The sequence below is a fragment of the Schistocerca serialis genome, chromosome 4, assembly GCF_023864345.2.
Source record: "Schistocerca serialis cubense isolate TAMUIC-IGC-003099 chromosome 4, iqSchSeri2.2, whole genome shotgun sequence".
NCBI classification, from domain to species: domain Eukaryota; kingdom Metazoa; phylum Arthropoda; class Insecta; order Orthoptera; family Acrididae; genus Schistocerca; species Schistocerca serialis.
Window position 1 is genome coordinate 231,186,245 of NC_064641.1, and position 144,179 is coordinate 231,330,423.

The 144,179-nt window shown below is 41.3% G+C and overlaps 1 protein-coding gene and 1 long non-coding RNA gene across 4 annotated transcripts; both read left to right on the forward strand.

The window, feature by feature from the left end:
* Nucleotides 1–41,894: 41,894 nt before the first annotated feature.
* Nucleotides 41,895–90,863, forward strand: LOC126473491 (protein cbp-1-like). Of its 3 annotated transcripts, XR_007586473.1 has the most exons (7): nt 41,895–42,279; nt 42,371–42,484; nt 52,174–52,380; nt 55,270–55,464; nt 56,433–56,745; nt 79,595–79,768; nt 84,813–90,863. XR_007586473.1 is itself a non-coding variant. In XM_050100571.1 (6 exons), the coding sequence occupies exons 1-6, from the start codon at nt 42,172–42,174 to the stop codon at nt 84,830–84,832; spliced, it is 957 nt and encodes a 318-aa protein (XP_049956528.1). In that variant the 5' UTR covers nt 41,895–42,171; the 3' UTR covers nt 84,833–90,863. The 3 variants fall into 3 exon arrangements, 1 of the variants encoding a protein (XP_049956528.1); XR_007586474.1 differs by lacking the exon at nt 55,270–55,464; XM_050100571.1 differs by lacking the exon at nt 79,595–79,768.
* Nucleotides 58,850–69,576, forward strand: LOC126473492 (uncharacterized). Its single transcript, XR_007586475.1, has 2 exons — nt 58,850–63,063; nt 68,100–69,576. It is a non-coding gene; the product is annotated as an uncharacterized LOC126473492 (long non-coding RNA).
* Nucleotides 90,864–144,179: the final 53,316 nt, after the last annotated feature.

Genomic DNA, 144,179 nt, shown 5'->3' on the forward strand with positions numbered 1-144,179 from the left:
TGTTGACAGCTGTTCTCTTTGTTTGGTTTCTATTCCGTCAGCTGCTTTTGCCTTATTTCTACCTTTCCTTATAGCTCAAGTATCTTCCATTATTTTCCTTCTTCTGGACATTTCCGACACCTTTCCTCTCTGATAGTTTTAATTCCTCGCCCGGGATAGTACTTCCCTTGACTTCATTCCTTCCTGATAAGATCTACTTGTATTACTTTCCTCTGACCGCAAAAACTGACTGTACTTTCTGAGAAGTCTGTTTTAAAGTCCTTCTCTCTCATTGTCTCCAATCCAATGGTACAGTCTTCAATTAATTTGTGCAAAATTTCTGCATTTCTCATTTTCACTTCTAACATGGTCTGTATTTTGACGGTTTGTGAGCAGGTACCCATAGCTCCAATGATCTTACAGTTGTGTGCTGGAAATGTTGGTAACTCTGTTTTCTGGGATAATCTTTTAAACAAATTGTGGGATATAGCGTTTACTGAAGCTCCAGTATCCATTATCATTTTAATAGGTATCTACAAGATTTCTGTGAGTATAACTCAGACAGGTACTGTATGGGAAACTGGCTCACATGGATTCATATTCTTGGTTAACTCTTCTATAATAGTCATACCATTGTTGTACCTAAAACAGTTTACAAGATGTTGTTCGTCCCTAATGAGTCCTTCATCAACCGAATGTCCAGGGTGTGACCCAGCTGCATTCAGTTTAAACTTCTGTGTCTGTTTGGGCCATTGTCATCTTCTGCCTCCGTTAGGGGTTTGCTCCCTCCATGATTGGTTATTTGTTGGTCTCGGATCCGACAAATTTTGGTTACACTTTGCCTAATTATAGTTGGCAATATATACCAGATTATATCTCCTATCGTATCTTCTCTGTCTGTTCCTATTGGATCTAAAACTGTTGTTCACCCAGTCGTTCTTGGCTGTTATTCAGTCCATTAAGACAATCATTATTGCTGTTGGAGTTATTACCGTTATTCTCACCCCTTCCATTGCTTCTTCCATTACTACCATAACTGACTCGCATGTTGTCTTGTCAGTGAAAGCCATTATAGTTTATCCGGCCTCTCTGGTCTTCTTGCAACAAATATATTGAATCCACCGCCGAAATAAAGTCATTCAGATTGTCCTCAGATACAAGCAATATCTTCTCCAGTATCTTCATCGGCAGCTCGGACTTAATGATCGTTACAACACTTTTGTGATCAATCGTTTCATCCAAATATCGTGCAGTGTTCAAATATTTCTCAAAATACCCTCCTTTGTCGCCACTTTTATACAAGAAATGCTATGGGTTATGAAATTAGTTTTTCAACCTCTCTTCAGTCTCTCTTAACCAATAACGATTTAAGAATGCCTTCTCAAATTTTTCATTTGTTCGACACTTATCTATCACATCTGTTACTCACGAACCCCCATCATATATCATGCTACGTATTCAGTCTCATTATAAATACCACCGGTTCCAGTGTTCTTTTCTCAGGGAAAAAAACTGAAATTGCCTGTGTTTCAACATCTTTTCTTCCAAGATCGATTTTGCGTAATCATTAGATGACGGCCTACTTCCTCAAGTATGTTCGCTCGGGTTTATACGTGGGTATTGCTCCGCACCTGCATAGTCACATACAGATCCGAGACTCAGGGCTCCTGTCCCCAATTTGGGTCAATTTCATTCCTACCTTCCTTAATTGCCCTTCGCATTTCCTTCAATCCTTGTGTACGTACTTGTACATTTTGTGTCTTCTCTTTTTCATTTATCAGATTCTGTCCCTAAGTGGTTATGTACTTCCTTCAGCTCCTGATCCATTTTACTAGGTATGCGGCAGTCTTCATTTACTGTATTCTCCACGGCTTCTGTGGTTTCTTTATCTACACAAAGTAAAACTTGCTGCTCCTTGTTTGACCCCCAGACTTCTAGCTGTTGATTAAATTTCTTATTTTGTGCTTGGAACTTTTGTTCCAGTAGCCCTTCACATCCTGAAGCTACCTCCTTTACCGTTAAGGAAAGATTCTGCACTTCTGCCTTCATTGTCTGTTATCTTTCCTGTACGGTTTCGAATTCGTTGTTTATACTGTTCCTCTCTATCAGTAGCTGTTATTGAGTTTGCTTTAAGCTCATTATCTTCCTCTTCATTTCCACCTGTTCCTAGCTCAGAGTCCTAACTGCATCTACTATCTTGACAAAATCTTCCTTCATAAGCAGTCCATCTACCTTCCCTAACGAATTCTGCACTTTAGTATACAATTCTATTTGTTATGATACTAAATTATGTTCGTTTGTTCCTTAGCTATGATGTTCACCGTTACTATTATATTTGCCTGCTCAGTGGCTAAATTTGTCACAGTTGTCGATATATTTGCCTGTGTATCTGACATATTCCACTGTTCTATGGCTAAATTTGTTTTCCATAGCCGTTAAAAGTATCATCTACTGTAATAATTCCCTCGCCAAGGATAATTGCCCTCTCCCTGTCTCTTCCTTACTGTTGGCTCTAACAATAGTATGGGTTCCTCACCATTCATCTGACCATTAGCTTCTTGTGCCCTCTGAGTTTTGGAATATCGTCTAGTCTTCATCATAACACGTAAAAACACTCATCCATGTACTCTGACATTGCACAATCCCGGTCTTATAGCAAAAAATGTCACTGACACGAAGTTTCCTATATACATCACAATTATCCCTCTTCCAATCACTAATATATAAAGACTATATGTACATATAACACCTTTATAACTAATTATGAAAAGCAGAAATTGCAATCTATTTCAAGTCTCGGAAAAAAATCTCTACAAAGACCAGATTCGTGTAGGCAATCAGCCAGCATGTCACTCTTGTGCTTGCCTTGACTGCAAACTTGACCAGTGTGAAATATATATGTGATGGATCCACGTCGTCGTGGCTGACTATATGACTAGGATGCAGCTTGCATAGAATTAGCAGATCTCACCAGTAATACACGAAATTGAACAAAGATCAATAGTAATTCATACACTATAAATTCCTAATACGCTAACCATAACACTGGGCAAAAATATTATGACACTGCAACAAATAAAATAATTTATGAATGTGAAAACAAAAATCCGCTGTTTCGAGTCCTTTTACGTCTAAACCACTCAACAGTATGTTCCTTATTATGTTTGTGTATATTGTGGTATGTATGTGAGGATATATTGTACTGAAGGTGCAATTATTAGCAGGAAGAAAACAAACTTGAAGTAGTTATAGCTTGAAGCTAACAGAGATGCGCCAGTGTCTGAATCTGTGTCTACTGCTCTACACTGAGAGAGTTTATGTCGTGAATAAGGAAGGACTCTCTTGCTAATACTTGAAAGTCTCCATTACTAGAACACGAATTACTGTTCTTATTGTATCTCTACAGTCTTACAGAACACGAAGATATATCATTCAGTCTTTGTCACAAAATATCTGGCGATAAGCTTTTAATCTAGAAAAAAATATTAAATGTATATTGGTGATATCTCGTTGACCTCATAGAGCAGAAGCAACTGCCGACATCCTCCAATCGCCTATAAAACTGTTACTGTCATAAATAGGAAGCTGTATAGGATCCTCGGATACTGATTCTGTACGACTCAGTCTACATTTAGTTATATGATGTGTAGCTGTTCGGAAATTTCTATTAATGACAGGAACCACTTCTAAATTCCACTGACTGTGCTTGCAGATGCACCAGTGAACATCATCAGTCAAACGTCCAATGTTTGTATAGAAGCTTAGCACAATTTACTTCCTCAAAATTCACTTCAGAAAATAACTACAATCGACTGAATTATCTTTTATAGAACTTTCTTATATTCGCATATACTTTTGTTGGTAGCACCTCAGATGTCTCTCTCTTTATACAACTCTGTACCAGTTTACTTTTTACAAAACAGTGTTCAACAATCGACAGTTATGCGCGTCTGAGTCCTTTGGGTCCATACATTAACATTTCTCAATAGGGAGTCCTTTCCCAATCGCAAAATTTCTGCTACAGCCGACCGCGCGCTACGTAACGACTCTATTTCTCGGATCACTGCGTTACAGTTTCAGACTGTCATCACATCTTTTTCGCTGTCACTTTTGTTGGCATTGCCAACTCCCAACCAAACTGTTGCATTCCAACCTAACCTAGAGCTCGGTATATGCTACAGTTCAGTCTATCACCACAGACAACAGTTTCGTTGTCACATTCGTTGGCTCACCAACTCACAGTCAAACTGTTGCAGGGCTTAATTTCGGCCGGAACGCACCGGAACACGTTCCGGCACCTCCCAGACAGAGGTTTTTTTTTAATATATATAGCTGTGTTTGAATGTGAACGTCTGTATAATGTGCTTTCACGAAATCGTTTTATTCCGTGTCGTAATTTATGTCACAGCTACTAATTAAATGTGTGTATGGGGCATGCATGACTAAAAATGGGCAGCCTTTCGAGCCGATACTTCCCTTTGTCCACGGCACTCTTGACCTTTCAAATCTTTATCTGCCCGCACCCTTGTTAGAACATGGTTGACGCTATACAGTGGAGGGAACTCCCACAGGGAACTAATTTGAATGCAGAACGGAGGAGTATATGTTTGACCCGTAACTCTGTCTGTCTGCCCCATCATAGATCTCAAACGAAAGTTCCAATTTTAAAGCCGTTTTGGATTAATCGGGACGGTTCTTAGCTATATTTCTAAAAGTCTGTTCAGCCGTTTAAATTTCATCAGCTATATGAAGTAAAAATGTTGTCCTCCAGCGTGCTCTCTTGAAATACGTTATGTAGTCCATAAGAACTACATCACGTTATGTAGTACCGTACCAGAATGTAGAGCTCAAAAAGATGTACCTAAATAAAAGATTACGGTTGAACGATAATGATGATTTTTGTCTTCTGAAGTCGCCTGTTTCAGCACCTATAATGCAGAAAAAGTGTGATTGTGACTCAACTGTGAAAGACAAACATATGCTCTCGCCGACTTTTTGTGGTTCTTTTTGAGATCTACAATTCATTACTAAATCAAATGATTTTGGTCTAATAGTTTAATATTAGAACAAATAAGCCCTGCGTCACAAATATTAAGTCAAAATTCACCAGGTTTCGACGCTACTATGAGCGTCGTCTTCAGAATTAAACTAACTGTTCTAAAACATAATAGGTATATAAGACATTAATAAGCTAAAGTGTGTACTGACTGGAAAGAGACGCAGTACTTACATTCTAAAAAAAATCTAAGCCGGAAAGGCGACGTCATGAAAAGTTGTAAATAAGATAAGATTGCGGGCCGCTAAGTGCTGCTCGTACCTGAGTGAACACGGGTTGCAACCTGGTCAATTTTGACTTAATATTTGTAACCGAGGGCTAATTTGTTCTGCTCAGAACTGACAGCATTGTTTCGGTTTGTTCGTAGTGTTTATTTATACATTGTGACTGAGTGGACACGAGAGTTTAATAGTTACGTACATCTCTACAAAAATTAGTGACTTCTTTAAACCCAACAGACAAAAAGTTAGCGAGAGCAATGAAAACCGCAGTTTAGATGTAGAATCCACGACTTCAACTGTGGCTGGAGAAGAAGATGCAAACAACAAAACAGACGATCCTTCTCCTACGTCGTCGTCGCTAAATGAAAATTTCTATAAGTTGGTGGATATGGATACGGACAAAACATCTATAGACAGTAATGATATTTTTTTATGATGATGAAAAGCCAGATTGTTGGTCTATCGAACAATGTAAGCTAAAAACCCGTGGTTAATTATTAAGAAAAAGGCTAGGTTGCCAAGTTTGTAGAAGTGTATCTACACTAGGTGCTGAAAAAACGAAAGGGTTAAAACTGAGTGAGCAATGGGTTTTAGGAACTGTAAGCTCATATGTGACAAATAAAAAAGATCAACTAACGTCTCTCAGGAAAAAACTATTTGATCACCGCACATCTCAAGCTCACGCTTTAGCGAACAAAATCCAGACTAACGCAGAGAAATATCACATCCAGAACTCAGTTGCTTCCATGGTAAAGGAACAACAGGTTGTTACTGAGCGTGTATTTCGCACAGCTTATAAGCAAGTAAAGTTAAATAGACCGTTTTATGAGTATGAGACAGAAACCGATCTCCAAATTAAAAATGGTTTGGATATGGGTCGAGTACTACATTCAAATGTTGCTTGCTCTAATATAGTGCTTCATATTTCTGACCAGATGACATCAGATCCTAACAAATAATTTAATAAGGAGTGACTCCAAATTTTCACTTCTTTTGGATGAAGCCACTCCTCTTTCAAACAAAAACGCTGTATACTTTAGAACCTTATTAAAAGGAATGGAAACCCCCATGACAAGTTTTTGACGCTTTTTGAGCTAATGACAGAACAGCATCTGGTATCTTGAAAGAACTTTTAAAGCAGTTAGAATCACTAGGTCTAGGCTATGACTTTTTGAAAGACCATTTAATCGCTTTGACTTGCGATGGAGCTTCTGTCATGTTAGGAAAAAGGTCTTGCCTCGCAAACCAGGTGATGGAAATGTTTCCAAACTTATTCATCTGGCATTGTTTGCATCATCGTTTAGAACTCGCAGCGCGCGACACGATAGAAGAAGTGGCGGGAATTAATCACTTTAAAATCCTCATGGATAAAGTTAGAAATATCTTCAGCTGCTCTCTCAGCAGGGAGCTGGTAGTTGTTGCTAAAGGTTTGGAGCAAGACATTTTAAAAATCGGTCGTGTGCTTGACACTCGTTGGGTGGCCTTCAGTTTATTAGCAGTAAAAGCTGTATGAAAAGATTACAGGGCTCTGTACAATCATTTTTTTAGAAGCATCAAAGGATACGAAACGGCACTCAAAACAACGGTCTACATACAAAGGACTTTGTAATACATTGTCATCTACATCTTTTGTCTCCAACCTAGCTGTAATCTATGAAGCCTTAGAAGAGTTGACTGATCTATCCCTACAGCTTCAAAGATCAAGTGTAAACCTTGTTCAAGCTCACAACGACATTACACTTGTAATAAAAGTGTTTGAAAGTTGGGTTGATGCAATGGGACAACATGCAAATGCAGCTAACATTGCACTGGAAAAAAATATGAACTTTCAATGTGTCGAACTTTCTGAAAGAACAAATATTTCTAAGATTTCTGATAAACAGTTTTATTGCAGCTTGGCAAATAATTTGTCATCCAGGCTGTTATCAACAGTCAATGCATCTGAAAGCTACGATGTTGTTATGAATGACATGGTCATTCAACCCAGTCCGCAACTCGTGGTCTTGCGGTAGCGTTCTCGCTTCTGGCGCACGGAGTCCCGGGTTCGATTCCCGGCGGGGTCAGGGATTTTCTCTGCCTCGTGATGACTGGGTGTTGTGTGTTCTTCATCATCATTGACTCCCAAGTCGCCGAAGTGGCGTCAACTAAAAGGGAGTTGCAATACGGCGTCCGAACTTCTCCGCATGGGGCCTCCGGGTCAACAATGCCATACGATCATTTCATTCAACCCAAATCGATCACTTACGGAGAAAATGAGATTTTTCGAATGTGTTGAAGATTTAAGATTAATAGCCCTCTTGAAATAATAAAGGAGTACAAACAGGGTCTGAAACCAGCACTAAGCACAGAAACGCCAGCTATTCTTGTACAGCCACCAATGTTCAAAAAATTCTTATCTGTAATTAACAGCATTGCAGTGTCGAGTGCGGAGTGTGAACGTGGCTTTTCTGCAATGAACTTAATTCTGACACCACTGAGATCTTCACTCTACATTAGCACTGTTTGTAGTTTATTACTCATCAGACTTCTGGGACCACCTGTAGCTAGATATGAACGTGGGCGTCATGTAAATTCTTGGCTGGCGAAGGGATATCATTCTGCACTTGCTACACAGTCAAAATCACGAAGTGATAAAGTGTATAATGAAGATACTATTGTATTATGGAAATGTTTTTCTTAATCCATCTCAAACTGTTTGTGTTTGATGCTTACTTTTTCTTCCTGTTTGAGCCACTGAGTATGAACTTAGTTAAAACTATGAGCTTAGTTAAAATTCAATACGTCCTAAAAAGGTATTTTTTAACAATAAATATACGACCTATATTCTGTATAAATTGACTGGCCATATACCACTGACTTTTGTCAGAATAGCGGATGTTTGTCATTTTAAGTTAATATGCTATGTTGAAAGTGTAATAAAATTTTAAGGGAAGTATTTAATTAAACAAAGTTGTATACCCTTAGGTCAAAGATATATACTGCATGTTGACAGGACTTGTTATTTTATGAGTGAAGGGAAATTGAATTCATATTTCAGACTACAAAATTGTAATCTCAAAATTAGCGCTGAATACAATTTATTATTAATGTGATATTCTTGATTTTGAATCATTTGTAATTTTATCATAAATGAGATAACAGATCGATGCTCAATCCGACCGATTCAGTTTATTGGTCATTAGCGTTTTAATTGTTGAACGGCAAATAGAGCAAAAAAACTACTGAGATGCGGGATTCTTAAAGTTCTGAACTGGTGCTTGAAATAGTGTAACATCTTCGTGCAGCCCACTGAAGTAAAATTGTTTAAATAATGGTTTAATGTACAAATAAATTTTTATGCATACAAGGTATGTTATTGGAAATGAAAAAATAATTTTAACAGAGTTATAATGGAATTCAAGAAGCTTTGATATTTTTGCAAAATATTCGCCAAAGATGGATGATTGTTATAAGTGCGACCTTGATTTAATGGTCTACTTCTCTTTGAAGCTGATTTTAATTTAAGTGCATGTTTATTTTTGAAATAATTCTCTCCCAAGGCCAAATGCGTTGATTGCATTTCCTACAAGATGTGTTCTACGTGTAAAACGTTTTTCGGTCAGAGTGCAGCAAATGCGTTAACATTTATGATAACAGATCTCTTTGGATTGTTTGTGGTTTAATAAATAAATATTCAGTTTACAACGGCTACTCATGAAATATGTTTTTCTCAGTTAAAAGACAGTTTAGCAAAGAGCAAATCTGTCGTCTCTATGGTGAGTTCATCATTTTCTGATTATTGTAACGTAACGTATAGTGTCACAGAATTTCCCAGTTTAATGGTTAGTTCTGAATAAAATCGGTCATTTTTTTATCAGATCTCTCTTCAATTGCTGTTGCTAACAACAAAATCCCACGTTCCTTAAATTTTCATAATTGTTTTCCAGCAATTAATTTTTGTATATATTTGAGTAAATTATTTTTGTGTGAATCTGTGCTGTAGACAGAGAAAGTATTTCTTTGGTTGTGCTCACTACGGGAAGCAAGATATTGAAATATTTAAATTACATGGCATTTTCCACAACTATTGTTTTCGTGTAGAAAAAATATCCGTTGGTGCGTATTTTATGGTCAGGCATATTGTAACTAAACTGCGTTACAGTTTTGTTACAGAAGTAATTTTATTTAAACTAATTTCTATGGGGTCATAGGCCTAATAGCCTGTGTTCTGTGTTTACAATAACGCATATTCAATAGCGCTAGCAGAATAAAAGGTAATGTTTATTGAGGGATTTGGTAGACAGTACTGACAATAGTTGAATACAATGTTTTGGCGTCGCGCAGCGTCACAACAGCATTTAGGCCCACATTCCGTATAAATTCAGAGTTACTTTCCAAATTACAATGCGTAACAAGTTTCACTGGCATTTTCAAGTGCGCTTCATGTTTTAGTTTGATTACAGAGAAATAATCAGTAGATGCAGACAGAAAGAGACTGAACTGACTTTCTGAGGTAAGTGCAAAGGGCCTCTCTACACGACACCACCGAGAAGCGTTTCTCGGCGCGCCCGAGCATTCAGAAGGCACGGATCAGCATGCCACCACTGGCAACGTGTGCTGCCGTTCCTGTGAGCGGTTTTAATGCTGCCGCGACCAGCTTTGATGCTGCCGCCATTGCTACTACTATGCTGAAGTTACGAGCCGATTGTTCTATGCGGCGACCCGCTGCTTAGCCCGGTCAGGGGCGCCACGGAGTAGAGTTGTGTCAATGCCGCCGAAAGTTACAAGCAGCAATAGTGGTTTTTCAGTTCAATTTTTACACGTAGAGTCTCATGTTAATTAAATGGTATAGACCTTTCTCTTTGGCTAGTAACATAGAAACTACTTAATTATTTTACGAGTGTAAAAGTAAGTCATAGATGTTTTTTATGCTATTAGTTACATTTTACATTTAGAAGTGAATTTATTTATTACTTGTGTAAACAAACACTATACAGTTAGAAGTGAATTTATTTAATACCTGTATAAATAAAACTTGTGCCTTCTTTTTCACTCGCTGTCGTGAAAGTTTCAAATGACAAAATCTGACTGAAGAACATTACATATAGTCTTTCCCCATGGCAGTGTAACATGATATGGGGAGGAGAAGAGAGGAGGAAGATTATGGCAGCCTCAGGGTGAGGAGGGGGGAGGGGGGAATGTTTTATCTTTATCTTGCATTGTTATCAACTCAGGCGCGACGCAGCGATCAGATGCTATGGTACAAAATGTACACGGAATTCACGTTTCGTGAAGACGTGGGGAATCGGAATTTTACGAGACGCCGATGGAGCAGGAATATCTTCATCGTCATAACCGCTAAATGCCTTGTTGATTAATACTGAACACACGTTTACAGAGCAGCTACAAAGCAAGTGTTCGAACGTTGCGGCTTTCAGCATTTGAAAACATGATGTCATAGTCATTAAGACTACTGACTTGGGCCAATACGTATGAAGCAGAACTATGGAGCAAAGTGACACTGGTACGGCGGCAGGCGGTGGTAGCTGTTGTTTATATTGGAACCTTGTGGTGTTATGTTTTTGATTATAAGGTATTATGGTTTAAAAACCTGAATTTCGGAACAGCATTTTCTAAAAAATGATTTCTCATTGTAAGTCTTATCATAAGTCTCGGCGGGGGGGGGGGGGGGGGGGGTGGTAGAAGGGGGCGCGTTCCGGCACCTAAAAGTTTAGAAATTAAGCACTGAACTGTTGCATTCCAGCTGGGCGTAGACTTATGTCTACACTACAGATCAGGTTTGTTACCAGTAACATTTTTTTTTCCTTCCACATTTGTGGGATTCACTAAATGACAACCTAATTGTTGTCTTCCAAACTAATCTAGAAATCGGACTATGCAACAGATCAATCTGTCTCCACGGACAGGTTTCTCCCCTTCGTATTCGTCTGCTTCGTCAACTCCCAACTTATCTGTTGCAACCCAATTTGACCTGGACCTCTGGCTACACTACAGATCAGTCTGTCACCACATACAGCGTTTTCGCTATCACATTCGTTGGATTCGCTAACGCGCAACAAACTATTGCATTCTAACCTAATCTATTTGTGCTCTCCTACAGATCAGTCTGTCACCATAGACAGTTGTTTCGGCATGACATTTGTTGGTTTTGCCAACTTACAACCAGACTGTAGCATTCCAATCTAACGAAGTCCGCTAGGTACACCACAGATAGTTTTTTCGCTGTTACATTCGTGTACTTCGCCAACCCAAAATCAAACTGTGGTATTCTAACTTAACCTGGGCCTGTGGCTACGCTACAGATCAATCTGTTACCGCAAACAGTTCTTTCTTTTTCTGCTTGCGTATTTGTGGGATTCTCCAATACACAACCAAATTATTGCCTTCGAACTTAATCTAGAAATTGGGGTATTCTACTGATCATTACAGAATATACACCAGGGTTCTACAGCAGCAGAAAATAAACAGACGGCCATCCACTCAACGGGAATCATTCGTGAGGGTGTGTCATCAGTACCAAAATTGCTTTTTTTATAGTATTTGCTTCACATCAGACTGCTGCAAAAAAATTGACAACTTTGGCAGATCCCATAACAAGTTAATTGCTTCATTATAGAAAACGCCAAATTGCTGCAGCCTATACACCGAACGCAGAAACGCCAAGAAGCAGTAAAACTAGAAAATTAATATTGTTGTTGTTGTGGTCTTCAGTCCTGAGACTGGTTTGATGCAGCTCTCCATGCTACTCTATCCTGTGCAAGCTTTTTCATCTCCCAGTACCTACTGCAACCTACATCCTTCTGAATCTGCTTAGTGTATTCATCTCTTGGTCTCCCTCTACGATTTTTACCCTCCACGCTGCCCTCCAATACTAAATTGGTGATCCCTTGATGCCTCAGAACATGTCCTACCAACCGATCCCTTCTTCTGGTCAAGTTGTGCCACAAACTTCTCTTCTCCCCAATCCTATTCAATACTTCCTCATTAGTTATGTGATCTACCCATCTAATCTTTAGCATTCTTCTGTAGCACCACATTTCGAAAGCTTCTATTCTCTTCCTGTCCAAACTGGTTATCGCCCATGTTTCACTTCCATACATGGCTACACTCCATACGAATACTTTCAGAAATGACTTCCTGACACTTAAATCAATACTGGATGTTAACAAATTTCTCTTCTTCAGAAACGCTTTCCTTGCCATTGCCAGCCTACATTTTATATCCTCTCTACTTCGACCATCATCAGTTATTTTGCTCCCCAAATAGCAAAACTCCTTTACTACTTTAAGTGCCTCATTTCCTAATCTAATTCCCTCAGCATCACCCGACTTAATTAGACTACATTCCATTATCCTTGTTTTGCTTTTGTTGATGTTCATCTTATATCCTCCTTTCAAGACACTGTCCATTCCATTCAACTGCTCTTCCAAGTCCTTTGCTGTCTCTGACAGAATTACAATATCATCAGCGAACCTCAAAGTTTTTATTTCTTCTCCATGAATTTTAATACCTACTCCAAATTTTTCTTTTGTTTCCTTTACTGCTTGCTCAATATACAGATTGAACAACATCGGGGAGAGGCTACAACCCTGTCTTACTCCCTTCCCAACCACTGCTTCCCTTTCATGCCCCTCGACTCTTATAACTGCCATCTGGTTTCTGTACAAATTGTAAATAGCCTTTCGCTCCCTGTATTTTACCCCTGCCACCTTTAGAATTTGAAAGAGAGTATTCCAGTCAACATTGTCAAAAGCTTTCTCTAAGTCTACAAATGCTAGAAACGTAGGTTTGCCTTTCCTTAATCTTTCTTCTAAGATAAGTCGTAAGGTCAGTATTGCCTCACGTGTTCCAGTGTTTCTACGGAATCCAAACTGATCTTCCCCGAGGTTGGCTTCTACTAGTTTTTCCATTCGTCTGTAAAGAATTCGTGTTAGTATTTTGCAGCTGTGACTTATTAAGCTGATAGTTCGGTAATTTTCACATCTGTCAACACCTGCTTTCTTTGGGATTGGAATTATTATATTCTTCTTGAAGTCTGAGGGTATTTCGCCTGTTTCATACATCTTGCTCACCAGATGGTAGAGTTTTGTCAGGACTGGCTCTCCCACGGCCGTCAGTAGTTCCAATGGAATATTGTCTACTCCGGGGGCCTTGTTTCGACTCAGGTCTTTCATTGCTCTGTCAAACTCTTCACGCAGTATCATATCTCCCATTTCATCTTCATCTACATCCTCTTCCATTTCCATAATATTGTCCTCAAGTACATCGCCCTTGTATAGACCCTCTATATACTCCTTCCACCTTTCTGCTTTCCCTTCTTTGCTCAGAACTGGGTTTCCATCTGAGCTCTTGATATTCATACAAGTCGTTCTCTTATCTCCAAAGGTCTCTTTAATTTTCCTGTAGGCGGTATCTATCTTACCCCTAGTGATATAGGCCTCTACATCCTTACATTTGTCCTCTAGCCATCCCTGCTTAGCCATTTTGCACTTCCTGTCGATCTCATTTTTGAGACGTTTGTATTCCTTTTTGCCTGTTTCACTTACTGCATTTTTATATTTTCTCCTTTCATCAATTAAATTCAATATTTCTTCTGTTACCCAAGGATTTCTACTAGCCCTCGTCTTTTTACCTACTTGATCCTCTGCTGCTGTCACTACTTCATCCCTCAAAGCTACCCATTCTTCTTCTACTGTATTTAATTCCCCCATTCCTGTCAATTGCTCCCTTATGCTCTCCCTGAATCTCTGTACAACCTCTGGTTCTTTTAGTTTATCCAGGTCCCATCTCCTTAAATTCCCACCTTTTTGCAGTTTCTTCAGTTTTAATCTACAGGTCATAACCAATAGATTGTGGTCAGAGTCCACATCTGCCCCTGGAAATGTCTTACAATTTAAAACCTGGTTCCTAAATCTCTGTCTTACCATTATATAATCTATCTGATACCTTTTAGTATCTCCAGGGTTCTTCCATGTATACAACCTTCTTTCATGATTCTTAAACCAAGTGTTAGCTATGATTATGTTGTGCTCTGTGCAAAATTCTACCAGGCGGCTTCCTCTTTCATTTCTGTCCCCCAATCCATATTCACCTACTATGTTTCCTTCTCTCCCTTTTCCTACACTCGAATTCCAGTCACCCATGACTATTAAATTTTCGTCTCCCTTCACAATCTGAATAATTTTTTTTATTTCATCATACATTTCTTCAATTTCTTCGTCATCTGCAGAGCTAGTTGGCATATAAACTTCTTATTAAACCTACTCCTGCATTACCCCTATTTGATTTTGTGTTTATAACCCTGTAGTCACCTGACCAGAAGTCTTGTTCCTCCTGCCACCGAACTTCACTAATTCCCACTATATCTAACTTCAACCTATCCATTTCCCTTTTTAAATTTTCTAACCTACCTGCCCGATTAAGGGATCTGACATTCCACGCTCCGATCCGTAGAACGCCAGTTTTCTTTCTCTTGATAACGACATCCTCTTGAGTAGTCCCCGCCCGGAGATCCGAATGGGGGACTATTTTACCTCCGGAATATTTTACCCAAGAGGACGCCATCATCATGTAATCATACAGTAAAGCTGCATGCCCTCAGGAAAAATTACGGCTGTAGTTTCCCCTTGCTTTCAGCCGTTCGCAGTACCAGCACAGCATGGCCGTTTTGGTTATTGTTACAAGGCCAGATCAGTCAATCATCCAGACTGTTGCCCTTGCAACTACTGAAAAGGCTGCTGCCCCTCTTCAGGAACCACACGTTTGTCTGGCCTCTCAACAGATACCCCTCCGTTGTGGTTGCACCTACGGTACGGCTATCTGTATCGCTGAGGCACGCAAGCCTCCCCACCAACGGCAAGGTCCATGGTTCATGGGGGGGGAAAATTAATATAGAACCGTCTATAGACCACAATAATTCATAGCAATCTGTCACAAACAAAAAAATTCACATTTCAGAATCAATAATTAGTGATATTTAACCATATAAATTGCTAGAGATATCAATAACAGAAACACCAGTATGCGGCAATTGCAAAAATTAAAGAAAGGGCCATCTACAGAAAGCAAGTAATTTGTGTGCCCTGACACCACAACTAATTTGACGCTTGTTGTACGAATCGAAACCAATCAGCCTGTCATCACTACAAATATTCCATAGTGTAAGGTATTCATTAATATCTGTTTCAATAACAAAAACTCAGTAAAGTGATAAACATTAACTACAGGTATGTCCAGAAGTAACCTTTATTTATATTATAAACGTCAATACCCAGCCAAATCAGTATATGCACAAATAACGCGAGTAATTCGTATTTTCCAGCTAGCATATGGAAATTCTAGTCAAAATATGCACCAAAATGTGATGTCAAGCAGCCATTAGGTCGCTGGTCAAAGCCAATGACTCATATCAAACACTCCTCTAGATCTCATTTTAGGAACTGCTGTTTCATAAAGTACGGAAATAATAACAATTTACGTGCATCAAATGCTATCATATTTAATGATAACTAACGCATCTGTTTGCTGTCGAGTGTTGCCAGAAGACCTTCCGCACAATCCAGACGTACAACTTTATGAGACTGTTGTTCATATCAAGAGAAAGTTGTATGGTGAGTGTGGAGGAAACACGAAAAACAAGAAGAAAATCAAGCTTCCTCAGAAGCCAAATTGTCGCCTCAAACAGTGGAATAATCATCTGAATCATGTTATAGACGTCTTGCAGAAGAAGAACTACATAGGTGAAGAGTATTTTAGTGCTTAATAGAGAATCCATTTTAGCCCAAATGAAGAGTTGTCGGCCGGCCAGTGTGGCCGAGTTTTTTTTAATTTTATTTTTTATAGACTCTCGCTGTTCTAGGCGCTTCAGTTTGGAACCGCCCGACCGCTACGTCGCAGGTTCGAATCCTGCCTCGGGCATGGATGTGTGTGATGTCCTTAGGTTAGTTAGGTTTAAGTAGTTCTAAGTTGTAGGGAACAGATGACCTCAGATGTTTAGTCTCATAGTGCTCAGAGCCGTTTGAGCCATTTTTGAAGAGTTGTCACTGAAACATCCTAGAACAATAAGAGGTGTCAAGGTGGGGCCCTTCGTTTCGAAGTACTGATGCATATGTCATATATAAGGACATACTAACAAGGGAACCTCCCCATCGCACCCCCCTCAGATTTAGTTATAAGTTGGCACAGTGGATAGGCCTTCAAAAACTGAACACACATCAATCTAGAAAACAGGAAGAAGTTGTGTGGAACAAAGAAAAAATAAGCAAAATATACAAAAAAGGGTAGTCCATGTGCAATATATGCAATATTAAGGAGATCGTAGGCACGGTAGTGCCGTGGTCTCGTGGTTAGCGTGAGCAGCTTCGCAGCGAGAGGTCCTTGGTTCAAGTCTTCCCTCCAGTGAAAAACTTTAATTCTTTATTTTCGCAAAGTTATGATCTGTCCGTTCGTTCATTGGCGTCACTGTTCACTGTAATAAGTTTAGTGTCTGTGTTTTGCGACCGCACCGCAAAACCGTGCGATTAGTAGACGAAAGGACGTGTCTCTCCAATGGGAACCGAAAACATTTGATCGCAAGGTCATAGGTCAACCGATTCCTCCACAGAAAAACACGTCTGATATATTGTATACGACACTGGTGACGGCATTTGTGTCACATGACAGGAATTTGTTGTCGACCCACCCAACTTGTACACTTGGCGAATGGGTAAAAAGATTCTTCTACCTTGCCCGATTTAGGTTTTCTTGTGGATGTGATAATCACTCCCAAAACACTGATGAAAACATAATTGTTTGTCACATAAACTGAAAATAAAAAATTAAACTTTTCACTCGAGGGAAGACTTGAACCAAGGACCTCTCGTTCCGCAGCTGCTCACACTAACCGCAAGACCACGACGCTCCTGTTTGTCTTATCCTTGATGTTGCTTATCTTCCACATGGACTACTCAGTTTATATATTTTGCTCATTTTTTCATAGTTCCACACAACTTCTTCCTGTTTTCTCGATTGATGTGTGTTCAGGTTTTCAAGGCCTATCCACTGTGCCAACTTATAACTAAATCTGAGGGGGGTGCGATGGGGAGGTTCCCTTGTAAGATGTGACAGTCCAGTGAGGGGACAGATTTCACATATTGTTTCAAGGAAGATATCCTTGCTGTGGTCTCAAGAAGTTGGCGGACTGACCACCCCTGGTTTGAGCCAACACCTGCTCCCAGTAGGAGAATCTTAGACTCGCCTCGGTGACACTTCTCTGTGACATCAGTATGTCGTTTACTGCGGCCAACGATAAACACAGGCCAGAGCGCACGTCTGTGTGATGTTAGAAATGTTGTGTTCGTGGCCAACGACAAATATCTATCAAAGTCCTTTGGTCAAACTTTGACAGTGTAGTAGGAAAGCTTTCATCAAAGATCTTTGATAAACGTTAGAACGATAGCCTAGCTTTTACCAAAGTTCGCCATTGTACTCACGTCGCTTCTCTTGCTTAGATAGTGTCTGGAGTCAACATAGTGCAACAGACACTCGACAGTCGAGCAAACCGATAGACGTCGCTATGGTCACGCTACCATGATCCTTTGCAATTCCCAGTTGTTCGATGATCCTTTGTAGCAGTAGCAGCATTGAAACTGGAATCCACATATTCACATGAGAGCTAATTCAGAATTCGTCTTTCAGAAGTCATCATAAGTCATTTCATTAGCATTATGTCATATAGGCGAAGATGTTTATAATTCCACATCACAAATGTCGCAGATACAATTGTTTAATTTCCAAATAACGATTCAGGGACAGACTTACATACAGGGTTGCCAGGTGTGGCAATTTTTGGCATTCTTGGCTATATTTTTTTTTAGAGTATTAGCCGGTGTAACTTTCTGGCAACTGCAAATAAATTTGGCTACTAAAGGAATTATTTGGCGACCTAATGGCTATTTTCTTTCGCTTGAATGCAAATAAATTCCCTGTCGTTCTCACGGGTGATGTTGCGTTAGTCCATGAATCGACAAGATCCGACACTACTGGCAAAGCAGTGGTACTCCCCCTCTTTCTTGCACTGGTCTTACATTATTTCGTCGTGCAGCAACACTCAACCCCAATTCTCGCTGTCGTCGCGTATTGTTATTACGTTGACCCAGCAGTGAACAGTTCAGCGTACTCTTGTAGAGAAGGAATTGTGGGATGATTTTGTGAAACTCCACTATTTTAGTTATGCAGTATGCCCGCCACAAGCATCAACGGTGAATTTCAAAGATTTGCCTTTCGTAGGTATTTACATACAAATGGTATGGATATTATTGAGAATCAATATAACTCTATTGCTCGGGTCAACTGGGCTGAGTTTCATGGAGGCGATGTTGTGACAAGTTCGTACAAATTTTAGCCAACTGTTTTCCACAACAAAAATCATGGAGGCTCTTTAATTTTCATTATTTGCATTATTGTTCATGTCACTATCTATTTCTAATACTGTAGTGGAAAGTGAACATTAGGAATGCAACAAAAACAAAACTCACAAGTAGAATGAAAATAGAAATGCTTAATGCGTTGTTACGAAATGACGTCCATCTCAACTCTGTGTTGCAAAGATTTTATATGCACTAAAGAAATGTTTGAAAAATTCAACAACTCAATTTATTCGACAGCAGTAAATAGCAATATAGAAGAAGATCAAAATGACTGTTTGGTAATCGAAGTTATGCATGAGATTATCTCTTGTGCAAGTTTGGTGTAATGAATTATTCACGAATCATTACATATATATGTGTTCTAAGTTGCCAAATTAATAAACATGATAATTAAATGTAACTGTTATTAAATTTAGTAACTACTGTATCTTACAGATTCTCTCTCTTGCATTTACAGTGTGACTATATTTTGACTGGCTTCATAGCTCAGTCAGTAGTGAGTGTGGTTTCAGTACCCGGCAGGTCTCAATGAATGTTTCCTTGGAGAAGAAGGTTCCTTGGTATGTCTATTCCTGCGTGTGTGAATGTGACGTGCTGGAATTCGGATTAACTGGTTTCTGAATAACCAGTCAGCTCATTGAACTTGTTTCAGCTTTGCCGCTGTTGAGCTGTATGACAATTTGTTGTAGAATTAGCACAACTAAGTCAGCTGATTAAAATGGCAATAGTTTGGCTATTTTTGTTCAACGGTTGGCTACAGAGGAAAAGAAGAACATGGCAACCCAGATTATATAGCCGTATTGTTAAGATTATCGATTACAACATTATCATCTAATTATTGTATTTGCATCTTAAATACTTACTCTGACGTAATTAAGCTGTGGCGTGTGGCACACGAGAGCAAACAGAATACAGACATTAGTTTTGATTCAGTATTCTTTTCTGGCTATAGGGTTTTGCAGATAGATATGCAGAATAGCTCTAAATCTAGGTTACGCATAAAGGTGACAGTTTGATGATATGAAACTTCCTGGCAGATTAAAACTGTGTGTCGGACCGAGACTCGAACTCAGGACCTTTGCCTTTCGTGGGCAAGTGTTCTACCATCTGAGCTACTTCTGCAAGTAAAGTTGTAAGGACTGCAAATAAAGCTCTGAGGAGGGGCGTGAGTCGTGCTTTGGCAGCTCAGATGGTAGAGCACTTGCCCGCGAAAGGCAAAGGTCCCGAGTTCGAGTCTCGGTCCAGCACACAGTTTTAATCTGCCAGGAAGTTTCATATCAGCGGACACTCTGCTGCAGAGTGAAAATCTCAGTCTGGCAGTTTGATGATAAGTTCGCGAAGTCAACGAATGTGTTCTCACGAGAATAATTATAATTACTGTAATGGTTACGCATGTTACATTCGAAGAGTCATTTATGTGCGCTGTTTAGATGATGGTGGTGTCAAACGCTTCAGTTAGTCCCTCGAAACGATGAGCATTTAATCTGTGAAAATTACAGTGACATAATTATTCAAGCTGCATGTGCAAGGCACAATACAGAATACAACATAGTGATCGAAACCAATATCTCAGGAGAAAGAATATTCAGTACTGCAGTATACCGCCACCACTTACCTATGATTTTCAAGTAAGAGTAGGCACAGAAAATATCGTAGTGGAGTTTGGATTAGAAATGAATCTGAATTACTTTCAGCCTGAAATTCATTCAGAGATCCTCACACACAGATCTCGAAACAAATAGAAGCTACCTTCTCAAAAAATGTCCCTCATTGCAAAGTGCAACATACATGAATATTCACATCTACATTATGTTCTTGCACTTAGCCCCATAAAACTATTATGGATGGTGCCTCAGACCGCTACAGCTTTTTGTCTTGTCATATTTCACACACCTCTGTAAGGTGAAGTACACTCTTCTGTGTACCTTCCTATTGGATGACAAGCCACACGCGCCAGAAATCTGGCTTTGTGGCTGCAATTTGTTTCTTATTTTTGGGCATTGAGAGGTCTCACAGACGTTTGCGTATCGTGTTTTTGCTGAACGTTACTGTTTCTTTGTGGTGAGGAAAGCTAGATCTTCTGTGCACCGTTCTCTATGCAAGACCGATAGTAGAGGGACAACCTACGTGCCAGCGCACTCTGCATTGTTGCCAAATTTATTCAAGATGACGGCGATGACGTCATCCAAGACGACGGCATGTAGACTTGGCAACATCGGATGACGTCATCCAAGATAAAAGAAAATAGGCCAATTGTGCTATGTCCACTAACCTAACCTTCAGAAAAAATGGCGGGAATTTTGAATTTTGGCAGGAAAATAGCCCAATTGTGCTACATCCACTAACCTAAGCCTCCAGAAGAAAAAATGGCGGGAAATTTGAATTCCAACAGGATAATGCACACAAAAAACCGTACTTGTCTTTATTGTTATTCATTATCATTTATTATCATTCATTATCATTTATTATTAGTTTATTATTGGTATTATTATTATTATTATCGGCCTACCTCCACTAGAAAATTGCGCCAAATTCAAATTCCAACACGATATTGTCTCGAAAACTATACTTCTATTTATTATTATCACTTATTATTTACTCAAGATGTCCGATTTTCTCGGTGAGAAAGTCATTTTCCTTGCATCCATAGCAAAAATGTATCACAAGTTCAAATCCCAACACCATAATTGATCACACCTACGAGCTTTCTCCGTGACTTATCTTTTTTCACTGGTAGCCTATCATAATCGCGTCAAATAATAAAGTGCACTTATAGTAACGTGAGTCACGTCCTTTGATTTTGCAGGGGGGAAGGGACTGAAGACTATTTCAAGCAGTACGGTCATCACTTGTTCTCAAACACAGTCAGCACACACATCTTTGATATCGCAGTGCAGTCACCACGACATCTGCGCTCCAACTGAATTAGTTCAAATCCTCGCCACCCCCTGGCCATCGCGCGGAGACACTGCCGACGCATGTCACTTGAGGCGGCCAGCCACTCGCGCTGGGGGCGAGCCCAGCGATCGCTGGACACGCTGGAACTTGCCGAGATTGACGTCACAGCGGCCCCTTGTCCGCTCACCACGTGTATTCGTCGCCTCCGCACGTTTCCCGCCAAAATTGTTTGCCTCGGAGCTGAATCACACAACGGTCGGCTGTTCCCTGCTACACTTTTGGCGCCAAAGTTGTTTCCCTGGGCATGATCAAACCTGTCGATGCCGACTGCTCACCGGCCACCACGTGTCCCAGTGCGAGCGAGAATGCAGTGCCACACTTTTGGCGGCAAAGTTTGCTCGACAGTGAAATCCACCATGACTGTATAACAGCACGTTTGGTCCGCACTAGAACACTCGCTAATTGACTCTCTCTCGCGCGCACGTAACAACTGTACAATTGCCGTGCCGCCACCCCACGTCACACACCCTCCATACACGCGACGGACATAGTCTTCTGTAAATACCTAAGCACTTAATTCGATTTGGATTTCAATCATATTAAATAATTCAATTTACAACTTCATATACGTATGCAAGGGTGTTCAACTACCTAATTTCAACTACTTTTCGAGGACCAGACAGCCACCTCTCCTTAGGAACTAGCACCAAGTTTGAAATCTGCCAGTAAACAAAGCTCACTTCTGCTTTCTCTACCAACCTAACAAAATTGTTGTAAAGAAAGGGCACTTGTACTAACCTCAGCAACCCGACCGCCATGTCTTCCTAGGAACCAGCGCAAAGTTGAAATCTGCCTTTAAACAAAGCTCACTGGCGCTTGCGCCACCAACCTAAGACAATTGTTGCAAACAAAGCTCATCACCGCTAAACTAAGCCACCTGCACTCAACCTCTTTGTACACGTATCGGATAAAAGGACTCACCCTGCACTAGGCCCATGGATGGAGGAACCAATTTACTTTATTTAGGAATGGAGTATATATATCACATCGACTTGCTCCACACCATACAGGCCTGCAAAACACTCCTACATCACTCATTTATAATGCTCTAGATACACGCTTGCTAATTATAAACAGTTAAAAATAACTCATAGCCTAACCTACAGACTTGCAAACTGCTCGTAAATAACGCAAAACATTTACGTCCAAATAGCCAAACAACTGCTAATTTCCGGAAATAATTTCAGTGCATAGGCTGATGGAAGGAGGAACGAGTGTACTTTATTTATTTGCGACATATCTTTTTGAAACTTTTACTTCTCATAGGTTTCGATATGTAAGGCTGACATAAGGCAGTTTCTGAACTCCAGTAGTGCACTACACTTGGCAACACAACCACACCCATCAAGATATTCATTCCAATCCAGACCTGTAACTCATCCACAGATAAATTCGTCCAGTTATTTGTTGACTCACTCACAGTCTGACCAGATTGGAGTTTTTGCGTAAAAACCGCTCAGACTGCACTGTGCTGCTCGGGGAAGTAATGGAGGACTGCACTCTATTTATTTGGAGCCCCTTTTATTTAGTCGTGGAGTATATTTGTCACAAAAGACCCGCACTGATCCAGCTGTGGTCATCTCACACAGACCACAAAGATGTAAACAACTCCTAATTTCACCACACAATAGCAAACAGCTCTTAAATAATACAGTACACAATATCCGCAGACGAGCTCCGTACTCTTAAAATATCTAAATATAGCACAGCACAGTGCACAGACATGCTCGCAAAATAGTGCAACAGACGCGCCCAAACAACCCCAGCTGCCAAACCGACCAAAAGTCTCTGCTCGGTCCCAGAGCAGAGAATCATTCACGACTGAACTTACTCACCTTTGTGTTAAAGGTTTACAGAGAGTGTACGGGATGATCGATTGAGACAGAGCTGTAACTAGGTAGGATTTAAACGTTGACTCATTTATTCTGGAGAAAGACAAGTTGCTGAAGGTCGATTTTTTTTTTCAGTGTTCTGTCTGGAAGCTTTAGTCACGTGATATAGCCTGTGTTCTAGTCGTATGCAGCTACGATATTTTACACATGATACATTGGTTGTTTTACGTAAAAATGTGTCGAACTAAGTTGCGTATAAGTATCACTCCATTCTTGTTCATCTTAACTGTATGCTATTAAATTAAGGCACTTTGAGATCGATATGGCGTGCTAAGCACCAAGACTTGGTTACATCTCGAGAAATGTGGTGCACTTGGAGGGGTTAGGACTAGGAAAGCTCTATTCAGTCAAGAGAGGTGAAGCGTAAGTATATTCGTCTGCTCGGCATCTTGAATAATGGTAATTGCGCAATCATCTGACGTGATGACAGACCGCTCTGGTGCTTGTGATAGGAGCTAAACACAGTTGAACTTGGAGCCATTTTTGTTAGGTAAACGAATTGTATGACCTTCCGCCAAAATTCAAACTCCCAACCAAAATCGGACATCTTGAATGAGGCCTTCTGCTGGTGGCGATGTGTACTAACCCTGTTGGACTCCGGACCTCGTCGCGAACACACGCGCATGATATAAATAATAATGAATAATAAATAATAATAAATGATCATAAATGATAATAAATAACTGGAGCAGCTGTCCGAATGCAGAGACCTGTTGGAGTGTATCGATCTGTAAGAGTTAACTTTGATGTCCTCTAGACGACCGAGTAGCGAAGTAATAGTACGTGCTTTGGTGATCAAGTCAGAATTTGAGAATATGATTGATTAGGGTTGGAGTGTTATTCGATGGGATGTAGATTGTTCGGTTGACTACTTCTGCACATTTGCTTCCTTTATTTAGTTGAGTGAAGATCGATTGTGGTGTGTTGGATACACGCTTGTCTGTTCTCTAGACCTGGGACAGACCTTAGTTGACGTGTAAATTATAGCCAAGATCTCGAATACGTTACATGACTGGGACCGGTATTCGAGAGTGGAAATATCATTTTGCGTATGTTTGTTTCTAGTTAGTCAGTGGTTTACAGCATGCTGCACATGGATGAAGTTCGGCGTTTGTAGAGAATTAATTTGAAGTCTATATCTTGGGAATAATGATGAACTAGTGATCGGTAGGGTGTAGCCTAGTGCATGATATTGAGAAGTACAGCTAAAATCGTGTAATGTTATGGGGGAAAGTACATGTGTTCTTGCAGTCTGTGAGTCTGAGGTTGTTTGTGGAAAAGCGAACAGACGAGGAAGGAGAGACAGTACGGTGTTTGTGCTGAGGTAGGGGATGATACTGAATGTGTAAAAAGAGTTCTGAGGGTGACATAGGTCCGTTGATGTAAGAGGGAAGATTAGCTCTGAGTGTCGGGTCTGTAGAGAGAAAGAGCAGGTTGACGGTAAAAATGGAAATGCCGTGTGGCTAGAACCGTTCGCCTGGTGCAAGTCTTTCGACTTGACGCCACTCCGGCGACTTGCGTGTCGACGGGGATGAAATGATTATGAAAGACAACACAACACCCAGTCATCACGAGGCAGAGAAAATCTCTGCCCCCGGCGGGAATCGAACCCGGTACTCCGCGCGCGGGAAGCGAGAACGCTACCGCAAGACCACCAGCTGCGGACAGCTTGACTGTGCTTTCCTAAGGTTGGAGCGCATTGGGGTATATAGACACTGTAGGAATAGGAAATTTTTTCGCATGCTGTAGAGATATACTGGATAAGTACACTGTTTTGTGTCAAATGTGTATATACTGTATTGTAAAGTTAATGTGGTATACATTGTGTAGCGCCTGTATATATGGTATTGTAAAGTTAATATTGTTTATGTTATGTGATGAGTAGAGAGAGAGGAAGTCGTAAGGATGGTAGAGATATTTCCAGAGTAACAGGGGTCAAGAGAATGTATTTCCGATACTTAGCTCATTGTCGAATGCCAGTCAATTGAGACCGCGATCGTAACATTTAACTGTAAGTATAATGACATCAACGACTTCGGTATTCGAGAGTGAGAATATCATTTTTTGGTCTGTTTGTTTCTAGTTACTCAGTGGTTTACAGGATGCTGTACTTCGAAAAATCTTTGTGTGTTCTTGTAGTCTGAGTGTGGCGAGAAGGCAAGGAAGAAGAGAAAGTGACGCATTTGTGTTGAGGGGAAGCGATCGCCGAAATTGTGGACCAATTATGTGAGGGACTTCTGTCCGAAGGGCTGATTACCAATGAGTGTCACGTGTGTAGAAAGAAAGAGCAGGTTCACAGCGCTTCCTTAGGAATGGAGAGCATTGGGGCATATAGTCGGTATTGTAAAGTTACTGTTGCTTACATTGTGTAGGGTTTGTATATAATGGATTGTATTGTTAGTATTGCTTATGTTATGGGGTGAGTAGAGAGGATGACTGTGTGTGCGTGTGTGTGTGTGTGTGTATATATAAATTGAGGGGGCTGTGGAGGTAATTTAGCGATCTCTGTAAAAGTAAGCACAGAAAGCCTCAGAAAGAAAAGCAGGATGGTACTTCGATAACGGGTCCTTAGGAAATTAGCCCTGTAAATTCGAGAAAAAGGAATAAGAATGATTAATCGGTTGTTCTGGGATATAGGAGGGTTGAGAACTTTTGCGTATGTTGAGAGCTGGAAGGGTATGAGGTTAGGAGCGCATTCAGTATTATTTTGGTGAACAAGTTCTGTTAGGGTAAGAATTTGAATTTAAAATAAGCTAAGAAAACACGAAAGCGAGCGTTAACTATTTCCGGGGGCCACTATACGATTTCGGAGAGGTTTTTACATAGTATGATGATCGTTTTAGATTGTAAGGGGATTGCAGCACTGGGATGTGTGTGTGTGTGAACTCGCTCTCGGCTCTTCTGACAACAGACGTAAAGGTCGAGATGTGTCGCGAATAGGCCGGCAAGCAATGGAATGTGTGTTGGACCGCACTGTGTTAGGACGGTGACAGACGACGCGCGCAGTCTGGCTTGGATAGTCATGTTCGGGGTCTAGGTGATATGAATTTCTCAGGTGTTAGGTGTGAATGCGGCTGTCATCAAGTCGTGTTTGATGGGTCAAACAGAGACCTTTGAGTGAATTGAGAGCTGTCGGACGTGTGATTTAGTGTGGGACAGGTTGATTGCGTGCGTCTGTTGAGTTATTTTGCTGTGCATTATTTGGGCAGATTACGAGTACTGATGATGTTTAGAGTTATGTGTACTGCATTATTTAGGAGCAGTTTAATATTGTGCACTGAAATTAGGAGCTGTTTGCGGGTCTGCCGACTGTGCAACATGACACCAGGTCCGTAATGACGAGTGTTTTTTGTTTGAGATTGATAGATGTACTCGATGCCCATATGGTTCAAATGGCTCTGAGCACTATGGGACTCAACTGCTGTGGTCATAAGTCCCCTAGAACTTAGAACTACTTAAACCTAACTAACCTAAGGACAGCACACAACACCCAGCCATCACGAGGCAGAGAAAATCTCTGACCCCGCCGGGAATCGAACCCGGGAACCCGGGCGTGGGAAGCGAGAACGCTACCGCACGACCACGAGATGCGGGCCTCGATGCCTATATAAAATGTACGTTAAGTATTTGTGGGACGATATAGAATATGAGAAAGTTCGAGTTGGTTATTATTTTCTCTACTTGGAGGTTTTGTTAGATCGAATTGCTGAGGCAAGTAGGTGCGAGAGCGCGAGGGATGTGATTGCACCATATCTCCGCCTCTCAGCGGTTAACTTCAGGTGGGGCGAGCGATGTTCTCGGCTTAGGTACTAGGGGTGTGCTCTGGCCATGTCCTAGACCGTGTGGATTGAACAACAGTATTCGGGCCATAGTTTAGCTAGAATATTTACAGAGGAGTATGTCCGACGCTGTGAGGCTGTGAGGTGGGCGGTCTCGCGCTCGTGGTGTGTGAGAGAGGCAAAGCAGACGATTTTGAATCCTGACAGGTGACAGTTTAGTGGCTTCGTTTGCCACAATTTTCTTGTGTAGGTAGTGAAACATGAACTGACCATCAGAATTCAAACTTGCCTCATTTGAATAGAAAAAATGTGATATACGTTAATGTAGGTTGGTGCTCGTTAGTAAACGGCAGTACACATTAGTACATGTTAGCCGACGAACATGGGTCGGTAAGGGGCCGTGGTGGTCGGTAGGGACTTTAACTATTTCATTCCAAGTCCAGGTGGGGGTGGCACTGGTGAAAACTGATTCCTGGTCTAGGTGAACGTGGAAGTTTTCTGCATCAGAGAGGTTAATTAATTGATCAATTTAATTAAGTAGGCCGGCCGCGGTGGTCTAGCGGTTCTAGGCGCGCAGTCCGGAACCGCGCGACTGCTACGGTCGGAGGTTCGAATCCTGCCTCGGGCATGGATGTGTGTGATGTCCTTAGGTTAGTTAGGTTTAAGTAGTTCTAAATTCTAGGGGAATGATGACCACAGTAGTTAAGTCCCATAGTGCTCAGAGCCATTTGAACCATTTAATTAAGTAGTCATGGGAATTTTGTTCCATTCACTTGCGGAGGTACTAAGCTCGGCGCGCGCGAAGGCTCACGTGTACGGGCGTGTGTTTTCGCGACGATCTTCGATTAGGTAAGTGCAGAATGTGGATTGAATAATGAGAGTCGGCTGATCAATTAACTTAGCGAGGGACGTCGTGGCGAGCGTATGTGCTGGAGCACTTGTTGTGACGTCATGGAGGATTCCAGTCTCGAGCAAACTTTGGCGCCAAACGTGCGGCAGGGCATTCTTTGTCAACCAGGTGCTGGATCAACCGACCGACCGTTATAAAGGCTGCATCGGCAGGTTCCAACCTGTCCAGCGAACAGCTTTGGCGCCAACTGGTCGGTGGGGGTGGACTCCACTGTGCGCGAAAACATGTTTGCATCGCTGGACCAACGCGGGCCTGCGAAGCGAGACGGCGACAGTAGGCTGTGACGTGAGCGGCCGCTGGACCGGCAGCAGGCATTGACGTATCCGACGACCTTCACGTGAGGCGACCGCTAGCTTGGTGGTGGCGCGCGGTCCGGTGCGGGTCGGCGGCGACCATATGAACTAATTCAGTTGGACTGGGGACCTCGTGGCGGCTGGACTGCGACCTCTTGAATGTGTACTAACTCTGTTGGAAAACAAGTGATGACGGTACTGTTTGAAATAAAGACTTCAGTCCTTTTCCCACGAATTCACAGATGCTGACTTACGTTAGTAAAAGTGCACTTTATTACTATTTGACGCGATTTTCATAGCTTAGGAGTGAAAAAATAAGTGAGGGCGAAAAATTCAAACTTCGTAGGATGAGGTGGACTTAGGTTAGTGCACATGGTCCCAATTGATCTCTCTTTTTTTTCGCAGGTGTGACAGATTATCGTGTTTAAATTTCAATTTGTGAGAGACCTTTTGTTACGGATGTAAGGGAATTGACTTTCTTGCCGCAAAAATCGACCATCTTGAATAAATAATAATAAACAGAAGTACGGTTTTCCAGAGATTACGGCGCGTGAATTGCCCTTTCTGGTCGGCTGTCACGAGCGAGCGCGAAAGCAAATTGGGTGGAGGCTCTGGAACCCTTTCTCCCGCCTGCCTTGGAGCGTAATCTAAGGTGCATAGGCGATATCAATTTCCCCGGTGTTAGGAGCGTATGCGACTGTGTTGTGATCATGTTTGGGGGGGAACAAGCAGAGACTTTTGGTCGGTTTGGCAGCTGGGGGTGTTTGGGCGCGTCTGTTGCACTATTTTGCGAGCATGTCTGTGCACTGTGCTGTGCTTTATTTGGATAGTTTAAGAGTACGGAGCTCGTCTGCGGATATTGTGTACTGTATTATTTAAGAGCTGTTTGCTATTGTGTGGTGAAATTAGGAGTTGTTTACATCTTTGTGGCCTGTGTGAGATGACCACAGCTGGATCAGTGCTGGTCTTTTGTGACAAATATACTCCACGACTAAATAAAAGGGGCTCCAAATAAATAGAGTGCAGTCCTCCATTACTTCCCCGAGCAGCACAGTGCAGTCTGAGCGGTTTTTACGCAAAAACTCCAATCTGGTCAGACTGTGAGTGAGTCAACAAATAACTGGACGAATTTATCTGTAGATGAGTTACAGGTCTGGATTGGAATGAATATCTTGATGGGTGTGGTTGTGTTGCCAAGTGTAGTGCACTACTGGAGTTCAGAAACTGCCTTATGTCAGCCTTACATATCGAAACCTATGAGAAGTAAAAGTTTCAAAAAGATATGTCGCAAATAAATAAAGTACACTCGTTCCTCCTTCCATCAGCCTATGCACTGAAATTATTTCCGGAAATTAGCAGTTGTTTGGCTATTTGGACGTAAATGTTTTGCATTATTTACGAGCACTTCGCAAGACATTAGCAAGCGTATGTCTAGAGCATTATAAATGAGTTATGTAGGAGTGTTTTGCAGGCCTGTATGGTGTGGAGCAAGTCGATGTGATACATATACTCCATTCCTAAATAAAGTAAATTGGTTCCTCCATCCATGGGCCTAGTACAGGGTGAGTCCTTTTACCCGAAACGTGTACAAAGAGGTTGAGTGCAGGTGGCTTAGTTTAGCGGTGATGAGCTTTGTTTGCAACAATTGTCTTAGGTTGGTGGCGCAAGCGCCAGTGAGCTTTGTTTAATGGCAGATTTCAACTTTGTGCTGGTTCCTAGGAAGATGTGGCGGTCGGGTTGCTGAGGTTAGTACAAGTGCTCTTTATTTACAACAATTTTGTTAGGTTGGTAGAGAAAGCAGAAGTGAGCTTTGCTTACTGGCAGATTTCAAACTTGGCGCTGGTGCCTAAGGAGATGTGGCTGTCTGGTCCTCGAAAAGTAGTTGAAATTAGGTAGTTGAACACCTTTGCATACGTATATGAAGTTGTAAATTGAATTATTTAATATGATTGAAATCCAAATCGAATTTACTAAGGTATTTACAGAAGACTATGTCCATCGCGTGTATGGAGGGTGTGTGACGTAAGCGGGGCGGCGGCGCAGCGATTGTACAGTAATTTCGCACGCGCGAGGGAGAGTCAATTAGCGAGTGTTCTAGTGCGGACCAAACGTGCTGTTATATAGTAATGGCGGATTCCACTGTCGAGCAAACTTTGCCGCCAAAAGTGTAGCACTGCATTCTCGCTCGCACGGGGACACGTGCCCAGGAAAACAACTTTGGCGCCAAAAGTGTAGCAGGGAACAGCCGACCGTTGTGTGATTCAGCTCCGAGGCAAACAATTTTGGCGGGAAACGTGCGGAGGCGACGAATATAAGTGGTGAGCGGACAAGGGGCCGCTGTGACGTCAATCTCGCCAAGTTCCAGCGTGTCCAGCGAACGCTGGGCTCACCCCCAGCGCGAGTGGCCGGCCGCCTCAAGTGACATGCGTCGGCAGTGTCTCCGCGCGCTGGCCAGGGGGTGGCGAGGATTTGAACTAATTCAGTTGGAGCGCGGACGTCGTGGTGCGATATCAAAGATGTGTGTCCTGACTGTATTGGAGAACAAGTAATGACTGTACTGCTTGGAATAAAGTCTTCAGTCCCTCCCCCCCCCCCCCCCCCCCTGCAAAATCAAAGGACATGACTTACGTTACTACAAGTGCAGTTTATTATTTGACACGATTATGATAGGCTACTAGTGAAAAAAGATAAGTGACGGGGAAAGCTCGTAGGTGTGATCAATTATGGTGTTGGTATTTGAACTTGTGATAGATTTTTGCTATGGATGTAAGGAAAATGACTTTCTCACCGAGAAAATCGGACATCTTGAATAAATAATAAATGATAATAATAAATAGAAGTACAGTTTTCGAGACAATATCGTGTTGGAATTTGAATTAGGCGCAATTTTCTAGTGGAGGTAGGCCTATAATAATAATAATAATAATAATAATAATAATAAAGTAATAATAAATGATAATGAATGATAATAAATGACAATTAATGATAATGAATGTTAATGAATGATAATCAATAATAATCGAGACAAGTACGGTTTTTGCATGTATTATCCTGTTGGAATTCAAACTTCCCGCCATTTTATCTTTTGGAGGCTTAGGTTAGTTGACATAGCACAATTGGCCGATTTTCCCGCAAAAATCTGCCATCTTGGATGATGTCATGCGATGTTACCAAGCCTACATGCCGCCATCTTGGATGACGTCTTCGCCGCCATCTTGAATAAATTTGGCAACAATGGAGAGTGGGGTGACACATACTTAGTCCCTCTACTACTGATGTGGGTGTTCCAGAGCGCCTCAGTATGATCACGATACTAATTCGGAGAAGGAGACAAAGTGATGAAGATGTGACATGCACTAGCGGTGGAGAAGCGTACTTCTTCGGTGAGAACAGAAAGATGTTTTCGATGGAGAAAATAGAAACCGCTAACTAACATATGAACAAAGTAACTCAACATTGTCTTGTAGCTGCCTGGGCAGCAACAAAGTCTGAAAAGTCTCGGAGAAAGATGAAACGATGAGTAGTAAGCTCAAAGCTGATTGCAGATACAGTTTGTCAGTCGGCCAGTATTATTCGAGCAGTGAAACAGGCATCAAAAGTGTAATAATTACGTTTGCGAATGCAGCAATGGCAAGAGCGAATTAATGAATTCCACGAGTGTTTATTTACGATTCGTATGTGTGTACAGAGTTCGCTGATACTGTTTGGAGATTGTTTGAACAGAAGTTTCCAGGTGTTCGACTTATGAGTTGTGACGCAGTTCACAAATTAGTTAATACATTTCGTGAAACGGGAAGTGTTCAAGACAAGAAGCGTAAACGACCACATACAGTGCTCGCAGAGGCACTTGTCGATGACATTGCATACTGCCTGAAAATTTCTCTTAAAAAGTCTCTAGACGTGTTTCACAATAAACACAAATATTGTACACCTCTATACAAAGAGGTGCTAATCTGTTTGGGCTAAGACCCTACAAAGCATCAGTAGTACAAAACTTCGAACTGATGATCCTGCACTCAGTGTTAAGTTTTGCGAATGGGTTTTAAAACAACTGCATGATGGTGAAATGGATTCTTACCTCATTCTGTTTTCAGATGAGGCTTGGTTCCATTTACACAGGCATGTTAATCCCCTAAACTGTCGACACTGGAGTGCAAATATACCTGTTGTGTGTATTGAAGGGCCTCTTCAAGATTATAAAATAGGAGTGTGGTGTGCAGTTAGTCGTGACAGAATAATAGGCCCATTTTTTTTAATGACACAGTTAAAAGTCAAATATATGTGGTAATTATTTTGCGACCGTGTTTAATGAAATGAGTGAAGAGAATGAAGCTTCGCATTTTTTTCAACAGCATTCGGCAAGGGCTCATACGCCCAATGTTTCTTTGCAAGCAATTCACGATGTGTTCGATGAAAGAGAGATTAGTAACAATATCTGGCCCGCTAGAAGTCCTAATTTAACTTCGTGTGATTTTTATTTGTGGGGTACAGTGAAGGACAGAGTGTATACAGCAAATCTCCACACGACAGAGGAAGTCAAAGATAATATCTGCGAATCAATTAAGTCAATATCTCAGAGAGAATTACATTGTGTGATTAATAATTTCGTGAGTAGATGTCAGAAATGTGTGGAAAATAATGGCAGGCAGTTTCCAGCGTCTCCACGCGTGACATGGGTGAATACAAAATTTATTTACTTATATTTGAAATGTAGTCATGTCGTCCCGCAGCAGTTTGATTTGCAACACGGCATCTGATCGAAGGACAATGGAGCGCTCGCTGCCCAGCATCTGCTACGCTGCACACGTGGTCATCAGATAAGTGACGCACCCGAGTAGAGACAACTACACTACTGGCCATTATAATTCCTACACCACAAAGATGATGTGCTACAGAGGCGAAATTTAACTGATAGGAAGAAGATGCTGTGGTATGCAAATGATTAGCTTTTCAGGGCATTCACACAATGCTGGCGAAGGTGGCGAGACCTACAACGTGCTGACATGAGGAAAGTTTCCAACCGATTTCTCATACACAAACAGCAATTGACCTGCGTTGCCTGGTGAAATGTTATTGTGATGCCTTGTGTAAGGAGGAGAAATGCATACCATCATGTTTCCGACTTTGATAGAGGTCAGATTGTAGCCTATCGCGATTGTGGTTTATCGTATCGTGACATTGCTGCTTGCGTTGCTCGAGATCCAATGACTGTTAGCAGAATACGGAATCGGTGGGTTCAGGAGGGTAATACGGAACGCCGTGCTGGATCCCAACGGCCTCGTATCACTAGCAGTTGAGATGACAGGCATCTTATCTGCATGGCTGTAACGGATCGTGCAGCCACGTCTCGATCCCTGAGTCAACAGATGGGGACGTTTGCAAGACAACAACCATCTGCACGAACAGTTCGACGACGTTTGCACGAGCATGGACTATCAGCTCGGAGACCGTGGCTGCGGTTACCCTTGACGCTGCATCACAGACAGGAGCGCCTGCGATGGTGTACTCAACGACGAACCTGGGTGCACGAATGGCAAAACGTCATTTTTTCTGATGAATCCAAGTTCTGTTTATAGCATCACTATGGTCGCATCCGTGTTTGGTGATATCACAGTGAACGCACATTGGAAGCATGTATTCGTCATCGCCATACTGGCGTATCACCCGGCGTGATGGCATGGGGTGCCATTGGTTACGCGTCTTGGTCACTTCTTGTTCGCATTGACAGCACTCTGAACAGTGGACGTTACATTTCAGATGTGTTACGACCCGTAGCTCTACCCTTCATTCGATTCCTACGAAACCCTGCATTTCAGCAAGATAATGCACAACCGCATGTTGCAGGTCCTGTATGGGCCTTTCTGGATACAGAAAATGTTCGCGTGCTGCCCTGGCCAGCACATTCTCCAGATCTCTCAGCAATTGAAAACGTCTGGTCAATGGTGGCCGAGCAACTGGCTCGTCACAATACGCCGGTCACTACTCTTGATGAACTGTGGTATCGTGTTGAAGCTGCATGGGCAGCTGTACCTGTACCCGCCATCCAAACTCTGTATGACTCAATGCCCAGGCGTATCAAGGCCGTTATTACGGCCAGAGGTGGTTGTTCTGGCTACTGATTTCTCAAGATCTATGCACCCAAATTTCGTGAAAATGTTATCACATGTCAGTTCTAGTATAATAGATTTGTCCAAAGAATACCCGTTTATCATCTGCATTTCTTCTTGGTGTAGCAATTTTAATGGCCAGTAGTGTATGTGCTGTTAGTCCGCCCGGTTAGCTATGCGGGAAGGCGTGCCGGTTCCTGACACGAATCCGCCCGGCGGATTAGTGTCGAGCCTGTGGATAGTTTTTAAGGCCGTTTTCCATCTCTCTCACCAAATGCGGGCTGGTTCCCCGTATTCCACCTCAGTTGCACTATGTCGGCGATTGCTGCGCAAATGGAGTTTCACTCATCTGGTCGTTCCCGGTGAGTTCCACTGGGAGCCGAACCACACAATAACCCTAGGTTTGGTGTGGGGGTGGGGTGGATGGACTGCTGTGGCCGGTTGTGAGGTTGTTAACCACTGAGGGCTACGGCGGGACGAAGCCTCTCCATCGTTTCTAGGTACCCAGTATAATACACAATGTGCTGTTATCTCAGTAATACATAAAATAAAAATAAACTTTGCTGTGTTTTAGTCTTCAAAGCGTTTTAAATTCTGCATTGTTTAAAAAATTCAAATATCGATAAAGTCTGTTTCCAAGAAGTGTAGCAAACAACAGGAAAATACAGGGGGTCCATTGATTGTAACCGGGGCCAAATATCTCACGAATAAACGTCAAACTAAAATCTACAAAGAACGAAGGGGGAAACCAGATGGCGGTATAGTTGGCCCGCTAGATGGCACTGCCATAGGCCAAATGGATATCAACTGCGTTTTTTTTAAAGAGGAACCCCCATATTTTATTACAAACTCGTGTAGTGCCTATAGAAATATGAATGTTTTAGTTGGGCCACTTTTTTCGCTTTGTGATAGATGGCGCTGTAATAGTCACAAACATATTGCTCATAATTTTAGACGAACAGTTGGTAACAGGTAGGTTTTTTAAATTAAAATACAGGACGTAGGTACGTTTGAACATTTTTTTTCGGTTGTTCCAATGTGATACATGTAACTTGGTGAACTTATCATTTCTGAGAACGCATGCTGTTACAGTGTAATTACCTGTAAATACCACATTGATGCAATAAATGCTCAAAATGATGTCCATCAACCTCAATGCATTTGGCAATATGTGTAACGACATTCGTCTCAACAGCGAGTAGTTCGCCTTCCGTAATGTTCGCACATGCATTGACAATGCGCTGACGCGTGTTGTCACATGTAGTCGGTGGATCACGATAGCAAATATCCTTCAACTTTCCGCACACAAAGAAATCTGAGGATGTCAGATCCAGTGAACGTGCGGGCCACGGTATGGTGCTTCGACGACCAATCCACCTGTCATGAAATATGCTATGCAATACCGCTTCAACCGCACGTGAGCTATGTGCTGGACATCCATCGTGTTGGAAGTACATCGCCATTCTGTCATGCAGTGAAACATCTTGTAGTAACATCGGTAGAACATTACGTAGGAAATCAGCATACATTGCACCATTTCGAATGCCATCGATAAAATAGGGGCCAATTATCCTTCCTCCCATAATGCCGCACCCTACATTAACCCACCAAGGTCGCTGATGTTCCACTTGTCGCAGCCATCGTGGATTTTCCGTTGCCCAATAGTGCATATTATGCCGGTTTACGTTACTGCTGTTGGTGAATGACGCTTCGTCGCTAAATAGCACACGTGCAAAAAGTCTGTCATTGTCCCGTAATTTCTCTCATGCCTAGAGGGGGAACTATACACTATGTTCAAAGTCGTCGCCATGCAATTCCTGATACATAGAAATATAGTATGGGTGCAATCGATGTTGACGTAGTGTTCTCAACACCGACGTTTTTGAGATTCTCGATTCTCGCGCAGTTTGTCTGCTACTGATGTGCGAATTAGCTGTGACAGCAGCTTAAACATACTTGGGCATCATCTTTTGTTGCAGGTCGTGGTTGACGTTTCACATGTGGTTAAACACTTCCTGTTTCCTTAAATAACGTAACTATCCAGCGAACAGTCCGGACAGTAGGATGATGTCGTCCAGGATACCGAGCAGCATACATAGCACACGCCTGTTGGGCATTTTGATCACAATAGCCATACGTCAACATGCTGTCGACCTTTTCCGCAACTGGTAAACGGTCCATTTTAACACGGGTAATGTATCACGGAGCAAATACCGTAAACACTGGCCGAATGTTACGTGATACCACGTACTTATACATTTGTGACTATTACAGCGCCATCTATGACAAAGTGAAAAAAAAGGTTAAAATGGCTCTGAACACTATGGGACTTAACTTCTGAAGTCATCAGTCCCCTAGAACTTAGGACTACTTAAACCTAACTAACCCAAGGACATCACACACATCCATGCCCTAGGCAGGATTCGGACCTGCGACCGTAGCGGTCGTGCGATTCCAGACTTTGGCGCCTCGAACTGCTCGGCCACTCCGGCCGGCAAAGCAAAAAAAGTGGTCTAACTAAAACATTCATATTTCTTTACGTACTAGACGAATATGTAATAAAAATGGGGGTTCCTATTTTTAAAGATACGCAGTTGATATCCGTTTGACTATGGCAGCGCCATCTAGCGGGCCAACCATAGCGCCATTTGGTTTCCCCCTTTAAGCTAGACAAGTTTCGTCCTTTGTAGTGTTTTCATTTGATGCTTATTTCGTGAGATATTTGAGCCGGTCACTATCAATGAACCACCTTGTATATATTCACCAGGACAATGGTTTTATACATAACAAATAAAGAGGAGGTCTGAGAGACCCATCCAGAGTAATTGTGTTCCTGTCAACATCCGTAGTAGCTAACGGTTAAGGGGCTCCAGAAAGGCTCAAAATCATGAAAAGTTCAATTTTTACTTTTTTGCGTTTTCTGAATCTGCAGACTATTACCTTTTAATAGATATATAATTTATTCAATTCCGAAGACTACAACTATTTTTAAATTTTTTTTTTTGAAATGTGTTCTACATGGGCGTGACCCACTGTGGCGCTGTTAAACTGCTGTCAAATGGTGTTATTATTAACGTCCGTGTTCATCAGGTACATTTTAGTGATGTGAGATAAAGTATGTGTTGTGGCCAACCTGTGATGGTTCAATATATATCGCTGGTGTGATTGTCGGTTGTTTCATGTTTATTTACTCTGTCGTTATCTCGAAAATATTCGTAATTAATTCTGTTTCTTGAGTCTCTGTTTTGTTGGAGTATAATAATGAGTAAAAGTAAAGTTATTAGAAATCCTCTGAAGGCTTTTAAGAAAAGGAGAAATGTTGGAAAGCCAAGGGTATGTGTTATTACTGTAAACAATAAAGACGATAACCAAGTGAGTGAATCTAACCTCTCAAGTACACCTGCCCATAGCAGTCAAAGTGGGAAAGAAAATACTTCACAGAAGAAGCTTGGTTCAATGAGTGAAAACTATGAATGTTTTATGGGCGAATCGGATGTGAATGAAATATTTGATATGTCGGTTCTCAAAGGAATTTTTTCAAACTGTGTAAGATGTATTCATTGTAGTGAAGTTGGTCTGGAACTCTCCATAATAAAGCACGTAGGACTTGCTAGTGAAATACAACTGAAATGTGATAAGTGTTCATACATGACCACCTTTTGGAACAGTGTCGCAGTAACTGCAACTGAAGAAAATGGTAGCAAAATCTACGAACACAACATTAGATTTGTTTATTCCTTGTGTTCAGTTGGTAAGGGTGCTACTGCAGGTGCAATTTTCTGTGGCATCATGAATCTTCCAAATCCCCCAACCAAGTTTACGACCTATAATAAATTAATAGGGTCTAAAGTAGAAGATGTCTGTATAGAATCTATGAAGAACGCTGTGGAAGAGGCAGTAATGGTAAATAATGGTAACAGAGATTTGACTGCAGCGTTCGATGGTACCTGGCATAAACGGGGACACACATCTCTTCATGGTGTAGTATCTGCCACCAGTATGTATACAGGGAAAGTTTTAGATGTAGCAGTAATATCAAAGTATTGTAGATGTCCACAAAAATATAAAGGTACACATGAAAATAATTGCAAAGCTAACTATAGTGGCAGTAGTGGAGGAATGGAAGTGGCTGGTGTTGCCAGTATATTCCAGCGTTCTGAGGCGTGTGATAAAGTGCGATATGTTAATTACCTTGGTGATGGTGATTCTAAAAGTTTCAAACATGTTCAAGGACTGAAGCCCTATGGCGATGATGTTGTAGTGCAGAAATTTGAGTGTATTGGACACGTACAGAAGCGAATGGGAACAAGACTTCGGCGACTGAAAGCTTCGTACAAAAAACAAAAACTCTGTGGTGGTAAAGGGTTGGATGGGAAGGGAAGGTTAACTGACGGTGTAATTGACAAAATACAGAACTATTATGGAATGGCTATTAGGCAAAATACACAAAGTGTCGACGAAATGAAGAAGGCTGTTTGGGCTCTTTTTTTTCATACTTCTTCAACCGATAAAAATCCCCAACATAGCTTGTGTCCCAAAGAAGAAGACAGTTGGTGTAAATATAACAAAGGATTGCTAACTGGTGAAGTGTACACTCATAAGCATAGTCTGCCTCATGCAATAATGGAGGTGATAAAACCTATTTTCAGAGACTTTGCAGCACCTGAACTGTTGAAAAAGTGTATTCACGGAAAAACTCAAAACCCCAATGAAAGTGTAAATAGTGTTATATGGTCGAGAATCCCCAAGACTGTATTTGTTGGAATAGAAACACTTCACTTTGGTGTGTATGATGCTGTTGCGACTTTGAATGATGGCAACATTGTAAGGTGCAAGGTATTTAGAAATATGGGAATGAAGATAGGTTCTAACATGGTACGAGCGATGCTTGCTTTAGACAAGGAACGCCTTCGGGCTGCAGACAGGCTGTAAAGAGTCTAGAAATACAAGCAAGAGTAAACAGGAGGAGGAACAAGAGGAAGCTGGAGGAGGAGTTTGCAGAGGATGAAGATAATCCATCCTATGGACCTGGAATGCACTAAAAAGTTAATCCAATCTTTGTCGCTCGATTCCCAAAACTTTTATTTTCTCATACTAATTGCATGTTTTCTGAGGACCTTCCAAACATATTTGTTTCAAACTTTCAGTAAATGTTACACAGTACCTTCTGCATAACTTAACACAGCCTTTTTCCAAAAAACTGTATATTTTTGAATATATAAATAAAAAATTGCAAAAAAATGTTGTGAATTTTTATTACAATTTTAAAAAAATCATCTTTAATAACTGAACTAAAATTTTGTAAAATCCCTGTGTTAAGTTGTAGCCCATATTCCAATAAATAATCTGTAAAAAGTTCAACTTCCGACCTCAAATACTTTGTGAGGAAAGATGTAATTTATAAGCGTTATTTTAACATTGCAAGTATAGGGCGTTCCGGAGCCCCTTAAACAAATTTCCTTTTAATGCAAAGTGCAAACGTCACGTTGCAGACTCCCCGCCCCTCGCTCGTAGTCCTGGGCTGCCAAGGATGGCTACCACCGCAAGGGATCACGGTAGCTTGACCGTAGCGACATCTATCGGTGTGCTCGGTAATAGAGGGTCCATCGTTCGACGTAGGCTGCACAGTGTACAAGCTTGTATGTGAATTGTGAACAGTTGATCTGTTTTAGGCCGGTATTACACTATCAAATTTCTTTGTCAAAGATTTGATCAAAGATGTGATCCAATATTCCGTCCAATATATTTGACAAAGATCTTTGACGTAGCCCTAGAAGGGGTATTACATTGTCATCAAATTTTTCGTCAAAGTTCAAGATGGCTGACAACAACTTCTTATTTAACCGCAGCAGTTCTACGTACTCCAATTGCATTGTGTGCACATGCGGAAAAGAAGTGGGGGGGAAAAATGGAACCATACATACGAGGTTGACAGTCTTAAAAGTCCTGGGATTACAACTTGATAATAAATTCAGTTGGGAGGAGCATACCACAGAACTGCAGAAAGGCCTTAACAAATCTGTATTTGCAATTCGAGTGTTAGCAGACATAGGCAACATCAAAATGAAAAAGCTTGCATACTTTCATTCCATAATGTCATATGGGATAATATTTTGGGGGTAAATCTTGAAGTCAAACAAACGTTTTCAAGGTCCAAAAGCGTGTAATACGTATTATTTGTGTAGTAAATTCACGGACCTCCTGCAGAAACCTCTTCAAAGAACTGGGTATACTAACTACTGCCTCTCAGTATATTTACTTCTTAATGAAATTTGTCGTAAATAATATATCTCTTTTTCCAACAAACAACTCAGTTCATACATAGAATACCAGGAACAAAAATGATCTGCACAAGGACTTAAAAGCACTTACTTTAGTTCAAAAAGGGGTCCACTACTCAGGAACACTCATCTTCAATAATTTGCAGCAAACATAAAAAATTTAGTTAGAAATAAAGATCAGTTTAATAGGAGCCTGAAAGACTTACTACTGGCCAACTCCTTCTACTCCATTGGCGAAATTTTTAATAGAAACAAATGATGTATTGTATTTATTCATACATTAGTATTGTTATTTCAGCTTAAAAAATCGACATGTTCCCCATCCACGAGGATCTCCTCAGCACGGATCTATGGAACGAAAAACTAATCTAATCTGGGTGAAGCCGTGGGTTTTACGACGACACGATAAAAGCATTCAACAAAACTTGTACGTGAGCTTACAGTGGAAGACGTCAAGTCGTACATCAATTACTTAAGGATGGATGAGCATACATTTCTGTATGTGCTCAATGAAGTGTATCCTCATATCACAAAGCACAATATTCACTTAAGAACTGCTACATCTTCAGAAGATTAGGTTAGGTCAGGTTAGGTCTCCAATCTTCTTAATCTATTTTTGTATTCAGGGTGCCTCACGTTGTAAAGCGCCTCATCAGCTTCAGACATCTCTATTAATTTTGTAGTTGTCGGCACACACCAATTGTATTTACCGGCAATGGTTATAAAAACACTACAGACGACAGAACGCTGCAGCGATGCTAGCGCTCCATGTGGTAACATGTCACATTGCAGTGAACAGAAGACAAGCGGTTTCTTTGATCAAATACACAGCGAGGTCCTAGATTTGATCAAATATTGGACGACATTTGACAAAGTCCCTATTACACTATCAAATATCTTTGACAAAGATATTGGACAAAGAAATTTGATAGTGGAATACCAGCCTTACCTGCCTTAGCACCGTGTTGTGTGCATAGACGTTTGCTTTGCATAGATATCGGCGCACGGGCGCAAACAGATTGTAGCGTGGGGCTGGCTGGCCGTAAATTACGTGTCTGTAAAGTCTACCGCCAGATTAACACAATGTATCAGATTTTTTTGTTGTATAATAGTTCATTCATTTCGGACATTGGCATTTAATTTCGTTCTGTTTTCACATGGCAGCCTATCCAAGATCATGATCCGTTTATGAATTGTGATCTTATGGATGGGAGAGATGCATATTTTTAACAATGTCAGGTGAATGCCATTAGGAATTTTCATAGTTGACAACAGCCAAGTTCTCCACAATGTCAATGCGTAATGAACTTCATAACCAAGCTCAAAGTGCATTTGGATGTACATGCAGTAACTGTAAGGATCATGTAGAAACACGTTACCACTGCAATGTTTGTGATGTAAGTGTTTTAGCTTATTCCACAGATGTGTGTTGGTTTTTATTTTAATATCAGATAGTTTCCTCACACCAATTTATGTTATTTACCATAGGATTTTGACCTGTGCGTTCAGTGCTATGAGAAAAACGGACATCCTCATAGCATGGAGAAACGCGGTATGGATGATGACATCTCGTACTCAAATTTGAAGAAAGCATATCCTCAGGTACAATTACATGTTAGCTTATATATTTATTTTGTGTCTTAGTATGCGAAATTCCAATGGTGCCTTCCTTTCAAATCTGTCTTCGTTGTATTAAAATTAGAAGCCAAACAATGTGCCTATAAACAAAAGTAGCGTGGTGAATCAGATCAAATTTTTTTCATTCCGTAGACCCAAAAATGAGAAGATTCTCGTGGATGTGAAACACGCCAAAGTATAACAAAAATAAATGAATGAAACGTTTGAATATAACATTCACTACCATGATAATTTGTCAGATTGTGGGAATAGGTGAATACGTTATAGTAAGCTAGAACTGCTAATATATACAGAATTAATGCACTGTCAAACTGGAATAAAGTTATGCCCTTTTAATAAATTTATCATACACAAAATGCCTAATCTTGACTTGTGACTAAATGTTGTCAAAACTGAAATATGACATTTTTGGTTAAGCTAGCCAAACAGCCTCTGTTAAGATACTCATCTATAGGGTAGAGGGTGTGGCCTATCAAAAAGTCTTTCAAACTCCATATAAACTGTGCTTTAGCCGAAACCAAGTTTTTAGTGGTTGCTGGCAATTAATTGAAAAATGTGTGTTCCTTTAAATTGGACCCCTTTTTAGACTATGGTAAGTGATTTTAGGTAGTAATGTAGTGTGTCCATATTCCTACTATTTATATTATGTATTGAACTACTGAGAGATGTATTTCTTGCAACAAATTTTAGTAAGGAATAAACATACAGAGAAGCAGTGATTAGAACACAGGTTTCTACATGAATGTTGATACTCGAGCATTACACGCCTTCAAACACTTTTTTCTCTCCCCTCCCCCAAATCAGGAATGCCTTTCAACTATTATTAATGAACAGAGGAAAAACTGATAGAATTTTATGTATTTTCTTTAATTTTTATTGCTTTGAAACAAATTTGTCTTACTTTCTTTGTACTGAAACTGAATGCTTAAAGCAGATGTATTATTGGCAGTGAAATAGCCTTAATAGTACTGTATGTGTTCAGAGTTCTTTCTTATTTCTCTCTTGGTATGATTCTTCCTCTTAGTTGAGATTAAGGATAACCCTTGAATGCTAGACAAAAATAATTCCTTCTCATGCTAATGAAGAGAGCTCTATGTGTGAGCATTTTTAGCTTGTCAAAAAACCTGTGTATAGAGCATCAAAATGAAATTTTGATCCTTACAATGATTCTGTGTGAATTTAAAATGAAATCAATTTCCAAATTCTGCCTGTTGTTAAGTGGAGTATCTCTAAGATACTTAATTCTGTTATCACTGATATCTAAATGACTTATTGGAAGTTTTTAATACTTCTAAGCAGAGTTAGTTACATATTGGACCCTCCCCCTTGTATATGTGGTACAGATGTAAGCATGAAGCTGTGTTACTAGTCAATTTGTTACCACAACCAGGTTTTCTGCTTTCAGATTCGTTAGCTTCACCAACTCTCAACCAAATTGCCACCTTCCAACTTAACCTAAACCTTGGGCTGTACTAGATCAGTCTGTTACCACAATCAAGATTGCAGGGCACAAGGAGGTTCCAATTCATAACTTTAGCTGTTGAGTTTTCTACTGGACATTAATGTGATTCTCTCTTGGGAAGAAATTGTTCATCATTTTGTTCACAGTGAAGATCCTAAGAAAATGTCTTTCATGTGAACTGTGGAGGCTTCAGTAATGAGAGATCCTCAGTTTAGAAAAGGATATGTAATACTCAATAACCTCTCTGAGTGACTGAGGAAACATGAATTCAAAAATGTATAGCTTAAGAGCTATCAGCCCTTGTTCACTCTTCACTTCTGTGAAACTCATCTCTTCTACAGAACTGCTCATAGTTCTTATGGTATGCGACCTAGAAACCAAGCTTACAAGCCCTTTTTTGTTTAAAATTATCGTTCCTGTCATATTCCAAATACTGACCATTCCTCCTGGAACTTCCTTTATAATTGGACATGAACACTATTGAAGGTCTATTGCATTCATATGTCTTGAATGATGTACAGTAAGAAGTCAGTTGAGATTTATAGCAAAGGAAGTATAGTATTCTCGTATTTCTTGCTTCACAGGTATGAGTGTGATAAGAGCAGTCAAATAAGTCTCGTGTCTTCTTGACTTGACTTGACTTGACTTGGTTGAACCTGGAGGGGGGGGGGGGGGGAGGGAGGGGTTCAAGAGGTCAGCAAATATTGTATCAGTCTTCTTTATTGTATTAGTCTTCTCACCACATGTCAAAGTAAAGAAAAACGAACTTCTTTTACATACATACACTCCTGGAAATTGAAATAAGAACACCGTGAATTCATTGTCCCAGGAAGGGGAAACTTTATTGACACATTCCTGGGGTCAGATACATCACATGATCACACTGACAGAACCACAGGCACATAGACACGGGCAACAGAGCATGCACAATGTCGGCACTAGTACAGTGAAATCCACCTTTCGCAGCAATGCAGGCTGCTATTCTCCCATGGAGACGATCGTAGAGATGCTGGATGTAGTCCTGTGGAACGGCTTGCCATGCCATTTCCACCTGGCGCCTCAGTTGGACCAGCGTTCGTGCAGACCGCGTGAGACGACGCTTCATCCAGTCCCAAACATGCTCAATGGGGGACAGATCCGGAGATCTTGCTGGCCAGGGTAGTTGACTTACACCTTGTAGAGCACGTTGGGTGGCACGGGATACATGCGGACGTGCATTGTCCTGTTGGAACAGCAAGTTCCCTTGCCGGTCTAGGAATGGTAGAACGATGGGTTCGATGACGGTTTGGATGTACCGTGCACTATTCAGTGTCCCCTCGACGATCACCAGTGGTGTACGGCCAGTGTAGGAGATCGCTCCCCACACCATGATGCCGGGTGTTGGCCCTGTGTGCCTCGGTCGTATGCAGTCCTGATTGTGGCGCTCACCTGCATGGCGCCAAACACGCATACGACCATCATTGGCACCAAGGCAGAAGCGACTCTCATCGCTGAAGACGACACGTCTCCATTCGTCCCTCCATTCACGCCTGTCGCGACACCACTGGAGGCGGGCTGCACGATGTTGGGGCGTGAGCGGAAGACGGCCTAACGGTGTGCGGGACCGTAGCCCAGCTTCATGGAGACGGTTGCGAATGGTCCTCGCCGATACCCCAGGAGCAACAGTGTCCCTAATTTGCTGGGAAGTGGCGGTGCGGTCCCCTACGGCACTGCGTAGGATCCTACGGTCTTGGCGTGCATCCGTGCGTCGCTGCGGTCCGGTCCCATGTTGACGGGCACGTGCACCTTCCGCCGACCACTGGCGACAACATCGATGTACTGTGGAGACCTCACACCCCACGTGTTGAGCAATTCGGCGGTACATCCAACCGGCCTCCCGCATGCCCACTATACGCCCTCGCTCAAAGTCCGTCAACTGCACATACGGTTCACGTCCACGCTGTCGCGGCATGCTACCAGTGTTATAGACTGCGATGGAGCTCCGTATGCCACGGCAAACTGGCTGACACTGACGGCGGTGGTGCACAAATGCTGCGCAGCTAGCGCCATTCGACGGCCAACACCGCGGTTCCTGGTGTGTCCGCTGTGCCGTGCGTGTGATCATTGCTTGTACAGCCCTCTCGCAGTGTCCGGAGCAAGTATGGTGGGTCTGACACACCGGTGTCAATGTGTTCTTTTTTCCACTTCCAGGAGTGTATTTAGAAACCTGCTTCAGAAACCTAAATGGTGCTTTTTCGAGAGGGGGAGGGCATTGTGCATCGTTCCTGCATGCAAACAGCCAAAGAAGCGTATTTGAGGGTTGTCGCTTGCTTTTATAATTAATTTCCACATTAGTTTTCAGTTTCAACATTGTCACTAAGAATGTTAACATTGTCTTTGAGGAACAGGCAGATTTATTGCAGTTGCTTCAGTTCAGAGTGCTGGATCCAGTTATTTAATCAAGGATATTGTGCACACTGAGGAATGAGTCTGATGGAGGAATTTGGATTTGGGAGGGTAGACCGAATAACTAACCCAAAGGTAATTTAATAAAGTAAATGGACTACTTTCTCAAGTTGCATTTCAAAGTCTTCTTTATTTATTAATGGTGACTAGTTTTGGATTTGTGCCCATTCTTAAACCATCCTAGGAACAGAATTTACAGCAGATGTTACAGTAGTAATACCGGTGCAGCACGTGTATGACAATAATTAATTTTGCAAAAGGATGCAAACGAGGTTACATGCCACGTTCACTAATGATTGAATATAGTTATGAGTGCATGCTTGGAACAACCATAGCAAAAAATTCGGATGGTAATGCAGATACGGTAGTGTAGGCTTACACTAAAGTTACAATAAGTAGAGCGAAGAGTAGTGGTTTTTGACATTACCAATAGCTACCGAGTGATAGCGCCAGAGGCTGGAATTAGCAGTGTGCACATAAAATATGCAATGAAGAGAAATATGGTGGGTGTAAATATGAATAAATATTACAGATGCTATCATGACTGTGTCTTAAGTCTTTTGTGACATCATAAGGCCTGTGTAAGCACTATGGAGTCATTTGTTTATTTTATTGTTTAGATTATTCGCTGTGTTTGTTCCATGCAAGCATACACAACCGTATTCAGTCACGAAGATGGTATATGATGTTGTTTGTGCCCTGATGGATTCTTGTCATATTCGTGCTGTACTTTCATCAGTACTACAACATTTGCTGTTATTCTGTTCCCATAGTATTGTTTCAGAATGGATGCAAGTCTGAAACTAGTCACCATCAGTAAAGGAGACTTCCCTAATGCATTTATTTTATAAAAGATAAAGTTGTGGTCCTACTTCACCCCTGACATGCTTTAAATCTGTAAATTGTAGACAATTGTTGAGTGATCCAGCCAAGTTGCCTGAATAGACACAGACGTGAATGTTGCTAGAGGCACGTAAGAAGATAGGCCTAATGAATTTGTTGGCTGCCTTTGATAACAATGTACTTGGGACGTGGTGATTCGGGCATGACTGATGAAGACAAAATGCGAAAGTCTCAGTAGCAATATAGGAAACAGCAAATGTTTATGATGATGACACGTGTTGATTTTGTATACTTCGTAGGAAGCATTACTGATATGTGAGATGGGTTTTTGACCTGAGCAAAAGAATAGGATTTTGATCTACTTGAAACAGACAAATATATTGGAGATAAAATTGGATAAGTATCTGCCTAGTTTAGTAATGAGAACCAATCTGTTTTTAAAATTGACTAAGTACAATACACTTTGTAAACCAAATTGTTATTTTAGGCAAATGCCATTAACATGGCAATTGATCACTACCAACTTCCAGTTATTACTCTGATTGAAAAAATAAAAAACTTGTAAATGGTCAGCATGTATCGATATTTGAGTCACTTAGTTTCAAAATGTCCTTTATTCAATCGGCTTAAATTTCGGTAATTAGTAAAAAATATGTTTAACAATTTCTGTTGCTTGTATAAACTTGAAATTTTTTCTGCATGTTTCTTAGTTATCTATTTTTGTTACTAAAAAAGCATCATAAAAATAGCTGATTTCAAAATTTTGTTCTAAATAAAAAACTCTTGGATAAGGGACTTTTGGAACAAAGATATGGAGAAGACATTTTGAAAATTAAAGCTTTGGGCAAGAGACAGTTGAAAAAGAAAATACGGGAAAAATTATAAACAGTACTTGTTTAGTAAATATATAATTTTTGTGGAAACATTGTCTGTAGGTATTTTTTAAACAACTGAAATAATTTCTGGTTAAGTTAGGGAAAAAGACAGAAACATACATTTACCAGAAAATTATTAGAAAATAACATTACATTAAACCTACATACATTTACTTTTTAAATTTGGATTTGTCCTTTTAACTACTGTGAAGTAATTAAAAGCCGTTTTCATCATCCATGTGTTCACTGACGATTTCATCATCAGATTGTTCTTCAGGTGTATTCTGTACTGGATTGAATATATTATTTTTTGTAGAAGGCCAGGTCTTCATTTTGAGATCAGTTTTCCCCAAAGTGAAGAGTCAGAAGCTTGTTGACATCTTTCACTTTCAGCTCTTTTACTGTTACTCCAGGTAGTCCTAATGGTAGTTCAAAGTTTTGAACTTTAAATCCAGGTTTGAGCACTTTTTTTGCCTGTCCGAGATTGGTGTTATACCAAGTTTCACCTGCAACAAGTACTTCACAGGTTGGCACATTGCCTAGCATTATAATAAATCTTTTAGCAGTTGACATTTTAAAGTGCCAATTTCCAGGCCTCTTTTGGTAATTTTCACATACCTTCTTTCAGTCAAAAATATTACACCTCTCAGTCATACTGAAAACAGTTTCACATTCCTTAAAGATGTCAATGTATTTCTCGGGCTTAATAATGTCATAATTTTGAATTTCCTTCTCAGTTCTGTCTAAGACACAATCAGGTGGCATATGTGAATGACCTAGTACAGGGAATACTAAAACAGTGTCTTTAACATTTGGTGGTGCATCATTTACCAACCAGTATTGAAACATAATCATCATTGAACTAAACTGTTCCGGTTTTGTCCTCCACAACCATCCGCAAAAAGCCTTACTGTGGTCACTCCTTCCAAGCAAGTATTTTTTAGCCTATGAAAAATTACTGATGCAATTTCATTTGAACCTTTTTTGAAGTCTTGATTCTGTCCAGTAATGTACCTTGGCAGATAGTAGAGTTAAATAAATAGAACTGTCCACTACAGTAAGCTGCCTCGTCAAGGATTTTGGGTAAAACAAAATTCTTTAGGCAGTCGAAGGATAGGGTGATTTCATTTTCAGTTTTCAGTAAATTAAAGAATGCTTCTGTCTTCTTTTTGTGGAGATTAAAATCAATTTCAACCTATTTGTCCCTGCTGTCTAATTTCAGCTGAAACTGGATGTATTTGGAGCACTAGTCCACAGCAGGAGAGCCAAAGCTTAAGTTATAATCTTTTACAAATATTTCATAAAAATTTGAATATGGAACTTGAATATCACTTTCTACTTTGTAACCCTTGTGAAACTTACTTATTGAAAGAAGCCTCAAAAAATACTATCTTGTAATTCTGGTGTTTCTGCAATAATGTTTTTCAAGTGGGCAGAAGCTCTCTATGAATGACTTTATAGAATGCCTTTTAGTGTCAAACACCTTTTACTTATGGTCTACAGCTAGATTTCTGGAGTGGAAATGTCTCTTACAAACGTGTTAAGCTCTTTTCTCACTAATATCAAGTATGCCACAAAAGAATTTCCTACATAGGTCTGCCTGAACCAAAGAAGTGTTTCCAGGTTTGGTATGTAGGATTAGACAGTGATTCCAGTTTTCAGTGATTTGTTTCCATTTATCTTCATTAGTTCTCCTCCGTTTAGGTGTTTCACTCACGGTATATTTAAGTATGTAGTTATCCTGATCAATTTTATTCTTAAAAGAATAAAAGCCTCCATGAAACTTATGAACATCTTGCATTTTAAGCTGATTACACTTAAAAACTTGATCAGAATGAAGGCACTGTGGTAGTCTTGGCAAAGTCTTTGATGTGTAGAGTTTCCGCTTCTCTATTGTCTTTTTCCATTTATCTGGATCCTTTATACCTTTGCTTCCTTTGTTCTTCTGTCATGGAGTTATCTTCGGCCCCTCCATAACCTGTCGTTCAGTAGTCTGAGGTTGTAGTTCCTCCATTGGTTAACCACAAAGTTTACCAACTTTTAGTCCTATAATGCTGCCTGTACAGTACACTTTTAAAACAAGAAACTCACTTTAAATGCAGAACAACACTTAAAAACAGCCTAATTTCTATTATTGGTAAGAATTTTGACAGTAAAAACTAGCAAAAACGCCATGGTGAACCCACAAAACAAGTGCCAACTTCACAATAAACAAAAAACATAAGCTATCGTCAACAGTAAACAAAACTTAGCTTCAGCTGACAGCCAGTTCCACAACAACATGTTTCAATGGAAAAATACCCTACATAATGATTTTAAATTACCCTATTTCTTAAAATGGTTGGTAGTTGCACTGTGTGTAAGAGTCGTTTTTGGAAAAAAACCATTGATTAGAAAAAGGCAAAGGATATAGGTTTTTTCGTTACAGAAATTAACGGAAGGTAAGCCGGCCATATTGGATTGGATAAGGGACATTCTGGAACTAAATAGGCATATTTCAGAATTTTGTTATTAAATTGTAATGGTTTAAAGGATGTTTTGAACAAAAACTGTAGTTTAATATGAAGTAAAAGAATTTGATGAATGCCATAGTAACAATAACTCAATTTCAACAAAAATTTAATAAATGACGTTTTGGAAATGAGCAACTCATTTACATTGGACTGTGTAATGTGAATGTACACTGATCAGCCACAACATTATGACCACCTACCAAATAGCCAGTATGTTCTCCTATGTCACAGATAACAGTGGCGATGGGTCATCACATGGAAGCAATGAGGCCTTGGTTGGTCGCTGGAGGAAGTTGACACCACATCTGCGCACGTGCCGCCCCCCCCCCCCCTCCCCCCCCCCCCCCCCACACACACACACACAGTCATCTAATTCCTGTGAATTCCAGATGTGTTCAGTCGGGTGGGTTCTGATCTGGCGAGTTGGGGGGCCAGCCCATCAGTTGGATTCGCCACTTTGTTTCTCGAACCATTCCATCACTCTCCTAGCCTTGTGACATGGCGCATCATCTTGTTGAAAAATTCAACTGTCATCAGGAAACATAATCATCATGAAGAGGTGTATGTAGTCTGCAACCAGTGTATGGTACTCCTTGGCTGTCATGATGCCTTGCCCGAGCTCCACTGGATCCATGGATACCTACGTGAATGTTGTCCAGAGCATAATGGAGCTGCAGCAAGCTTGCCTCTGTCCTGCAGTACAGGTGTCAAGGTGTCCCCTCCCATCGGCATGATGAAGGTATCGGTATTCATCAGACCATGCAGTGTTCTGCTACTGCACCAAAGTCCAGTGCCAGTGGTCACGTGCCCATTTCTGTCATAGTTGCTGATGTACTGGTGTTAACATTGTACATGCATGGCTCGTTGGCTGCAGAGACCCTCGTTAGGAGTGTTCGGTGCACAGTGTGTGTACACACTTGTAGTCTGCCCAGCATTAAAGTGTGATGTTAGTTATGCCACAGTTCACCCCTTGTCCTGTTTTAGCAGTCTGCCGAGCCTATGACACATGACATCTGTAATGAAGGGTGGCTGCCCGACCTCACATTTGTATGTTGTTTCACCTTGGTTTAGCCACATGGTGGCGATGCTCACCACAGCATTCCTCGAATGCCTGACAATTCGTGCGGTTGATGAGCCTCCAGGCCAATACAATCTGTCCTTGGTCAAACTCGGATAATTATGCACCCTCCCCATTCAACACATGAACAGCATGGTTGCTGATACTTCGTGCACTATGTGTGTGTGTGTGTGTGTGGCTAGGGCTTGGTGAGGAGCAGAGATAAACATCTAGACATGTTGTTGAGCAGTGAACATGATACTTCAACTCTTACACTGAATTTCCTCAGTTGCACCCACTAAGTAGTTCTATGGTGATCCGAGTAGTTGTGCAGAAATTTAGTTTTCAGGTCCATGGAGGAATTGTGTGTGTGGAATCAGATGTTCTGTAGAAAATAGAGTTTTGTTCTTTTTCATTTTAACATTTGAAACATTAGAAGTAATGCTTTGTCTTTTCAGGAGGCGCGGAAACTTTCTATAAAACGTTGCATCCAGAAATTAGTACATGCGTGCCAGTGCCATAATGTCAACTGTTGCCAGCCCGGCTGTCAGAAGATGAAACGAGTTGTACGGCATACAAAAGTATGTAAAAGTAAGACAAAAGGTGGCTGCAGTGTATGCAAACAGCTTGTTGCAATTGGCTGTTACCATTCAAAGCATTGCCAGGTAAATGCATTTTTGTAAAGATATTCCATTGAAACAGAATGCGGTCTGCAGTCAGTTTTGTTAAATGTGTGGCAGTTTGTACACATTTAAAATTAAGTGTAGGAAGGAGCATCGGGATCTTTGTTGATGCCCAGGTCTTCAAATTAATTAAATGTTGCCTCATTACTTTTAGACAATTCTTGTGACTGGTGCTGTCAGTCACAACAAGCATCTAACATAAAAAGAAAAGAAAAAATAGCTGTGGGACAACATTTAATTAATTACAAAAATTTTTGTTTGGTGATTCATTGTGCTTGTTTGTATTCACACTGCACATTTTGAAACAAACCTTATTTATATAGTCATACAGCTATAACACTTACATTGTATCCACAAGTTTCTTGCATTAGCAAACTGCCAGGTGCATAAGGACAAGATTTTGGGGAAATATTTTAATAATGGAAGAAGACAGAGAAGGTATTTTGTTAAGGGGTAATTATAGATCTTCTTCTACAACCCATGGAATCCCTAATTATTTGCTTTTGCTCTCAATCTGTTTCTCTATGATATTCGTCAATTTAAATCTCTTCCTGTTACATACTTAGTGTCTTACGTTGTTTAATACATACTTAGAGTCTTAGATTGTGTGAGGCACCAAGTGATCTTTTCTTCTGCCCATATTCCCCAGTAACTGATGTTTTCAGTCTGTTACTACAGCGTGCATCACATAGGATGGTGCTTCTGTGCACAGAGGTGGAGTGGCAGGAATTGTAGAGGGGATATGACCGGCACATGCTTGGCAGCAGAGAATGGGTGAACGAAGTCCACATTGCCGGAGGTTCATTAGCCTATTGTATGTCGTATGATACCTTCAGTTCTATGAAGGGAATAATAAATTTTGGAACTGATTTCGATCAATTGTCATGTGAGAAGTATTACTTCACATCTTGTCGACATTGTGTCTTGTTGACATTGTGTCCGTTGCTCCACAGCTTTAGTCCACCTGACATTGGGAGTCATTTAATGACAGGGTCATTGAAGCTGCTTGCAATAATTGTCGTTTATTGTGATTTAAACAAAATTTACTTCAAGCACAAACTGAAATAGTTTGCTTGGTAACTGCTTGTACTCCAAAAAACTTTTAAAAATGTGTGTATGGTGTGTTTGCAGGTGTATTTGTAGTTCATTGTAATCACTGTGTGTGATAAAGAATTACTGGTAGAAAAAGCTAATGTAGAAGACTATCATAAAATGGTCAGTAACTTGTCAGATTTTTCACTGTCAACAGGTGATGTGACTGTAAGCTAATTTCTTTGACATTACAGTGAGAGACTGCATGTGTAATCTATTGAACAAGCAGAATGTTGTGCAAATTACTCAAGGGAATGCTGATTGATACCATCAAAAACAACTGTCATCTCAGTGGTAATTTTAAGGCACTTCCAATTTCATGCTTTGAAAATCACAGGGGTTTACTTCTGGTAATATCAGGTATCTTGACAAATTTATCCAGCTGTTTTATTAAAGCAGACAACATGCTGGAAAAAGCTTAACTTCTCTTTGGGCAGTATATTGAACATTGTAGTCTGTATACTTCACAGGATACAAATTCCTAATCAATAAAGACTAGGGAAGTCTCATTATTAATTATGCAATTTATATGCTGACACACATTTTTTAAAACCTGAGTTCTTAAAAGTAAAAAACATTATTACTTTACTTTGTTTCAAAGTGTACATCATAATACCACCGTCACTACTATCTGAGTGTGCGTGAACAATATGTTAGTAAATTTATGATGATATGTTCAAGGCTTATATTAATTTTAGCCTTACTATCAAAGTCTTCTTCCTGAAGCTTTTCAGCATGCTATACAGACTGTAGGTGGTGTTCTCTCTTGCTTCATACACAGATGATTGTGTCTGTTACTGTGAATTTTCTTTCACATATCCTTTAGCCTTTGCCCAAATTAATTCCATGGGCTGTACTGTCATTGACATGTGGGTCAACACAAAACTATGTGACCACATTCACATACAGCAAAATCACGTTTGTACTTTCTGTCACATGATGTGTACATTAATGAACCACAGAAGTTTGGCACTAGTCTGTGCGAAATATATTTATTTTTAACCCAGAGCAAAATATCCACTTTCATGGTGTGTGTATTTCATGTTTTCTCTGTAACAGCTGAATGATGACTGGCATGGTACATTACAATGAGTGACTTCGAAGCAAGGCATGGTCAGAATTCTTCAGTGAGGCACTTCACAGAACTGACAGCTTTCATTTCAAATGGTAGTCACTGTTTTACTTATACCTAAATAAAAATTTACTGTCAGGAATGACCACAGTAGTAGTCTACACGCAGGATAATTATCCAAGAACCTACTCCTATAGGAACTTTAGAACTGACACTACCATCACTTATCTTCCAGCAGGTTGTCCTGGAATTCTGATTCACCTATGTTTCATTAAAGTAATACACTGTTGAACTCCCTCCTTCTCATGCACTGTCCATCTTTATACGGATGTGTTTTATGCTGTACCCATATCACTTGTTTCAACAAAAAACACTCTTCTTAACATGTCTTTCAAAATTCTTTGCATTGACGGAGTGCCAACTTCGAAGCCAATTTTCTCACATGCATTTGTAACAAGTTTTTGTCATATAGCGTATTAAACATTGAAAAGGAGTGCTTTAAATCATCGTTGTCAGAACCATCCATTTGTGTTGTCAGTTTATTGCGATATTGATGCTTTCCAGGTGACATGAAACTAATTTTTCATACGGTTACCACGGCTCTGGACATTAGTTTACAATTTGCTTCATAGTTCTCATTTCAACACTACGTGCTTGTGCAGTCCATTTCACATTTATTACCATTAGTTGAATTGTTTTTTTTACAGATACACATTCACAGCTATATCCTTACAAGGAAGAAAAGGAAAACACTGTCAGGTGAAAGAAAAATTCAGTTGTTGCAAAGTACAGCAGCAGTGCAGCGTGCAGGAGAAAGATTCTCGCTGTCTAGCTATAACAAGCCACTCAGAAAGAGAAGGGGATGTGCAGAGAGGCTGAAAATTGGGCAGCCTTCCTACATGGTGCGGACTTTAGTTAACTGGAAAACTTGATACAAGAATAACTGTAATAGCCAGAATAATCAAAATCAAAAAGACTCAATGAGTGAAGCATGTTAAGAAGTACTAGGGAGCCTATTGAGAAAATTTGAGATATTGATGTGAAATATGGAATTGCTTGTAGTTAAGAGAGATCCTGGAAGACATTTTAAACAGTTCACAGGTTTGTGTTCATAGCAAATTTTCATCTGTTAATTGTAAGTTTCGATCCCTGTAGACAGAATTTCTGCAGTATCGGCAATAATGCTTTGTGGAACATTTTGAAACAGGAACTAAAGTTTTAATCCTACTCACACAGAAATTTTTCCATACTGCTAGAAACATTTTTACAAACAGTAATGGGAATATCTTTATTGTGAAAGTTTCTTTTACCTAATGCTGAAAATACTGATAAGCCTGGTCACTTGAAGTTTTAGAGAACAATGATAGAAAGCTTTAAGAAAACAAATTACAGGCCTTCTAGCATGTTCATGAGGAATAACGTTTATCCACTGGCATAGATTATTTTTCTCTATTTGACCTGTTATAGGGATTTTTATTGTTAATGAAGTTGTGAGCTCTGTTTAAAGTCAAAATTGGGAGTACAGAGGTATAAAAAAAGTAATAGTTATTGATTTTCTTGTCAGTGATACTATGACAAGTGCAATTATGTCGGGCAGTATGAAAATCCTCATTGTTCTTCTTACTTCGCCTTGTGAATGTTTTTGAATGCAAAACATTAAAGCTTGTTTCATTTAATTAGTGACAAGCGATACGAATTAATGTGATCAGTTGAGCAATGAACTGTTTCATGTACATTAATTTCAGTATTTTTTATTTAACTCTCAAGACAGTGCTTTTACAGTATTGTAAGAAATACAAAACTAAACCCTCTAAAAACGTTTTGCTGAGGTAAATATTGCTGTAGCACTTCTTCCAATTAATTTTTGCAGGAACCAAAATGTTCAGTGCCATTCTGTCCCAACATCAAACATACGCTGAAGCAGCATAAAATTCAGCAAGTAGATAACCTACAAAGGCGAATGGCAGCAATGAACATCAGGACAACAGTACCTGTTGGTCTACTACCAGGCAGTTCAGGGGTGCTGGGTGTTGGTGGTGCAGGTTCAGCAGTTACTCCAGTGGGTGATTTTACACCAGCAACATCAGGTGCTGGCATTTGGGTTGGTTTGCAGCCTTCACATCGATCAGACATTAGTGGTTTGAAGCCTGATGCACAGACTCCCAGTGCACATTGTGAAATAGGTAAGTTGTACTGAATAACCACAATTCCTGCTCTTGTTCTTTTAAGACGAAAATTTGAAATTAAGCATTAACTATGGGCAGGTTAGCTTGTTGCTGTTATGTAATTGGTGCACCTGTGTCAACTTTTTGTTTCTGCTACTTGGTTATTCACCACTATGTATTCCAAATAATTTAACGAGATATTTGGTGAAAGTTTCTCCCAGAGTGTACAATGTTCAAGTAACTTAAGGAAATTCAACCAAGTAACACCCATCATCACCAATATTTTGACAGGCGCACACCCTGTCATTTTCAGGCTAAACTGCAGCAAGTAAGTGGTGTGTTAGGGACTTTAAAATCTTTTTGCAGAGCAGTCCCAGAAAGACACGCTCTCTCTCTCTGTCTCTCAGAAGTTATTGATTGTGAAAAATTAATAACTAACAAGTGAGGTAGCATTAACTCCCTCCCCTCCCCCCCTTTTTATTTTATTTTATTTTATTTTTTTTAACGAGAGAGAGAGAGAGAGAGAGAGAGAGAGAGAGAGAGAGAGAGAGCAGGATTCCATGCAGAATTCAAACAAAAACCTCATTCTGTATTTATAAGGTTGTTAATTTAGTTTAAACTGCTTCCTTAATAACACTATCCTAATAGCTGAAGGTGCATGCCAGAGTCTCCGTGTTATATTCCGTAGAATGACCAGTGCCAAAACAGAGTTCTGCAACAGCAGAGATGCAAGTTTTTATTTAAATTTTGCTTGGAATCCTACTTTCTCCCATGTCAAAAACAGAGTGATGGAGTTAATGCTACTTCGTGCACTGGTTATTGATTTCCACTATTGACACCTTCCAAAATCGGTCAACTTTGGTTGTGGGATGGTTCAGATGGTTGGTGTGTGTGTGTGTGTGTGTGTGTGTGTGTGTGTGTGTGTTTGTCTTTCTGGAATTGCTCTGCAAACTGAGGTTTTAAATTCCCTTGACAGACCTTACTGCTGCCTTGAAAATAATGGTGTGCACCTGTTGAAATATTGGCAGTTGTCAATGACATCGACTGGCAGCATTCCTGTAAGTTGCTTGAACACTTTTATTGTAATTCACAGCTTTGTGACAAAAATTCACCAATACAAGGATTGTGATAATATAAACTGAAATAATTTCATTGTTTCTTGTGTAAGCAGGGTGTTACACAATGATTTTTTTTAAAAAAAATTGGGAGAAGATAGAGGATGAAATTCTGAAGGTTTTGATATAAGGAACCGGTTGCTGGAAATATGGAATCTGTATCTGCAGTCTCCATTGGGCTATTTACATTCCATACACTACCTGCATGAGAAGCTCCCAGGTGAGATTCTCCTGCCTATTGTAAGAGGCGACTAAAAGGACTTTCACATGTTTCGGCCTGTAGGTTTTGACCTCCATTTTTCAAAATTTTCTCGAAGAGTTAGCCAATTGAGGAAGGGGGCCTTACATGGTGCATAGTGTCCATCATGTGCTGAGGCGTCTCACATCCTTCTTCGACGTGGATCTGCACTTCCACTCATTCTCCAGCTGATGGGTGAAGTCACCCTCCTGGGTGCGTTTTCCTACATCCTCTGTGCAGTATCGCTTTCTGCGCTGTCGACGATAATGGATTTCTTAGCTCGTTTGTGCCTGATATCCAGCACGGTAGCCAGCCCGTTGTGGTGGGGCTGCCATGTACCCTGTTGGTTGTAGCCCCCTGACCACACAGGGATTGCTCTGCTTATGCCTGTACTGTTAACTTCCCATGTATGCCAAGGAGTAGATGCCCGTCACCCTGGGGCATTGGGACTCCCGGCAATGTCATCCTGTCAGGTGGCCTTTGGTGCAGCTAGGTGGCACCCATGGGGAGGACCCTGGTCGGAGTGGGTGGCATCGGGGCGGATGACACACCATGAAGCGTAGTACGTCATCTCTTGCTGGTGGTCAAACACTAGCAGTCTCTAAGCTGTCAAGGTTTAACGTCAATGCTAAGAAATATGACCCCAAATCATCCCCCCTCCCCCCCCCCCTTCCTCCCTGGCCACACCGTGGGAAGAACACCAGGCTAAGGATGGCAGCGAAGCTTATTCGGCCTGGTACCTCGTATGTATGAGAGTTGATGGGGAATCTCTCTTGTCAATAAACTTCAGTTTTTTGTGGTGCATTTAGAAGGAAAGTTTGGGGAGGTGGAGGGCTTGTCCAAAATGCGGTCATTGTTGGTCTTGATCAAAACTGCATCCTCTGCCCAGTCACGGGCACTACTCGCCTGTGACAAGCTGGCGGATGTTTCTGTTTCCATCCCACCCCATAAGACCTTAAATATAGTCCAGGTTATCATATTTCACAGGGACCTTCTTTTGCAGTCTGGCAAAGAGCTGTGTGCCAGTTTAGAGCGGCGAGATGCCCATTTCATCTGACGCATCCACTGAGGTCTGAGATATAATCAGGTTGCCACTGGTGCCTTCATCTTGGCCTTCGAGGGTGACAATTACCCAAGAAGTTGAAGATGATGGTGTACTGTTGTGACGTAAAGCCATATACCCCTCCCCCGATATGGTGCATTAAGTTCTGGAAGTTTGGCCATATGTCTTCCCACTGTACTTCCAGCATCACCTGTCAGGATAGTGGACATCCCAATACTCCCTGTGCCCCACCTTCCATCTGTGTAAACTGCGGAGAGCACGATTCGCCTTGCTTGTCAGACTGCAGGATTCTCCAAAAAGAAAGAAAAGTAATGGAATACAAGACCCTGGACTGACTGACCTACACCGAGGCTAAGATAAAATATGGGAGGCTACATCCTGTGCATATGTTGTCAACCAATGCCGCCGCTATGACTACGGTTCTACCATCTTCCGTTCCACTGCGTACAGTTGGCTCTCAGAGCCGTCAGACTCCACCTTCCCCCGTGATGGTGGGGGGCACTTCCCTCCCTGTTGCTCCTGCACAACCTGCTTCAGGAGCAACATCCTTCCACCCCTTCAACCATCAGGGGGACATCAGTCCCCACTTCTCAGCCAGAGAAGCATAAGTCTTTTACAGCTCCTCTCGCCAGAATGGGATCCCTTGGGTCACTCCCTTTCCATGTTCCTACCAGTGGCAAAACTGACACTCACCAGTGGCTGATAACAACCACAGGTAGCTGGTCATAGGGCTTCACGGTCCTCCTCAGTCCCTGAGACTGAATCAGTGAAGCCCTCCCAGCTGGACAAACCTAAGGAGCAGCGAGAGAAACCTAAAACGAAAAAGATCCCCCAGAACCAGGGCACTGCGGTAGCACCCAGACCACCACTACCTACAATATCTGTGTCTGAGGATGAGGTGGAGATTCTGGCGTCTGCTGAGGACCTAGATCTCGCTGGGCCCTCAGACACAATGGATGTTGATCGCGCAGGTACTCGTCTGGTGGCAGCGGGTGACCCTGAGGCTTAGACTGTCTCATTGAGTGTTTCATGCCTTCCCAGTCTCACGATCACATAATCCTCCAGTGGAATTGCAGTGGTTTTTTCCACCACCTGGCTTGAGCTATGGCAACTGTTAAGCTTTACACCTGCTTTCTGTATTGCCCACCAGGAAACCTCATTCCGGGCGGAAAACGTGATCCCTCGTTCTCTAGGGTGCCACTGGCAAAACAATCCCTTGGTGGTTACCAGAAGTTGCTGAGGCAATTAAAGAGCTTTGGTGAACTCTACAGTAACATAAGTGGCACCCTTCCCTAGAGCACCTAATAGCCTTTAAGCGGCTCCGTACCCGCTTTTGCCTGCTTATAAAATGCCGGAAACAGGAGTGTTGGGAGAGGTACGTATCGACCATGGGGTGCCATATGTCACCTTCCCAAATCTGGATGAAGATCGGATGTGTTTTAGGGTACCAGACTCCAAAAGATGTCCCTGGTGTTAACATCAATAGCGTGCTCTCTACACAGAAGCAAACGTGATTTCTGAGCACTACCCCTCAGCCTTTTGCACCCTCAAATGGCAGTTGGAAAGGAAAGACCTCTTATTCACTACACACCACAGTGAACTGTATAATGCCCCATTTACAGAGTGGGAGCTCCTCATCACCCTTGCACATTACTCCGATACAGCTCCTGGGCCGGATTGGATCCAAAATCAGATGATTAAACATCTTGTGTCTGACTACAAGCGATTTCTCCTCAATTTCTCCTCAACTGGATCTGGTGCGATGACGTCTTTCCATCGTAATGGCGGGAGAGCAGCATCATTATGGTGCTGAAACCCGGTAAAAATCCGCTTGATGTGGATAGCTATCGGCCTGTCAGCCTCACAAACATTCTCCATAAGCTGCTGGAACGTATGGTGTGTCAGCGGTTGGGTTGTGACCCGGAGTCACGTGGCCTACTGGCTCCATGTTAGGGTGGCTTCCACCAGGGTCACTCTACCACTGATAATCTTGTCCCCCTTGAGTCTGCCATCTGAACTGCCTTTTTCAGATGCCGACATCTGGTTGCCATCTTTTTTGACTTACATAAAGCATATGACACAATCTGGCGACATCATATCCTTTGCCAGATTTTTATCCAAAACTTCCTGTTGTTCCGTACTTTCCGTGTCAAAGTTGGTGCCTCCCATAGTTCCCCCTGTATTCAGGAGAATGGCATTCTTCAGGGCTCCGTATTGAGTGTGTCTCTAATTTCAGTGGCTATTAACGGTCTAGCATCAGCTGTAGGGCCAGTGGTCTCGCCTCTGTATGCAGGTGACTTCTGCATTTTGTACTGCTCCTCTAGTACTGGTGTTGCTGAGTGGTGCCTACAGGGAGCTATTCAGAAGGCGCAGTCATGGGCTCTAGTCCACGGCTTCCAGTTTAATCATGTGTCATGCATATCTGTCGGTGTCGCTCCATTCGTCCAGAATCAGAAATTTACCTTAATGATGATCCACTCATTGTAGTGGAGACACTGATTCTTAGGACTGTAGTGTTGTAGAATAGTAAAGAGTTGGAAACGTGGAATATTGTCAAAGTTTCGTTGCCTATGCCGAGAGCCAGAGCCGGTCGGTTAGCCAAGAGGTAAGAGGATTGCGCATGTATCGGAATGTGTCGTCACGCAGGGGCAATGACCTGGTTACACACAACAGGCGAGAGAGAATTGCTTAGCACATGGGTTTGTGTTGGACGGAGACTTTCGTAGAGTGTAAGGCAGAGGTATAGTGTCAGCTGTACTGCATTTCACAACTTCTCGTAAGTGTACTGTAACAACACGTAACTCAGTTGCAAGAACACCTAAGGGGCAAGTACGACAGATGAATCAGCAGTATAAGTGGAACGAATGCGTTCATTACAGGACATTGCTCGTGCTTCCTTTAAATACGCCAGCTTTGATAGCAACAAAGCACTCGCAGTTAGACTTGCAGTTAGATGTGTACTGGGATGCTGCGTAGCGCTCAGCTCGCTGAACGACATGTTAATCTTTATTAAGGAGATGTTGCAGTAAGGGCAGCCCATCCAGCAGCAGACGTGAGGGAACAGTACCAGCTCTGGTCCTCTTTGCTGCCGCTGTCAATCATCAGCCCAGGATTAGAAGACATTGCGGCAGACTCGCTCGCCGCCAATGCTGACCACATCAGTGAGCTGTCGCCGAGATCGTGCGGGGCCTAGGCCCTGTGCATCCGCCGTTACAACCGGGTGAGCCGGCGACGCTGGGGGACTGCAGCCCATTCCGCCCGTCCACCGCGGTCGAGCCACCAGGAGGAGCAGGGAAGAAGACGGGGTGGGATAGAGTACACTCTGCACTACGAGAATGCCTCTCGTGCCGACAGCACCGGGACTCCAACCCGGAGCCTCCTACGCACAGTGGCCTGCTGTCCGCTGCCGAGCCGACCGGCCAGCTGGCGCCTCCAGCCACGCGTGGCCGAAGTCCGAAGTAAGGACATTCCTTCGCTACGTCACAGCACGTGGCGCTGCGCTAGCAAGACTGGTGTGGCGCGGAGCTGGTGTCATCGGTCCGAGTCAGCGAGGACTCGGGGAAGGTAGTTGATATCACCAAGTGCAGCCAGCCTGTGTTACGTGGGCCACGTTGTAATCGGCAGGAATAAAGGTGTTATGAATTAATAATGTTTATTTGGCGTTTCTGATGCGTTCACAGTCATTTCCTAGCATCCTGACAACTGGAGAGGTCACCGCTTGGCCTCCAGTCCATCGTAAGCGACCGGGACCACCTATAGATTTGGTGTCAGAAGTCCTCACGCCGCCTACGGATTTGGTGTTCAAACCGCCCACTACAGCATTGGCCTGCAGATCTGGTATCTGGAGTTGTCGACACCGCCACTGCAGGACTGACACTACAGAGTTGTGGTCAGAACTGTCGACTCTACGCAGCCTTGTGGTAAGTGCACGAGGCGATTTTTGTTAATAACTAAGGACGCACGTTCTTTGCTGGGAGTGCACTTTGTGAGACCTGCGGAAACAGCAGATTAATCTGAGTTTAAGGGAAACAGTTGGGAAACGTACTTGATACCAGTCAGATGTACTGTGTGTAATTTAACGGGGCGTGGGGAGCCATGCGCGAAGTTTGTACTAGTAGAATGTTCAGTTTGTAGACGGTTTGGTCACACAGCGCACAATTGTAGAGTGTGTCGCTGGGCAATAACAAGGCGGAAGGATTAATTTTGTTTAGTTGTGCATTGTGAGTCTTGTTTGTCTTCTTGTGTGTAGTGCTCAACTGTGACAAAGGAGTTGAGTAGCTAGTGTAGTTATTGTTCTGAGAAGTAAATTCAGTATAGAGTAAGTTGTCGGTAATTTGCACAAATCATGCCGGAAACAAGATCCGTTAGTACTGAAGTGAGTATAGCTGCTCTGACGGAGCAAGTCTCAAAATTGTTAGAAGAGAATGTGCAGCATAAGTTATGTCATGTAGAATTAATGACGCAAATGGAGACCTTGCGATCGGCACAAGAGTCGCAAACGGGTTCAAGTGAGTGCAAGTCAGTAGCAATGTCCAACCTTGCAATATATCCTTTAGTAGCTAACCTGATCATGCCTTTCTCGGGTAAAACAACAGAGGATGTCACAGCGTTCATTAACGATGTTTTGGCAACAGCTGCAATGAGCAATTGGTCGGACGTAACTACGTTACGTATGGCAAATTTGCGACTTGCAGGGGAAGCCAAGACGTTCGTGAGGTATCATGAGACGCTTAGTAAGGCGAGCACGTTTGAAGAATTGGCAGATTGGTTACGACAAAGATATCGTAAGCAGCGTAGTGCAAGATTTTTTAGGGAGAAGTTAGCTAATTTGACACAGAAGGTCAATGAGACAGTGGAGTCTTTTTCAGATAGGATACAGAAAATTAATTCGTAGACCTATGAATTATCGGGTAATCCTGATGCGGATAGTGTATTACTACGAGAGACAGAAAACAGAGCCCTTGATGTATTCCTCAGGGGAATTCCTGCAGAATTTTCTCGTAGGGTTAGGATGGAGAATCCTGGGGATTTAGCTGCAGCACTGCGTATTGCAATGCATCTGCAGGAAATAGACATTGCAACAAGGGTTCGCAATGATAAACGCATCTTTGCATCGTAGAGGAATTGTTACCGTTGTGGGAGGAAAGGTCACGTGAAGGCTCAATGCAGGCAGCCGCAGTGCTATGCTTCTAAATGCTACGGTCACAAGGCGAATGAGTGTCGTAGTAAGCAGAATGGTAACGGGAATAAACAGGAAAAAGTGTTAAATGGGAACGGGAGTGTTTCGTCCGTCGGAAGACATTCCCGGTAAGCAGAAGTATGGTGAAAACTAGTACAGAGACGGATTGTTGCTTGATGGGTGTTGTAAGGAATAACAGATGTAAGTTTTTGATTGATACAAGGGCACATGTATCTGCTGCTAGTCTAGACCTCGTGGGTAGGAGAAGACAAGGTACTCCAGGTATAGATTACGTGGAGTAGGGAATAAAGAGTTGCAATCATTGGGTACAACACAGCTCGTTTTTAAGATTGGAACTGTAGAGTTCGGAGAGCAAATGGAAGTGTTGGCAACTGTGAGACAAGGGTATTCTGTGATTCTCAGACTGGACTTCCTTGATAAACACCGTGCCAAAATTAGTCTTTCACAGCGTACAGTTGAACTTAGTGGAAACTTGTTTTCAATGGGTTCAACAGCTGTAAATGTTTCTACGTCGCGAAGTGCATCCGTTGTTAAGATGTCACCAATTGAACCGTGTACAAGGGCATTAAAGATGATTATGCATGTCAAAGTGCCTTCAGGTACAGGGCGGTTAGTTTGGTTGTCAGTATGTACCAATGTACCACAGCAGAGACTATGTGTGGTGGAGCCACTGCAGAGCAATGAAGCATTGGATGAAATGCATTGTTTTATTAGGAGGAGCGTTGCGCGTGTAGCGGATATAAATGGGGAACTGATGATTCTGGTCAGTGTAGATAATTTTGGGGCATATAAAGTGGATGTCCCGAAGGGTTTAGTGGTAGCAAGTTTGGAAATACTCGACGGTGAGGATATAGGTGAATCACAAGGTGTTTATAATGTCAAGCAAACCGTCAAGGCATCTGTACTACATGATAAGATTAGTCATTTGGAGAATGGTGATCGGAAAGCTATGGAAGCTTTGTTATTAGAGTATTTGATTTGTTTAATTCAGAAGGTCCATTACCAGCAACTCCTATTACACAGCACCGTATACCGACTGGCGATAGTCCGCTGGTCTATAGAAAACCATACAGGATAGCGAAACACCTACAACCACTTGTGGAAGAATTTATTAGTCAACAGCTAAGGGATGGTATTATAGAGAACAGTGAAAGTCCGTGGTCTGCCAACATAGAGGTAGTTCCTAAGAAGTCATTGGACGGTACTAAAAAGTATAGATTTTGTTGTGACTATCGTTTTTTGAATGCACGAACTGTAACAGATGCATATCCAATACCGAACATCACGGAAACATTGGATAACCTAGGTCAGTGTAAATATTTTTCGACACTATATCTAAGGAGTGGGTACCAGCAGATAGAAGTCAGTGCCGAGGATAGACCGAAGAAGGCCTTTACAACAAGCCTTGGTCACTTTCAGTATCGCAGAATGCCATTTGGGTTGAAAAACGCTCCTGCTACTTTCCAGCGTCTGTTAGATGGTGTGCTTCGGGGACTGAAACCGAAGATTGCTATGGTATACCTCGATGATATTGTTACTTTTTCGCGTAATATAGAAGAGCATGTGGAACGATTAAACGAAGTATCTATTAGGCTAAGAGCGGCAAATCTTACGCTTAATATCGAGAAATGTCAATTTGCTCAGGCGCAAGTGACTTATCTTGGGCATATTATCAGTCAGGATGGGGTAAGAACGGATCCTCGTCTAATGTCGGCTGTGTGTGGTTTTCCAGTACCACAGACCACTAAACAAGTTCAGCAATATGTTGGTTTATGTATTTACTACGGACGATATGTAAAGGGGTTCGCGGAAATTGCACATCCATTAACGAGATTGTTAAAGAAAGGTGTTAAGTTTGAATGGACAGCACAGAGTCAGGAGGCATTCGAGAAGCTCAAACAGATACTAACATCAGACCCAGTGTTGATACTTCCTGATTTCGAACAAGAGTTCATACTATCTTGTGATGCTAGTAATATTGCTGTAGGTTGTATTCTTTCTCAGAGGGTTAATGGACAGGAACATCTGGTGGTTTATGCTTCCAGGCAACTGAATAAGGCAGAGAAGAATTATTCAACTACAGAGAAAGAAATGTTAGCAGTGATTTTCGGTATCTCATATTTTCGCTGTTATTTATATGGGCGTAAGTTCAAGGTGATTACAGATCACGTAGCATTGAAGTGGTTGTTGGGGTTGAAAGATCCTTCGAGTCGTTTAACGAGATGGGCACTGAGACTAAGTGAATTTGACTACGAGGTAATTCACAAACCGGGGGTAAAACATATGAATGCAGATGCGCTTAGTAGAAAAGTGGCAGCTATACAAGTTGTGGGCATAAGTGAGAAGGAGTGGAAAAAGGCGCAAGCCACTGACAGAGAGTGTCAATTGTTCCGAACGCAACTGCAGTTTGAAATGCAGGGTGGGTTGCTTTGCAGGAAGACGAAGTGCGGACTATGCGTCGTAGTACCGGAGTCTCTCAGGGAAGAAGTGTTGAAACAAGCGCACGACCATGTATTGTCGGGTCATGGTGGTAAAAGAACGACTTATAGATGGGTAGCTGAAAGGTTAAGGTGGAAGACATGTCGCAATGATGTAGAGCAGTATGTGCAAAATTGTATACTGTGTGCGCAGAGAGCAGATGTAAGTCATCAGAAAATTCAGTTACAGATACTACCTGAAGCGGATTGTTCGTTCGCATTCTTAGGATTAGACGTAATCCAGGCATTTAACAAGACCCAAGCGGGTAATCGATACGTATTAATAATATTAGATCATTTTTCCCGATACCTGGTAATGGTAGCTGTTCCAGATCAGAAGGCAAGCAATGTTGCGCAAGCCTTAGTAAATAACTGGTTGCTGAAGTATGGTGTGCCTGATACTATAATTACAGATCAGGGTAGTTACTTTATGGCGGAGATGATGAAGCAGTTATGCTGTTTATTGAAAGTTAAGAAGCGGACGAGCCCATTTCATCCTCAGTCGAATGGACGAACAGAACAGGTTCATAGGACGTTAGTTAAGATGATTAGTCATTACGTAAATTCAGAATACATGGATTGGGACATGTATTTAAATCTGTTGACAAGCTCATATAACGTGAAAGTTCATACAGGAATGGGGCTCTCTCTGTATGAGGTAATTTATGGTCGGAAAATGTCATCACCATTTGATGTGCTCAAACCTCAGGTAGGTTCACAGGATGAGTCAGTGAAGAATTTCGCCAAGAAATTGAGAGAGATTTGGCAAAGGGTACGGTGTGCTAATACTAAAGCTCTGGAGAAACGAAGAGAGTATTGGGCAAAGAATGGGTAAACTGCCGCAATACAGACTTGGTCAATGGGTATTGTTGGCTTATCCGTATGTTCCGAAGGGTAAAACGAAGAAATTTTTGACGAAATATTCTGGACCATATCAGGTAAATGAAATAGTTTCTCCAGTGAATGAAAAGTTGCAGTTACCAACCAAGTCATCAGTAGTTCAGGTGAGTAGGATTAAGCCGTTTAAGGGCGCAGTGGATGCGTTACTGCAGATCCTTCCAGCAGTATCAAAGGGTGTGAGGGTACCGAAGCTAAAAGAACAGCAGAAGAACGCTCTTACGCACCTAGGTCTAGGGATAAGTAGATAAAGTGTCCTCGGGGAGGAACATGTCGTATTTATTGTTATTAGGTAAAGGGTATGTGTAGTTTTTACTTGTCATTTGTGTGCTTTAGACGTGGTAAGGAAGGGAGCGATTGACATGGCTTCCTTTTCCTTCAGGTGCCGTGCCAGGATGTGGCCCGGGAAACTTTTCGTCAGTCTGGTACTGCTACACTGTTGCAGAGGAGAGGTGGTGCAGGTGCAACCACTAGATAAGGGAATTTTGTTTGCAAGACAATTAGATGTGGTATTGACAAGCCGCAGGTGAACAATTGTGTTCACGTATAATATATGGGGAGTGAGGAATGATGTACGGACACTACAGGATAGGTTTACGGTGCTACAGGCAGCCACAGAGGAGGAGGGGTTGTTTCAAGACATACGGAACGAGTATCAGGAATTGAAGCTCTCATACGAAAAGCTGAGAAGGCAGCTGCAACAAGTAACGGAAGTGGTCCCGCAAACGCTCGTTTGCAGGAAATGAGGGTGGTCGGATGCAGGGGGAAAATTTCTGAAAACAGTGTTTGGAACCGCGGACGAGGAGGATATAAGGAGGTTAAATAGTACGGTGGGGGAGGTGAAGGAGTTGGCAGAGGAGACAGTCAAAAGTGGATTGGCACACGAGAGTTGACGTCACACCTGGAATGGTATGCAGCATATACCAGGAAAGTGTTGAATGGGGATATAGAGGCTATACAGGTTAGATTGAACCGAGTAGATGGGAAAATACAAGTAGCAGCTTTATTGAGGGCATTAGCAGACAGGGTGGATGATGAATGTGTCGAATTGGAAGCGTTATATGAAGCTGTGCATCACGCAGTGCATGGGCAATTGAGTGCCAATTTGTTAGGTCCAGATCAGATGCTGAAGGCGTTGCTGAAAGCGCAGAAATAATTCTCGGAAGGAGTGTGTCATGTCATGCCTCCGGCGAAACGGAATTTGCCGTTATTCTATCACATGTCTAAAGTGAGAGTGATTACGGATCAGGCGAGTATACACGTGGAAGTGCAAATACCAGTGATGGGTATCAATTCGCAGTACCAGTGTTATACAGTACACCTGTGTCCAGTTAGATGGGGTGCACTTGGGAAGTGGGTGCTGACCACATCAGTGAGCCATCGCTGAGATCGTGCGGGGCCTGGGCCCTGTGCGTCCGCTGTCACAACCGGGTGAGCCGGCGACGCTGGGGGACTGCAGCCCGTTCCGCCCGTCCACCGCAGATGAGCCACCAGGAGGAGCAGGGAAGAAGACGGGGTGGGATAGAGTTCACTCTGCACTACGAGAACGCTTCTCGTGCCGACAGCACTGGACTCCAACCCGGGGCCTCCTACGCGCAGCGGCCTGCTGTTCGCTGCCGAGCCGGCTGGCCAGCTGGCGCCACCAGCCACGCGCGCCCGTAGTACGAAGTAAGGACATTCCTTTGCTACGTCACAGCACATGGTGCTGCGCTAGCAAGACTGGTGTGGCCCGGAGCTGGTGTCATCGCTACGAGTCAGCGAGGACTCTGGGAAGGTCGTTGATATCACCAAGTGCAGCCAGCCTCTGTTACGCGAGCCACATTGTACTCGGCAGGAATAAAGGTGTTATGAATTAATAATGTTTCTTTGGCGTTTCTGACGCGTCCACAGTCATTTCCTAGCATCCTGACAACTGTAGAGGTCACCACTCGGCTTCCAGTCCACCGTAGGCGCCTACAGGACAGATTTTCGATACCTGATTGACATGGCGACCTCACCTTCGTCGGCTTAAGTGGAAGTGCTGGCAGCAACCCAATGCCCTTTACTGCCTGAGCTACACCAACCGGGGTGCAGATCGCTCTATGCTGCTGCTGCTGCTCTACAGAGCCCTTGTTCAATCCTGCCTTGACTATGAGAGTCTGGTTTACGGTTCGGCGGCACCCCCAGCATTGCATTTACTGGACCCAGTGTACCACTGTGGCGCTCACCTAGTGACGGGAGCTTTTAGAACGAGTCCGGTGACCAGTGTCCTGGTGGAGGCTGGAATCCCTCCATTGAAAGTTAGGCAAGCACAACTATTCGCCAGTTACGTTGCACACATTCGTAGTTCTCCTGTGCATCCAAATTACCGTCTGCTTTTCCCAACCATGGCGGTTCATCTCCCGCTTCGGCGGCCCAAATCAGAAATTGCGGTTAGAGTCCGGTCCCTTCTGTCTGAACTGGAGTCCTTCCTGTTACCACCTCTCCTCGAGGTCAATTCATGTACACCTCCACGGTGTACACCTGGGCCGCAGATTCTTCTAGATCTTTTACATGGCCCTAAGGACTCGATTCTCGGCATGTACCAGGGCCATGAAGTGGTTTACACCAATGGCTCGATGGCTGATGGTCATGTAGGTTTTGCGTATATTCATGGAGGACATATTGAACAGCACTCCTTGCCAGATGGCTGCAGTATTTTCACTGCAGAGCTGGTGGCCACATCTTGTGCTCTTGAGCACATCTGCTCATACCCTGGCGAGCCATTTCTCCTGTGTACTGACTCATTGAGTAGCTTACAAGCTATTGACCAGTGCTACCCTCGCCATCCTTTTGTAGTGTCCATTCAGGAGTCTAATTATGCACTGGAATGGTCCCATTGTTCAGTGGTGTTTGTGTGGATCCGAGGACACGTTGGGATCCCAGGCAACAAACTTACCGACAGACTGACCAAACAGGCTACGCGGAAACTGCTTCTGGAGTTGGGCATCTCCGAAACTGACTTGCGTTCTGTCTTACACCGCAGGGTTTTTTGGCTTTGGGAAACAGAATGGCATAACAGTACACACAACAAACTGCTTATCATTAAGGAGACTACGAATGTGTGGAAGTCATGCTGGCTCTGCATTGGCCATAAATGGCTAATGCATGGTTATCTCTTCTGTCGCGAGGCTCGCAAATGGTCGTCCATCTCTTGCTGGACTGCCCACTTTTAGCTGCTCTGCAGTGGACTTTTAACTTTCCCAGTATCCTACCTTCGGTGTTTGGTGACAATGCCTTAACAGCAGCTTCAGTTTTATGTTTTATTTGTGAGGGTAGGTTTTATCATGTGATCTAAGTTTTAGCATTTGTCATTTGTCCCTCTGTCCTCCACCCTATTGCTTTTAGGGAGGAGGTTTTAATGTGTTGCAGAGTGGCTGGCTTCTCCTTTTTATTCTCATGATCTGCCAGCCATCTGCCCTCGTTTTGATCTCTTCTACATGTTTCTTGCGCCTCTCTCTGGTTTTCTTGTCCAATTTTGTCCATTTTGGTTTTTTTTGCCCTTCTGTTATTCTTGTGGTTTTCTCCTTTCTTCCATCTACGTTTTGTATGTCTCGTTTATTTTACTCCCACCCTTGTGGAATTATTTTAATAGAAATGAGGGCTGATGGCCTTTCAGTTTGATCCCTTGCCCCCCTCTTTTTAAACAAACAAACCAACCAACCCAGGTGAGATTCTCGATGAACATTTGGACTGAAATTTTTGGAGATCACCTTACTGGACCACGCATTGTACCACATCATTGTAATAGTGCACGATTTTTGGAGTTTCTGGGCAATGCCTTGGCTGAACTTTTGGAAGACATTTCCTGACAACAGTGCATTAGTGTGCTGCTTCAGAATGATGATGCTCCAGTGCACATTGGTTGTTGGGCCAGGGCATATCTCTTGGACAACTTTAGCCGGAGAGTAATTGTAAGGGGGTTCCCAATCTGTTGGACCGTGTGCTCCCCACTGGCCACTCTTGACTTTTTCTTCTGTGGTTATAAAAAATCTTCTGTGTACTCAGTGCCAATACGAGCATTACCAGAGTTTGAGTGGATCCTTACAGTGTTTGATACCACAAGAGTGGAGTGTGGAACCTTAGTCAGGCAAAACATGGTTCCTCATTGCACTTCATGGTACAAGGTTGATGGTCATCACATTGAACTTTTACTCAACAGTAGCGAAGCCAGATTCCATTTACAATTTGAGTGAGTGCAGGCACTTCCTGCAGAGGAACGACCAACATTAAAAATTAAAATTGCAGAGCAGCCTAATGTCACATGTAACTTTTCCTTTATTGAAGTGTTTCACTCGAGCAATGCAATAAAGAATAAGTTGCATGTGGCATGTGGTTGCTATGCAGTTTTAAATTTGGTTTACAATATTTGATTGGCTCTACTGTCAAATATTTTCCAAACTACAGTATTCTTGTGTTTCATTCAGCCTACTGAATATTTAGAAAGTGCATCTTTCTGTAAAAACTTTCACATTTGCAGCTATAGGTTTCTTATATCAAAACATTCAAAATTTAATCCTCTACAGTCCCTTAACTTTTTAAGTTGTGCTGTTACACCCTGTGTATATGTATTAAAAATGTGCATTAAGTTCTTGTGTCCTAAATAATACTGTAAGTAAAAAATATTTTCGCTGAAAAGTATATTGCAGTTATACGTCCAATAAGAAGCTACAAGACATGGGGCACCTTGTGCTAGAGTAGTATATGGGGAGGGAAATTCTCCTGGCATTGTCACTCAGAAAATGGCTGAAGCTCTGCTACCTCCATATATACAGAAAGTTACCGGTCAAATGGTAGACTGGCAATGGCAAGGAAAGCGTTTCTGAAGAAGAGAAATTTGTTAACATCAAGTATAGATTTAAGTGTCAGGAAGTCATTTCTGAAAGTATTTGTATGCAGTCTAGCCATGTATGGAAGTGAAACATGGACGATAAATAGTTTGGACAAGAAGAGAATAGAAGCTTTTGAAATGTGGTGCTACAGAAGAATGCTGAAGATTAGATGGGTAGATCACATAACTAATGTGGAAGTGTTGAATAGGATTGGGGAGAAGAGAAGTTTGTGGCACAACTTGACTAGAAGAAGGGATCGGTTGGTAGGACATGTTCTGAGGCATCAAGGGATCACCAGTTTAGTATTGGAGGGCAGCGTGGAGGGTAAAAGTTGTAGAGGGAGACCAAGAGATGAATATACTATGCAGATTCAGAAGGTTGTAGGTTGGAGTGGGTGCTTTGAAATGAAGCTTGCACAGTATAGAGTAGCATGGAGAGCTGCATCAAACCAGTCTCAGGACTGAAGACCACAACAACAACGACAACCGGTCAAATTGGTCGTTTAGCTGCTACTCACCTTATGTGTCTGAATCAGTGAACTCCAAGTTAATACATTTTTAAAAAAGTACTCGTATTCTTATCTAAATACTACTGATGTATTGATGTTAAGGAAAGGATAGTTGCTGCTCATCATATAGCGGAGATGGTGAATCGCAGATAGGTACAACAAAAGGATTTTCGGAATCTGGGCAACAAGGCCTTTGTCAGAAATGGACAACATACACACCCACACTCATGGATATGCAATTTGCACACACACACACACACACACACACACACAACTGCAGTCACTGAGAGTGGCTTCAGTGGCCAGAGGTAGCAGTCGTGTGTGTGTGTGTGTGTGTGTGTGTGTGTGTGTGTGTGTGTGTGTGTTGCATTTGTTTGAGTGGGTGTGTATGTTGTCTATTTCCGACGAAGGCCTTGCTGGCCGAAAGCTCACTTCCTGATGTCTTTTTGTTGTAACTATCTACAACTCAGCATATCTACTATATGGCGGGTAGTAGCTGTCCTTTTCATTATTGCACTCCATCCTGGATTTTCCACTACTATGTTAAGGTACTTGACTCCCATAGACATAGTTAATGTTTGTTGTTACAAATTCCGTGGTTCAGACAATATGGCATGTATTTTACAGTTGAAATTCAATTGTGTAGTTTTTTAGTTCATAATTTTTTATATGATAATAGTACATGTTGTAATAAGATATTGATTACATACGTAGGTTTGACAGACTGTGGAAACAACACATCGCTATGTGTGATATGGTGTAGGAAACCTATTGGCATTCAAAATGTCTTCCAGTCATCCCAGAATGGATACATACAGTTCCTGTATGGTTTCAAGGGAATCTTATATGTTCTTCCTGCAAAATAGTGACAAGTTCAGGTAATCATGGTGGAGGTGGATAGCAATAGTGCACCATTCTCTCCAAAGTAGAACACAAAGTAATCATGGTGGAGGTGGATAGCAATAGTGCACCATTCTCTCCAAAGTAGAACACAAAGTCTCAAAGATGTGGCACTTGTTGAGGCCAGGGGAGATAAGACAATTGATCTTCATGCTCACAAAAACAATCTGGACAATACAAGCTTTGTGAGCAGGGGACTTGTTGTCTTGGAACGCAGCATCACCTCCATTGTGGAACAAGCATTGCACCATGAGATGGACCTGATCAGCCAAGGAGGTCACGTAATCCTTGGCTGTAATGCATCCTTGCATGGAACACTTGGAAACCATGATATGGCTGTCCAAATCATCAATGAATCCTCACCCAGTTTCACTCTTAGGATGTAAACTTTGCCAGATGTTGCAAACTGTGAAACAAGACTTGCCCAACCAAATGAAGTTCTTCCATCATTCAGTAGTCAGTATCTGCACCATGGATTGTGGTTCTGGAATTCCAGCTCCCTCTGCAGTTACCTGCTTTATGGAATTCCCTTTGTGGTGTTTTCGTCCTAACAGGGTTCGTGAGTGTGATATCCAGTTCTGCAGTGACTTCTGCAGCTGTCAGTCGTCTTCAATGCCATCTGTCATGGTGGCTCAACACATATTTTCATCCACATTGTGACTTAGCGGATGATGTTTTTTTACTTTCCCTGTGCAGTGCAAAATTTCTATAAATTGCCTCTTAAAACACCAAACATGTCGGCTCCTTTGGTTATGGAAGCACCTACCATATGAGCACCAACAATTTGCCCACATTTGAATTCACTTAGCTGTGACATAATGCACTCTTGACAACATGGAACACTGAAAATAGCAACATATTGAGGACAGTGCTTTAGTTTTCAGCTGACCTTTGTTATTCTTTCTAGTGAAATTTTTCAGTAAAATTTTCATTCAGTGTTTTAACTATGTTGAGTGTTCCCGTGGCTGCTTGAATTTTTGGTTTTAGCTACTAATTTTGTGAAGTTTTGTTGGTATTGGTATTATTTGTGGTTAGGTAACATTAGTAATTGCTTTCTTAGTAGAAAGAGAATTTTGAGACCACTATTGTTAGTTCTATAAATAGTTCTACTGGTGTAACTGAACTTAAGTAACGTAGAAGTATAGTTTTTTTCAGTAACTGTCAAATTTTACCATGAGTGAGAAGTGTGGGCTTTGTGAGTAGTGGGTTTCAGTATGGGATTTGTTCAAAGTATTTTAATTGGGGGGGGGGGGGGGGATGCAGTGGGGAAGCCAATGGGCATTCTCTTGAGATCCTCTCCTGGGAATGCAGACTCTGTAGTAGAAACAAGTTGATAGAGGAGCAGGAGCGTAAGATCTGTGCCCTTCAGATGTAGTTACAACATGCGAAGGAGGAACTCGATAGGTTGCGGAGGGTGAAGGGTGCTTGGGAATGAAAACTGGCAGTTGGCAAGAAGGCTGCTAGGAGGAGGAGCTATTCAGACAGTTATACTTTGCGTGTATGCAATAGATTTGACCAACTGTCAGAGTTGAATGGAGAGCAGCCTCTTGTAGCTGCAGGGGTAGGGAACATGCATCAGTCCTCAGCAGTTAGGAGGCCTAGATCAGTTGCAAAGTCTAACAGAAAGAAGAAGGTTCTGCTGCTAGCTAGTTCGCACGGTAGAGGTGTGGGCCAGCAGTTGCAGGAAGTGTTGGGGAGTGAGTACCAAGTCACCAGCATTGTGAAGCCTAGTGCAGGGTTGGTTGAGGTGACTGGCAGCATAGGGGAGGTGTGTAGGAATTTTGTGAAGGAAGATCAGGTAGTGATAGTGGATGGAGGAGGGAACAGTCTTGATAGGGATGGGGAATATGATGTAGGTGGTGACCTGGTAAAGATAGCTACTCAAACTGGTGGCACTAATGTGTATTTCGTGCAATTGTTTGAGCATCATGATCAGCCTCATCTTAATCTGCTGTTAGGCGCGTTAGCATTGGGCTGTAGAAGGCACTGATGGCAGAGGGCATGGGTCACATTTTAGTGGTGCCAGTTGTCTAAGTAGATCGGGTTTCACTAGGCATGGTCTGCACCTCAATAGGTATGGGAAGGGGAGGCTAGCAAAGCTTATAGATGACAGTGTAGTGGGTGGTGGTGGTGGTGGGATCACTTACGGAAAAATTCCTGTAGTAGTTGGTGTTAAAGCTGCACCTTTTTTTAGATTGAAGTCAACTGACAGGTATACCTGCTTAAAGTAAGTTCCACTAACTTAGGGCTCACCTTCAGAGGATGTCATGTTCCCAAGTAGAGAAGAAATTAGCATATTTCATCAAAATATTAAGAGGTATTAGACATAAAGTTAGTGAACTGCTTATAGATGTTGAGTCTGAAATTATTGGTATACTGGAGCATAACAAATAATTTGACAATTCAGAGGCTTCCTTTACCAGGATATGGATTAGCCGGCTGTTTTTTAGGGAGTTCCTTGCAGGGTGGGGGAATGGCCATATACATAAAAAACAGTATTCCATTTGAGTTCATAGACTTATCTTGGCACTGCACTGAATAGATATTTGAATGTTGTGCAGGGGCAGTTGAATTTAATGAAACTGAACTTCTGATTGTTGTTGTTTATAGGTCCCGTAACTCTGACCCCGGAACATTTCTGCTCAAACTAGAGAGGTTCTTGATTCATTTTTAGTTCTCCTAAATTCATATGATGTGATGCAGATTGTTTTTTCCAACTAGGGTGCAGGGGAACAGTAGCACAGCCATAGACAATATTTTTATCCATTCTTCATTACTAGATGGGCATCTGTTAGTAAGAGGGTGAATGGCCTTTCAGATCATGACGCACAAATTTTAACACTAAAAGGCTTTTGTACTGAAACTAACTATGTAGAAAAGTTAATCCAACAGCAATAAAGAGTTTTTAAGCCTCATCAAGGAACAAGAGTGACATGATGTTTATAGTGCCGATAACATAGATGCCAAATGTAATGCTTTTCTTAACGCATTTATCATGCTCTTTGAGAGATGCTTTCCATTAGAATGTTCTAAACAGGATACTAGCAGTAAAGGGCAGACTGAGTGGCTGACTAGTGGAATAAAGGATATCGTGTAGAACAAAGTGGGATTTACATAAAAATGTTAGAAGTAGTCACAGTCAAGCTACAGTAGCCCATTACAAACAGTATTGTAAGGTGCTTAAAAATATTATTATGAAGGCAAAGAGTATGTGGTATGCAAATAGAAAAGCTAATTCACAGGATAAAATTAAAACCATGGAAGTGCCTGGTCAGCAGCACAAGGTTGATGATATAAAGTCAGTTCCTAGTAAAAATATTTCTTTTACTGATAAATCATGTATATGTACAATATTTAACAATCATTTTCTGAGCTTTGCTGGTGAATTAAATAAAAATCTAATTTCTGTAGGGAATCTATAACTCTCTTGGCAAATGCCTTTCCGAGATACAGACAAGGGGGAGATTGAGTCAATAATTATATCACTGAAGACTAAGAACTCTTATGTATACGATAGAGTGCCTAGCAGAATATTAAAGTACTGTGCTACACATGTTAACCCTATATTTAGCCATATTTTTAATTATTTATTTAGGAATGGTCAGTTTCCTGAATGATTACTCAGTAGTAATGTCGCTTTATAAAAAGGGAGGAAGGGATAATGTAGACAATTTTAGACCTATTTCTATGCCATGAGTGTTTGCTAAAGTTATTGAAAAGGCTGTGTGTGTAAGGATAATTGATAATTTTATATCACATAATTTGCTATCGAATGCACAGTTCGGCTTTAGAAGTCGTTTAACAACAGAAAATGCTATAATCTCTTTTCTCTGTGAGGTTCTGGGTGGATTAAACAAAAGGTTTCGAATGCTAGGCATTTTTTTTATTTATTTAACTTGATTGTGTTGATCACAAAATATTGCTCTAAAAGTTAGACCATTACAGAATACAGGAAGTGGCTCACATTTGGTTCACCTCTTACTTTAGCAATAGACAGCAAAAGGTCATTATTAACAATGTTGAGAATCGCTATGATGTGGGGTCTGAGTAGGGTACAGTCAAATGAGGGGTGCGCAAGGGATCAGTGTTGTGGCCACTCTTGTTCCTTATTTATATAAATGATGTGCCCTCTGGAATTACGGGTAACTCTAAAATATTTCTGTTTGCTGATGATGACACTAGTGTAGTAGTAAAGGATGTTGTGTCCATCATTGGTCGGTTTCAAATAGTGCAGTTCATGACATAAGTTCATGGCTTGTAGAAAATAAACTAATGCTAAATCACAATAAGTGTCAATTTTTGCAGTTTGTAACACACAATTCAACAAAACCTGGCATTTTAATTTCACAGAATGGACATATGATTAGCGAAAATGAACAGTTTAAATTTCTAGATGTTCAGATATATAGTAAACTGTTGTGGAAAGCCCACGTTCAGGATCTTGTTCAAAGACTTAATGCTGCCATTTTTACTATTCGAATGGTATCTGAAGTGAGTGATCGTTTGACACGTAAATTAGGCTACTTTGCATATTTTCATTCACTTATGTTGCATGGTATTATATTTTGGGGTAACTCTTCCCATTCTAAAAGAATATTTTTGCCTCATTAATGGGCAGTTTGGGCAGTAAGTTTCCAATTTTTGTCCAACTCTTGTAAATAGTTATTGAGGAAAGGGGACCAGATCCAACTGAAATTTGCCTGAATGCAATGGGAATTGTACAGCCAACCAGTTGCACACCAAAAGTTTATTCAAACCTTTACCTACATTTTGACAGATATAAATATGTGTTTCTCAGAAGAAGTAATGACACATTACATATTTCATGAAAAGAGAAGTGAAGCCATAAGGGCTAGGGAACAGTAAAATGATTCAAGTAAGTGCTTATGACATAGCCATAAGGCTTACTTAACAGAAAAATTGTCCATTTAAAATCTGTCAGATGTGCATCACACATACAGACAGATAACTCAGCATTTGTGAGCAGCAATGATTGCATTCCTGTCACACTTTTCTGTATGTATGAGGAGGCTAATCTTGGGAATTGCTCTAGGTATTTTGATACTGTTTTCACAAATAGACAGACTAATTCATGAAAGTGGTTTGTACGCATAATTTATCATCGCCACAGCAGAAGAGTTACCTGGCTGTAGATACTTACAAGGTGAACTCACCATAGGTAGCTGCCTGATACTGTTGGAACTTTCTTGGTGAAAGAAGGATGAAAATAAAGGGACAGTTACTTCTGATTAGGTGCCAACACTCAGTAGTTTTTGAGAAAATATCTGTCAGACTTTCATCATCTGCTCGTGCATTGTAAAAGCAATAGAGTTGGTAGTGCAGTGGTTAAGAGAGCATAACTTTGAAATTTCGGCCCCCTTGCTCAGATCCCATCTTATATTTTGTTTTTCTTTTGTCGTGGAGGTAACTCATGTCTATATTTTTTGTGACATAGTAAAATACAATGGAATTACTGACAAATGAAATTACCATTTTAAATCTTATTACAAGTAGATTGTACCATCACAAATCGTACACAGTTAAAAGTAATTGAAAATCAAAAACATACAAGTTCTAGTATTTCAATTTTTGCTTTGTATTTTACTTTCATGCTTCAAGAAAACCAGAGCATTCAGAAAGAAAACTGAAAGCATACAAATTTGGAGCTCTGCGTGCAAAGTGGTAAACATCATTAGGAAAACAACTTTGCGATCTGGTGATAATGTCATGGAAAACAACACAAATGGAAACATTTCCTCGAAAGCTGGGGCATGCAGTTGATTATGGAACAAGGTGTGTTTTAACTGTATTGCTTGTATATGTGAAATCCCTTAACTGTCCGATGATACTAGGGCGCTTCTGTAATTGATGAAAGTAATTCTTCATCAGTCAGTAGAAATATACCTCATAGACTTGACAGGAAGGCATACACTTTGGTGGATTTGATTTCAATGAAAATGTCAGTATTGAGATTTCATTGACAGACAGCCCATCGTATCATGAGGGACTGTTTTGTCCATCCCCTCAAATCAATACTGTATGTAACATGGCAAAACTTTGTCTGAAAACTGATTATAGGTTTCTTCTGCGAGCTATCCAGATTTCGTGCACACTCTGATGTCATTTCATTAATTAGTTGACATCTTGATGGCCTCAACAACCAAATTTGTCATGAACTTCTTGGAGACAAACTAGAACTACTAGTATCAGTTTTCTGGAAAGTGTTAACCATGTTAATAAAATTTGAAGTCTTTATTTCTTCTGCAGTTAATTCCATTTGTATTTCATGATTCATAAAAAATATTGATGTCATATAATAAGATGACACAACAGAAAAAAGAAATGTAGGGTGGGATTATTCTGTTTCTGTGGTGTCGTTTAGCTATCTGCCGTTTCATCAGGATTTTTAGAGTTCTGTCACTTTTGAGTTCCACAGACAAATGGCACATCGGTGTCATTGCACTGACAGAGATATTGGAGATACTGACAGGGAGTGACAGTGACAGTGAGTGTGGCATCTTCAATGAAAGTAGTAACGATGAAGATTCATCAGAAGAATCTCGTAGTAATACACCTCCACATACTTCACCTAGTAAAGCTCGCCAGGACAGTTCTTCTTCAGATTCTGAAAGTGAAGACAGATCGATCCGTAACAGGCCACGCCATAGAATTTGATTGGCAAAATCGTGATTTCAGTCCAGCACTTCATGCATTTGATGACTCATCTTCAGGACATAATTGTCAACTAGCGCCTGATTCAAGCATTCTATCCTTTTTCATCCTATTTCTATCAGAAGATCTGTTGAAATTTACAGCACTTGAAATGAACCGATTTTTCACTTTCACCATGGCAAATGCATTGGAATCAGTTCGTTCTTGACTATCCACCTGGAAAGATATAGGTTTGAGGAAATGTATTGCTTCATTGGTTTTTGGCTTCCCATAGCTCGAATTAAAAGTTGAGAATAAAGGAATATTGGTCCAGAGATGTACTTCTGAGTACTCCAATTTTTGGCGAAGTAATGTCCCGTGACTGTTTTATGTTACTTTTGAGAGTGTTGCATTTTAGTGACAACTCGGCCAATCGTGGAGATGACAGTTTGTTTAAAATTAGGAAAATAATTGATACAGTTCGTGTGGCATTCCGCAGTGCATTTAATCCATACAGAAAACTCTGTGTTGATGAAAGCCTGTTATTGTTCAAAGGTCACTTATCTTTTAAACAATACATTCCTTCAAAACGAAGTATATTTGGAATCAAAACATTTGTGTTGTGTGACTGTACAACTGGATATATCTTGGATTTCATTGTATACACAGGCACAACAACAGAAATTGAAATCCATTATTTGGGGAAATATGGTGATATTGTGGCAACACTAATGAAGCCATACCTTGAATGTGGACATACCCTGTACATCGACAATTGGTATACAAGTCCAGTCTTGTTCCTCTGGCTTCACAACCAGAGAACAGCAGCATGCGGTACTGTACGTGGGAACAGGCACGACTTTCCGAAGCTACAAAAGAAACTGAAATGAGGAGAAGTTGAGTTTATGTCAACTGACACAATGCTTGCCATCAAGTGGTGCGACAAGAGAGAAGCATTCATGCTGACTACATGCAACACTACAGAAATGCGTGACATGGGAAAGATGACTGGTGAAAAAGTAATGAAGCTGCAATGTGTTGTTGATTACAATGCAAATATGGGAGCAATAGACCACTCCGATATGCTATTAAGCTCTGTTGCATCTGTGCGTAAATCTGTGTAATGGTACAAAAAGTTTTTTTTTCATGTTGTGGACGTTTTGTGTTTTGAGTGCTCACACTCTTCAGATTGGTGACACGGAGCAAAATATCACTAGCAGATTTTCATTTATGTCTGGTCTGAAAACTTGTGGAAAAATTTGCTACAGAACGGAGAAGAGATAGGAAAGGAAGATGCTCTGATGATGAGAATCCTCTTCGCTTTACTGGGAGGCACTTTCCACATGTCATTCCAGGTGACCAGTCCAAGAAACGTGGACTATGGCGTAGACGTGCAGTCTGCTCGAAACAGAATGGGCATCAAGAAACGGAATGTGAATGCAAAACAGCAATATGCCTTTCTGCGTTGACTCATGTTTTGAAACATACCACACAAAGAAGAACTTTTAGCCAAGTTGCTACAGTTGGAGATGAAATGAAGCCCTTACGTCTGAAAAAAATACTTAAAAACTTAAAAAAATGAAAATAATTTATAAAAAAAATTTTTAAAAAATTTTAACGTCGCCATTGCCGGTCCACAGCCCAGATGAGAAAGGAGAAAAAAAAGTCTCTGTATTATCTGAGCTTGAAGAGCCTCTCCAGATGAATTACTTTGCTGACTAACAACTTGTGTACAAACATGTGATACATCCAGTCTATGCTGACAAACACAGACTGGGTGCTTCAAATGTTCGTACAGAAGGCGCAAAAATAAAAACTTATTACAAATTTATGGATTCTTCCATAACTTCTTGGTAGAAGTTAAACCTTAAAACTTAGTGCAAATATCACTAAGTAAACAAAAAAATTCTAGCGTTATTATTACTACAAAATTGTAGCGTGGGTTGCGGTAAAAGGTATTTATTTAAGTGGTGGCTAGGTTCGGGCGAAGTCATTTTCAAAGCGCCATGTAAAACAAAGACTGTGACAACCACATTATAGCTGTTAGTAAAACCATAGAAGATGGATAGCTATCAATATTCTATGGTTTTAGTAACAGCTATAATGTGTTCATCACATTCCTTTTTGATATGGTTGTTTGAAAATGGGCTTCACCCAAAACTAGTCGCTGCTTAAATAAATATCTTTTACCACAACCCAGGCTACAATTTTCTTGTAATATTCAGTAATGGGTTGCTGTCCTATTTTTCGAGGACACTGAATTTGTGAAAAAATTCTAGGCCTACACTTCGAAAGGGCGTCTCGGCTCATGTTGGTCAGTTGCACACACTCGCCTGTTTCTGAAGCACAAAAGGTCATTTGGAATTACAGGTGATGTTTAATTAGGTAGTTTAGAAACTTGTATTTCCTTATCTAATTCTTAAACAAAAGTTATAAATCATTGTTTATTTCTACTGTACAATAACAGTTGCGTCCCATATAAAAAGAAATCAGAAATGTTGAATTTTTGATTTTGAAGTTTCCTTGGGGATAATTTATTGGGTTAATGCTCTCAAAATATAGTGATTAGCTTCAAAAGTGTGTTGCGGCATCCAGACACTTCCCTCGAAGGTTGTTTGTAGGCGAATTATTGCGCTAGTACAGAACAACGTCAACGTTTGGTCGTTACGGATTCTACAGCATTTACATCATAAGTTGTGTACAAAACTCTGATAATTAAGTATCAGTATGGCAAATAAAACACAGACGTATACTGAGACCTTATGACGATTCTCAAGAACTAATTGCAAATGAAAGAAAGCCTTCGATGAGGAGTTACATGTTAGCAGCATAAGCAGTTTCAGTGTACGTTAGGTCTGTCGAGCAATTCATCTCCAGATTCAAAGCTGAGGAATACACATCCAGATATCCTGCTTTTATTTGTAACATCAGCGATCACACTAACTGAGACTCACGATCGCTGTGTTTACAGAAATACTCAGACCAGGGCAAGGACGGCTGAGCAGAGAGCTCTCTCTCTCTCTCACGCACGCACGCACGCACGCACAAGTGGCTGCCAGTGCAGGTACACGGGTTAGGCAGCCCCAAGGGCAGGCTTGACACGGCCAGCCACATGCGCTGGTTCAGTAATTTTTATTAAGATATGATAACGATGGCAAGTTTATGGTCCTATGATCTGAAGTCAGTGATTTATATTCGGCTAATAATATTCTGTAAATAATTTTAAAGAAGAGATGATAGTCAATTGACTGAAACTGGTTGTTAAGTAAAAAGTTTTGCTGACAGCTCAAGATGGTAATCACATTATTATTATTATTATTATTATTATTATTATTATTATTATTATTACTTCTTTATTTAAATAATAATCTAACCAAGCTTTGGGAAACTTTTTGTAAGATGTTTGTTCAATGCCACAAACCCCCCCTCCCAATCAGTTCTTGGATTCTATTGTTTCTTGCTTTTGTTCTCATCTATACAATTTTTGTGTCATATAGAACTCGGGCAATGCCTGTAAGGATGTAGAAGCACTGGGAATTAATCTACAGATAAATTGCAACATATTGTCTGTTATTTGTTTTATTAGATGTAATTCATGTGTTCAGGGAAGAGGGGAAACTCAGAAAACTTGACCTCTCTCCCTGTTATTCTTACTTATGGTGCAAGTAGAAGAGCCAGATATTCTCAAATAATCCCTATCCACTGGAAGAACTGCAAGAGAACATAAAAAACACTATTACTGCCATTCCTAAGGCAGAGGTAAGTGTGTTTCTCAGACTTTTAAATTGCACACAGTGCAGCACTATTGTCACTGATAATTTATAGTTCATTAAACTGAACAAATTTATCATTTTCATTAAATAGGGCGACTTATTTTGTTTCACACTTAAAAATATGTATCCAGACCTGTTCTATTTTGGCCATCCTATATAATGATGAAAAATAGCTACAATAGTAATCTAATGTTCACTGTTACTTGTCACGATGACCTAATATATTCCACTATTTATTTGTACACTGTGAATCATAACCCAGCAGAAAGTTTGTATTCATTCAGTGACATAAATACTGAAGATCCAGATGCTCATGAAACTGAGAGAAAATTGCAAAAAAAAGTGAGTTTTGTTTTCTTGAAACTAGATGTTAATTAAGACAGTGAATTGAAAAATGCTTACTTGATTTTCAGATATGCAGATCGAGGATTGAGGCAGTTGTTAAAGTCACACCTCAGGTACCCCAATTGGCTGCTCTTGGTGTAGTAGGGCACGAGGAATTCGCAGTGCTCTTGATGTGACAACACATTGTGCAGCCAGGGGCCTGGATACAGTTTACAAAAGTAGACCCTCCAGCAACTACTGCAAAAATGTCATGAAACACTCCATAACAACAGCAACAGGTCCTCCAGATTCTCAAAAGCAATCTACCGCTGGTGGCAGCATTTATTAAATAGCGTCAGGCATCCCAAAACCTGCCGTAGCAACAAGTTGCTGTGGCACAAGCTGCAGCTGCTCAGCAGCAGGTAGCACTTACTGGAACAAATACTGGTGTTCTCTCAACAGGAGAGCAACAGCAGCTAATATTCAGCTGCTGCAGCAACAGCAGCTAAATTTCACCAGCAGCAGCAGGTAGCAGCTGCAAGTAGATAGCAGTGGATGCGAGCCATGATTCTGGGCCAAATGACGCTGGCCACACTACATCATTGATACAAGCAGCAGCAGCAGCAGCAGCAGCCGTAGTTATTGGCCCTGCAGAGACATTAGTCTTTTTCTCAACCTCCATCTCTTGATAATGGACAACAGCAGTGGAGACTTTGGCAGCAGCATTTGGCTGGTGCATGTGCATGTGCATGTGCCTGTTTTCCCACAGTTCCTGAACAACACCCGGCAAAGTGTCAGCAGCAGCAGCATCATCCTCCTCCTATGAAACACACGCTTCCACCTGCTCCATCACCATAGGGTGTTACGGTCCCACCAGGTGGAGCTCTGAAGTTGATGCAGGCTGTGGAATCCTCTCTCCACTGATTACTTCCCATCGCTCAAAACCTAGGCTGCATCAGCGCCATCACCTCGAAATCATCCAGTGCCATCTCCTCATTGTGGCCGCCGGCCCCCCCAATACACACCAGCATCATTCACAGTCAACACTCTCCAGTTCATGAACTAATGGGGGGAGAAACAATGCTTACACAGAGACATGGACCTGTCTCACACCACCCTTCGTGGTGCAAATGCTCAAGATCCAAGTGACTCAATGAAGTACTGCCAACGACTCCTCAGGAAAAGCTTAATAAGTTTGTGGAACCATCATAATAATACCAATGCCATAACATGTATGTAAATTTTGTTGTGTCTGTTTTTCATATGATAAAAACAACATGTACTTTCATGAAAGTTTGGAAGTACATGGCAAGCTTTTTGACAGGTGGGAAATGTGTCAAATCCCAGTTGCACAGGAACTGTGAAGTGTGTAGTGAGAAGTATTCATATGTACAGCAGCTCCCATGTGGTGCACTGTATTAGCGTATGAAGATAGAGAACTACCAACTGCATCCTAATATCTACTGTGTCCTGTGTGTAGTGTCTGTGTATAAATAAAAATGTGCAATATGTGGTACCTGTCCCAACCCCTCCCTCCATAATTGTACTGTATTTTGTTTAAGTCTTTGAACCGTACTAATCCCAAAGGTGAGGAAGGAAAAACCGTACTGCCTATTTCATGTTTGTCTTGCCATCTGTGTGTGGTGACATTTCAGTTGTAAATAGTGAGTGATTAAATTAGTGTAGTGGAAAAAGGGAAGGGCAAGGGGAAGGGGAAGGCACTGTGAACTTTGTAAACTCTATGAATTATTGGCTTAGCAAGTGTGTGTGTGTGTGTGTGTGTGTGTGTGTGTGTGTGTGTGTGTGTGGACGCGCACACCCGCACCCAGGTATTAAAGGCGTAATACTAGGATACTGAGATATGTTACACAATTAAACATCAGAACCAATAGTAAATATCTATGTTCAAAGTGCAGGAAAGAAATTATACTTAGTAAACTATAAGTAAATTAAATTTAATTAATGAAAGAGAATGAACTTCAATGCACCAAAATGAATAGAATTTGGTACACTCATTGTACAAAATGAACAAACAAACAAAAAATTGATGTTTTCTGCTATTACAAATCCATGTTAACTGTGTTAGTCAGGCTGATCTCGTAAATGAGAGGTAATGTAATTCAAGCTGCAGTACTTTGCACATGCCCTTTCCTTTGTAAAGGAAAGAAGGTGATAATAGTGAAATACTACTTGTATCCATGTATAATGTTCGACTTTAGTCAAATAAAATTTGTGTAGTTTAGTGATAAAGAAAGAAAAACAGATTTGGAGCTCAGAGCAGTATGAGGTCTGTTAGAAAAGTAGCCAATGTTTAATTTTTACCACCTGTAATGCCATCAGTTACTGGCAAGCAGCAGTTAAGTGAGGTAGTGTGTAGTGCTCACATACGTTTTTCATTGCAAGGGAAGTTACGGAACAACTAGAGCAGCAGTACTGCATCAGATTTTGCCAGAAACTGGGCGACAGCCATTTGGAAGATTCAAATGGCTTTCGGTGACAGTACTGTGGGCATCACACAGATTAAGGAGTGGTACAACTTGTTTAAAGAAGGCTGCAGATTGGTGGAAAGTGAGCTACACTCTGGTTGCCGTTGACGTGCTGAAATGACCAGGTCATTGCCAAAATAAACACTGTGATGATGCAGGACCATCGTGTGACTATCACAGAAACTGTGGAAGAGGTGTGTAACAGCACTCTTTTGGCGCATTCCATTGTGACCAAAGATTTGGCCATGAAGAGAGTGTTGGCAAAATTTGTGCTGAAGCTGTTGATGATGGAGCAAAAGTGACTTCATGTTGAAGTCTCACAGACTTTGTGAACACCATAATCACAGGTGACGAGTCCTGGGTATACAGGAACAACCTGGAAAGCAAATCCCAGTTAGAGGCAATATTCTTCATCACCAAGACCAAAGAACACCTGTCAAGTGCACAGCAATGTCAAAGTAATGCTGACTGCTTTTTTTGACCTCTGCAGTATGGTACACCAAGAGTATGCACTCAAACAGTAACCAAAGAGTACTACAGGATTGTCCTCCATCATCTATGTGATACCTGATGCTGTTTGGTGCAAGAGACCAAACCTGTAGGCAACAGGAAATTGGTGACTGTCACAACAGTGATTCAGCACATTCCTCACACTCAGTTCAGACTTTGTGGTGAAAAAACTACATTGCTGTGCTTCAGCCAGCTCCTTACTCTCATCATACAGCAACTTACGGCTGTTCCCCAAACTCGAGGGACCATTGAAAGGAATGCAGTTTCAGACTAGAGGACATTTTGGCAGCAATGACAGTCAAGCTAAACTCCATTTCGAAAGAGGGTCTTTTGGCTTGCTTCCAACAGTTGTGGCACCTATAGGAGAAGTGTGTGCAGTCCCAAGGGAATTACTTTGAGAGTGATTAGCTATCCAGCACACCAGGCTAGCCAATTTTTTTCCTGGCCAAAGATCGCATACTACTTTAACAGACCTCGTAGATGTACAACTTAATTCCCAGTGCAAACGACATTCTACCCAGCATTCTTTTGTCAGGTAAAGTAATAATATGGTCAGTAGAATTACAGACTCATATCATCAGTGTCTTCAGCGTTACCACAAATTACATGTTAATGACCCCATTTGTTCTGGGAATGCATTACATGTGAGGTTTCTACTTAGCTCCATCGCCATGGGTGGAATGATTTAGAGTTCTGTTAATTTTGACCAACCTGCAGTTTCTAAAATGTCCTCTGTTGTCCTGAGGCTGAAATTAGCTTTTAGCAAGGAGCCAAACATAAATAACTGGTTCTTTTACTGTTCAGGGATGCCACTATTGTTTATTTAAGATGAAAACAAACTGCATGTAACAAATTTTATCTATTCTCTTTTGAACAAATTACTCGTAATTAATCTAGTTACAAACTTTATCTTGTGATACCATTAATTGATTAGGTGTTATGGATTCTTAAAATGCTCTGGTTCATTACTCCTGCACAAAATTAAGAATTGACGACCATGCCATACAACACATCTGTACCCCTTGATTAACCCTCTACCTGATTAGACAGCACTGCTGCTGCTACTTCGTTTGGGAGCCTGGTCTGTGTGTATTTCCAAAGACACCTGAAGAGCTTCATCTTCCTTTTTGTTTAGCTTTTGTTATGTTTTACGTGTAATTTTGACTTTTGAAATAATTAGTTGATAGCTTGGTATGTAGAGATACCTATTCGAGAAAGTTAAGTTTAATGTACCGTTATTAAAATATTAATGAAAATAAGTTAGCATTTTGGCACACAGCCTCTGAACATATCAGCCAATCACATTGATAGATTACAATTCTGGTGGTCTTTCCCAAATGAAAGATACTATTAGCTACTGGTGCCTCACACCACTGATTATGTTGTATGCATAATGCTGCAACCTCTGCTCCTCTGAGGAAAGAACCTTGGAGCTAGAAATGACAGCTGTTAAGCCAGAAATATCACACATCCTCTTCCTACTGAGATTTACAAAAATTAGGGTTTTCTTGAAGACAATGCCCAATTTGGAAATAAGCAAGCTTAATGAATTAACAAGTATGTCTCAATAGCCATGCAATCCTGTTAATGTGATATTTGTATAAAAATATTTTTTTTATAAAGTTGTTTACCCTGATTTGGTAATAGTCATTAATAACTGTACTTTATTGACATTCCATCTTTGCATTAATACTAGTTATAAAATTTGAGTTATTCTGCTCTCGTGGAGTAGTATACTGCTAACCTATAATTTCACTTAATTATGTGTGATTTCTATTAGAAAGATGCATGTTATGAAAAACCATTGTAAAAGAATTTTTTTTACAAGAATTACTATACCAGTGCATTGCATCATTTTCATAATTAAAACACTTATTTCATCAAGCAGATATTAGACTTAACAGGGTAAACATTTACATTTCTTATTGGTGCATTGCTGTCCTTTGAATTTATAAAAAAGATATGATGGATGCTAAAGCCAGAAATATCACACAGGTGTTTCTGGCATGTTGCTTGTTAGAAAATTTATTTTAGACACACTTTCCTTGATTTCTAGTTCCTTGAAGAATCAGATTAAAACAGCAGATCAACAAAAATTGCCTTGGATTTCCTGTTGGAAGTACCAAAAAAAAAAAAAAAAAAAGACAGTAATTTGCATTACAGCTTATGTATGTGCTGTGAGCAATGCGCGAAGATGACTGTTAGCTTCTGGAGAGCTTGTCTTTTTTACTATTCCCCTCCCCCCCCCCCCCCCTCCCCAGATGTATGTAACTGCATGAAGTAGTATAGTGGGAGGATATGAGATGGGAAATTTTGTGTCAGTGTTCACTCTTACATTACTTCTTTTACTGTATGTAGTGCTATGTATTTAAAAGTCCTTCAGAATACTTGGTTTCTATTGTTATTTGTATTATTACTTCTGTAAGGTTTGTTTTGTTTGAAAACAGTTGCCTGTACTTGCTGGTTATAATAGAAATCTGACATTTCTTGTTTCCAATACTCTCTGTACTTCCTGTATGTCTTTGAGGAAGGAGGCATTGCTATCCTGTTGTGTACAGTGCAGATTTTTTGTTCTTTTTTTATTTACTGTTATTGGTACAGATTTTTTAAAATATACATTTAGTGTACGGATATATGTTACAGAGAGCTTGGTAAGACACACACTGAAAAATTTTTGGTAACCCTTCTGCTATGTTCAGTTAGTTGTGTGAGTATAATAATGAGGATTTTTCAGTGAGAAAGGTGTAAATCACATGTTTGCATGCATACATACAGTTATGTACAGTTAGTGTATTTTACAATATAACAACAATCTGATTGAAGTGAGATCTCAAATTTTTAATGTTCGTATTTTTCTTTATTTATATTGCCAGAATTCATGTAATTTAAAGTGTAATGTAGGTGTAGTGCAAAATACATTTGTAGCTTTGAGATATTAGTAGGGTAGTAAGGACATCTGTTGCCATGATCTCCCCTCCACCCATGTATTGTATAATGCCCAACTTGATTGGAAAGGGCATTTCAGTGGCTTTAAAATTCTTTGAAGACTTACAAAGATTTTATAGTGATAATGCCATTTAAGTTAGACACTAACAATAGGAGTGTGTCCTGTGTGTAAGATTTAACAGAAATATCACTTTTTTTCAACATTCTGGTCCTTGATATATTTATTACCTGTACCTATTTCAGAAAGATGTGTCTAAAAAAACTGCATTGAACAGTCATGCCAGGTTTTGTATTATAGTTTGGTTGCTTAAATTTCAGTTAAGTGAATTCATTTCTTTCCACGTTGTGTTGCTCAGAATTGCAACAATTTTGCAAAGTGAAATAGTATATTTGTTTAAGAGTGCATGCCCATAACTCAGTGCTGTTTGGAACACTTGCTTCTTTCAAGTTGTTCTTTTAAGTGTTCCTTTTATTGTTGCTATCATTAAATATAATCAGTGGTGAGACTTAAAGTCGTTCTGTGAAAGATCTCTACGTAAATTGTTGTTCCTGTGTTGTTCATCAAAATATAGAGAAATAATTCAGGATTTCTTCATGATTAAATCAAGTGGATCCTTTGAGGGTTGATAACCATTGTATTATGTTTCATAAAAACATGGGAGAACTGCCAGATATCAGTAACGTCCTGCCACGATATTTCGGCGCAGAGTCTTCTGACCATCTTCAGGTGAGTGCCACTGTAGTAGTACTGGCGAGTACGCGCTGAGCTCCGCTATTTGAAGCCGTACTGAGGTTTAAATAGTGAAGCTCAGCGCATACTCACCAGTACTACTACAGTGGCACTCGCCTGAAGATGGCCAGAAGACTCTGGGCCGAAATATTGTGGCAGGACGTTACTGATATCCGGCAGTCCTCCTGTGTTTTTATGGAACAATCAGTATGCCGGGAAAGCTTTAAACATCACATTGTATTATGGTTTCTTCGGTATGATAAGTCAGTTGCACAAATGCATTATTAAATTAATAAATTTCAGCTATTGATCAGTGATCATTTTTGATTGATGTACCAGGCAGATATCTCTTTGAAACATGTTTATATGGAAATGTTTGTAATTGTGTATAATATGCATATGCTCCAGCAGGTCTCACAGCTTGATGAATCATAAATTGTTTCATTAACTTTGAATTTAGCAAAACCAAAATATGTTGCTTTCACAAAGTTTATTCAGTTGAACTGTTTACGTTAACTTGGATGAAGGCTGTCCTGCATGAAACTCAGTGGCTGCACTTCTGGCAACATTTTCTCAATTGTGTGGATGTGTTTGTATTTCTGTTCCATTAGCTGGTACTACTCTGCATTTTGCATTGGTATTGTTAGTAGTTGATTTTAAAATTAAAAAATTTCACCACTCTCAGCCAAACCAATTTTAATTAAAAGCTCTGTCTCATTGATCAAATAATTGTGTGCTAAATTTTCTTTATTAAGGAAGCACACTACTACATTGATAAAATCTGTGTTTCAGAGATGAGATACAGGCAGGTTACTTACTCTAGAGTTAATTCTTATTTTTTACCCTCAGGTTAAGGTAAAACTGGTTAAACTTCTGCATCAAATGCTAGTTAAAAAAAAAGGGGCAAAAAAAGAGGGAAAGATGACAGGTGTAGGATTACACAATCAAATCATTTGCTGTTAATGCAAGTGTAATTGTAATTCAAGTATTAGGGTCCTGTTTCTTGTCTCTCATCTTCTTCCTATACACATTAAATTTCAGGTCACTGCCATCAATCTGGTTATTTTCTATACCTTCACTGGACTCATGTCTTTGCTGCTGATTCTTCACTCTATATTCCTTGATACTGTTTTCGTCCTTGCTTTGTGTTTTGAGCTTGATCCTGAGTTTGGAGGAAGAAAAAGGCAATAAAACAAACGTATATACAAGACTCCAACGCAAGAAACAGTGAAGTATGAGAGGAGATCTGATTGTTTAAAATTTAATGCACATTTCTGTAAAATTAATAATGTGGGGGAAATCAGGCTATAATGACATACCTGGGTAAATTGAGATAGCAAGGTATAAACGAAACTAGTTGAGTGGCGCCACCTGCACAAAGCTGTGTGAAAAGGTTGATTGGCAGCACCATTCCTACGAATATAGTGATAAGCTGCCAGCTTCTGTCTTGGTGCTGTAAATGAAAAACTTACAGGTAAGCCTCCAAGTTTTTACTTTCATTCACATATATCCATTCATTAGTGTTGTAGTTAATTACATGTTAGAGAAAAGTATAAGTTATATTGTAAAGCATATTTTTAGCTATATTTTGAGAGGCATGAGATTATGCTAGAGCATGCAGTAGTTGAACATTTATAAAATGAATCAAAGGTGTTTCAGGTTACAGTGACATACTGTGTGTCAGGGTAAAATGCCACAATATGTCATTTTACCCCAAGGTGGATTCTAGTTGTATCCTGTCTGATCTTTGATATTAATTAAGCAATTTCTTTTACATATCTGTTTAAATTTGACAACAATATCAGTAGGCCTTTCTATAATAAAATAAATTAAACGAAACATTAAATGTAAATTGATAAATTTGCAGTGATACACAAATGCAATGAATTTACATAGGCTAGACATAAGTACATGAATTTCCTCCTTCAGATGGCTGGCAATAAAGTAAGGAAATTGTCAAGACAGTCTCAGCATGTGGTGCAGATCTAGCAGGCTATAGATGCTGTTCAGAGGTGAGATGGGATGGTTGCGGGCATCAAAAGCATTCGTAGTTCCCCAGGCTACTCTTAGAAGTTGTCTCCCCTCCTTCACAGTCATAGCAAACATATGTGACTCCAATAGCTTCAGCTTCAAATGTTGTACCAATTCATTCTCCAATGCGGTGTTGAAAGTTGACTGGAATCTGCCCGATCCTTTCTGGTTCCCGAGACACCAGTCAGCATCTTACCACATTCTAATCAGAAATGACAGTCAACAACAACACAGCTGGTAAGAGGGCTATCAGTATCTATCTTCTAAACTTTTGGATAAGTGTTATGAGAGACTGTTTAGAGAGAATTATAGTAAACAGCACTATGGCATTAAAAGGCATCAGTAAAGGGGATATGTTTTAGGGAAACTGGTTTTGTCCAGTGTCGAGAAGAGGCAAATACAAAAGGGTAACAGTCAATTAATTGTTGACAGTTCAAATGTATGACAAATGATCGTGCCCCTTAGGGAAATAGCAGCAAGGGACAGGAAGGAACACCAGGTGCACTCAGTGTGCGCCTGGGAGCCCCATTCAACATGTTGAAGAGGCTATTCTGGCAGCCTTGAGGGAACGGGATGCAACCAACTGGAGATTGTGGTGCACGTTGGGACAAATGGCGCCTGTTGTCTGGGCTCAGAGGTCATTCTTGGGTCATTCCAATGACTGCCAGAGGAGGTTGCGAAGACCAGCTTTGGTGTCGAGTTTCAACAAAGCTCACAATTTGCAGAATTTCCCCAGAACTGATTGTGGCCCTTTGGTTCTTAGTAGAGTATAAGCACTGAACCAGAGACTTTGAAACTTCTGTAAGAGCTGGACTTCCGCCATAGGATTGAGAACTATAGAGTCCTCCTAAATTGGTTAGATGTGCTCTAACACATCGGAGGCAGTTACTGAGGTGGCTGACTGCCTGTCGAGTGCACACAAGGTTTTTTTAGATTAGGTGACTTTCCATCCAATCAAGATATTGATAGCCGTAGGAAACCCAGAAGCATCAGTGGAAAATCGGAAGACATGCCTCCCACAGGTGAGAGCATTAAAATCCTAATGATAAACTGTCGAAGCATTCCCAATGAAGTGGCAAAGTTTGAAACTTATGAAAAGCAGTGAAGCTTACATAATACTTAGTACAAAAAGCTGATTGAAACCTGTAATTAATAGCAGTGAGATTTTTGGGGAAAAATTTAAGTGTAACCTGAAAGAACAGGCAAATGGGAAATGGAGGTAGTTATCTGTCACACCAGACAAGAAACTCAAATCCATGGAGATAGAAATTGAAGCTGCATGTGAGATTGTTCAGGCAAGACTCAGTATAAGGGATCAGTAAGTGTAAAATGTTAATTGGATACTTGTATTGCCCACCAGACTCATCTGATGTAACTGAAAATTTGAGAGAGAGGCTTCAGTCATCCAACAATTACAGTTTTGTTAGTTGTGGGTGTATTAAGACATCTTATGAAACCTTAATAAATGCCTTCTCTGAAAACTACCTAGAATAGATAGTAAGGAACCCCACTCACAATGGAAATACATTGGATCCAATGGCAACAAATAGATCTGACCTCTTTGAGGATGTCCACACCAAAACAGGTGTCAGTGACCATGATGCAGTAGTAGCAACAATGATAACCAAAGTACAAAGGACAACTAAAACAAACAGAAAGATATATAGGTTCAATAAACTACATAAAAAATAAGTAGTGTCATGTCTCAATGAGGAATTTTGAGTGTCATGTCTCAATGAGGAATTTGAAACTTTCAGCTCAGTTCAAGAGCATGTAGAGGAACTCTGGCTCAAGTTTAAAAGTACAGTTCACCATGCACTGGGTAGGTATGTGCCCAGTAGAACAGTTCATAATGGGAGGTAACCTCTAAGATATACAGTCACTGTAAAGGAACAGATCACTGCATGATAGGTGTAAAATGATATGGCTATAGATAGATGCTGAATGAAACCCATTTGACTATCAAGGGGGCAATGCGTGATGCCTTCCATGACTACTGTAGCAGAATACTGTCAAATGACATTTTATAAAATCCAAAGAAATTCTGGTCGTATGTAAAGACCGTTAGTGGCACCAGAGTTAGTCTCCAATCCCTAACGAAAGAGACTGGAAATGAAATTGAGGATAGCAGATGCTTAACTCCATTTTCAAATGTCCCTTTACGAAGAAAAACCCAGGAGAATTGCCCCAATTTAATCCTTGTGCCACTGAAAAGATGAATGTAATAAGTACTAGTGTCAATGGTGTTCAGAAACAGCTGAAATCGTTAAAATTGAACAAAGTTCCAGGCCCTGATGGAATTTGTCAGATTCTATAATGAATTTGCAGATGAATTAGCCGCTCTTCTCACTTTGATCTATTGTAGGTCCCTCAAACAAAAAACTCTCCCGAGTTCTTAGAAAAAGGCACAGGTCACACCCATCTACAAGAAGGGTAGCAGAAGTGATCCACAAAATTACTGTTCAATATTCTTGGCATCAGCTTGTTGTAGAATCTTAGAATGTATTGTGAGGTCAAACATAATGAGGTACCTTGAACAGAATGACCTTCTCAATGACAAACAGCATGGATTTCAAAAAAATTGATCACCTGAAACCCAATTTACACTTTCCGCAGATGGCATACTGAAAGCTTTGGATCAAGGCAACCAGGTAGATGCAGTGTTTCTTGATTTCCAAAGAACATTTGACTCGGTAATGCACCGATGCTTATTGTCAAAAGTACGATTATGTGAGGTATCAAGTGAAATTTGTGACTGGTTTGAGAACTCTTTGTAAGGAGGTCACAGCATGTTATCTTAGAAGGAGAGTCATCGTCAGATATCATAGTAACTTCGGGTGTGCCCCAAAATAACTTCGGGTGTGGCCCAGGGAAGTGTGTTGGGACCCTTGCTGTTCATGCTGTATATTAATGACCTTGCAGACAATATTAATAGTAAAATCAGGCTTTCTGCAGATAATGCTGTTATCTATAATGAAGTACTGTGTGTGAGAAGCTGCATAAATATTCAATCAGATCTTGTTAAGATTTCAGCATAGTGCAGAAATTGGCACTTCTCAAAAAACCTTCTTTGTGTACTATGATCATAATATCAGTGAGTCACTGTTTGAATCGGCCAGCTCATACAAATACCTGGGTGTAACACTTTGTAGGGATATGAAATAAAATGATCACACAGATTCAGTTGTGCGTAAAGCGGGTGGTAAACTTATGTTTATTGGTAGAATACTGGTGAAGTGCAATCCATCTACAGAAGAGACTGCTTGCAAATCACTCTTGCAACTGGTTCTAGAATATTGCTCAAGTGTGTGCAACCCGTTTCAGATAGGAGTAATGGGACTATTGAATCTATACAGAGTAGGGCAGCATGAATGAGCATAGGTTTTTTTAATCCTTAGGAGAGTGTCACAGAGATGCTAAACGAACTGAATCTGAAGACTCTGGAGATAGATGTAAACTAGCCCAAGAAAGGTTATGAACAAAGTTTCAAGAACTGGCTGTAAAGGATTACACTAGGAATATACTACAACCCCGCACGTATTGCTCACAAGGGATTGTGAGGATAAGATGAGATTAATTACTGCATGCATGGAAGCATTCAATCATTCTTCTAGTGCTCAACACGTGAACATCAACCAAGATTAATGGAAGACTTCGACAATAATATTAATGTAGTCTGTAGGTTTAATGATGCCTTCTGTAACAACTAGTTGAAAAACGGGCGAAGCGAGTATCCTGTACAACATAATATTGCCACCATTTTAAAGTGTTTTGTGCAGTGCAGGTGGTATACAGTAATTTTATGTGAGGCCCTATACCCCATTTTGTGGGAAATTCTTCACCTCACCAGGCAACTCATTTCCATTGCTTTTTGGTCCAGTTACACAGTTCTTTATCCACTGAATTCAAAATTCAGTGTTGTTATTAGTGAATGATAGTTGGTTGTGTGGACTGTCTGCCTTGGAATCACTCTAGTAACAATATGAAATGAATGGTATGCTCCAAAGTAAAAGACTTTCCTAGACCTTGAATTCCATAGACATTGCATTTATATATTGCCACCTATTCAGCTTCAAAGGGCTGGCATCCGATGTCCACATATTTGGCCAACATAAAACATGTTTTAGTATAACAATAGCTGGTGACAATGACACCAGCAAATGAACATCTGACAAGTCATGATTTTTGTGAAATTTGTTCCCATTCAAACTTCCACAAAACAGCTGCTTTTCGAGTATTCAGTTCTTGGATTTAATTGATTTCTGTGCATCTGTAGCACACATATAGCCTACATTTTGTATCATGTCCTAAGCCTGCTATGTTACATAGGCTGACCCACTTTCTTAATGTCTGGATGGTCATTATATTTTGTGTTCAGCCTAATTGTTGTGAAACGGGATTGCAGGGTCAGGGAAGAGCTTGGGCTGCCCCATCATTACCCTATACCAACAAGTTTATGTTGTTTAAGTTGAACTGCAATTTTTAAACAGTGTAGTATGTATCATATAGTGCTGCTGTAGTGGTTGAAAAGTTCCCACCACCTGCTGAAAGTTTTTAAATTGACACATTCCCAGTTCTCTCTTTGGTTTCCTGTAAAACAGTACCTCCCATGGACTGAATTGTATTTTGTGTTATCCAACAGAGTGCATTGAGGGAAGTGAGTCGTGAGAGCACATTCAGCATCTCAAATGCTATCTTGTGTATTCACCATCGTCCTTCCTTAGAGTGCCTCCTGGTTTGGTTGGTGTTCTAGTGACGATTTTCTTAAGACTGGCACATGTAGTTGTCTTCCACCTCCTCACAGAATGGCATCCAGGATGAGAGTTTGCTTTCTTAATTGTAAGGCGAGAGTCCCAGTATGTTTTCGTAGGATTCCTATAGGCCATGGTCTATTTAGCACTAATTTTAACCTCAAACTTGATGCATATGGTGGTGTATGTAAAGGGCTTCCATGAGCAGCAAAAAGCAGAGTCAGTGCAGAAGTTGAAGAGAGCACAAGTAGATGCAACACCTTGCTTTAAAATAAAACAAAATGCGCCTGGTGTAAATAAAACTTTTATTACAGTCGCTAAAGACGGAATATTTCTCAATATTACATACGACACCTATGTGGTACTTAAATTAAATGAGTTTTTATACAGTAAATTTTATATGAAATTAAGGTATCTTGTCCACATTTCATTCTCAACATTGTGGCAACTAAAATCGACCATACGGAAAGTATACACTGTGGACTTTTACCTTTGCAAACTCTTCAAAATTTCGTGCAATGGTTTACTACATTTAATGCTGCATAATAACTGCGTTGAACATCGAAACAAAATCCAGTCATTTATGGGGAGAAGTTATCAGTCAAGAAGACGTGTAAAAATCAAATTTTTGGGCCAAATAGTTTTTGTGAAATCGAATGATAAGTGTGTCAAAGCAGTGGGAACACCATGTGTCTGCACAGGCGAGCAGTGCAGTGATGACAAAATCGCGCACAGCACGGAATGCGGGGAGCACGTGTCTGCAGCAGTGAGAGGGTTAATGAAGAGACAAAACACTAGAAATTTCAAAAAATTGCATTCAAACGAATAAAATTCGTGAAGTATGGCACTTCAATATTGCTTTTAAATAAAGAAATATTAAGCACCACTAAAGGATTAAACTCATAACCCTCCGTGTAGAAGCCCAACACCTTCACTGTTACGCTAACGCACCTCGTCTGCGTATGTCACTCCTTGAGGACTATAACACGTCACGCAAAATATTGACAAACACTGTTGGTATGACTGAATATTCACGCTTCGTCGAAGTACAATAGGAAATAAACAATTACCGCTGTTCTTTATTGCGAAAAAGCCGTTCGTGAGATTGATACAAACACCTCTCCTTGCTATCGACTGAATTAGGAGTCTTATTGCGTGTTTGGTTTAATTAATTAATAGAATATGAAGCAACTGGTGTAAAGAATGCTTTTTCCAAACTTTCTATAAAAGAAAGTCTGCTATCAAGACATTGGTTTTGTTCTATTACTTTATTTATGACTGAACATTTCTAAAACTGAAGACACTCGTCCATGCTCTGCACTGCAGTCGAGATCTGGCAACGTCGTTCTCTGTTCATTGGCTGACTGTGTTTTGTGACGTCAGATGCGCAGAACGAACCTAAACTTGGCCGCCAACATAAATGACGCGCACTTTAATAGGCTAATAAAGACTTCAACCGGGAGAAGACAGTGATGCTTCGATGGGAGAAACTGCAACTGCTAGATTAAGTAACAACTTCACCTTTACATCGAAATAGTATTGAACAGACATAACCTATCTCTATCTCATGTAGTTGTTGTATAGAGTTTCTCTTGTTAGTAGGAACAAGTCACTGTTTAGTACTTTTCTCCTAGTTAGCATGAATTACACTGAGAGGCCAGTGATTGAGTAGTTAGGCCAAGGGGCCTGTAATTGACTAATTCGGCCAACGTACCAGTGATTCAGTAGTTAGCAGAACAAGACACTTGTCTCTGTCAGCTGTGATAATATATGAGAAGCACCCTGAGAAGAAGTTTCTGGATTAACCTGTAGGTATTTGGAGGAAACACTATACAGAAGAAAGGGTAGAGGGTGTGACGTCTCACATATTCTTATGTATGTTAATAGTCGAATAAACTGGTTTAGGGAAGAAGTTGTCCTTTCTACTTCAGCAGATCAGCACTGCCTAAATCCCTTATTAGCCCCTTCGTTACAAGAACATTTCAGTTGTACCTACATTGCATACAATGCTTTAAGTAGCAAAGGAGATTCTGCTCACTCTCATCTCTGTTGAGGTAATCAGAGAGTCACAGTATCATTAACATCCTGATGGCTCCAGGCAGGCAATACCAACACCATACTGGTAACCTGGACATGTGCTGGGAAGCAGCATAAAAATTCAGTGATAGGTGCATGGGGTGCATGTGCGGGTAAGTGTGTATAGAAGTCTAGGTACTTAGTCAAGCCTGGGAGAATCTAACAGTTGCACCACTGAGTGTCGCCGCAAGAAGAAGCCGCCAATGTGAGTAGCATCCAAGAACTAGAAGAAAAAAGGAGCCCAGTAGTGTGAGATTGAGCAGCAGTGCTGGAAATGCAGAGGCCCAGCAGAGATCAACCGACTGGACGTCCAGTAGCAGTAGAGTAGGAAAGGCAAGCCAGCTCATCGAACTAAGCAGTCATGACATTGAAGTAGCTGATTGTTACATTCAAGAGCAGGATAATACTGGGTGACAAGTGATGTACTCCAAAGTTGTTTTTTGGAGGGATGAGCAGTACCAGGATTGGATGTGAAGGCCTGGGAAATCGGCTTTTAGACAAGGCTGCTGGGATAATTACGACCAGTGAAGGCTGAAGTGAGAGTGGTATACTGCATTGCTGTAAAGCTGTCTGCATCCAAACAAATATATTTGCCTCAAATGCCAAGACTGTACGGGAGGGAACATTAGACATAAAAAGGATGGCAACTATCAAAATATAAGTGCTGTTGGTTGTTAGTGGGTTTGATGTGGATGGAAGTGTGTTGCTGGCCTTCAGTGAGGATGAGATCAACATCAAGGAAAGTGGCATGGGATTTGGGATAGGACCATGTGAAATTTAATTGGGAGAAGGGTTATTTATTTATTTGTTTACACATCTAGTACCATAGGACCAAATTGAGGAGCAAATATCCAAGGTCATGGAACATGTCAGTATATGAAGTAACACATAAAAGTAATAACAGATAAATAAAATGTTTGAGTCCAAAAAAAGTCAAGCCATAAGTCTAAAATGCATTCAACAATATAACATAATCAGCTTTCAAGGAACTCTTCAACAGAATGGAGTGACCCATGAGGAAACTCTTCAGTTCCGATTTGAAAGGCGTGGGTTACTGCTAAGATTTTTGAATTCTTGTAGTAGCTTACTGAGAATGGATGCAGCAGTATACTGGACAGCTTTCTGCACAAGAGTTAAGGAAGGCCGATCCAAATGCAGGTAGGATTTATACAGAGTGTTAACTGAGTGAAAGCTGATAATTCTTGGGAATAAGATCGCATTGTTAACAAGAAATGACAGTAGAGAATACAGATATTGAGAGGCCAATGTCAAAATACCCAGACTAATGAACAGGGGTCAACAAGAGGTTTGTGAACTTATGCTACTTATTGCCTGAACTATCCATTTCTGAGGCACAGATATTTTCTTGAACCGGAAGAATTACCCCGAAGTATAACACCATATGACATAAGCAAATCAGACTAATTTTCATGTCAAATGATCACTTATGTCAGATACTGTTGTAACAGTAAAAATGGGAGCATTAAGTCCTCGAATAAGATCCTGAATGTTGGCTTTCCGTGACAGTTTACTTTCTATCTGAATTCCTAGAAATTTGAACTGTTCATTGTCGTCATCATATGCCCATTCTGTGAAATTAAAACATTGTGTGTCAGAAACTGTAAAAAATGAGTCTTACTGTAATTTAGTGTTAGTTTATTTTCTATACACCATGGACCTATTTCATGAGCTGCACTATTTGAAACAGAGCCATTGTTGCACACAACATCCATCACTACCAAGCTAGTGTCATCAGGAAACAGAAATATTTTCGAATTACCCATAATTCTAGAGGGCATATCATTTATATGAGGAACAGGAGTGGCCCCAGCACTGATCCCTGGGGCACCTCTCATTTGACCATACCCTACACAGACCCCACATCACAGCCATTCTCATTCATTGTGAATAATGAACTTTTGCTGTCTGTTGTTAAAGTAAGAGGTGAATCAGTTGTGAGCTACTCCACGTATTCCGTAATGGTCCAACTTCTGGAGCAATACTTTGCAATCAAGCCTTAGTTAAATCAAAAAATATGATTAGTGTTCAAAACGTTTTGGTTAATCCATCCAGTACCTCCCATAGAAAAGAGAATGTAGCATTTTCAGTTGTTAAACGACCTCTAAAGCCAAACTGTGCATTAGACAGCAAATTATGTGATATAAAATGATCAATTATCCTTACACACACAGCCTCTTCCCTGTAGAAACTAAATTATTTAATTCATGAGCAATGCCCCGAAGATGACTGTTAAATACTGTACATATATCTGACTGACAAGTAACAGAAATATTTTTACTAGGAAGAGACTATATTGTTGACCTTGTGCTACTGACCAGATATTCCCTCACAACTGACCATATGGTTTTAATTTTATCCTATGAATTAGCTATTCTCTTTGTGTACCACATACTCTTTGCCTTCCTTATAACATTTTTAAGCACCTTACGATACTGTTTGTAATGTGCCACTGGAGTTTGATTGTGACTACTTCTAATATTTTGATGTAATGCCTGCATTGTTCTGCACAATATTCTTATCCCACGAGCGAGCCATCTAGGGTGCATCTTACTGCTAATACCCTGTTTAGAATGTTCTAATGGAAAGCAACTCTCAAAGAGCATGAGAAATGTGTTAAGGAAAGCATTATATTTGTCGTCTATGTTATTGGCACTATAAATATCCTGCCACTCTTGTTCCTTAACGTGATTTAATAAACTCTCTATTGCTGTTGCCTTAGATTTCCTATGTAGTTTGTAATTATATTTGTGTGCAAAAGCCTTTCAGTGTAAAAACTTGTGCATCATGGGCTGAAAGGCCATTCACCTTTTTACTAACAGAACGCATATTTAGTCATAAAGAATGAATAAAAATATTGTCTGTGGCTGTGCTGCTGTTCCCCTGCACCCTAGTTGGAGAAACAGTCTGCATCAGATCATATGAGTTTAGGAGATCTACCAACATCCTTTTTCTTGCACAATCATATACAAAATTTACATTGAAGTCACCACATATAACTAATTTCGGGTACTTCCTATAAAGTGAACCAAGAATCCGCTCTAGCTTGAGCAGAAATTATCTGAAGTCAAGAGTTAGGGGACCTATAAATGAGAACAATGAGAAGTTTCACTAAATTCAACTGCCTCTGCACAACATTCAAACACCTGTCCAGTGCAGTGCCGTGATACGCCTATGGACTCAAGCAGAATACTGTTTTTTACGTACATAGCTACTCCCCCATGCTGCAAGGAACTCCTTGAAAAACAGCCAGCTATTCTGTATCTTGGTAAAGGAAGCCTCTGAAATGTGAAATTATTTAAGTGATGCTCCGATATACCAGTAATGTCAGAGTCATTGTCTATAAGCAGTTCACCAGAAGAAATACGTTCATTGCTTCTCTTCTTGGATACCTGATAAAGAGAATCCAGGAATTTTAACAGATCAGCCTCATCATAAGTCTGTACGGGAAAGGTGTGCTCAGTGTATCTAAACCAAACCAGGGACTGAAGACACTGATCCCAGGAAAACCCCCTACAAGCAACCCATGAAAAGGTTGGCATAGGAAGGAGCCATTCTGGTTCCCATGGCCATACCCCTGATCTGTTTGTATGTATGCCCCTCAAAGGTGAAGTAATTGTTGGTAAGTATAAAGTTGAGGCGAGCTAGAAGGATATCATAGGCTTGGAATCAGGTTGGCATTGACTGAGGAAATGTTCAGCAGCAGAAAAACCTTGTACATGGGGGCTGTTGGTATAGAGGGGGTGGCATCAGTGGTATGTGGTGGGAGTGGGACAGGCACAGATTTTAGACGATCTATGAAATGGCTGGTATCTATAGTACAGGAAGTATGTCTCTGTCCCCCCCCTGCGGGTTCGGGGGTTAGAATAGGCCTGTGGTATTCCTGTCTGTCATAAGAGGTGACTAAAAAGAGTCTCAAACATTTCGGCCCTTATGTGATGGTCCCCTCTTGGATTTGACATCCATATTTCAAAATTCTTCTGAAGAGCGAGCCAATTGGGGAAGGGCGCCTTATATGGTGCATTGTGTCCATCATGCATTGAGACCTTTAGCCAGCTTTCTCGTCGTCACATTGCAGTCATGCTCATTCTCCATCTCTTGGACGAGTGTGATTTCCACCATGCACTGTGCAGTGTTGGTTTCTGCGGAGACAACGACCATGGACTACTTGCCACCTAATATCCAGCACGGTAGCCAGTCCGTTGTGGTAGGGCTGCCATGTACCCTGTTGGTTGTAGGCCCCTGACAACACAGGAATCGCTTTACTGATGCCTGTGCTGTTCTCCCCATGTATGCCAATGAGTAGATGCCTATCTCCTTGGGGCATCAGGACTCCCGGCAATGGCCATCCTGCCAGGTGGCTCTTGCTGTGGCTGGATGGTGCCTGTGGGGAGGGCCCTTGGTCGGAGTGGGTGGCATCAGGCTGGATGACCTGCAATGAAGCGTGGTACATCATCTCTTGCTGGTGGCCAGCTGCATTCTCGAACTCAATTCAACGCGCAGAAATACGATCCAAGATCGTACCCCTCCCTGACCACACCGTGGGAGGAGTGTAAAGGTCAGGATGGCAGTGACACCTATTCTCCCCAGTTCCTAGTTGGTACAAGAGCTGATAGAGAGTCTTTCATGGCAACGAAGCCTCAGTTCTTTGTAGAGCATTTAGAGGACAAGTTTGGGGAGGTGGAAGGCTTGTCCAAAATGCGCTCAGAGTCAGTATTGATAAAAATGGCATCCTCTGCCCAGTCACGAAGGTCACTGGCTTGTGACAAGTTGGGGTATGTTTCAGTCACCATCACGTCCCATAAGAGTTTAAATATGGTCCAGGGTATTATTTTCCATAGGGACCTTCATTTGCATTCTGATGACGAGCTGCGCCCCAATTTAGAGCAGCGAGGTGTTCATTTCATCCAGCGCATTCATCAGGGTCCGAGGTTGCCACCGGTGCCTTCATCTTGGCCTTCGAGGGTGATAAATTACCTGAGAAGGTCAAGGTGATGGTCTACCGCTGTGACGTCGAGTCCTATGTCCCTCCCCCAAATGCGGTGCTTTAAGTGCTGGAAGTTCGGCCATATGTCTTCCTGGTGTACTTCCAGCCTCACATGTCGTGATTGCTGACACCCATCACATCCCAATACTCCATGTGCCCCGCCTCTCATCTCAGCCAACTCAGAGAGCATCATTCACCTTGTTTGCCAGACTGCAGGATACTCCGGAAAGAGTGGAAAATCATGGAATATAAGACCCTGTACTGACTGCCCTACTCTGAGGCTAAGTGGAAGTTTGAACGCCTCCATCCTGTTCGCATGGCTACTACTTACCCCGCCACTACTGGTGTTCTAGCCCCATCAGCTCCACCTCCAGCAGTCGCCTCTCAGAGCCAGAAGTCTACACCTACCCCCCCCCCCCCCCCCCCCGCCCCCCCCCCCCCCGATCGTGGTGGGCAGTGCCCTCCCTGTTGGTCCCCGTACCACCTACCTCGGGAGCAGTACCCCCCCCCCCCCTTCCCCCCCAACCATCGGGGACACTGATCCCCACTTCTAAGCCGGAGAAGTGCAAGTCTTCTTCGACTTCTATCGCTAGGAAGGGATCCCTTGGATCACTCCCTTCCCAGGTTCCTTCTCACGACACAGCAGACACCCGCCAGTGGCTGAAGAAGCCACAGGTCGTTGGTCATAGGGCTTTGCAGTTCTCTTCAGTCCCAGAGGCTGAACCAAAGAATCCCTCCCAGCAAGGGCAACCAAAGGAACAGCGTGAGAAATCGAAACTAAAGACCCCTAAAACCAAAGAAATTGCGATGGCAACCACTCTGCCACTTCATACAAGCTCTGCATCTGAGGATGAGGTAGAGATTCTGGCATCCACTGAGGACCTAGATCTGCCCAGTCCCTCAGATGTGATGCCACTCCCATCGGTACTCAGTTGGTGGCAGCAGCTGACCCATCGCCGTAAACTGCCTCCTCGGTCCCTTCATTCCTTTGTCGCCCATGGACAATGTCATCCTCCAGTGGAACTGCAGTGGGCTGGTGTCCCTCCGTGGCTATCAGGGTTACATTGTAAGAACCGGGCAACTTATGAGAGGGTATCTGGTGGCGTCTGCATCTACGTCCTTCACTCTCTTTACAGTGAGTGTCTCCCTCTACAAAAACCTTTAGAGGCTGTTGCTGTTCGGGTGTGATGCTTCAGGCTGTTACTGTCTGCAGTCTGTATCTTCCACCAGATGGTGAAGTCCCACAGCATGTTCTGGCTGCGCTGATAGCCCAATTGCCGCTACCTTTTCTGTTACTGGGCAAATTCTACTCCCAGAACCCTCTGTGGGGTGGATCAGTGGCAACAGGCCGAGGCAGCGTCATTGAGCAAGTGTTGGCACAGCTCAACCTTTCTCTTTTAAATAATGATGCCTTCACACATTTCAGTGTGTTGCCTGGCACATACTCAGCCATCGGTCTTTCGATATGCAGCCGTAGCCTATTACCATCTGTCCAGTGGAGTGTGCATAACGACTTGTGTGGTACTGACCACTTTCTGTCACGGCCACAGTGTCACTCTTTTGGGCGCCCCTGTCGATGGGCTATGAATAAGGCTGTTCACCTCCATTGCCACTAAGGAGCCTCCTTCCAGTTACGCCATTGATACAGTGGTCCACTCGGTTGCCACCGGCATTATTACTGCCGCAGAATCTGCCATTCCCTGTTCTTCTGGGTCCCCTCAGCAGCGGACTGTGCCTTGGAGGTCGCGCGAGATCGCTGAGGCAATTAATGATCACAGGCGAGCCCTCCAGCGTCACAAGCAGCATCCCTCATTGGAACACCTCATAGCCTTTAAACGGCACCTTGCATGAGCCAATCAGCTCATTCGCCGATGCAAGCAGGAGTGCTGATAAAGGTATGTCTCCACCATTGGCCTCTGTACCTCTCCATCGCTGGTTTGGGCCAAGATTAGGCGACTCTATGGCTATCGGACCTCTGTCAGTGTCCCTGCACTATCACAGTCTGTACTGACTCCGACACAATTGCAAACCATTTATCGGAGCATTTTGCTAAGAGTTCCGCTTCTGCGAATTACCCGCTGGCCTTCTGCTCCCTGAAAGAGCGGTTGGAATGTTGGAGCCTTTCATTTCACATGCGCCACCCTCAATCGTACAATGCTCCATTCAGTGAGTGGGAATTCGAAAGTGCCCTAGCTGCTTGCCCTGATATGGCGCCCGGGCCAGATCGCATCCACTGCCAGATGCTCAAACACCTCTCAGTGGACTGCCAATGATGCCTCCTAGACCTTTTCAACTGTATCTGGGTTGAGGGTGAGTTCCCGTCGCAATGGCGGGAAAGCATCATAATCTCTGTGTTGAAACCTGGCAAGAACCCACTGGAGGTGGACAGCTACCGCCCCATTAGCCTCACCAACATTCTTTGCGAGTTGCTCGAACGCATGGTGAGCCGGAGGTTGAGTTGGCTACTTGAGTCTTAGGGCCTTCTGGCTCCATCTCAGGGTGGGTTCTGTAAGAGCCGCTCTGCCACCGATACTCTGGTGTGCCTGGAGTCTGCCATCCATATGGCCTTTGCCTGCTGTCAGCATCTGGTCGTCATCTTTTATCGGCATGCGTAAGGCTTTCGATACAACATGGCAACACCACGTCCACTCCATGCTTCATGGTTGGGTTTTCGGGGTCCACTTCCGATTTTCATACAAAATTTTCTGTCGCTTCACTCCTTCCACGTGCAAGTTGCTGCCTCTCATAGTTCCTCCCGAGTTCAGGAGAATGGTGTACCGCAAGGATCTGTCTTAAGTGTCTGCTTGGTTTTAATTGCTATTAATCGGCTCGCTGCAGCTGTGGGAACGTCTGTCTCAGCTTCCTTGTATGCTGACGACTTCGGCCTTTACTATAGCTCCACTGGCATTGCAACTACTGAACTGCAGCTGCAGGGCGCTATCCGCAAGGCGCAGCTGTGGACTGTAGTGCATGGCTTTCAGTTTTCGGCTACCAAGACCTGCATTATGCAGTTATGCCGACGTTGTACTGTTCACCCTTACCCATGGCTCTATCTTGACGGCAAACCTCTTGCAGTGGTGGAGATGCGTCAGTCTTTCGGTTTCGGTTTTTGATACCCGGTTTACTTTGCTCCCTCATATTCAGCAGCTTAAACGAAGGTGGTACCTTAATGCTGTTCATTGGTTGAGTCAGACCAGCTGGGGTGCCGATCGGTCTACCCTGTTATGGCGGTACCAGGCATTAAATCAGTCCCTTCTGTATAAATAGAAGCCTGGCTTATGGTTCGGCATCCTCTTCAGCGTTGTGGTTGCTTGACCCCATCTTTCACAGTGGAATCCGACTTGCCACTGGAGCCTTCCACACCAGCCCTGTCACCAGCATACTTGTGGGGGCTGGTGTCCCTCCATTGCGGATCTGGCGCCAACGATTACTGGCCACTTATGCTATGGATGTTTGTGGCTCACCCGGGCATCCCAATTACTGTCTGCTGTTCCCGAACTCAGTCGTCCATCTTCCGGAATGGCAGCCCTGGTGAGGGTGTAAGATCGCAGCTCACGTCAGGGTCTTCTCTCTGGGCTTGAAGTTTTCCCTCTTCTGCCTCTTTTCTGGGCCCCTGTACATATACCCCCATGGTGTGTGCCCCACCCATGCTTTAGACTCGATCTGGCACAGGGTCCGAAGGACTCAGTCCCTCCTGAGGCCCTCTGCCATCACTTTCTTTCAATGCTTGCCTTGTTTCGAGGATCTGATGTGGTCTATACCGAAGGTTCAATGGTTGCTGGTCGCTTGGGTTACGCTCTTACTCTGGGAGACCATTATGCACAACACTTGTTGCCAGCTGGCTGCAGTGTTTTCACTGCAGAGCTGGTCGCCATCTCTCGCGCCCTAGAGCATATCCGCTCCTGTTCAGGTGAGTCCTTTGTTATCTGTAGAGACTCCCTGAGCGGTTTATGAGCTATCGACCAGTCTTTCCCTCGCTCACATCTGGTGATGGCTATCCAGGAGTCCATCAATACCCTTGCCCATTGCGGCCGCTATGTGGTCTTTGTGTGGACACAGGGTCATGTCGGCATCCCAGGAAATGAACATGTTGCCACACTGACCAAACATGCTGTTGGTGTGCCGGCCTTGGAGATTGGCTTTTCAGTGAGTGACATCAGGTCAATTTTGCAGCAGAAGGTACTTTGCACCTGGGGTGAAGAATGGCGCACCCTGCCTTCATCCAACGAACTTTGGGCCATCAAGGAGACTACTGGTGCGTGGCGCTTCTCTTTTGCATGCCTCCCACAAGGAGTCAGTTGTTCTCTGTCGGTTATGCATTGGCCACACCTGGCTGACGCATGGTCACCTCTTGCGCTATGAGGACCTACCTCTCTGTCACTGTGGAGCAGAGTTGACAATGGTCCACATCTTGTTGGCCTGTCCATTTGTAAATGCATTCAGGCAGATGTTTGCACTGCCTGATATGCTCCCTGCACTTTTATCGGATGGCGCTGCAATGGCAAACCTAGTTTTGAGTTTTATTCATGCAGGGGGCTTTTATTGCTTGATCTAAGGGTTTGTGTCTTTTGTGTTGATTCCGGCCTTTGGCCTATGGTTTTAGATTCTGGTTTTTAGTGTGTTTCTTGGTGGTTGGCTTTTCCTTTTTTGTTTTCATGGTCGGAGAACCACTGTAAATCTCTATGTGCTTTTATTTCCTTGTTTTCTGGTCTTTGTCTGTGTCTGTCTTGTTCTTACGCCTTGTAAGTTTTTATGGTCATGGAACAAGGGGACCAATGGCCTTCGTAGTCTGGACCACTTGACCACCACAAACCAACCAACCAACCATAAGTCTCTGTACTATGGGTTGCATGTGTTGATCAACTAAGGCAGATCTGTTTGGTGGGTGCTCTGAAGCCACTAACTATAGTACGACCAGGGTGATTTGGTTTGTGGATCTTAGGAAGAAGGTAAAAGGGGGGGGGGGGGGGTGCGTGGTTTGGGTGGGGTAAGAAGTTCTATGGATTGAGGTGTAAGTCCCTGTGTTGGGCCTGAGGTCTTTAGAAGGGACTACAGGTCAGTTTGAATAACAGGGACTGGATTTGGGTGGCAGATGCTGTATGTAGAGGTGCCAAACAGCTAGCATACACCTTCACTTACATACTCTTGTCGGTGAAGTACCACAGTGGTAGATCCTTTGTATGCTGGGAGGATAATGATGGAGTCATGAGCTTTTGGGGAACCTAGAATTCTGCAGAGGACAGGTTAGGGTCTTGTTTTACGAACCTTAGGAAAGATTGTGAAGCAATGCTGGGTGTGAAGAATTCTTGGAAGGCTTGTAGGGGATGATTCTGAGGTAGTGGTGGTGGATAAAGTTGGGATCGTGGACGTAGCTGTTCAAGGCAGGGTTCAATGTCAGATTTTCTGTTCGAAAGGTTTGGGGATTGGGTTACAAAGTGATATTTCCAGTTGGCTTTACATGTAAAGGAAAGTATGTCCTTCACCAATGTAGCAAATACAGGTTTAGGGCTTCAAGTGAGACCCTTGGATAATACAGATAATTCAGGGGGGAGAGTGCTTTGGGCGAGAGGTTGAGAACACGTTATGGTTGTGACTGGTTCTTGTGATTACGAGATGTTACTGGTTTGGAAGGCAGTGGTGAAGGCTGTAGGATGTTAAGGAAGTTGGCCAAGCTAGGTTTGTAGGGGAGGAGTGGTGGTTGATGATGCGGCTGTTTGGGGAGCGCCAGAGGGACAGGAGATAGCTTAGGAGAAGGTGGTATAGCTTTTTGAGATGAAGCCTGGAATGTTGTCGCAGTCTGAAGTTGGCTTGGCAGATAACATCCAGGGAAACATGAGAGGCAGATAAGTGCGTGATCTTGTAGAAGCAGAGAAATCTGGTGGAGTGGAAATTGGCAGATGAGGCATATAGATCACAGGTTAGTTGGGTAAGTGCAAGAGATGGCTGTATTTGATACTGTAAAAGAGGTTGGTGTAGAGTAGGATTGCATCCAGAAACAGAGACTGTGGGAGTAATTCCAAGAGACAAGCAGATTTCGAGAAACAGAATGTGGGACCTTAATTTGGATAGTGTGAAGCCATGTTTTTGAAGAGAACGGATTCATCATGGCAAGAGAGGACAGTATGGAGCATTACAAATGGTGGAAGTGGCACAAACGAGAGGCAGAGGCTGGAAAAAGATAGAACAGAAGAAAAGCAGGGGAAAATTTGGAAAAATCAGAAAAATTCGCACGAAAATCTTGAGATCAGACAATGATTAACAAGAGCCAATGAGTGGACAAGAACTTCTCGCCACAAGAATGGTTTATATGATACAAAAAAGTGATTGTAACCAAAAAAACAAAAACAGATAGGCAAAGTTATGAAAGGAGACGAAATTATAAAAAGTGGCCAGACAGAAAGAAGAAGTCGCAGGAGATAATGTAAATTATTTCGCTTGGCAAATGAAGTAATGTTGGAGATGGCAGCAGAAGTCGATCAGAGCGGTTAGGCGAAAAGCAAACGCACAAAAACGTGAAAGAATTGCATATAAATAGGGTGGGAAAGAAAATAGCTGTATATGTAAATTCGCAAATAACACTGGGCCCATCTATGTGCACGAAAACTGGTACTAGAAAAGATGTGTGGGCAAAGTGTTAATTTGTGTGGTACAGGTAAATAAATATTCGGAATACTAGCACAAAAGGTAGAAAACAGACGATAGTTTGAACAAGACAGACAAGAACAAAGACTGATAAGTTGGTTACATAAGAAGGAATGATGGCCACAAAGGCTAATATAACAACGAAAATAATCAGTTATTGACAATATAGTTTATATGGACAGATCTACCCACCAAGCAGCTGCAGGGGAACACAGATACAAAAGGATTTAACTTTCACAAGCTTTCGGAGCCAGTGGTGGCTCCTTTTGGCAGAAGAGTTGAAGGGGGAGGAAGAGGGGTGAAAGAAAAGGACTGGAGATATTTAGGGAAATGGGTACAGTTTAGAAAAATCACCCAGTAATCCGGGTCAGGGGAGAGGGTTTTCAGATCTCGTCCAGTGTAGCCCCCAACAATCAGTCTTTCCTTCTCATCCAGTCCACTAATTCTCCCCTGACCTGGGGTTCTGGGTGATTTCTAAACTGTACCCCTTTTCCCTAAACCTCTGTAGTCCTTTTTTTTTCCACCCCTCTTCCTTCCTCTTCAGCTCTTCTGACAGAACAAGGAACTACTGACTCCGAAAGCTTGTGTAAGTTAAATCCTTTTGTGTACGTTTTCCCCTGCCACCGCTTGGTGAGTAGATTTTTTAAAATGTTTTGTGTGTAACAAGTGTGGGCATAAAATGTATCAATGTCGAGAAAAGCCTCAAAGGCCACGTGGGGAAAGAAAGAGAAACTAACAGGGTTGGACATAAAGCAGTCACATTACCGTGGCAAAATGGGCAAAAATTAATCATAGATAGTGAAGCAAAGAACAAAATTATGACGGCCTATTGCTATGAGTTAAGAAAAAAATTATTGTTATTAATGGATACTGGGGCGCATATAAGCTTCATAAAAGAAGAGAGACTCATGAGGAAGTTAGTAATTAACAGGAAAAATATCCATAGACTGAAGAGTGTGTTACAACATACAGTAGACACAATGGGAACTGCAGAGTGCCAGTGAAGCTCGAATACCATGCCATAAGAGGATCAGAGATTCCATACGATGGAGGAAGGGACTTCCTGAGGAAATGCATGGTTTTGATTAATTACAATGAGGAGGTAATTAGAATATATGGGTAGAATATATGGTGCCGAGGTTTCACACACGTGCGGATCGCTTCCTTCTGATGTCACATGTCCCGCACTACCACACCAGCTGACTGCGCACATATGCGTGGAACTACGAACACGCCGCACACGACAGTGCATTCGCGTAAAAAACACTGCCTTGCTAGCATGTGGCTTAGTTTCTTATTACGACATTTGATAATATTAAGCTCTGTACAACACATCATGTTGAGCAATACTGAATCTTTGTTGGCTGTTTGTACACCTACAGAAAAATAACAATAACGCTGGGTTTGAAACCGCATTACACCAACAATATCATGCTTCTCACATCGTCACTCATAAAATTCTTACAACATTTAAGCTGAGATATAGAAACACACTTGAAAGCAGTCTACAGCATGCAGCATGATGTGGAATAAGTGATTCCAACTACATGTGAAACAAGCAAATTTTATATTCTGGAACTACTGTACAAAATTTGCAATAACTACAATTCTCAACAAAACATATGACAAATACAACAAAATTATCACCATTAATTTAATTATTTTTGGTTCACTGTAGACATAATAAAGTACATATCCAGCACAAACTGACGGTACACGGACAAACGCAGACAGTTTCTCATATTTTCGTCACTCAGATTGCCACGTAATCCTGACTTATTTAGTTTCATAATCGAAATAAACCTTTCGCACACGTATGCCGATCCAAATACTGATATAACGTTTGCAGCCTCATTGTGGAGATGGGGATACTCTTCCCGAGAAAAACCTTCGTAAAATTCCTGGACAGTTTTTACGTTAAACGGGAATTACACTGCAGATTGATCAATTCCATTTGCAAATGCACTGGAGTTCTTTCAACTGAAACGGCAAAGGGTCTAGAAAATAGTTCCAAAAACAGATATCAGACTAGCAGTGTCCTGAAAACGTTTAGAAAATTGTGCCTGTAGTTCCTCCAACACAGAATCGAATTCGTCAGAAGTTGCGTTCTCTCTGACTTTAGAGAGTGTAGCGCAATGGGCGGTATTCATTTTCAAGAGATGTTCCTTCCACAATGCGAGTTTCTTATTAAATGCATCCACTTTTTTCATCAGATCAGAAATAAGCTGCTACTCACCTTGCAAAGTCTTATTGAGAGCGTTCAAGTGTGCAGTCAGATCAACTAAAAGGACGAGGTCTGCAATTCATTTTGTATCTTCTAATTTTGGCTCTGCCTTTCCTTTTTCCTTCGGGAACTCAACAATAGCGAGTCTTAAATTAAAAAAATCTTTCGAGGTATGATCCTCGACTTAACCAACGTATTTCCCAGTGGTAAATAACATCCCCATACTCTTCGTTCAGTTCCATAAGAAACTGTTGAAAGTGACGGTGTACTAAGCCATGCGACTTCAAAAAATGTACTATGGTGACCAACTTCATCACGTGCTCCAAATTTGCATACTTAGCACAAAGAGCTTCTTGGTGTACAAAAAAATGAATTCCGTACAAATATTCTGTCGATCGTCCTAGTTTTTTACGCAACAATGCTACAAGTCCATTTTGAACACCTCGAATTGCTGGTGCTCCATCCGTGGTAACTGAAACTAACATTTTCCAATTCAGGCCAACGGCTTCAACTGCCTCTTCAACTGCTTTTAGCAAGTCAGTACCCCTCGTTGTGTGTTTCATTGGTACTAAATCTAATAGTTCTTCCGTCATGTGCGCATTTGTGTCGACTCCACCAACATAAATCGCTAGTTGTGCTGTGTCCGAAATGTCGGTCGACTCGTCCAAAGCAATCGAGAATGCAATAAACTTGCAAGCACTATCAATTAACTGCCTGTAGACATCTACTGCCATACCAGCTATGCGGCGCGCTATTGTCTGTCTGGAAAGACTAATTTCACTAAACTTCTTTACTTCCAGTGGCATCAAGAGTTCCGCCACCTCAACAATACACTCGTTGATGAAATCACCATCACTGAAAGGCTTATTCGCTCTTGCAATTTTGATCGCTATTTTGTAGCTTGCTCTTAAAGACAGGTCGCTACGTTCGGTTGCAGGCTAAAAAAAGGAAACAAAAATTGAGTGAACTCTAAATTCGAATTCTAAGGACAAATATGTACAAATACAAACATCAGAAACTCAAAGATTTGTAAGTGGTACTCGCGTTCGGTCCGTCTCGCTGCATAACACTACATCTTCTTAAATCCGCCAACTTGTTTGATCTATCAACCCAACTAAATCATTAAGTCCTTTGTGTGTGGTGTTATAATGTCGTTCTATTGCAAATTTGCGGTGCCCGGCAAGTATGCGACTGCATAATAGACATTGAGAATTTTCATCCTTCTCTTCAAAAAAATATTGCAATTCCCATTCAGCTCTGAAGGCTCGTGACGTTGTGTCACTACCCCGCCTCTTTGTGAGCGTGTGTTCCATTGCAACAACCACCGTACAGTACTTATAAACTTCCTACGAATCGCTAACAAATAACGAGGAATAAACATGGCTGCCACTACGAATCAACTAATGCACCCTATGCCGGATGGAAAGATGTCGCATCGCACAGCTAGTCTAATGTCGCGCCGTGCCGCGAAAGACCGAGGAAAGCCGAGTAGTGGCGAGGCAGACCGAGCCCTGGATGGCACGCGTGCAGCACATCTGTACACGCGTGCAGTTTGGCACGCCGTGGCCGTCCCTGGGGTAGAGTATTCCTTTGTTGGCTGCCAGAACATGAGGCAACAAAGAGACAAATGGGATCACAAAATGTAACAAGACAGAGGGATGCACATTGGAAAATAAGGACACAATAAGGCAAATTGTGAAAGGAGACAATGTGATAGTCCATACTGAGAAGATTTAAAGGGACAGGGTACTATTGGTGAAAGTAACAAGCTGAGATCGAATGAGGTGACGCACAGTCAGGAAAGTGAAAGTAGCTACAAACGTGGAATCATCAGACTAAGAGAGGAGAATGTTATGAGAATTAGAATAGAAAGACACAAGACGATTTCAGAATAATGAGAGATTATAGTGCTGAAACAATAAGCAATATAAGGCATATTTGTTCGTGAAGTATAAGTACAACACATGTAAGGAGAGTGCATTATTAGTGTTTTAAATACCAGAGAGAAAGAGTGTGACTTGAGCTCCATACAATGAGCAATTGAAACGCTATGCAATGAAGCTACAGTGTGAAGGGTACTAGAGGAACCAGAACAGGCGTAGAAGTATAAGAACCTCATCACTCAAGTTTGGGGAAACTTGCAAACATGAGTTGCAGAAGTTGTGCAATGAATATTGTGATGCACTTCATTTGGAAGGGGACAGGTTGTCATTTACAAAAACTGTAAAGCATACCCTTCCAGCACTACTGGAGCACAAAGGCAAGGTTTCAGTGTTGGACCCTAAAGACACAAACAGAGATTATGGGAACAAATGGAGCAAATGCTGGCTGATGATGTAATTGTGGAGAGTCAAGGTGCTTGGATCGCCCAGTTCTTCTAATTCCAAAGGGAATTGGTGTCACTTGGCAAATGAAGTATAGATTGGTAACAGATTACAGAAAAGTAAATGAGATTTCTGTAGGGGAATCCCAAACGTATCAGAGATACTGGGCCAGTTAGGGAAGGGCCAAGTATTTTTCCACATTGGACTTACCAAGTAGCTACCATTGCATATTAATAGGCCCCCAGGATGGACAAAATAGTTTTCAGCGTGTAAAGGGACACAATCCTACAGCAATTAAACATTTGTAAATGGTATTTAGCTAACACATTTTGCATTGTTTACTAGTTACATAGACGCGATCTAGGCCTAAATTTTCTGAGTTATAAAGTCTAAAAACCCGACCAAACACTCTTGATAACGTCAATTCTCTAAAAGCAAAGTAATTACAAATTCATTCTTCTGTCATTGTATTTCTATTACAGTACAAAAACGCCAACCACCACACATGAGACCTTTGTGTCGTTTTTTGTTTACACACAGCCAATCTCGCGTCCTTGACAAATTTAAACTTAATTATTCTTTCGAAACTGACTATGAGTGAGAAATGTGGGAGCTGTTATAGGGTCGTGAGTAGAGGGATTTGTTGCCAACCTTGTAGGAAGTATTTTCACTGGGGGAGGGGGGGCGGATGCATTGGGGAGAATGTTGGTAGAACAGAGGAGACTCTCTCCTGGAACTGCAAAGTATGCAGTAGGAACATTTTGATTGGGGAACAGGAAAGGAAAACATGTGTCCTTCAGGCACAGCTGGAGGAAGCAAGAAAGGAACTGATAAGGATCAAGGGAGATAGGAGGAGGAGGGTGGTTGGAAACTGGCAGTGGGTAGGAGAATAGGAAGAAAGAGAATGTGATCTGATAGTTTTATCAACACCAAAAACAGGTATCTACAACTGCCAGAGTTAAGTGGAGGAGAGTCTCAGCTAGAACGAGGAGCAGCACACTTCAACTAAGGCCAAGAATCCTAGGAATGTACAAAGTGTTAAGAAGAAGAAAGTGCTGGTGCTAGGTAGTAGCCATAGGTGAGGTGTAGGCTCGCAGTTACAGGAAAGTTCAGTGGCAGCGTACGAGGCCACCAGTATCTTCAAGCCAAATGCAGTGCTAAGTCATATGATAGAGGACTTAGGGTCTTTATGTAAGGACTTTACAAAAGAGGACCCTGTAGTGACAGTGGGTGGGTGGGGGGGGACTGTTTGGACAGGGATGGGGCATATGACATAAGTGGTGACCAGGGCAGGATAGCTTCCCTGACTCATGGCACCAACGTACACTTTGTTGAGCTATTCTGACATCATGATCGACCACACCTTGATGGAGCTGTGAGGTGAATTAATGTGGGGTTAGGGATGACTCTGAGGACAACCAATGTTGCTCTGGTGCCTGTTGGGACTGTCAACAGATGTAGTTTCATTAGGGATGACCTACACCTAAGCAAGACTGGGAAGGGAAGATTGGTACAGCTGATTCATTAAAGTATAGGGGGGGGGGGGGGTGGATGTCGGACAACACATAGTCAATATCCTGTTGTCATGGGTAGGAAAAGTAGGTCTTTTTCAGGATAAATCCAGACAACAGGTTTCCCTGCCTAAAGAGTATCTACAGCAGTTTAAAAAATACTGAAACAATCACACAGATTTTAACACTTCAAATATCACACATACTAGATATCTCGAAGAAAAACAAACCATTGGAAAGAGTAACATGGGTCATTACACAGACTTAACAATCCTCCATCAAAACATGTAATCAATAAAAAATAAAATACAACTATTAGAAGTTGAGCTCCAATCTTTGAACTGCACAGTAGTTTGTGTTACTGAGCACTGGCGTAGAGACACAGAAATCCAACATGTAGTGTTATCATTGCATGAAAGCGCAAACTCTTACTGCAGAACTGCTTCAAGGGGTGAAGGATCATGCATTTATATCAGAAAGGGAACAAGCTCAAATCAGGACATGACCTCAGTATAGTAAGTGAAGACAAACACTTTGAAATATCAGCCATTGAATTAACAGGATTAGATATCACCAAGAAATTAACCATTTTGCGCATGTATAGATCTCCCAGTGTAGTGTGGACACTTTTTTCAATAAATTAGCAGAAGTTATAGATAAAGTCTCAAGTACAAAGGTCAACATAATTCCGTGTGTTGACATTAACATCAACACTAATATCATAAATATCCTTCAAAATTTTAGCATGTCCCTATTTGTCAATAGTGAAAGAAGGGTTACTGCAATGACTGCATCAATAATTAACCATGTAAGCAGGGAAAAATGTGTTGTAGCTGTAAAAGATCTTGGACTATCAGGCCATCTCTTTCAAATAACAACAAAGCTGGGATTACTGTATAAGGAAACCAATGTGAATACGAAATTCTCTAAATTCTCCACATTTCCAAATGTATACATCTCTGTATCAACATCTCTCAAAAACAGATGGATAACAGTAGGTATTAAGAAGGCCTCGCAACACTTAAAAACCTCAGTTCCACGAAAAAGATTTGCAATGACCCAGAATTATTAAAATTCTATCATAGATACAAAAAGATCTATAGAGGGTGCTGATTGCTGGAAATAGTCATTTAATGACAAAATAATATATAATACAGAGAATAAAAGCAAATCAGTATAGGAGAGGCAAACAAATTCAGAATAACATACTGCTGAGGGAGGGGGTAACACTTAACAAACTACGTAAATGAGCATTTTTCAAGTATTGCAGTGAAGTTACAGCAAAAATTCCCCAAAACAAATATAACACCTGTAAATAATGTTGCACTAAATACAATGATGTTACTTCCAACCACAGAGAATGAAATCAATAAAACTGTTCAAAAACTAAAAAATAAAAAGTGAGTAGGCTTAGATGAAGCGCCAATGTCTGTACTGAAATACTGCATAAGGATTATACAAAGCCCCTTGACAAGTAATAAATAAATGAATCCTTCACATCAGGGATATTTCCAGAGCTGTTAAGAGAGGCAAGAGTTGTACCTTTGCTTAAGAAAGGTAATGCAGAAGACAGAAAATTCCCAGCCCATTTTCCTGCTGTCACCATTCTCAAAAATAATTGAAGCAATTACAAAAGACAGTGTGATGAATTACTTGAATAAATGCAGTCTTTTAAGTGAATCACAGTTTGGTTTTCAAAGTGGCAAAAATATGAAGTCAGCCACAGTAGAATTCACAGAAGTTGTACTTGATGCTCTTATGAAGATGAGGTTGTCACAGGCATATTTTTGGATCTTTCTAAGGCCTTTGATACAGTCAGCCACAAGATTCTATTAAACAAATAAGAAATGTTAGGAGTAAGAGGGGTAGCTAATAACTGTTTTTGATCATACGTAGCAGATAGAGTACAAAGAGTAAAAATAACACATACTTCAAATAGATTTAAACATTTAGGAAACCACTTATCAGAACCAAAATACGTTAATATAGGGGTTCTGCAAGATAGCATATTAGGACCAATACTATTCCTGATATACGTCAATGACTTTCCCAGTAGCGTTACTCATGGTGAAAAAATTCTCTTTGCTGATGACAGCAATATTATAGTCACTGAGAAACCAAGAGGACTCCTTGCAGGGAAAGCAAATGAAACTCTCAAGGAAGTTTATGATTGGTCAATAAGCAATAAAGTGACATTGAACATAAAGAAAACTGATGCCATTAATTTCAGTTTGGAGAGGGAAAAATGACAATATTAAATTAAATGTAGATAGCACCTTTATAGACTGTTAACAAATCCAAATTTTTAGGAATGAATACTGATCCTCAGTTGAAGTGGTGTGAACGCACAAAGGTACTTGCAAACAGAATGTCATCAGCTTGTTATGCCCTTAGAATTGTATCATCAGTGTGTAACATGCAGTGTCTTTTAGTTGCATATTATTCATATGTACACTCAATTCTTAGCTATAGTATTCTTTTTTAGGGAACAAATACACAAAATATGAACACAATTTTCAGACTCCAGAAAAGAGCCATAAAATAATAACCAAAAATACTACTCAAGCTCATTGTAAAGATCTGCTCAAAACACTGGGGATTTTAACAGCTCCATGTGAATAATTTACCAGTCAGTTCTATACATCAAAAATAACATTGGTAATTGCTGCACAAATAGCTCTGTCCATGACCATGCAACAAGAGCTAGATTTAACTTAACGTTTACCAAGAAGAAATAAATATAAAACTCAAAATATCATTTTCTACCAAGGAATAAAAATGTACAATAAATTATCAAAAGAGATTAAAGACATTGCAAAAATACACTTATTTGAGAAGGCAGCTAAAAAGTACCTGTTACGCAATACATTTTATACATTGAAGGATTACTCAGATTAAACAGTTGGGGGTTCGATAAAAAAAAGATATACAAATAAATAATACTAATGATTATAAAACATCCACTATTCCACTCAGCACCTTCACATTATTTTTTCCTTCTTTTTTCCTTTGTAGAAATACTTACAATACTTACCCCCAAGCTATGCATAGCACAATACTAATGCCTCTTCCTCTTTCTGAGCTCAACATCTCACACATTATAGAGGGATTCTGACTAAGTTTTTTGGTTTTTGTCTTTTGTTTGTTTGTCTTTTGTGTGTGTGTGTGTGTGTGTGTGTGTGTGTGGTGTGTGTGTGTGTGTGTGTGTGTGTGTGTGTGTGTGTGTGTGTGTGTGTAAATACTTTGACATGCTCTTCATCCTTGTAAAAAGAGATCTACGGATGAATAAAGCTCCTCCTCCTCCTCCTCCTCCTCCTCCTACTACTACTACTACTACTACTACTACTACTACCACCACCACCACCACCACTACCTTTTTTTAATGGAAATAAACGATGCCAAAAAGTATTATCGAGTCTTATATATGTTAAAATTATCTCAGCTGTTTAACTAAAAAGAATTTCATATGATTTTGTATACATTGCATTATAATTCAGGCTAAAATGTACAAAAAGAAATGAATTTATTACAATCTATATGTGTTAACTCTGTATATACAGTTGGAATTTCTCTTATTTTAGAAACATTCGAAATCATGAAATATCTGGCACACTTAAAATTCCTATTATTACTTTACACAATCTGAAGATATTTATTAAATTTTTTTTCTGGATTCATTTACAAAATAATGATATAACATAGTGAAGATTATTCTTTTGTCAAGAAAGTTTGTAAACCATTTAGTTTTGTAAACTCTTCGGAATACAGTTAATACTGCACGAGTGGTGGGCATTCCTCTGATGGAATCAAATGTGTCTTTATGTTTGGCAATAACAATTTAAATTTCTGTTTTATGGAAATGGAGATTCTAAAGTCAGTATGATATAGAAGACTGTGACATAATAAAAAACAAGTGCAAACAGAAGCATGCAACAGGCTTACTTAAAAGTTATATAGTCATCCGAAACCCAAAAAAGTTAAAAAAAAATTTCAGCCTGAAGAATCTATCCCTAGATGTAACAAATTGCAACCAACAATGAGAAAAGTAAGAAATTTATTTGTATAAGTAAATCTTATGCCTCTTGATGCTTTTGAAACAAATCAGTTTTTATGAAGAGATTGAAAATGTGTTGGCGATGTGTGGGAGGGTAAGATTGCAATTGTGGGCATCGTCTGGGATCAGTTGACTGCTAATGAAGTTTTGTGTGTTACAGAAGAAGAAGGGACAGTGATTTGTGTCATTTGCAGTTTACATATAAATGAAGTCACGAACATGTGAAAAAAGAAGACCGAGGACTGCCCAACGACATTGTATCAATCGTGACAAGACACTACCATCAATGACGGACTCGAACAATTGAAAGAGGACTTTACAATTAGACAAGGGACATCAAAAATAAAGGAAAACATAAGTACAAACTGTTTGTGAAATTAATTTTTTTTTTTTTTTTTGGTGGACTGGTATGATTGGTAGGAACACGAATAGAGATGAGGGTAGTAGTGATGTAGAAGTGAAAGATGTAGGACCCAACAAGGACATGTTTGGACCAAGTGAAAGTGTAGTCAGCAAAGAAACAGTAAAAACCAATATTTTGCAGTTAATTTTGGCAAAACTCGAGGAAATGAACACAGATAACAGCAAATTTAGTGAAGTTAATGAGCAGTTAACTGTAATAAGAATGGACAATGCTGGCAACTTCATTCACAATTAAATGATATAAAAACTGAAAAAATACACTCCTGGAAATTGAAATAAGAACACCGTGAATTCATTGTCCCAGGAAGGGGAAACTTTATTGACACATTCCTGGGGTCAGATACATCACGTGATCACACTGACAGAACCACAGGCACATAGACTCAGGCAACAGAGCATGCACAATGTTGGCACTAGTACAGTGTATATCCACCTTTCGCAGCAATGCAGGCTGCTATTCTCCCATGGAGACGATCGTAGAGATGCTGGATGTAGTCCTGTGGAACGGCTTGCCATGCCATTTCCACCTGGCGCCTCAGTTGGACCAGCGTTCGTGCTGGACGTGCAGACCGCGTGAGACAACGCTTCATCCAGTCCCAAACATGCTCAATGGGGGACAGATCCGGAGATCTTGCTGGCCAGGGTAGTTGACTTACACCTTCTAGAGCACGTTGGGTGGCACGGGATACATGCGGACGTGCATTGTCCTGTTGGAACAGCAAGTTCCCTTGCCGGTCTAGGAATGGTAGAACGATGGGTTCGATGACGGTTTGGATGTACCGTCCACTATTCAGTGTCCCCTCGACGATCACCAGTGGTGTACGGCCAGTGTAGGAGATCGCTCCCCACACCATGATGCCGGGTGTTGGCCCTGTGTGCCTCGGTCGTATGCAGTCCTGATTGTGGCGCTCAACTGCACGGCGCCAAACACGCATACGACCATCATTGGCACCAAGGCAGAAGCGACTCTCATCGCTGAAGATGACACGTCTCCATTCGTCCCTCCATTCACGCCTGTCGCGACACCACTGGAGGCGGGCTGCACGATATTGGAGCGTGAGCGGAAGACGGCCTAACGGTGTGCGGGACCGTAGCCCAGCTTCATGGAGACGGTTGCGAATGGTCCTCGCCGATACCCCAGGAGCAACAGTGTCCCTAATTTGCTGGGAAGTGGCGGTGCGGTCCCCTACGGCACTGCGTAGGATCCTACGGTCTTGGCGTGCATCCGTGCGTCGCTGCGGTCCGGTCCCAGGTCGACGGGCACGTGCACCTTCCGCCGACCACTGGCGACAACATCGATGTGCTGTGGAGACCTCACGCCCCACGTGTTGAGCAATTCGGCGGTACGTCCACCCGGCCTCCCGCATGCCCACTATACGCCCTCGCTCAAAGTCCGTCAACTGCACATACGGTTCACGTCCACGCTGTCGCGGCATGCTACCAGTGTTAAAGACTGCGATGGAGCTCCGTATGCCACGGCAAACTGGCTGACACTGACGGCGGCGGTGCACAAATGCTGCGCAGCTAGCGCCATTCGACGGCCAACACCACGGTTCCTGGTGTGTCCGCTGTGCCGTGCGTGTGATCATTGCTTGTACAGCCCTCTCGCAGTGTCCGGAGCAAGTATGGTGGGTCTGACACACCGGTGTCAATGTGTTCTTTTTTCCATTTCCAGGAGTGTAATAAAATGAACAGAGTACAGTACCAAATTGTCCAACTAAGTAATCATGTTCTGGAGCTAGAAAAATGGTTTTTCAGGTGGATTAAAAAGTGTGAATCAAAAAGTCGATTTTTGTAGAAAATAAATTATTTTGGAAAAGAGCTAGTTGCATAATGCGCAAATCAGGATAAGAATGTTAATGACATCAGAGTTGAACAAAAGACTGTAGTGGAAAGAATGGAACAGAACTTAAGTATTTTAGATCAAAAAAACTTAAAAATTTTGAAGACAGTATGCAGACTAATGTAAATGTTCTAGATTAAAAAAATCAGCAGTTCAGGAAAATTGTGTTCATAAAAATCTGTATTCAAACAATGGTATTGCATGGTCCAACATTCCAATCAAAAGTTCTCCATCAGACAATTTACATCCTGTGGTTTTTCTCCGCCACTGTAGAGATAGTTTGGTGTTGGGCATGAGTGACAGTCAAAAATTAATTTTGTTAAAAGATGTCTTGAAGGCGAAGCTCTGTCTTGTGTCTTGGGTAAATTTAAATTTAAGTCAGTGGGAAACATATCAAAGTTTTGAAAAAAGTTTTTTAAAAAATAAGTTTTGGTCAGAAGCTGAACAGGGGAGAATTAAAAGTGAATTTCTGATTCGTCCTAATTATAGGGATTGGGATGGTACTCTGAAAGAGCTTTGTAAGAATCATGTTAAGAAACTAATACACCTTGACAAGCCATTTGATGAAATAAAATTGATTGATGCACTCAAATTGAGATTACCAGAGAGATTGCAGTGGTATTTAGTGCATGGGCCTGATGATTGTCGTGAACGGTATGTTGACAGGCCGGATAGAGCAGTAGAAAGAAGCATGTACCATAATAATTGAAATGATAGAGATCACAATGGTAATAACTACAGAAACAGAGACAGTGGTAACTTCTATCAGGGTCAAAATGGTAATAGAGACAGAAATTTTGATCATCAGCAGAATAGGAATAATGGGGATAAGTATGGGCAGTTTAATAGGCAAAATAATCATGGAGGTAACTATTCAGGAAATGGCAGTCCACTTAAATGAAGGTCCACAGTTTTGGAGTGAGGAAACAAGTACCGGATCCCCAATTTGCACTTGCAATTAGACAACAATAACGGTGTTAATAATGTGGCACATTTATCTGAGGCTGAACAGAAGGAATATCAGATTTCTCTTTTATGTTTTGATCAAAAGTTTTGAGGTATTGTGTTTAGTTATGGTGATGTAGGTATTAATGACAAACCAGAATGTGAGAATAATGAGAATTTTGATGTAACATGCATGAATGATTTCTTCTCTTGGTCAGAAAACAATGCTACTGATGTGTGTAAAACAGATGATGACTGTATTGGACCTGAATTTTTTGATGTAGGTGTGAATGAGAGCTGTGAAGTAACTGAGGTTGGTAAGTCTGAGACTAGTAGATCATTGCAAATGAATGTAAGTGAAGTGTGTGACTTTGATGGTGTTGAGACTTGCATTGTTGATTATGTTGTTGATAAAGTAATTTTGGAAAAATATGAAGATGCTGGTGAGTATCAGGTATTGTGGAATTTAAGAATAATGACGTTTCAGTTATATGTGAATGCAGTTAAGGTAAGTGATGTACTGATTATTTAAGTGACAGTCATGTAATACCAGTCCAGTCAAGAAGTTTTTCATTGATGTCATGCAGAGTAATGATACAAACAGTAAATGTGAGTTATCTGTAAGCCTAGAGAATAAAGGTAAAAAAGTTTTTTGAAGTTTGTTTTGGACCAGATTGATGATAACATAGATAAATGTGCATTCTGGAGTAAGTTAGCTGTACTTCATAAAAATTTGTATCCAAATTGGTGGAATGAAGTGAAATAAGATCTTAACAGGAAGTGTACTTTTGACAGTAATATATTTTGTGTTCCTGTGTAATATGTGATGTTAGTTGTGCTATAGAACCCATTCAGTGTGTTCACTCTTTACCTGAGAACATGAGTAACCAAAGTAATGCTATGATACCAGTAAAGTTGATAAAACCCTGCAAAAACAGTGTGGATGTAGCATTTGATGAAATACTAAGGGATCTTTTACCTGAAGTGTCTAATAACAGAGGAAATGATTCAGATTTTGGGTGTTCTTAAAGTAAGATTGAGATTTACCAGTTGGAAGCAAACTGGTTGATTGATACAAGTAGCATATATGAAAAATTTAGGGGCAAAATCCAGTATAGTAAGAATTTTGTGAAATTGCCCATTGTAAGTGTAAAGATAAGAGGAGCTACCGGTAAACAAAGCAACTATGTAAAATGTCAAGTACTGTTAACATTTAGTGTGAAGGACAAGACCTTTCAACATGGCTGCATAATGATCCCAAGTCTAGCAGAAAACATGCAGTGTCTGTAGATTTATAAAACCATGTAATTCTGTTTTGTTTGCCATGAATGCAGTATGTAAGATGTAATTTTTAAAGTTCTATCTTATCTATTGAATGAGTTAAAATCTGTCATACACTATATTATTATGTTTTGTAATACATTTGTGCTTTTGAATTTGATACATATATAGCATGAGACTAAATGAGTAGATTGAAATGGCACATTGTTCATAATATGTACTGTAAAAATTAGTAGTAGTATCTTAGCATATCTGTGTGTAATATCTTATTAGTCCATTTCTTTTTATTGTATTTAATCCTGTTTATCAACATTTCATATGTGAACAATTTTTAACCGGACATGACATATATCCCACATAACTGATTTTGGAAAATGAATGTGGAGGGCATATTTTATGTGATGTGAAGAAGGTATTGAACAGCATGTTTAGTACACAAAACAATGTGTCAGGATATGATGTGAATGCTAGACAGAAAGTTACCTATCCATTGAAGCACATGATGAGAACTCTGGGGAGGAAACTTCCCACAGTGCTGTATGGCTGTGCCCTGCTGGACCAGTCAATTTACAAGAGATTATAGCTGCTGGGTTATGTACTCGAGCATTTGTCAACTATATCCGTGTTGTGACTGAGATGTGTAAATTGTTAGCAAAGATTGCTAAAGACAGTGTTATTTCACAGAAATGTATGTTTTTTCAAGTAGGAGGATTGACTTCCCAATACATTATGTAACTTTAAATTAATATGTATTTTTTTCATCAGTTGTAAATAAATCTTCTAGGTCTCCATGTACATAGGTTAGTTTTATGCACAATTAGCAAATAGCATGGAAAACATCTACTAGTATAGACAATATAACAAGCTGTAGACATGTCTGCTTTCATACACTGATTTTGGTTTTTAAGCTATTCTGTTATGTCATCTTTACCTGTATTTATCCCCAGTATTGCAATATTGTATCTGATTGGAACTTGCGTTGTGGGCAGATTCATGCTTAACTCTGTTTTGGGTATCTGTGGTCACTGACTCTCTGACTGGCTCTCTCTCTCTCTCTCTCTCTCTCTCTCTCTCTCTATCTGTCTCTGTGTGTGAGTGTGCGCCTGCGTGCGTGCTCAAGGTGAGCATACAACCATTGATTAACGCTAGATGCTTCCTATAATTACTCTTTATGTATAATTGAACTTATTGATAAATGATGGTGAAGTTTATTAATTTTGTTGAGTCAAAACATTTTTGCTGGTCTGTATCTGGTGTGGTTTTGATTCATGAGTCGGTCCCCACATTGTAAGCTTAGGCACTAATATTTTTTCAATGTTTTCTACTTTCATAAGTCATCATATCCTTAAATACTCTAGTTTATGTGGCTGATTGATTTTGTGTTACATTTCTATTCATGATTGAGTATATTTTACTGGTCTGTTGATTAGATTAGTTTTTCGTTCCATAGGTCCGTGCTGAGGAGATCCTCGTGGATGTGGAACATCAATACTAATAGTATGAATATATACAATAGATCATTTGTTTCTATTAAAAAATTCGTCAATGGAGTAGAAGGAGTTGGCCACTAGTAAGTCTTTCAGGCTCCTTTTAAACTGATCTTTATTTGTAACTAAATGTTTTATGTTTGCTGGCAAATTATTGAAGATGAGTGTTCCTGAGTAGTGGACCCCTTTTTGAACTAAAGTAAGTGCTTTTAAGTCCTTGCGCAGATCATATTTGTTCCTGGTATTATATGTATGAACTGAGCTGTTGGTTGGAAAAAGAGATATGTCATTTAGGACAAATTTCATTAAGGAGTAAATATACTGAGAGGCATAGTTAGTATACCCAGTTCTTTGAAGAGGTTTCTACAGGACGTCTGTGAATTTACTCCACAAATAATACATACTACACACTTTTGGACTCTGAAAACTTTTGTTTGACTTGAAGAGTCACCCCAAAATATTATACCATATGACATTATGGAATGAAAGTAGGCAAAGTATGCAAGCTTTTTCATTTTTATGTCTCCTATGTTTGCTAACACTCGAATCGCAAATACAGATTTGTTAAGGCGTTTCTGCAGTTCTGTGGTGTGCTCCTTCCAACTGCATTTATTATCAAGTTGTAATCCCAGGAATTTAAGACTGTCAACCTCTTCTATCTGCTCTTCTTCATACTTTATGCATATGCTGGTAGGAAACCTCTTACAGGTTCTGAATTGCATATAGTGAGTCTTTTCGAAGTTTAATGTCAGTGAGTTGGCTTTAAACCATTTATTAATATCCATGAAAATATCATTAGCACATCTTTCTAGAACTATACTCGACATACTATTTATTGCAATACTTGTGCCATCTGCAAACAGAACGAACTCTGCTTCTGGCAGTGTAACTGGTGAGAGATCATTAATGTACACAAGAAAAAGCAATGGCCCTAAGATCGATCCTTGTGGGACACCACATATAATTTCTTCCCATTCTGATGACAACTGATCACTTAATTCACTATTCCCTTGCAGTGACACCCTTTGTTCCCAGTTAGTGAGGTATGACTTGAACCATTTTGCACCACTGCCCATGGCACCATGGAAGATTTATTTAAAAGGATGTTGTGGTTCAAACAATTGAATGCCTTTGACAAATCACAGAAAATACCCGCTGCTTGCAACTTGTTAGTTAGTGAATTAAGTACATTTTCATTGTAGGTGTAAATAGCCTTCTCGATATCAGAACCCTTCAGAAATCCAAACTGTGTTCTTGATAATATGTTATTTGTGGTCATATGTTGAGAAGCTGCCTTTACATTACTTTTTCTAAAATGTTTGAGAATGCTGGCAAAAGTGAAATCGGTCTGTAGTTTGGCGGTATCTCTTTATCCCCTTTCTTGAATAGAGGCTTAACATCTGCATATTGTAGCCAGCCGGAAATGTCCCAGTTATAATTGACTGGTTACACAAGTAACTCAGAATTGTACTAAACTCACAAGATACCAAAAGGTAGTTTCGAATCTTGTCAAGGTTAAAATTATCTCAGCTGTTTAACTTAAGGAATTTCATATGATTGTGTGTACAATGCATTATTCAGGCTAAAATGTATAAAAAGAAATTAATTTATTGCAATTGATATGCATTAACTCTGTATGTAGACTTAAAATTACTCTTCTTTTAGAAACATTTGAAATTACGAAATATCTGGCACACTTAAAATTCCTATCATTAATTTACACAATCTGACGGTATTTATTAAATTCATTTCTGGATTCATTTACAAAATAATGATATAACTTGGTGGAGATTCTTTTTTTGTCAAAAAAGTTTGTTAACTCTTTTGTTTTGTAAACTCCTTTGAATGTAGTTAGTACTTCAGAAGGAGTAGTGGGCATGCCTCTGATGGAATTGGACATGCTTTTGTGTTTGGAAATAACAATGTAAATTTCTGTTTTATGGAAGTGGAGATCATAAAGTCAATGTGATATAGAAGAATGTGACATAGTAAAAAAAAAGTGCAAACAGAAGTCATGCAACAGACTTACTTAAAATTTATCTGATCATCTCGAACCCATAAAGTCAAAAAATTTCAGCCTGAAGAATCCAACCCTAGACGTGATGAACTGCAGCCAACAATGAGAAAATGAAGGTAGGTAAAAAGTTATTTGGACATCTTATGCCTCTCGATGCTTTCGAAACAAATCAGTTTTTATGAATAGACTGAAAATGTGCTGTTGATATGTGGGAGGGTAAGATTACAAGTGCCAACTGACAGCATTACAAATGCAAGAGAATGACGGTTGGTTTGAAAGGGACACCCAGTACATTTCAGTGAGTGATGAACATTTCATTAAAAGGGTTACAAGGCACGAAATGTTCAGTATATTTAGATGATGTTATCTGCTGTGAAAGTTCCATGATAGAGCATAATGAGAAATTGCGAGAACGTTTGATAGACCAAGGGAACACCAACTGAAGTTGCAACCATACAAATGCAAATTTCTATGAAAGGAAGCGATGTTTTTGGGCATACAATAACACAGTGGGGTGGGGCTGGATGAGCAGAATGTAGAAAAGATTTCCAGTGCCAAGAACTGGAACTGAGGTGGAAAGCTATGTCCAGTTAGTAGGATACAATCACACTTTTATAAAAGGCTTCAGCAAGATTGAAGCACCCTTGCATAAACTCTTAAAGTCAATGAAAGTTGTAAGTGGGGAAGGCAACAGCAGAATGCATTTGAACAATTGTGAGAGACATTAATTTATTCCTCCACATTGTAGAATCTGAGTTTTGAATAACCTTTCATTATACCCATGGGCTCAAGTGGTGGGGCCATTGGGACAGTACTGTCACAAGGAAAAATTGGAAGAGATGTACCAATAGTTAATGCGTTGAGATCCCTAAATAAAGTGAACAAGAATTATTTAGCCATAGAGTTAGTGTGTATGGCATGAGATTGGGCTAGAAAGCAATTTTGACCATATGTATAAGGAAGAATATTCACAATTGTGGCAGATCAGGAGCCTTTAACTTGGATTTTTAGTTGGAAGGACCTGTCCTCACAGTTATTAAAATAGAGACTAAAACTTGAGGAGAATTCATATGAGATTATATAAGCCAGGTAGATTGAACAGCAATACAGATGCATTAAGTGAATGCAGAAATTGACAAAGAAGCGTAAAGAGAGGAGATTCCAGAACAAGAAAGAACAATAACAGAACAAAGAATTAGATGAGAATATGGTAGTAATTGAGTGACGAGCAGAAAGCAGTGATTATGAAATAAATACATGATGATCCATTGGGTGGTCACCAAGGGGTACACTGCTGGAGCGTTTAAAAGAATATAGCACATGGAAGGGAATGTACAGGGGCATCGAAGAGTACACCAGAACACATGAAAAAATGGCAACACAATAAGATACTGTGAAACAAAAATGCCATTGACAATTGCAGATATGGCCACAACTGTTCTTGGCAAATGCAATATTGATATAATCAGCACATTAGATGTAACGTCGTAGGGCAACAGATATATCCTAACCTTCCAGGATGATCTGAGTAAGTTTCCATTAACCACTTCACTAGAGAAGCAAGATGTGGATACAATAGCAGAAAAATTCATTGAGATGATTATTTTATTGTATGGCATTCCTTCAGTAGTATTGATGCACCAAAGATTGAACTTTCTGAGTAAAGTGTTTAAGAGAGTGAGTAAATTAATAAGAATTACAACTTCTTTCCACTCCCAGATGAATGGAGCATTAGAAAGGAAACATCAAACAATAATGGAATATTTGATACATGAGGATCACAGCAACTAGGATATGTGAATCCCTTACAGTATTTTTGTTTTTAACACTGCACCACATACCAGCACAGGGTATATCTTCTTTGAGTTGATGTTCGAAAGAACAGCAAATGTACAAAGGTCATTACAGAAAGAGAGCCACAATGGGGTACAAGTATGACAGTTACATAAATCAGTTCAAAGCCAGAATGCATGACACACATAGAAGAGTGAGAGAGGAAAGAAGAAGCAAAAGAAGCTAGCAAGGCTCATTATAAGACAGAGCATCCAAGGACATTTCAGATAGTTGACCAAATGTCACTACACAATGAGACAGTACAACATAAATCAAAGAAGTTAGATTCCCATTTCAGAGGAGCATATGAAGCAGTCAAAGTAGAACTGCCAAATGCAGTATTAAAGATGAATAGGAATCAATGGTTAAAGGTGTGTGAATATATTGTCATCATGAGGGTGAAGTCAATATCACTAGTACAACTTGGAAACTGGTAACTTATGTTAATTTTAAGACATTGGATTGGGAATTTCACCAGTATCAATATATACTATACTGTCTATATCAAAATACATATACAACAGCTTTTCCTAGCTTATCTAACATATCATACAATGTGAGTCTTGCATTTGATTTTCATAAAGCCTTTCACATAATTTTTAAACATGTTGCTTTTATTTCAATTATTCCACATATGCGAATCAGGTCACTTAGCTCCCATAATAACCTGAACACCACTTGTATGAAACTCGTATTTATTCTAACTGCACAATTACACATATACACACATAAACAACCCTCGCGACCGTCACCGGTCGAAACGTAAACACAACTGCACAAAGGCGCACGCAGAGGTGGCCGTCCTTGTCAATCTAAGTGATAATTGCTGCCACCTCTGCGCCCGTTGGTACTGCAAACGTGCGTAGGAGTGTAACCTGTGTGGCTGAATGGTCCAATGTGTGGGGGGGAATGCGCAGGACGAACAGTGTCCCATCTCATAGATGGGGAGACAGGTCCTCAACCAGAAAAGGTGACACATCGACGTGGAAAACGGCGATGCTGGTGTCATCGGTCTGTGTCAGCCGGTCGACGGAAACACTAAGGTGAGGGGAGGGAGGGGTGAAACCTTCACATGCAACCTTTCCTGCAGCCTCTGAGCTGGGGGGAGAACACGAACCACTGGTGTCACACGCATCATCACACGCATCGTCACACGTGTCCCGGGTACCAGAGAGGGGGTTCCGCGTGTTTGAGGTATTAGAGATGAAAGGTGGCACGAGAGTATGGTCGGGGTGGAAGTTGTATTCAGAAGTTGCCTCGTTGTTGAGGTGCCAAGCTGATTTAAGGCGTGAGATGGACACTGTTTGTATTTCACCATCACACAGAATGTCAAAAGTCTGCAGCGAGCGGTTATCACTTTGTGTGGGCCTGAGTAGGGTGCATGTAGTGCGGGTCGTTCCGTATCATCGCGCAGTATCATGTAATCGCAAATGTATAGGTCTTTGTGCACGAAGACACGAGAGAGCGTGTGTGCTCGTGTGGGCGGGGGGCATGCATTCGCAGCAAAGTGTCAGACGCATTCTATAAGTGTTGGAAGTTCTGACTGTGGGGGAGGATCGGAAGCCTCGACGAACTGTGCTGGGAGGACAAGGGGTTCCCCATACAACAATTCTGCTAGGGAGGCTTGCAAATCGACTTTGTAAGCTGAACGGACACCAAGTAGTACCCAGCGGAGAGCTTTGGACCAAGATCTGTTGTGGCACATCAACGTTGTTTTAAATGTGCGGTGCCAGCGCTTGACCAACCCATTGCTTTGTGGGTGGTAGGCGGTTGTACGTAATTTGTTTGCACCACATAGATCACATAATTTGCCAAAGAGCACAGCTTCAAATTGTTGTCCTTGGTCTGTCATGACCGAAGATGGGGGGGGGGGGGGGGCAACAGAACCACACGATCCAGGAGGTGATGAAGGCCCGTGTGACAGAGTCGGTGGTAATGACTTGTTATTGGAATCGCCTCCACCCACCGACTAACATGGTCAATGATAGATAAAATGTATCAGGAACCCTCGGAAGGAGGGAGCGGTCTGACCAGGTCAAGATGGACGTGACGGAACCTGCCTTTCAGTACCTCAAACAAGCCCAGTGGTGGGTATGCATGACAGCCGACCTTAGCACGTTGGCAAGGTATGCATGCCCGTGTCCAGTTTTTGCAGTCTGCTCTAACCCCAGTCCATACGAATCGCTCTGTTATGAGATGTGTGGTAGCCCGAATACTGGGATGTACTAGGTCATGGATAGTGGCAAATAACTTACGGCGCAAGGAAGCCGGTACTAGGGGGCGGGCAGTACCTGTGGAGATGTCACAGAGGACTGGTAAGGCCGAATCTGGAATTCGGCGGGGCACAATTGAGAGCGAGGTGGACTCGCTATTCAGTAACTGTTGAATGTTGTCATCCACTTGTTGCTGGGCAGCTAGGTCATTGAAGTCCCAAGAAAAGGAGATCGTACCGACCCATGACATGTAGTCAGCAACGATGTTGTCCGCACCCTTGATATAATGGACGTCTGTTGTGAATTGACATATTAGGTCCATGTGTCTGAAATGGCGGGGGGGGAATGTTGGTTGTGGGATTACGCACAGCGTCCGCCAACGGTTTGTGGTCTGTATATATGGTCACTGACCTACCCTCAATGTCCTCTCGGAAATGCTGAACTGCCTCGTAAATAGCAAAGAGTTCTCAGTCGGAAGTGGACCACTTACGCTGGGAGGCTGACAACTTCTGCGAGAAGAAATGTAGTGGTTGTGCGGAGCCTGCCACCTGCTGCAGGAGCACAGTGCCGATAGCAGTGTTTCTTGCGTCAGCTGTGATTGATATTGGAGCATCAGATATTGGGTGCGCGAGCATTACAGCCTTCGCTAGTGCCATTTTTATTGCGTCGAACATGCGTCGCATGTCGTCACCCCACGGGACCTTGCGGAGCCCTGAAGTATTCTTTTTGATGAGTGTGTTGGTCAACAGAGCGTGTAGGGATGCGGCGTGTGGGATGTACCGCCGGGAAAAATTTATCATCCCTAAAAAACGATGTAGGTTGCGGTAAGTCTCGGGCAGGGGGAGGTCACATATAAATGCGACTCTGTCTGATGTGGGGCGGGTCTCTTCCGCGGAAACAGTATAGCCCAAAAATGTCACACTAGCTGACCGCAATTGAGATTTATCGTCGTTGATTTGGGCTCCATTCTCGGTGAGAACACTAAGGACTGTTGATAGGTGCTGTTCGTGGTCCTCAAGGGTAGTTGATAAAATGAGGATGTTGTCTAAATATTCGTAACAGTATGGGAGTGAGAAAATTATGGAGTCGATAAACCGTTGCCAAGTCTGTGCGGCGTTTTTGAGGCTGTACAGCATGTAACAGTATTCGTACAGTCTGAAAGGGGTGATAATTGCTGTTTTAGGGATGTTGTACTGGTACATGGGGATCTGATGGTACGCTTTTCAGCAATCAAGTACACTGAAAACGCGTGCACCATGGAGTTCTTGAGCAAAATCTTGTATGTTTTGTATAGTGTAGTTGTCTAAAATCGTTCTGGTGTTCAACTGTCGGTAGTCGCCAAACAAACGAAATGAACCGTCCTTCTTGGGCACTAGATGGATAGGCAAGGACCAATTGCTGTTGGATGGACAGACAATACCTGAATCTAACAGCTCCTGTACAGCGGTTTTTGCATGCTGTAATTTGGGGCATTAAGGCGTCGAGCCCTGTTGCGTATTGGGGGGCCTTCCGTGGTGTTCAAATGGTGACAGGTACCGTTAGTAATCGCGCCTATCACATGCGGGACACCCTGGGGAACCACATTGGGACTAGGTGGGGTAACACACACTACATTAGAGGTAGGAAGTCACTGACCTGCGGGAAAATGCATTGTTGCGGAGGTATCTGTGCCTCGGTGGAGTTCTTGTGGGTGTATCCCCACGGTGCGGAAGCGTCCCCTGCTGCCTCCCATGTGCATGACAATTCGGCTGATCTGGCGGTTTTCAGCTGTTTCAGGCGCACGTTTTCAGCACGAAGGTCAGTGATCTCGGGGCGCTGGGTTGTCAGGTGCGACCAGGTGGCGGAGAGCTCTGTCGTGAGATGGGCACGTTTGGCTGTCATGGTGGGCAAGGTATCACAGTGTGTGGCAGGGGGCGGGGGAAGGTGGCGAAAATCCTTGGTATCCTGTTGCCGGAAGCATGATGCAGGAGGGCTGCTGCCTCGAGGTCTGGCGATAGCCCGAAGTTATGCACGAAATCCATACTGATAATGGGGCAGTCGACATCCACGATGCAAAAGTCCAGGTGCAGCGTAAATCAGGCGAGAGATTTATTTGGAGTTCGGCTGCACCGTGGATGTGAATTGCGGAACTGTTGGCTGCTCACAGTGGCACAGCGGTCATCAATGTCGAAGATGGGGCGCTTGACTTAGGAATGACGGTAGCATCAGCACCCATGTCCACGAGGAAGTAGAGTGTGCTCATCCTGTCGTGGATGTACAGTCTGTCGGCATGGTGGGCAGTGGGGGTGGTCAGTTGATAATGTGTTTGGCACACTAGACTGCCATTGCGAGCCATGGTGCCTATTCTGACTAGCGCTGCCCCATTTGGGTAGTTGCAGGGTGCGCGACAAGAACTTGCAGCATCGCCGAACATGATATGATACCAGCATAGTGGGTATGCTGGGTGTTGTGCCTGAGCCAGCGAGCTGGCAACGTCACGTGGCGTATTCGGTTGCACCTGCGTGGAGGTGGGTGGGGCAACCAGTCGAGGAACCATAACAAGTACTGCCATCTGGCCACCAGGGGCCGTTGCTGCGAGCTAAGCGCCTGGCCTCTGCCAGCCGGCTGGTGAAATGTAGTAGACATCACGGCAGTGTTGCCAACATTTGGAGTGTCGGAAAAACAGGAGGACGCGATCTGGCGATGTTTGATAATGGAATATGCCTGGTCCGCCTGTCGTAGTTTTTCCTCCAGAGCAGCGTTTTGATACGCCAACAGGTGTAGTTGGAGGTCTGGTGGTAATTTCACAAGACACAATGCCCAGAGTGCTAGGTCGGGGAGTTGCTCGTTGCCCACCTGGGCCCTTAAATGGCGCCAAAGTTGTGAAGGCGTACGGTCCCCTATTGGCACGTCGTGAATTATGTAGTGGATGGCTTCTGCTGGAGGGTGCGATAAGAGCTCGATGATATGAGCTCTTGTGATGGCATATTTGCGCTGGCTTGGTGGCGAGAGCAATAGGTCACTGACCAGGTCTGGTTCGTCGTAGAGGTGGGTAACTAAACAAATGAAATGTGCATTGTCTCCCCACACTCCGTGAATGACCAGAATATTGTCCACTAACACAAACCATGATATAGTTGTGGCAGCTTCGGAAACTGCCCTACAGTTGGCTGCTGTGGTGTTGTGGGAAGATGGCAATAGGGGGGCAGTGGAGGCCTGGAAACTGGTATAGGGTCAAGTGTCTGTACAGTAGCGCAATTAGGTCTCTGACCACATGACACACACAGCGCGGGAGCAAACGCAGTAGGCGCGGGCGTTGCAGCTGTTGCAAATGCGGTCGCAAGCTGTTGGTATGTCGGGAGCATAGCGGTATGCGCTTCGGGCAAAAGTACCTGGTCATGTGTCAGGCTGGTATATAACATATTCATACTGGATGTTGCTGAGCACTGTGGTGAGGGAAGTTCTTGTTTCACCTGCGGTATGAAGTTCGGAAACTGCCATGCGTTTGGAAGCACTGCAACATGTGTGGGCCACGGTGCGTGGACTGTACTAGTGGGGTTATATTGTGCACACGGGTTTAACACTATAGTCGGAGCCGTTGATGGGTAAATTACCGGCAATTCGTCCATGAATGAAATTGTAGGGAAACGTATGGCGAGCTCCGGGTCACAAATCACGTGGTAGTTCGCCGGTGCGTAACAGTGGCAGGAGGTAAGATGAGAAACGTGCATACTGTGGTCGTATCAAAAAAGTCCGGGGTCAGCACTAAGGGAGTCAGGTCGCTTAGCTGCCGTAATAACCTGAACACCACTTGGATGAAACTCGTATTTATTCTAACTGCACAATTACACATATACACACATAAACAAGCCTCGCGAGCATCACCGGTTGAAATGTAAACACAACTGCACAAAGGCGCGTGCCAAGACCCACGTCCTAAGAGCCTGTCAGTGCGCAGAGATGCCACTCTGACCGCCACACACACTTTGATGTTTAAAATTTTATTTCCTTTTTCTGTAGCATTATGTACTTCATCAGTTGTCCAAGTTCCAATAAAACATAGTTTTTCACTTTTATCGATCTTCATACATACAGGTAAAACAGGATAATACAACCCTCTAGATGTCACTACTTTACATTTTATAAGGACACACCATTTATTAGAATAATATCTTGGCATGTATATTTTTGTTCGGTGGGCCAACGGAATAGTAATGATAATGTTGTACAGTTGGATAGAGACTACACACATCAATCTATCTTATTTTTGTGTTAACAGTATCTGTTTTAGCTCTTAATTTGATTGCATTTGTATGAACTCCATGAAAAGCATGTCTTGATTCAGTGGTTTAACAACTTCGGGTAACTGTTTTAATTTCTGAAGTTTTTTGTACTCTGCTAGTTAACCCAATCACATTCCCATATCTCCACTAAATTGCATTTGGTATTGTATATTTCTGCACTTCTTGTCAATGTCTTTTGATACAAGTCATCCATTGATTCCTTATTTTTGTTGTTAATTTTCTCACATTTAAAACATTTTTTACAACCATGCCAAAAATGGCAAGGGTATTGATAAAAAGTTTGGTTGCTTTATCAAGGCCATCTACTTTAACTCCACCATTAAGAGCACATTTCATAATATTATTGCGTAAACTCTTCATCCAAGCTATAGACCCTTTGCTATAATTTTCCTTTTGTTGTCTATCCAGTACAGCAATTTTTAATTCAGGCATATGTTTAGATGTGCATATGTCCATGAAACCTCCAGCAATTGTTAAATAACAAAATGGATACACATTAGCTATTTCTAGGAGTTGTTTTCTTAGTTCCAAATAATCGCTTATTAATATATCTACATCAGAATTATAGTATTTACTAATTGTTTCTTAATATTGAGTACAGAATTTTCATTAACTTTTTTTGCCATTTCAGAAATATTTGCCTATCTTTAAGTGTCATAGTATCAGCACAATAGTATTTGGTATCAGGAAATGGTCCTAAGTAATTTTAATTTTCCTGTGTATTGAATATATGTGAGAGGTAACCTTTCTTTAATTGTTTCAAATCAAATGTTTGTGGAAATTTACTAAGTTTTCCTCATATAAAATTGCTTCTATCTATAATTTTTAGTTCTAAATGCTTTATCTCCAATAACATCAATTTAGCTCCTATGCAGACAGTGGTTCAGAATCAATTGAAAATCGTAGTCTTTAGCATAATGAACTATAAGTATATAATTCTGATGATTATCAGCTATCATCCACCTACAAAATTCATCAATTGCCTTAAATTTATAAACAGTATCATCATTAAAATTGTGAAATGTTTTACGTTTTGCTTTGACAGATCCTTCTTCTTTTGCGTTCTCATGAGTTATTGAGAACCACGCACAAATACTATAAATATTTTACACAATTTTGTTCATAACAAATCCTTTTCACTTTGTCAAAAGTAAACATTGTTATTATGTGTCTCATCACAGTTGGCGTTCACTTGATTTCAAATGAGTTTGGTGCTGAATTTGAATTTTGTTTGCTATCTGTCTCTCTTTCACACTCTTTCTCCCCCCCCCCCCTCTCTCTCTCTCTCTCTCTCTCTCTCTCTCTCTCTCTCTCTCTCTCTCTCTCTCTCTCTGCGTGCATGTGTGTGTGTGTGTGTGTGTGTGTGTGTGTGTGTGTGTGTGTGTGTGTGTGTGTGTGTGTGGGTGGGTGGGTGGGTTGGTGGGGCTGTGGCTGTGTCTGTGTGTAGGCTTGTCAGCTATGTGTTGTATTTTCTGTAAAGTTAATGCTTATTAATGTTCAATGTGTTCAATATCGCGCCTTTGCTTAGTGTAGTATATTCATTTAAGCCCATTTTCGTTCTGAATGGATTTCTGTATGTGGAAGTTTTCTTCTATTGTCAGTTTGCGGTACAGGTTGTGGCTGGGTGTTAGTACTTTTAAATCTGTTTCTATTTTGGTTGGAGGGTAGTCGAGGGCTATTAGGTTATCAGCAGAGGTGCTGTGGAGCTGCTACTTTTTAGAGCTGTGAGGTGTTCTGAATATCATGTACATTTGCTCTATGTACACCAAGTACTGCATGTGAGTTGGTAAACGCTTGATCTGTTGAATTCATCTCTGGATATTTCCTGTGTTATGAGCTTTTTCTGCATTGTTTTGTCAGTCCTCCAGCCTATTTAAAGTCCCTGCTTCTTGCATGTGCTCAATGTCTATGTGCTGTGTTCTTTTATGTTCTGTAAAGTCTAGCATGTATATGGTCTCTTCATTCCTTTTCCATTTACATATTTGTCAGTTTCGTTTCTCTGTCATGTGGGTGTCATAACCCTTTTCCAACGCTAGTTGTTTTATTGTGCTTAGCTTCTGTGTATAGTTCCACTAGCTTATAAATGTTCTGTTTAATCTGTGGTACTTTAATCTGAAGCTTGCTTGCTTGTGTGCCAGTGGGTGGTTCTTTAGTGTGGGAATGGTGGTGATGAGTTTTATTTGTTTTTTGTATGATGAGATCCAGAAAATTTAATATGTTATCTGTTTCTGTTCTAATTGGAAGTCAATTTTTGGGTGTAAATTGTTTATTTTATTGTGTAGCTTTCTTGTGTGTAATGTGGTTTGTCAATCAGGCAGGTATTTGTGTATGGCTCTTAGTAACCGACGAGAACGCAAAAGAAACAGGATCTGTCAAAGCAAACCCATGTTTCATCCCCTGTGACGATGTTCGACAAAAAATTGTGACAGTGAGCCTTGTAACACGCAAGCAATTCCTCACAGATGGCCCTTGGTTGCTTTTTATGGTCTCCCGTTATGCACCGAGGAACCCAGCGTTCACAGACCATTGATGACCCCAGGTGGTGGTCAGCACTACCTACAGAGAAGTCCATTTGTGCAGCCATGTGTTTGATTGTGATTTGTTGATCACCTCGATTGAGAGTGTCAGTACGTTCCAACACTGCAGGAGTAACAGCTGCATGCGACCAGCTGGAACGTGGGGGATTGGACAGGTTTACACGACCTTGTTGTGATGGTGAAAGACGCCACACCCAATGACTCACCATTCTTTTGTTCACTGCTTGTCTCCATAGATATTCTACAGGTGCCTACAAAAACCTGTGATGCACTGGTTTTTCGCCAAAAGAAATTGAATGACATTCCTCCGTTTGAACGCACTTTCATTACAGACACCATATTGAAGACTACGTATAGCGCTACCACCTGTGGGAAATTCATGTAACTAAAGGGGTTAAAGTGGGAATATTCCATCATGTTGCACACCAACTCCGCATTTTTGCAACCGAAATTGGCCGAGAAAAAAAAGTGTTGCATTTCTTTCTAAACGCCTCTCATATACATCGGGTGCCTTATTAAACCATGGACATGGCGTGAGTTTAGTTTTACTGTGTGTGTTACATGTAAAGATTTATCTCAGTTTGTATGTTTCGAGAATGTAGCCACCGTTTATTGGCGAGGAAGAGGGACGAACCCAATATGAGGCCCGGACATTGAAGCCCTTGTTCCGGCAACGCAGGGTATGCTTGGTTTGCAGGTTACGTGTGACTAACTTAGTGTGTCAATCTAAGCAGAATGTGGCTACACTTTCCGACAATGGAAAATTTTCATTGATTTATAACACTTGAAAAAGTTGTGCTAGAGCTAGTATGACACTGAGAAAATTTCGCCACATTGCGAGTTGACGTATTTAGATAATTTTGTCCGCTTTTGGGACTTCTAGAATTAAACGAGCTGCAGTGCCGAACTTCGAATTCGGTTGAAGGACTTTGAATCTGAAATTTAAAACTTTCCTGGCCTACAGATTCTTTATAAAATTTTGGAAGAACTGTCGGATATCTGTAACCTACTGCTGAAAACTTTTTTCTGACTGGATAGACAGAAACATTCGTTTAGACTGCAAAGTTTTCGGTGTCCGGCGTAGGCTGTAATCGTCATATATGAGGAAAATTTTGCAACCATGCTAATGCGTTAATGTGGAACCGTTTTACGCTGGAAAAAAAATTAGTTCCAATTTTGATCACCAGATGCAAATCTGGCGCTGTGGATGTAGGAAAGACATGTAGAAGTGTTTCCACATGTAATGGATTAAGAACAGGGTCGGGCAGAAAAGATCAAACAAGTGACAGATGCATAATGTTGATTTTATTATTAACTGCTGCTTAGACAGTTTGTTTGGTAGGATGTCGACACGATGCTGCATCCATAAAACGACGTGATAAACAGCTGCTTGTGCCAGGACTGGTGGAATCTGAGCAATGTGCTCCTGTATACTGGCCTTTGGATCAGGTACAGATCGAACATGTCCCCGGTAAACGCGTTCTTTTGGATATCCCCAGAGCCTAAAGTTGCCTGGTTTCAGATCAGGTGATCTTGCACGTCATGCAGCTGGAAAACCTTTGGAAATACCACGTTCGTGGAAGGTTGCATTAAGCAGATGTTTCTCAGGGCAAGCAACGTAAGGTGATGTCCCATCTTGCATGAAAACAGCGGTTTTCACACAGTTACACTCTTCTGAAGCAGGGATCACTTGCCTGTACAAGGTGGTCTCGATTTTAAAGACAAGGTGTACAGCAATAGCCGTAGAGCCAATGCTGAGCTGAAAAGAGCCATTCAGTGTGTCATCGACAGCATCGCTCTTCCAATACTACATCGGGCATGCACAATTTCGCTATTCGTCTGCACCACATCATCCCCAATGAGGACAGGCATATCAAACATGTCATAACCTAAATCTGAAAAATCTGTTATGACGTTTATATGTAGAACATAATGTGTGCAGACTGAAGTTTGTAACTAATTTATGTTTGTTTTCATATAGTTCAATAAGTGTCACCCTGCAGCTGTGTGTGTAGGAGACAACAGTACTTTCGGTTGTCTACATCTACATGTACATGGATATTCTGCAAATCACATTTAAGTGCCTCGCAGAGGGTTCATCGAACCACCTTCACAATTTATTATAGAGAAAAACGTAATAAATGACTAAAATAAAATGAATTTTGTGTTATTGCCTAATAACTGAAGCGAAGGTGTAATGCAGTGTAAATACATTCTTCTAGAGATAAGTGTATGGAAATTGAAATATCTGTTGTTTTACAATCTAATAACTTGAGTGAGACATGTAATGCTGCGCTAAGCGCAATGGTTAGCTGAGGGACGCAACGACCGGGCACACGCTTCTGGTCCTTCACCATGGGGTAAGCTGCTCTACTTACTTTGCTCTCTGGCAGCATGCCACAGCATACCTGGAGGACAGCTATGCCTGCAGCGGTTGAAATGCCAAGGATGGCCCGTAGCAGCAGCAGCCTTTTGGTAGACAAGGAGGAGGTCTCGGTCTTTGGGAAGACGCTAACCGAGTACTTTCATTGTAGCCAGCGAGAACAGATAATGCTTTTTGCAAGGTACACATCAAGCTGAAACGAGATAGTTCTGTGTTTGTGAAGCTTCTTGCTTATGAAACGCCAACAGTGGCATCTCTCACCACGTATGTTGCCCAGTACCTCGAGTATGTTACCTGCATATAACATAAATCTGATTGCATGTTAACTGTGTTGAAAAACTGCCTTCACACCTTACTGACTTAAGTATCAAATCTGAGTGTACAAGCCATTGTCAGTGATCGTGCTGGTTGGTTTGGGATAGCGTACTTGCCAGACTCATTCATAATCAGACATAACAATACCGAGGATGTCTATGGAATATTTTAAGCAGCGTGCTGTTCAGGTCTTTCTATGGTATAATGTTGACGTATCATTTAGGCTGTGGATCATATCCTCTTTTAATCATGGAGACAGATTTTCAGCAATTTTCCTGAATCAATTAATAATATTAGGATGCCGTATTTGGTAAACATTTGGCTGGATTTTTCTTTCATCTTTCTATGTCCAAGCCTATATTATCCAAGCCATCTTATGGTGCGTGGCGGAGAATAGTTCTTGTACTATCATAAATTCCCTCCTTCCTTATAACATTCGTGAACTGCACATGAGGAGAGTTATTGTTGGTAAAGCTCCATAGGATCTCTGATTTCTCAAATTTTCTCACTGCAGTACTTCTGTGAGACTTGCATGGAAAGAAATAATATGTTCCTCAACTCTCCTGCAACGTACGCTCTCTGACACAACAGGAATCCTCTTTGTGG

Coding starts and splice junctions, on each gene's coding strand:
- LOC126473491 (XM_050100571.1), top strand. CDS start 42,172: ATGTCAATGCGTAATGAACTTCATAACCAAGCTCAAAGTGCATTTGGA. Junction 42,485..52,173: donor TGAAGAAAGCATATCCTCAG/GTACAATTACAT, acceptor TTGTCTTTTCAG/GAGGCGCGGAAACTTTCTAT. Junction 56,746..84,812: donor CAGTGCACATTGTGAAATAG/GTAAGTTGTACT, acceptor CTTGATTTTCAG/ATATGCAGATCGAGGATTGA.